Below are 115,069 nucleotides of genomic sequence, written 5' to 3'. Positions count from 1 at the left end.
GAAAATTACTCCAAAGATTAATTTTAACCTTTTCGAGGAAATTTAATTTTTTTTTTTTTTAGAATTTTTTGGATTTTTCGGAAAAATTGAGTTTTTGAATATTCCAAAACCTCTGGATTTTATCTTTTTTTTTTTTTTTTTTTGTTTTTGTGTCTATCTAATTACTATTGAAACTTTTAGCTTTTTCTGAATTTTGAATTTTTTTGAGAATTTTTGAATTTTCCTTAATTTTCTAAATTTTAAAAACTCGAATTTTCTTAATGTTTAATGAATTTTTTTAATTTTCTATTTTTCTTAAAAGTTCTTGAATTTTCGGAAGATTTTATGAGTTTTTATTATTTTCCGAAATTTTTTAATTTAATTTAATTTAATTTAATTTTTTTGATTTTTTTTTGAAATTTTTCTTTATATATTTAATATATTCGGGAAAAGGGATCCAGACCGAGCAAACCCAGTCCGGCCCGTTGATCCGATGACAACCTGGACCCGACCCAATTCCATTAAAAAGGAAAACCTTTTAAAAATAATTTTTTTAATGATTTTCGTAATTTCTTCCATTATCCACCATTTTGTCTTTTCCCTATTTTATCTTTTCCACTGCACATTTTCTCTGCACTCCCCCTCCCGAAGCAAATTTTTACTTTCTTTTTCCATTTTTTGTTTTACTTTTCACTTTTTTTATACTTTTCTTTTATTTTTTCTCCCTTTGGTCTTCTTCTCCTTCTTGCTACACGCCCGAAGCTCCTTCTTCCCCAAAACATGGCCTCACCAGAACTGACCCAAACAACGATATGGCCCGGAACGAACAACGAATCTTCCACCACCGAGCCACCGCCGTCCGCCGGTCGCCCATCCCGACCGGCATTGACCGCCGACGGCCACGAACGATGGCGGCCACTCTAATTCACTTGCCGGAACGAAACAAAAAAAGAAAAATACACCCACTCGACAATACACGATTCTTGGGCGAAAGCCATTTAAAAACACCACAAACATGATCAAAACAAGCACGATTCACGAGTAGAGAAGCAAAAATACGTCAATCTCAAGTTCAAGCAAGAATTGACTCTCGGCTTTCTTTGAGGCAATTCGTCAAAACACATGGCATACGTTATTTGAGGAACAAACAAGAGCACGATGGAATTTCTGACGAGGACCTAGACGCATGACAATGAGCATATAATGATCCAACAACAGCAGAGTGGAGACTCACACGAAACGGGCACAGTGGTCTGGTTCGGCAAACCCGAAACTAGGGGCGGAAATGGGGCATGGTGAGGGCCGTCGGTGGTGTTCCCTATCCGGCTCGAGGGCGGCGAATGAAGGGCGAGCTCTATAGATCGGACTAGGTTCGGTCGCCTCGCGTTCCTCCGAGCCGGAGTCCTCGGGGACCTGACGTGCCCGAGAGAAGACAAACAAGACTCAAGCTTACAGCTTACCTCGGATGTATCTCGGGGAAAACAGGGACAACAGGCTCGAGGGTGCGTCCGGGAGCCGTCGAGCGAGCTTCGGGCGTGGCCAGACGGTCGGAGGACTTCTTTCTCTCCGGCTCTCCCTCTCTCGGTTCCTTTTCCCCTCCCGGTTCTCTCTGTCTCCCTCCCTTGTGTTCTCTTCCCTTTTCCCTGTGTTGCTGTCGCCTTTTTCTTCTGCAGGTCTTCGAGCGAAGACCCCTGCCGTGCCAGCTGCCGGCCGGGCTGCTCCCGACCCGCGGATCACGCCGGCCGCCTGCCACCCCGATCCTCTGCTCCTGCTCTCGCTGCTCCCTCTGCTCTGTTTTTCTGCAGGTCTTCGAGGGAGAGATGGGCCGTGCGTAGGCCCGTGCGGGGAAAGAAGAAAGAGAGGCGGGCCGGGCCGAGGTCGGATCCGGCCCGACCCGGCCTCTCTCGTTTTCGTTTTTTTTTCTTTCTTTCTTTCTTTCTTTTTTTGTGACTAATTCCTAACCTTTAATACTATTTTTAATTATTTAATTTATGTGAAATTTAGGTGTCAATAGCTACATAATTTGTCATATGATTAACACCCTCAAGAAATTTCAATCTGCGTTAATTTCTCTTTAAAGTCTAAATATTTCTAGTAAGTGTTTGCTTAATTACTCTCAAATCCAGAGTAATTGTGGAAAAGGACAGTCAAATCGAAGGGGCTTGGTCCCGCGAGAGGCATATGAGTTGGACAAGCTCTTCAAGTTGGCCATTTTCAACCTTCGGAAGTGTGGGCCTGAACTAGCCTTCTACTACTTCCACTGCAATCTATTTAGGAATAAGAATAGTAGGAGTGCCAAAACTTTTATAAGACATTAACTTAAATGGCAAAACTTTTTTGATGCTCACTTGAATGCCATATTGGAGAAAATCAATCCCTTGAGTGCTAATTCAGGCCAAATGTCATATGTGGAATTTTTTTTATTTGTATTTTTCTTTTCTTTTTTCTTTAGGGCGGTCATCGGAGACCCTTTCTGGCTGCGGCTACCAAGCCCTAGGCGAGGCTGCGAAGGCCCTCGTCAACCTTTGGGTAGTCGAGGGCGATGCTGCTTAGAGCAAGTGAGGGTAGTCACAGCCTCACCTAGGGCCTTGGTGACTGAGGGAGAGGTGTGAGATGGCTATAGCCGATGAGGGTCGTTGGTGACCCTCACCAACTCCAAAGAAAAAAAGTTAAAAAAAGCAAATAAATTAAATTAAATTAAAAAAAATAAAATAAAAAATACAATAATAAAATATATTAAAAATATAAAAACTTTCCAGTGGCCATGTTGGATGACCAATGGCCATGCCAACTTTTCTGGTAGGGGAAATCAGAAGTGGCACTCAAGTGATTGATTTTTCAAATTTCTGACGTTCAAGTGAGCGAAAAAATATATATTTTAGCACTCAAGTGAATGCCGCATGAAGGTATTGACACTCGTACTATTCTTACCCCAATCTTTTTGGATAAGACAATTGAAAAAGTCAATGAATGTTTTGAAGCATTTTAATATAGACAATAGCTACATTGGGATTGGGTAAATTTTAAAAACTCATTGAAAGATGAAACGAAGTACAAGGGCAGGGCTGAAATCGGTCTCGATGTAAGGTTATTCTCCAGTGATGAGCTCATTGAGTATGATTTCAAAGCTATACACATCACATTTCTCATTATAAGGCTTGCACCATATTACTTCCGACGCCATGTACACGAAAAGTTCCTCAGATGCAAGAAAGCAGTGGATGTTATTTTACTGGCAAAAGAACGCTTCAAGTTCTATAACTTTGGCCAAAGGGACACTTAAGTGCTATAACTTACGAAAGGTACACTTAAGTGCCAAATTCGAAAAAAACGGATCACTTGAGTGCCACTCCGCCAAAATCCGGCCAAAACGCCAACGTGGCGTTTTTCCGCGATCGCGCTCAAAACGACGCCGTTTTGCACGCGACGTGGCCAAAACGGCGTCGTTTTGAGTGACACGGTAAAAGAAAATTTAAAAATTAATTAAATTAATTTTAAAATTAAATTTAGTTAAAATATTTAAAAATAATAATTTTAAAATTAAATTTATTTAAAATATTTAAAAATAATAATTTTAAAATTAAATTTATTTAAAATATTTTAAAAAATAATAATTTAAAAACTTTAAAAACCTTTAAAAATATTCTTAAAAATATTTTTAAAAAAAAAAAAGGGAATGGGGAGGCGGCCGAGGATCGCCCTCGCCCCCGCCGCGCGCCACCGCCGCCGGAAGGGCCGGCGAGGGTGGGGGAGGGTCGTCGCCGGGACCCGGCCGACCGGCGGCCCCGACCTCGCCCGGCGGCGAGGGCTCGTGAGCCCTCGCCCAAATCCGGCGAGGGTCGGTGGCCCTTGCCGGGCCGGGCCAAGGGCCGCCGCCCGCCGTGGGTCGCCCCGGTGGGCGGCGACCTTGGCCCGGCCGGGCGAGGCCCACCGACCCTCGCCGATCCGGGCGAGGGCCGCGCGCCCCCGGATCCGGCGGCGAGGGCTCGCGGCCCTCGCCTGATCCAACGGCGAGGGCTCGCGAGCCCTCGCGGCCGGTCGGCTAGGGTCGCCGGGCCCCGGTCGAGGGCCGGCGACCTCGGCCGACCCTCCCCTTGCCGTCGCCGGCTCTTCCGCGGCGGCGGCGGCTAAAGGCGATCCCTCAACCGCCTCCCCCGTTCCCTTTTTTTTTTTAATTTTTTTAAAATTTTTTTAAAGTTTTAAATATTATTTTTTAAAATATTTTAACTAAATTTAATTTTAAATTTAATTAATTAATTAATTTATTTATTTTGTTCCACGTCGCCGAAACGACGCCGTTTGGCCACGTCAACGTGCAAAACGGCGCCGTTTTGGCCGCGCTCGCGGAAAAACGCCACGTTGGCGTCTTGGCCGAATTGGCACTCAAGTGATCCATTTTACTCCGATTTTGGCACTTAAGTGTACATTTCATAAGTTATGGCACTTAAGTGTCCATTTGGGCAAAGTTAAGGCACTTGAGGGGTCCGCACGTCTTATTTTACTAAGTCAGACTTGCCAAATAATGTCTGCTAATTCGATACATCGACATTGACATCGAAACAAAAAGAAAAGGTGTACGAGAAAAATGTTCTAGAATTTACCAATTTCCCCGGTTCATGCTAGCGTTTCATCTCCCAAGAACCGGGCGTGCCCAAAATCACACGTATCACATCATCCAAGAAAACGTTGCTAGGTTTCATTTCTCTATGGATCACCCTGGGCTTTTGCCCGAGCAAATATTGCATCGCTTGGGTTATCTCCAAGGCTAGGCTCAACTGCTCCCCAAAGGAGGCAACGGCTTCGCCCTTTTACTCTTCCTCCACTTCCTAGGCTCGTGGAGCCACTCGATAGTTAACATAATTTAGTTGGCTCATAACTCATCTACTTAAGCTTTTGAGTAAGATGGGTCCAATTAAATATATTTATAGGCTCGAACTTGAGCTCCTTCTTAGCAATTTTTCAAGGTAAAGATATCAGGCTTTTATCACGTACTCCTAACAATTATCTGTCCCAAGTGCTAGTAACCAAAACCATTTCCACTAAACATATGGTTGACCATAATTCAATGAGGGAAGTCACCTGGCGTGGTTGTTGCTCGTTATTGTCATGTTGGGAATGACTGATACCCGAAATACCGGATACGACACTAAATCGAATCCCTAAATCAATGCGGAAGACGAAGCCCGGGAAAACACGTATCACCGATCGTAAAGCACACCACGGAGTCGAGTGTACCTTGTTAGCCACAGATTAAACACCGTCGTCAATGGAGGAAGAGAATCCGGTCGATGAAGCCTTGAAGGGAAGAAATTGGAAGCCGTATGCCTACTGTTCTTCGGGAGAGAAAACGCGCGGGAGAGAAGCGTACGTTGATTGTGCCAAAGGGTGCTTATTTCTCTCTCTCTCTCATCCTTTTTATACCTTCCCCTTCCACGGGCCCTATTCCCGTGGGCCGGGCCCTTTTGGGCCCAACTTGAGCGGATGGGCCAACTCAGGTCCATCTCATAAATCCATCATCTCCCACTCGCACATGGTGGTACAAAACCAACATGGGCGGATAGGCCCTACTCGGCCTCATCGAGAAAAAAAAATCCATCATAGACTTTCTCTTAACATGGTGGGCCAAACAGAATTCTCTTTTCCTCTCTTCAACATTCATACCGGTGAATAATCCGTGCGACCAAAGATACTTTGAGAGCTCGTTGCTATACATCTGTTAGGAATATATAACAGCTCATAATGGGCATCACACTCCGAGTAGATTTAGTATGCAGTACCCTAGATCGATCGATCACATTTATATCTCTCTTGATCTCTTTCAAACAATGATATATATATTGTATTCACAATTATGATTATCACAAAGACAGTCATAATTGATTAACCGGTGAATACAAAACTACAATGTGATTCTCCAAAATCGATCTTCCTCTTTCCTTCAAACTCTCAATTTCAGTCCAGCTTGCTTTTCTAGAAATGCCCCATTAGATCGAATCAAACACATGACCATTGGCAACATCCTAAGATAGCAAACACTAAATAGAAATCTTGAGAATAAGTAAGAGTCATGAGGGGACTAAGAAATTTGAGGAACTCTCTTCCTCAAGAGTCTCACACGACATAAAAGTTGAGATCAAACTTTTGCCACTCTTATTGGTCGTCTCATGCATACGTAGTATGAAATACGTATTACGGTATTAACTCCTTTCCCATGGAGCGTATGTCTACACATTTCAATACCGTACAGATGATAGTTCAAACATACCCAATGTCTAACTTGAGTTCACGTATCTACTCATTCACTAAATTCATCGAACTCACATCGGCATCATAGACAGATAAAGTAAAATATGTGGGTATTTTACTTTCGGACATAGTAAGTATTATGTCCTCATCTTAACACCCAGTTAAGGCGACATACGTGTTTTAAGCTTGAGCTCTCGATTATCACCTAGATAATAAGCTTAAAAACAGTCTCATCTCTATTTATCACACAAGTAAATAGAGGCGATTACCCGTGTGAGTGGGCTAATCTCATCTGTCCGACATACTTCTTCTAACTTAAAATAATGCACTGAGCATTAAGATGCATAAAGATCATACAAAGATTCATAGACATTAATGATGAAAAACATAAATTCATCATATGTGAACACTTAGGGAAAAATTACAATATTCAGTACATCATCCTCTACGCAATCCTAGAGATTTCACATGGCCACAAAACACATCTCTAGGTTATGGCTTTGTCATAGGATCTGCTACCATTCTATGCGTAGTATGTACTATAAGTTCACATCTTTTCGTGCAATCATATCCATGACAAAATTATACTTGGTATCTATATGTTTGGTCTTGCCATGATATTTGGATCTTTAGTGTACACTTTTGCTGCTTGATTATCATAGTTAACTAATAACAAATCTGCAGCACTTCCAATAACACATAAATGATCCAATAATCTCTTAAGCCAAACATCTTCTTATACTGCGCTTTGATAATGCCACGAACTCAATTCCATCGTGGACAAGGCTATGTACTTTTGTTTCTTACTGCTCCAACACATGGTGCCATTATTCGGTAAGAGAACAAACCTAGAGGTAGATTTCCTTTCATTTAAATCTCCTCCCCAATCAATATCAGAATAGCCTTAGAGTTGCAGATCCTTTCCTTAATAACTCAGCATATAATCAGCAGTTCCATTTAGATACCTCAGTATTCTCTTAACGGCTTTCCAACGTGCTTGACCTGGATTGGATTAGTATCTACTCACCATTCCAACTGCAAAACATATGGGTCTTGTACACATCATAGCGTACAACAAACTCTAACAAAGACTAGCATAAGGAACATGTTTCATTTGTTCCTTCTCTTGTGGAGTCCTTGGACACAGTCTATGGCTCAATCCTTCACCTTTTGCAATAGGAGCGTCAATGAGTTTACAATCCCATATCATTCAATTCAAAGTGGGAAGACAACGAATTCTTCACTGTATTGACTAGCTCCATATTGCTTCCGGCAATTAGTATATCATCAACATATAATGATATGATCACAAATTGATCCTTGGATCTTTTGATATATACACAATGATCCTCATCTATCATTGTAAAGTCATATGCCATTATGGCATTATGAAAATGTACATATCATTGTCTTGACAATTAAGGCCATATATCGACCCCCAAAGTCGACATACCTTTTCTTCTTGGCCTTTCACTATGAAACCAACAGGTTGTTCCCTATATATTTCATTCTCTAATTTTCCATTGAGGAAAACAGTCTTTACATCCATTTGATGTAACTCAAGATCCATACTAAATATTATTGCCAGAACTATGCGAATCAAGGCAAATCTTACTATAGGAGAAAAAATATCTTCATAATCAATTCCTTCCTATTGATTATACCCTTCGCCACAAGGCGAGCCTTATGCCTTTCAATCGAGCCATCAGCCTTTCGCTTTGTTTTGAGAACCCATTTGTTCCCAATAGCTCTGCGTCCTTTTGCGTATCAACCGCTTCCAAACTTGGTTTGATTTCATTGACTCCATCTCCTCTTTCATTGCATAAATCCATTTTTCCTTACTAGGGCAATTTGAGCCTCATTAATATTCCTTGGCTCATACTCATCTTGTGGAGCAACCATAAAAGTTTCCCTTTCAATGTCAAAACATCGACGGGGAATACTTTGGCGACTTGTTCACCGTATGGGAGATTGTACACTTAGCACATCATTCCCCATTATACTCCCACTTGGATTAGGTAATGATGATGTCGTCACATCAGGTGGTTGCAATTGAGAATGAGTTGAATTCAATTCATCACATCTCATATTACTCCCACTTGGATGAACTCCATTAATATCATAATCTTAATCCAAGGTTTCAAATAGGAAGTAATCTTCCCCTATTTCGCCCTTTTTAGGAAATTCATCTACTAAAAATGTGACATCCTGTGATTCAAATTCAGTTATTCTCCCACTTTCCTGCTCACTTACGAATACATACCCTTTTGAGTGTTCGGAGTATCTCATTAAAATACTCTACTTTTATATGGGACTCAATTTCCCAAACTTGTGAGAGGACATATGAGTATAGACAGCATAACCCCATGGCTTAAGTAAACTTAAGTCCGGTTTTCTACCTATCCATAACTCATATGGAGTGGAACTAACTGATTTGGAAGGCACCCGGTTAAGTGTTTAGGCAGCAGTTAACAACGCATCACTCCATAAAAGTGATATGTAAGTTAGCATATGCCATCATGGACCTAACCATTTCCAGTAGGGTTCTGTTTCTTCTCTCTACAACACCATTTTGTTGAGGAGTATGTGGAATAGACAACTGTCTTTCTATTCCTTTTTCATCACATAATTTTCTGAACTTATCAGATAAATATTCTCAACCTCGATCGGATCTAAATACCTTTATTTTCCTGTCTAATTGATTTTCTACCAGGTTCATAAACCTTCTAAAACAACTTATGCTTCAGATTTATGAGAAATCAAATAGACATATCCAAATCAAGTAGAATCATCTATAAAATTGATGAAACAAACAGCCCCTTGCCTTCCTTTCACATTCATTGAACCACAGACGTCCAAATGGATTAAATGCCGAGGAAATTCAGCTCTTTTACCTTTTCCAAATGGTCTCCTTGTCATTTTCCCTACTAGGCAATGCTCACATATGGACAAATCAACTTTTTCAATATTGCCCAACAAGCCCTTTTTGGCTAGTCTTTTCATATGTTGTTGGCCAATATGACCAAGTCTAGCATGCCACACATTCACATCATTATCACATAAAGTAGAAGACGTGAAACAAGGGAATAACATATTGACATCACCACAGTCAACATTTAGTACAATAAAACCATCCAGAAAGTGACCAAAATCATAGTAGTTTGTATCTAAACACAAATCTACACCTCTATTATGGAAGTTTATATAAAAACCAAGCTTGACCAACGCTAAGACAGACACTAAATTTCGACGAATCTCCAGAGCATATAGAACATCAAAGGTGCGTCCACCACTCATGTTCAATTGGCCAGTGCCAATTCCTTTACATCAGCTCTAGAGTTGTTTCCCATATGGATCCACTCAGTTCCAGTTGGTATCGTCGGAATTCCATGAAGGATCCTCTATCCTTTGCTGCATGGTCTGTCGCTCCTGAATCTACATTCCACAAAGGATTGGATTCAGTCTATAATGCAGAACTTGACACATAATCAAAGTTCTCAAATGTACAAGAGGTGTTTACCTTCTTTGGCTCACGACAGTCGCGAGCATAGTGACCCTTCTTGTCACAGTTGTAACATTTCACCCTTGACATTTTCTTAACTTGAGGACGTTTTCCTCTCTTGTGTTGGTTAACTCTTGATTTCTTGCAATAAGGACTTGATCCTTTGCATTCCCACATATTGAACGAATCAATACGCTTGCGCTAGAGCTCAAAAACCTTTTATGAGCTAGAACCAGCATTGCAAATATCTATTCTCAGCTCACATGCCGTTAAGCGGTCCTCTACCAGCTCAAGGTGGCGCACAGCATCCTCAAGATCTTCCATAATATGGTCAAGAGCTTCTAGTGCTTCTTGCTTTTCCAGCACATATTGAATCTTCATATTCAATATTTCACAATAGTTGCCGTTCATATCAGCAATCACGTTCTTAAATGCTGAAACCATCAGTCTGAACACATCAAACATACATGCACGAATAATTAATGCCTATCATTTATGCATTCCTATTTACATAGACCCATCATATTAATGAATAATTTCAAGTAAGGCTTCAGAATCAAAAGGTCACTATGTTTCCAATCATCCTCCAAAAATCCTAACTTAAAATTATCATTAATATGATTGTCATATGCAAAATCAATTCTATGAAGTCACAAAAACTTCTATAACTACCCACAGCTAACTACCCACAAAGAATCGCCAAGAATGAAAGCAAATATTATCTAACATTCAATATAATAACAGTGCTTTCACATAATACAACTATACATTACACTGAGCAATATATACAAAGAAAAAATATCAACTTGGAAAGAGATATTTACATCCATAAAACATCTCATAATTAATCTAAGAAATAATTAGGGAATGTCCCTTCTAATCTATCAGTCAAAACATCTGAGAAAACTGAAGGTACATTTGCCAACCATGGAAAAACTTTTGGAGAGCTCTCATGTCGCCACCAAGGCGCATTCACTCTGCGCCACGTAGCGCACAATCTAAGGGTTGAAGTTTTGGCCAACTCAATCCTATAGTACTCTCTTACAAAAGCTTCCACCAGCCTCCTATAACCCGGGACCACGTTGACCTCCCATAGCCGATCTAACACTGCTTGCCATTCGGGTGGAAGAGTGTTTAACAAAGCCGGCACCTTCTCAAAATCCGGCATAAGATAACCATTATTGATGATTTCGTATCATCCGATTGACCTTGACCATATGTGATACTAAATCACCATCAAGCCATCGAAAATCAGCTAACTCTTTCATCAGCCTTTTCGGCCTAGCTCTTCCTTCGTCCGTTCTCGGGATTGCGGTGTATCCGTGCATTACGCATCATAGTTTCGCAACAAATGCGTAACTAAAATGGATCACTTATCATCCATAATAAACAAAATGGAAAATACATAAATTTTCATGATTCATGCAACAAATGCAGAATTAAAATGGATGACTTACAACCCACAGACATAATTGAAAAAGAAACAAATTCCTTTTTTTTTTTTTTTTTTTTTTTTTTTTTTTTTTTTTTTTCGGGTCAACGGTCAAAGTCAACGGTCAACGGTCAGAGGGTCAACGGTCGTCGGTCGTCGGACCGGTCGGACCGTTGGGCGACCGCCGCACGTGCCGTAGCGCGGCGCTGGCCGACGCCACGACGTCGCCCGCACGTGCCACGCGCGTGCCATCATCGGCCGGTCGGGTCGGTTCGGGTCGGGTCGCCGCCGGCCAACCGGACGTCATCGCGACGTCATCGATGACGTCAGCCCAGCGGTTATCGACCGTTGGGTGACGTCATGTTGACGCTCGGCACGCGTCGGTCCGTGGACCGGCGCGTCTTGTTCGCCGGGCCCGGCGCGCGCACGTGCCGATTGGCCGACCGGGCGCGTGTGCCGCACGCGCTCGGCGATCGAGCACTTCCGGGCGCGCATCGCTCCCACGCGCGCCTTCCGGCCGCGCGTGTGGGCGCGTGCGGCGTCGTCCGGCCGCGCTCGAGACATCTCCGCACTCGTCTCGACGTCGCCTTTCTCCCGTGCTTTCATAATTTGTTTTTGACATTCGAAAACTCATGAAAATGGCCTAAGAAGTCTCGGGTGTCGGGATTGCTCGCCCGATCCGTACGGCCGAAGTTCCTTTGCGAAAAATCAATCAAAACACATCAAATTGATCGGGAAAACGTGAACTAGGGCTCTGATACCAATGTTGGGAATGACTGATCCCCGAAATACCGGATACGACACTAAATCGAATCCCTAAATCAATGCGGAAGACGAAGCCCGGGAAAACACGTATCACCGATCGTAAAGCACACCACGGAGTCGAGCGTACCTTGTTAGCCCGGCATTAAACACCGTCGTCAATGGAGGAAGAGAATCCTGGCCGATGAAGCCTTGAAGGGAAGAAATTGGAAGCCGTATGCCCTCTTTTGTTCTTCGGGAGAGAAACGCGCGGGAGAGAAGCGTACGTTGATTGTGCCAAAGGGTGCTTATTTCTCTCTCTCTCCTCCCTTTATACCTTCCCCCATCCACGGGCCCTATTCCCGTGGGCCGGGCTTTTTGGGCCCAACTTGGGCGGACGGGCCAACTCAGGCCCATCTCATAAATCCATCAGTCATCACTAGCAGTGTTGTTGTTGTTGCCATTGTCCTTGGCAATCTAAAAGCAGCATTGGAGGTAATCCCGGATTGTCTCCTATCTCTTCCTGTACATTGTCCAAAGCTTCTTGTCCTTTTGGACTTCCTTCTCTAACTCCTCCGCCTTTGATTCAAAAATCAAGCTGAGCAAGTCGTTTCACTAGAAATATTATTAAAACATTCCTGTAGTCTTGTTTCGGGGGAAAAAAAGCACAAAAAGAGAGAAAGTAAATGGGTTAATTTACTTGGACCATAAATGTTTTTATATTGGAGACCCTAAAGAAATTCATGTTTGATTTAGCTGGAATTTTCTTTATCGAATTTTTAAAAAGCATTGACCATAATTTTTTTTTTATTTAAGACATAAAGGTGTTTATGTGTAAGCTGGCTCGGACTTCCTTTATCGATTTTAAAAATATGTTAACAGTGATCTTATGAAAATCAAAATACATTTAGTTGACCTGCTACTCCATTCAAAAGACAGATCTTTGCTGTTGCACGTGATAGTTAATGGAGACTGCGGAGGCCAATCTGATGCGGTTACTATTTATAAATGCATCAGTTTATGATTTTCATAATATTAATTTAATTTAACGAAAATCAATAGAGAATAAAATTATCATAAATATATTAGTTAAAAATGTTTGATAAATTTGTGACAGAAAAAAAGGAATACCAAAAGAATCTCAGACGAAGCTTGACCTTTTTATTCATTCATTCCTATATTTTCTTTCTGTGGAAAGAGGTCTTCCTTTTCTTCTGCAGAAAACAGAAATTAGTTTCTCCAAGTTTATTGATTGATTTAGAAGTACCCACGACTTGCTTATTTAAATGATGTTTCATACGACGGTTTCCCATAACATCGACCTTTTTGTTGCGGATAAAGGAAATTAGTCCACTACAGCAGTTTCGACTAATTAGCACATGTGCCATATTTCTCATGAATTAAAAGTTCATAATTCCTAGTGTTAAAATTGGAAACAAAACATCACACCCAATAAAGCCATGCTTTGTTGGAACTTGGACCGTGAGATGGCTAGTTCAACTCGCAAATTTTTTTGTTCTCCTCGAGAGTTTAAACACGGATTTTGCATATCATGATATAAAAATATTGAAAAAGTTTGGCTTAGCGTGCTTTATTGGGATACTTTTAATTTTTAAGATATTGGTTCCATATGATATGATAACAATCAACGTAATAAAATATATGATAAAATTCATTTTTATATTTTTCTCAAATATTCATGCGACTTTTGTTTACAAGGTCTTTTTTAAAAATGGTAGACAAAAGGAGAAAAAGAAAATCTAATAAACCTTTCTTTTATATAGGTGCATATAAACGTTAAGTGCATGTGAACGCAATGTGCGCAATGAGAGAGTTCTTTTTTATCTGTTCTTTCGTTCTTTCTTTCGAAATCTGATCGCAATATGTGTCTGTACAAGATTGAATAAGGTCGTCTAGTATACCTACGACCAACAAAGTATTAAGTGTTAAATTCGTAGGCTGACTTGGCATACATTTTTAATGGGAAAATGTCACAAATGGTCCTTGAAATTTTATGCAATGTTCAATTCCGTCCATGAATTTTCGATTAACTCAATATTTTTTTGGTAAGGTAAGTAATATATTGACTTTTAACCAAAATTATACAACACGGGAGCCCGGCACCAAAACTTACACTCAAAAGGCAACAAGCCACATCAAGTGGAAGGATGCCAGGGAAAAAGGAGAACAACAAAGCTACCGAAGCGGCAATATAGAAGCCAACCAGCTACAACCAACACATCCAAACGACGGGGACAAGCACATAGCAACAACAAACAGCCAAATAGCGAGGCCAACAAAAGGAGATGAGGAGCTAAGGCCATCGAAACCCTCCAACCGCACCATAACCAACCCTTCGAAGGAGAGGCTTGAAGAACTTGCATGCCATGGAGAGGACCGAATGACAGCAAAGCACCGGAGTTCAATTAGCTTAATTTGATCTCTGAATTATCGGTAAATGTCCAATCTAGTCCCTAACTATTTCAAAATTGACCAATTTTGTCATTCTATTAGTTAAAGTAAATAAAATTGGGCATTTTGGTTTTTTTAATCTTTTAATATTTTACCTTCTTTTTTTCTTCTTCTTCTCCCTTCCCTTCGCCAGCCATGGTGGAGTCGGCGGAGGGAAGCCGGCATCCGACAAGGGTCGCCCTCGCTTGGGTTGGCTAGGGCTGCCTTCGTCAACGTCGGGCGAGGGCCTCCCTGGCCAGATCTAGCGAGGGCAACCCTTGCTCGAGTCTGGTGAGGGTTGCCCCTGTCGGCGTCGGGTGAGGAGTGCCCTCGCTAGATCTGGCGAGGGCCACCCTTGGTGAGTTGCTGGGTTTCGCAGGTCGCGCCACAGGGGAGCGCAAGGCTTGATGTAGAGGCTAGAGGAGATCATGGTGGTGCCGACGGAAGGAGGCCGAGGTTCGAAGCGGGTGCAGGGGGATTGGGTGCTGGCATCACTAGAGCTGTGGTGAGAAGAGAAGAGGGAGGTTGAGGAAGTATAGACTTGGTGGAGGAGCCATGCGGTCGGCGTCCTCATATCGTGGCCTCGTGCGGCGGGGCTCTTGTGGTAGGGGGGTCGAGGTCCCTCCGGTGGAATTTTGCATGTCCCTCCCGTGGGTTGGCGAGGGCGGCCCTAGCCTGCATTGGGCGACCCTTGCTGGCCGCCGGCTTCCCTCTGCTGGCTTTGCCATGGTTGATGGAGGGAAGAGAGAAGAAGAAAAAAAAAAAAAGAGGAAAAGCAATAGCCACTTAACGGTTTGAACGGAAGCACTAAATTGAATATTTGTCAATAGTTTAGGAATCAAATTGAGCTAATCAAAAGCTCAGGGACAAAATTGAACATTGCATAAAACTTCAGGGACTATTTGAGACATTTTCCCTTTTTTGATTGAATGCCAATAAAAATCAATACATGTTCAAAAAAAAAAAAAAATCCAAACTTGGCTTCTGTTTTTTTATCTCTCGTCTTCCTCATCCATCTACTGCCATCCTCGTCGTTTGTTCACCGGCGGAGTCGCCAGTGATGCGTCAAAGCCAACCATTACTGCTTGTCGAACGAGCTGCTGTCGCTCGTGGCCTTTTATCCACGGAGCACCGCCCCGTCCATGTTATGAAACTTCCTCTGTTTTGTTTTTTTCGTCGGAATAAGGCTTCACTGTATATGAAACTTTTGGGTTTTCGCGACGAGCCACGGCCTCAAATTTGGAATTTGTCCTGGGGATGGACCATCAGCCTTCTTTGTCTTCTTTTTTTTTCGTTCGGAATGAAGCTTGCTCACTGGGTATGATGAAACTTTTGAATTTTCTCGGAGATGGACCTTCAGCCTTCCTCTGTTTTTATTTTTTTGTTCGGAATGAAGTTTCCTCGGTGGGTATGATGAAACTTTTGGGTTTTCTCGGTGAGCCATGGCCTCAGATTTGGAGTTCGTCGTGGAGATGGACCATCAGTGAGTTCCTCCAGATTTGGGGTGGAGCTCTTCACTGGGAAGATCGAGCTCGGGTACGAGTTCCACAAGGCCAATTCTGGATCGACGACCAAAGCCATGGACAACAAAGAAGACGGAGCCATGGATGGGGCGGTGCCCTATGGATGGAAGGCCGCGAGCGACGACAGCTTGTTCGACAAGCAGTATTGTGAAATCTTTACCTTGCCATCGCAAAGAAAATTGTTGGACATTCAGAAAGAACAAGTAAAGTTGAGCAATTTGATTGTTATTCAAAAGTTCTTAATCGCGCTTGGTTCTACAGTAACAAATTCAAATTCGATCAACAACTTGCAAAAAAAATGTTTGATTACTCAGTTGTGGATATTACTTGTATTTAGCATTGTGAATAACTATTTGATTAATCGGATCAGTTGTTCAATCTTAATTTGAAATTCAAGCAAATTATATCATTTACTATTGTTGTCAATTTAGGAAAGACTACCGAAAAGGTCCTAAAATGTATGACTAAATTGACATAATTAGAATATGTTTAGTACTTTTTTGGTAACTCCCTCCAATCTAATAGCGATGCTATTTGTTCCACGTAGTTGTTTAGTTGAATGTCTTGCTTCCCAGCAAATTATGTCGGATCCCAACCATATGAACTTCTTTTAACTGGTCCTATCCTTATCTCATAAAGGAGCACTAGATTATAAGAGAGTCCAACAAGGAAAAAAAGAAAGATCGATCTTTTATAAGCTTGTCTTTTTGCAATACGTTTGATCATCCTTAAGAGAATAGTATCGTACAGTGAATACTAAGTAAGAGTATCATAGGTCATATCATCCTAATTAATAGGTACATGTGACGGGACCCATGCGTTTGAAATCAATGAAATGATTAAACGGTAATGTCACGAACAACTAGACTACATAACATTTTCGAATGAATTATTTTAAGAAGAAGTTGTGCAATAAACTTGCAACGAGATGCATAAAGCTTGATTGGGATAGCGACCTTTGAATTAATCGATTGAATTTACTCTAGTGAGATGGGCACAAAAGTTACTGATCGGCTAGAGGAAAAAATTCAAGAAATTCAAAAATTAATTGTGCGGGATCAATTTTAGCCCAAACTTTATCTAAATAAAAATTAAAAAAAGATATTAAAAAATGGGTTTTCAAACCAGTTGTTGCCAGCCCCACCATAGCCGGGAGGGGGATGGCCAGCTGGGGTCATCGGGAAATGTGTAAATCGACAATATCTGTCCCTCTTACCTAGGGCTGAGCGCGGTTCCTGGGTAACCCGGGAACCGGAACCGAACCGGAGGAGGGTCCGGTTCGGTTCCCGGTTCCAAGGGGGACCGGTTCAGGTCCGGTTCGGTTCCCGGTTCCAAGGGGGACCGTTCCCGGTTCCGGTTCCTTTTTCTAGGAACCGGGAGTTCCGGCTTCTGGTTCCGGTTTTAAGCGAACCGAACCGAACCGTTTCGAACCGGAACCTGTTTCGAACCAGTTACTTAGGGCAGAAAAAGCTCTGACCTTGGATGTTCTAGTGACTTGTATGTGATATTCTAGTTGAAGTTGGCTTCGGCCTCTAAATGAAAGTTGTAAAGGACTTCTTGGAGTATAACATACTCAAATTTGGGACAAAAACAAGTATAAGTGGGTGAAATCGTTATTCTTTGGAAAGACTAGATCTGGAGATTTTGGGACCGAACCTTGATAAATGCATGGACTGTAAGGCAACCTTTTTGTCGAAATTTCACTTCGGTTTCTTAACAAAAGTTATAAAGGACATCCTGAGGTACAACATATAAAAAATTTAGAGAAAATAAACAAGAATAGGTAGGTGAAATCGTGGTCCTTTGGAGATGATTAGATCTGGAATTACGGTACTACGAACAGGGATTTTAACTGTCCATATTTAATTATCTAGGACGAATTTGACTTCGATTTTTTCATGAAGTATCTACCTTATGGTCTTGGCTATCACATAATCGAATTTAATAATTTTTTAAGGTCATTTGGGTATTTAATCGGAAATGTTTCTAAAACTGTGCAATCTGATGTGTTCGGATCTTGTAAGTTGCAATGCGTGGACTATATCACTTTGTATGAGGTTCCTTTGGAAATGTGTTCTGCATGAAATATCTCTCTTCATGTCTTCCCTACAACATATTTAAATTTCGTAATTTTTGTAGTTCATTTTCCTATTTAACCAAAAATGTTTCAAAAACTGTGCAAGTAGAGAATAGGAAAAGTAAATCGATTTTATCTTTTAATCCAGAACGAATTGGACTACGATTTCTTCATGAAACTTGTACCTCTAGGTCTTAAATACAACGTGTCCGAATTTCAGAATTTTCTGAGTTCATTTAAGGGTTTAATCGAAATTGTTTTCAAAACTTGTACCTCTAGACATTCTTGTTCTAGTGGTGTTTTATTTCTACTTTCTAGTTTGCTATTTGTTTTGAAATTTCTAATTATATTCTATTATTGTTGTGCAGTGCGAAGTTAATGTATCAAGATAACATGTCAATGGGAAGTTACCGTGTAGTATACACGTACATTATAGTTTTTTTTGGTAACGTGCGCATACGTTATATTTTTTTTTAGTAACGTGCATGCACGTTATAGTTTTTTTTGATAACGTGCGCATACGTTATATTTTTTTTGGTAACGTTCGCATATGTTATAGTTTTTTTTTTTTTGGTAACGTGCGCGTACGTTATAGTTTTTTTGGGTAACGTGCGCATATGTTATAGTTCAAATCTGAAAATAACAAAAAGAAGAAGAAGAAGAAGGAACCTGTTGGAACCTGGAACCGACCCTGGAACCTATGACAGGGTAGGTTCCAGGTTCTCGGTTCCCACGGGTAGGTTCCAGGTTCCTCATTTTGAGGAACCTGTACCCGAGGGTAGGTTCCAGGTTCCAGACGGAACCGAACCGGAACCTGGAACCGCTCACCCCTACTCTTACCCATAACTCACAAACATTTTGGAGTGCGTAATTTCATATGACTAATACTCTCAGGGAACAATTTGCGTTGACCCCTCTCCAAAATCTAAACATTTTTGGTGAGCGTCTACTTAATTACTCTCAAATTGCCAGTAATTATGGAGAAGGACGGTCACTTTGAAGGGCTTGGTCCCAAAAGAGGCGTATGAATTGGACAAGCTCTTCGAGTTGGCCATCTTCGCCCTCCTGAAGTGCAGGCTGAGGTTGCCTTCTGCTATTTCCACTGCAATCGGTCTGCACAAGACAATTTAAAATGTCGATGAATGTTTAGTAGCATTTTCTAATCATAGACAACGGCTACATTTTAATCATAGAAGAGGCAAATTCGGTTGGCGACTGGATGGCTAAAACCCCCAAGGAAAAATGCCTTGCCTCAAAATTGGGTTCCTTCCCCTCCCTCCCACTCTTTGGACTTATTATGTACTGAAGCCGTCTTGAACTAGTTTAATGAAATGCTTATTTTCCAACAAAAGAATAGAAAAATAATGGAGGACTGACATTGCCCTTGTAGAGTTGAGGAGAGAGAATGACCTCTTCTTATTGGTTTTTATTATTATTGTTAACACTATCGTTATCATTAGCAGTACTGTCATTGTCATTGTTATTGTGTTCTTCATCATTGCTGCTGTCGTGATGCTTGTGGCGGACATTTAGCTGAAGAAAGCCATTGTCTTTGTTATATGAAGGCATTATCGGAGGTAATCTTGGGTTCTCTCCAGTCTCTTCCTGTACATTGTCTGAATCTCCTTCTCCCCTTGGACTTCCTCCTCTAGTTCCTCCACCTTTCATTCACAAATCAAACTGAGCAAGTCCTTTCTCCAGAAATATCATTAATACATCCTTGTAGTCTTAAATATTGAAGAAACGAAATGTTGAAAATGGTGATCAATTTTCTAGAATTTCCTAGAGTTGCTAAACTACAATCTAGAATTCCCTAGATAAAGTTTCTGGAAGAAAGAGAAAAATGTAGAAGTCTCTAGAAGAACTACAATCTAGAATTTCCTAGATGAAGACTACATGGACAACATTCTATAGAAATCTAGAATGTTGTATTAAGGCAGTGACTCATGCCTATAAATAGGCTTGTAGTTTATTCATTTGAGTGTCAATTTGAGTGTGAGGTAAACCCTCCACCTGTGTGAGGTTTATACCTCAAATGGTATGAGTAGAGCTAAGATAGTTTTTATATCAGGAAATATTTCTCAATTACCAAAACATCTTGTACTTTCCATCAACTAGATAAATTATATCCCATGTTCTTTGTCCTTCAATTATCCTAGTTTATCCCTTGTCCATCCACTGTAAATTATATCATACACTTGCACACAACATCACTAATAAAAAACTATAACTAATACCAAAACCATGCTTCCCCATGCAACGCGCACATCCAAAATTTTTAACATGATATCAAAGCCCGGCATATCGGATGGTTATAGGCGTTTGTCCTCACCATTCTCAACTAAAAAGGCCAGAGCCCGAGCCAGAGCCAACAGAGCCAGAGCTGGAACGAAAGACAGAATCAAAGCCGGAGCCAAAGCCAGAGCCTACGAGAGCCAGAGCCAGAGCCGAGCTAACAACTACAACTAAGAGCATTTTGATGCCTTAAGACATATGGGATATCGTTGAAGAAAAGTCATGCATGTTCAAAGGCAAGTGCAAGTGGTTTGATAAGAGAATGCAAGGGATCGTGGAACGAAGACGGAATAAAAGGCATGGGACAAAGTACAAGAAAAATTTCAAGGTATATTCGAGACTTTACAACACAAGTTCGAATTATCCCGAAAATGGATCAGGGGGAGTGTTGGAATTTGTGATCCAATTCTAGAAACTTCAAGATAGATTTGAGCTAGAAAATTCAAGAAAAATTCTAGAAGAGTCTACAAGCTACCATCTCTTATGTGTTCTAGAAGTTTCATCTTATGCTATTTGTAGAGAAGTTTAGAGACTTCCTCCACCAACTTTGGCAGCTATATAAATGAGCAAGTTCTCCATGTTTTGTGTGGGAGCTAACCATAAAAACTAATCATGTAACTGCCTTATCAACACTTCCTTCAACTATTGTAAAATTATTTTATCCAACTAAGGAAACTATTTCCCACAAAAAAAAAAAATTATAACTAGTACCAAAACCATGCTTCCGCACGCAACGCGCACATCCAAAAATTTTAACATGGTATCAGAGCCAGGCATATTAGATAGTTATCGGCGTTCTCACCATCCTCAACTAAAAAGGCTAGAGCTCGAGCGAGAGCCAACAAAGCCAGAGCTGGAGCTAGAGCCAGAGCCTACAAGAGGTAGAGCCAGAGCCCAAGCTAATAACTACAACTAAGAGCATTTTGATGCCCTAAAACATATGGGACATCATTGAAGAAAAGTTATGCATGTTCAAAGGCAAGTGCAAGTGATTTGACAAGAGAATACAAGGAATCGTGAAACGAAGACGGAGTAAAAGGCATGGGACAAATTAGAAGAGAGATTTCGAGGTATGTCGGCAATTTTATGATACAATGTCTGAAGTATCACGAAAATGGATCAAGGGGGAATGTTGGAAATGGTGATCTATTTTTTAGAATTTTCTAGAGTTGCTAAACTACAATCTAGAATTCCCTAGATGAAGTTTCTGAAAGAAAGAGAAAAATGTAGAAGCATAAATGTAGAAGTCTCTAGAAGAACTACAATCTAGAATTTCCTAGATGAAGCATATATGGACAACATTCTATAGAAATCTAGAATGTTGTACTAAGGCGATGACTCATGCTTATAAATAGGCTTGTAGTTCATTCATTTGAGTGTGAGAGGTAAACCCTCCACCTTGTGTGAGGTTTATATCTCAACCGGTGTGGAGGAGTAGAGCTAAGATAGTTTCTATATCAAGAATTTCCTCCATTACCAAAATATCCATCAACTAGATAAATTATATCCCATGTTCTTTGTCCTTCAATTATCCTAGTTTATCCCTTGCCCATCCACTACAAATTATATCATACACTTGCACACAACATCACTAACAAAAAAATTATAACTAATACCAAAACCATGCTTTCGAACGCAACGCGCACATCCAAAATTTTTAACACTTTACTCACTTGAACTTTTTTCATCGATTTTTCAAAAAACGTTGAGAATGGTCTCACAAAATCATAGCACATTCGATTTATCTGCTGCTCCAATCTAGAAACAGATCTTTGCTGTTGCAGGTGATTGTTAGTGGAGAATGTGGAGCCTATGCTGATGCAGTCACTGTTCATCTCCCGAACGAAGAGAGTATATTTTACAGTTGCTGACTACCAACATCGAGATCCAGTGGCTTAATCGGCAGTTCTGATCATGTCATTACCTCAGCCAAGCGTTTTGTTCTTATAGTATTGCATGCCTCAATGTAACTTTTCTCATGGCTTGCTTCGTATGCCCTACTGCTCAAATCTTCTAGATTATGCCCTGCACACACTTCAGTCAAGCTACTGGATCGGTACAATGCCTATGATCATTGACAATGCAGCCTGACATCATAACCACTGATTTCTACCGTACACATGAACCTGCACTAATGCATTGGACAAACCTCTGGTCTTAAGCTGGAGCCTCACCCCCACATGCTCGCACAAAGGCACATTTTAGGGTGCATTCATGTGCAGAAGACATACTTATGATCACACGTATTTGGCTGAGCAAATAACTCATACTCAAGGTACGTAAAAGGTACATTACATTCACTGGCATCATTCATACCTGACCTCCTTATGTTTTAAATAACAACTGTGACAGTCACCAAGCCAAAATATTAACAACGCGTCGCAAAATGTCCAAAAAACAAAACAAGATTTAGGTATACTTTGCAATACACAATTATCGTGCATCAGTAGTTGGTCTCTTGATCATCTTGACATGCCCAAGGCCTCGCTCCACCACTATGTGAAAAGAACAATGAGGTAGCCCAATTTATCAAAAGACCTAGTCACCTCCTTCATTTGACAAGCGGACGAAACCACTGATTTTGGCAGATTTTCAGAGCATTCATTCAACAGCCAAATGCAGTCATTACCTGCCCTTTTTATCCTCAATCTGGCAAAGATGGACCTCTTGAGGAAGGAGATTATATCTAATATTCAAGTCATCGAAAATTCTTTTTAACTCCATGACTAGTTCAGTCCTCCGCCTGCCCTTCTCTGCATAATCTTGGAAGTTCATCGTGTGATTGACGTAGAGCCCCATCTTAATCTTGTTCACGTTCTCGATCTCACTCACAAGCAAGTTGTGGTTCGGGTGCCAGTGTAGGTGATTTTTCTCCAAGTACCTGATCAAGAAGGCTAGTCATTAGAAGAGTTGCTATAATCTTTCATATGGTCCTGTACCAAACAAGTCTCTATATAGGCCATAACATTTGCAATAAGAAATGAAGGAAGAGTGAAGCAATTCCATCGACTTACTTTCCTATTTTCTCTTTCATTGCTCCAATTCTTTCAAACGGAGTCATAAAATCAATTGAAAACTCCACTTTATCGCCCATGTCTGGGCTTCTGTTGTAATTGCTTATAGGTTTTGTAGCCAAAACTGAATTTGGATAGAAGATTTTTTCATTATCGAGCTTCAAGAAGACAGTGTTTAAGATATTCATCTCCTCCACCATCAACTGCCATCAGAAATATGAATTGCTATAAGTCAGACTCATCTCAATAGAAAATTGGAAGTTTCTCTTTAGAGTTACCTGAACTCCATCGATAACACAACGATCACCAACATCAAATGGATGCATAATGAACACAAAAATGACGGCCTCGAATATTGCCTTGCACATGTTTTTGAAAATGAAACCTGCCACAAGAAGCTGTGACAAAAGCACGACTAGTACTTTGGTTGTAGCAATTTCCATCAAAAGAAGCCATGCGATGATGGTAATAATGATCAATATTCCTGTCACAAGCTTGTTCAATTGCTTTACTGCTGTTTTCGTGTCGGTCAAAGCATGTACCAGTGCTTTCCGGCCTTGATAAACCTTTACCTGTAAAAGAATTGTATCTCATGTTGAATTCTCCCTTCACTTCTTGGCAAATTCGCATTAACATACAGATCACTGGAATGAAGACGAAGACTGTGGAGCAGCGATGCATGTTAATTGCTCTTCACATGAAAAAGGGCAATAGACAAAAGTTACAATGAATTAAACATTAATGCACTGACCACCCAGTTTGTCAAAGATTTTCTGTCAATTTTTCCATCTTCTGCTCCTTCAAGCAATGGGAAGATAAGATCCACCTCTTCCTTGATCATGAACCTCCTAAGATCGTCTTCATCGAAGTACCTGCAAAAAATACAATATGGTTACCAAAAGACAAAACAATCCGTTAATCTACTGAATTCTTTAGTTTCTCACTTGCAACCAGCCTGAGCGACGTTATTGAAAATGTGATATGCAGCCACCATTGCTTCCATCTCGCTCGTTATCTCCTTATCCGCTTGCTCAGCTCCTCCATCATGGATGCTTTCATCTTCATCCAACGTATTTGATAAGGTCGATAGCCCTGAATTTGTCACTGTGTCAATCAACATCTTCATTGTCCAAGCCGAAACCTTTTCTTGCTTCATCCTATATATCTTCCCCATATCAATCACCTTCTTCTCCTTTCCCATTTTACCTTCCTTCATAGTTCTGAAACTAAACTCGCGGGCACTAGGATCTTTCCCCATCCTCTCAGCCTCCTCGATAAGAGGCCGCCCAGATAAGGTTTGCAAAATGTAGTGATGGAAGATCGATTCTTGAATTCGATCAAAGAATGTAGTGACGTGGAAACTCGATGCTAATATCTTCAGCAGTAAAGTCTTTAAGAACCATAGGAATGAACCGATGAGAATAGAGACTAGAGTCCAGGTTATGCAATCCAAAACCTTATTGGCGATCTTCGACCTCCTGACGCCTCGATTGAATAACAGTACCCACGTGAGAAGAACAAAGGCCAACCAAGTGAAAACTTGAACACTCTTCTTCAGTCCATGAACGAAGTAGAGTACCTTTTTCCGAAGTAAAAATTTCCTCTCAATCAAGAAAACTATGAAATGCATCACCCAATGGGTAACCGACATGCCAGAGAATAGCACCATCACAAGTACACACCACTTCCACATTTCTAATCCCCATAACCTAGATGCTTCCAATTGATCAACCGTTAAACTAGCCACCAGGCACCCGAGAATGACAAAAAACACGGTCCATTCGACCAAAGCCTTGGTCTTTATCCTCTTATGCTTTGCTTTGCTCAATTCAAGAGTGACTTGTTTGTAGATCTCTTCATCATCCTCCTCTCCACCTCCTCCTCCAGCTGGTCCCCGAGATGCCATGAGCGGTGTCTTCGGAGTGGCATCAAAAGAATACAGTTGCTCCCCAAACCTCGACTTCGGTTTTGAGAACACCGACCTGTTGAGACTCCTTTTCCTAACGAAAGATTCGTTAGCAGAGGGAGCCTTAGGGCTGAGACTGGCTACTTCGGGAGATGGGCAGCTCATTCCCGCTGATTTTGCGACAGCAGTGCTCAATTCACTGAATGCCTGGCAGGGAGAATCCACCCGGGTTTGTTTCGGAGCCGCAGTTTCCAACTCCTTGGAACCCCTGCCCTCAGTCACAGCTTTTGCATCCCCTTCAGTCGAGATGTTCACAATTACTTCATTTCCATCGACATTCCTTTTCTCTGACATGGTGATTTCGCCGCCTTTTCGACGTTTTCCTTTAGAATCCATTCATGATTCGGGATACGTTCTAAAGGTCCAAAACTATACCGCTCATAAGGCTTCAGTTCAACATCGAACTCTGGACAGCACAAGAGTAAACCGAAAGAGAGAATTCAAGCGCAGATCTACTTACACTGAAATGCGTACACACAGACAGCAACAGGCCAACACAACATGCATAATAGACTCAGCTCGTGGACCAACTGTAGCACTCGAGTCAGAGAGAGAGAGAGTTTATTCCTTTCCAACAAATTCAACTTCTAGTCAATGATCACCAACTCGGGACACATAATAAAGGAAAGGTAAAGATGCAGCAGATGATTCTCGATCAAGAAATGAAGCAGTCTAGTGATCTGGTGAGATGGTCACTGTGGATAAAGTTAAAACTGAAAATCGAAAAAGAGATCAAGGAAACCGCGTACCTTTAGGCTTTAACAAAGATCAGCACGGGCTTGTCATTGTTCCGTTGAGCTCACTTCCCCAAGAACAGAGCAAGGAAGCTAAATCCAAGAGAGACTGTTGAGGAGCATGAATGGCTGCTGAGAGCTGATCCAATCCAAGGGAGACAAAACCCTCGTCCTCAGTTCATTAAGATTTTGTTCCGGCAGTGCCCCAACACGGGAAGCGTCTTTAAAATGATAGTACATGCCCGGGTTTCTAAGAATTGCGTTGATGATAAAAAGAAAAACAAAGGACTACCGAAATGGTCTGATTTTCTCCTGTGACGGGACAGGCGGCAAGGTGACAAAGCTTGACGTCCTATTCAGTCACTCTTATATATAATTTTTGTGGAAAAGAGGTCGCCTTTATGAAAGGTGAAAGGTGCCTATGAATGTGACGCACGCAGCGAGAGAGAGAGAGAGAGTTCTTTTTCATCTTTTCTTTTCTTCCTTCCTTGATCGACGAGAACACCTATCGAAGTCTGATCGCAGTATGGTCCGTACAATAGTGTTTGTGTCTACGACCGATAAAATATTAAGTGATTATATATCACCACGTCGTACGTCATGGGGCTGACTGCTCTGAAAGCCAATAAAAATTACGTATCACGTCACGGCAAGTAAATAAAAAAGTAAAAACTGGCTTCTGCCTTTTCTCCAGTCTTCCTCCTCCGTCTACCGCCATCTCCTTCCTTTGTTCACCGGCAGAGTTGTCGGCTCTGCATCAAAGCGGACCATTATTGCTTGTCGAACGAGCTATTTTTGATTTACGCATTTCCCAATGACCACCGCTGGCCATCCATCCCCTTCTCGGCGATGGTGGTGCAGTAACGAGAGTTGGTTAGAAACCCATTTTTTTTCTTTTTAAATAGCTTATTCTTTTAATTTAGTTCAAATAAAATTTGTATTAAAATTGACCGTCATATGATAGGTTTAGAATTTTTTGGATGATTTTCTTATAACTAATCACATAACTTTTGTGCCAATCTCGTTGGAGTGTATTCAATCGAGTAATCCAAAGGGTCCCCACCTTGGTCATGTGTTATGCTTCTCTCATCACAAGTTTATTCCACAACATCTTTCTAAAAGAATTCAAATAGTCCAGTCATTCATGATGTTACTGTTTGATCATTTCATTGATTTCCTATTCTTAGACGGTGCCTATTAATTAGGATGATATGACCCACAATGCTCTTGCTTAGTATTCACTTGTATGATACTATGCCCAGTTAAGGATGATCAAACGTATCGCAAAAAGACAAGGTCATAAAGGATTTTCTTTTTTCTTTTTCCTTTTGGACTCTCCAATGATCTAATGCTCCTTTATGAGATAAGGATAGGAGTAGTGGAAAGAAGTTCATCTGATTGTGACCCAACACAATTTGTTGAGAAGCAAGGCATTCAACTAAACACCTACGTGGAGCAAAGTATTCGTATTAGATTGGACGACAATAGCAGGTGATATAATTTGTTCGAATTACAAATTGAGATCGAACAACCTTTTGTTTCAATTAATCAAATAGTTATTCACAATGTTAGATATAAGCGATTTATGAAATGTGAGTAATCGTGTATATATTTTTCTTGCAAGTTGTTGATCAATTTTGAATTTGTTATTGTAGAACCAAGCATGGTTAAGAACATTTGAATAACAATCAATTCCAAGTACCTGACAAGCATAATAAGAGGAAATGGCTTTAGGAAATCTTTCAAACAGTCCCGCAGCAAAAGAGTCTCTTTATGCATCCTTGCTTCCCTTTTATTTTGTGAAAATTTTAGTTTTGTCACTTGCAAAGTTAATTATGAGAAAAGCACGTGGATGCTAGTCTCACCACTTATTTGATCATAGTTAATACAAAATGGTTTGCATGAAACTACTATTGTGTGATTTAAGGTATGCACCTGCAGTAATTTTATGCGAGCCTAGTCCCTCCTGCTTCAATCTTCTTGTCTTTTCCAGAACTTTAGTCTTTCATATGATCTTTTTCTTCATTAAGTTAGCCCCTCTAGGGCTGAAGGGGACAAATTTGAATGGCTGAAAGTAGAGGGTTCTTTTCTTCAACCATCTTGTGGAATCATTTAGATTTACCGTTGCCTCATAGTTTACTCTTTCACTTGGAGAAAGATGCATAGATCGGTGTGCAACTTTTTTGTGTAGGTGTGAACAATTCTCTGCATATACTTTCACATCTGTTAGTCTCCCGACAGGTGTTATTCTACGCATGGATCGTTCATTGTGCGGTTCTCAAGGGCTTATTGTGCCTACTTTTGAACGACATGGGTTTGCCTCTCTCTCAATGTGATGACGTTATTTTCTTGTTGCTTGGCGCCCACCGCCGCATGACCGTTGCCTTCTGTTGTAGGACTGCCAACTACTGCTGTAAGATCGCCGCCCATAGCCCACTCGTCGTTGCCCCCTCCTGCGGCCGCCCATCCGCCTCCGATGGCCGGTGGGCTATGAGCAGCGGTCGGTGGTGACAGTTAGCGATCTGTGGCGAAAGACAGCGATTTGTAAGCAAGAAGAAAAATAAATAAATATAAAAATTTATAAATTGTATTAAACGTATTTTTATTTTTTTCTATTTCAAGAATATAAATTTTGTATAATTACCAAACATCTTATTTTACTAAAAATTGTTTTCCAATATAGAAAGAGAAATTATTTTTGACAAAATAAAAACATTGCTATGCACACCCTAAACGGTCAAGTGGCTGGCCGTATGCTCAAAATGGGGTAAAGTTGAAAGCGAAAAGCGAAAAGGAGATCAAGAAAGCCGTCTACCTTAATTAAGATTAGAGCGGGTCTGTCAGTGTGCCGTTAAGCTCACTTCCCCAAGAACAAAGCAAGAAAGCTAAAACCCAAAAAGACTCTGAGGAGCATTTATGGATGCCGAGAAGCCCATCCAATCCAAGGGAGACAAAATCCTCCTCCTTTGTTAATCAAGATTTTGTTTTGTTTGGCGGTGCTGGAACTCGTGGAGCGTATTTAAAATGATAATCCATGCACGGTTTTCTAAGAACATCGTTGACAGTCACAAGAAAAGCAAAGATAATCCATGCATGCCGATTCTCATGCTCTTCCTTCTCTATGTAAACTACGTTGTTAATTAAGATTTTGTTCTAATTTTTAATGATTAAGAGGTACCCACGACTTGCTTAGCTGTTTTGACTAAGAAGCACATTTGTCATATTTTTCGTGTATTAAATTTTGATGATTCCTATAACTGAAATTAGAAACAAAACATAAGCAAAAAGGCCCAATAAGGCCAGGTCTCGTCGGATCTCGGACGGTGAGATGGGCAGCTTAACTTGCTAATTCTTCGTTTCTTTGTCATTCTTCTCGAGATTTTCAAACATGGGTGTTTCCATCAAGGTATAAAAATATCGAAAGAGTTTCGGTCAACATGCTATATTTGAATAATTGAATTTCTTTTACATTGATTCTGTGTGGTACGATGTCGATCAACGTATTAAAATTTATGACTTTTTTAAAATTAATTCATTATCAAACATTCATATGACTTGTGTTAACACGGTCTATTTAAAGAACAATATACAAAAAAGAAAAAAAAAAGGAAAATCTAAGAAACTACATTTCTTTATATAAGGTGCTTAGGGTAAGTGGTTCAAGGTTCTACATATGTTTCATTTGGAACTTAGAATCTACTAGTTGGAATATGTTTCTTATTCTTTAGAATGTGTTTTTTATTTTTTGGAATTTGGAATCTAGAATCTACCCTACATATCCTAGAACTTGGAGCATGTCAGTTTGGGGTTCTACTCAAGTTTCATATGTATTATTAATTGAATGATTGTAATAAATCATTACCTTTAATTATCACAACTTGCTATTAGAATCAATTGACCACAACCTATATTTAGACATGAAGAAAAAGAAAAAATTAACCAAGTAAAAGGCTTAGTCATAAGATGGAAGTTTGGACTAGTGATTCCAAATTATGCACTCATCATCGAACGATATGGAATACTATAGGATCACAAAGTCATAGATCAAGAAGAAAAAAAAAAAACTTATTTCAAGTTCCAAATTCCACCTATCTAGAACTTGGAACCTAGAAGTTGAAATATGTTATCCAATTTTTTGAACCTAAAACTTACCATACATACCTTGAAACCTAGAACCGGACAGGATTTCATTGATCTAGTTCTAGATTCCACCCTAAAATCATGCTGAACCTAAAGGTGCCCACAAACGTGATGCATGCTGTGAGAGAGTTCTTGTTCATCTTTCCTTTTGCTCCTTCTTTGACTGACGAGAACATCTTTCTAAGTCTAACCTTGAAATTGTTGGATATTCGAAAAGGATAAACTAAGATGAGCGATTTGATTGTCATTTGTAAGTTCAAAGTTCATGCTTAGTTCCATTGGAACGGGCTTGAAATTGATCAACGACTTACAAGATAAATATACTTGATTACTCACATTTCTTATATTTCCTTTATTTAACTCGTAAACGGCTGTTTGATTAATCAGAACGGTTATTCAATCTCAATTTGGAAATTAAGCAAATTGTATCGTCAACTCAGCACCCCCATAGTCTAGGGTCTTGTCTCTCGACAAATTTTGTGGGGTCACAATCACATGGACTTCTTTCGACTAGCCCTATCCACATCTTATAGAGGAGCATGTGGTCATTAGAGAATCCGACCAAGGAAAAAGGATCTTTTATAAGCTTGTCTTTTTGCAGTACGATGATACTCCTGGACAGTACGTAGCACCATACGAGTAAAGTAAGAGGTGATACAATAATTAAATATAAAATCACACATTTATCTAATAACTTAACTTTTTAAAATAATTAATAATAATCTCACAAAATCTCACAATGCTTAATGCTGGGCAAAAAGATCGAACTAAGCATGGTGGTTGATAAAATAATTAAATATTAACCACACATTAATATAATAGGTTAAATTTTAAGAACAATTAGTAGTTGTCTCATCAATTCTGACAAGACGATCACAGATCTTGTTAATATGATAAATAGGCGCATGTGGCGAGACTCATGAGGATTCATAATCAATGAAATGATCAATTGGTGACGCCATGAGCGACTATCCCACATAAAATTCTTGATGACTTCTTTTGGGAGGATGTTTTACTGTGAACTTGCGGTAAGAGATATATGAAGTGTGCTCGCTCGCCGGATCTGGCGAGGCCCAAGCTCACTAGGCTCGGGTGAGCTTGGCTTTGCCAAATCGAGCTAGGCGGAGCCTCATCGGCCTAGGGGGAGGCTCTAGCTGGCTGCGGCTGGTCGCCAGTCGCCACCGTGGCTAACAACAAGCTAAGGCTAAGGAAGAAGATGAAATGGAAAGAAAGAATGAAAAAAAGAAAAGGAAAAAAATTGAAAACTCGATTTAAAAAAGAAAAAAGAAAGAAAAAGAAAGCATAAAAATAAAATGAAAATGTGTTAGTGAAAAGAAATAATGTGGAAGAAGTTATGGAAAATGTTTTCCACTTTTGAAAAGTAGAAGACATTTTCCTCATTTTTAAATGTTATTTTTTCCAATGATGGAAAACATTTTCCTTTATTAGTTTATTTTCTGTGAAATGAACACTGGAAAATCCGGAAAAATATTTTCCTATAAGTCATTTTCCGTTAAACGAACAGAGCCTAAATTCATTAAATTAATTTAGGGGTTACCCATGACTTGCTCAGTTCGCCATAGCAGTTTCAATTGATGATAAGCACATTTATCATATTTTCCATCTATCAAAACTCAATAATTCCTACAAACTAAAATTAGAGACGAAATGTAAGCACAAAGACCCAACGAAGCCAAGTTTGTTGGAACTTGCTGATTTTTCTTTTCCCTATCGTTCTCCTCGAGATTTCAAACATGAGTTTTTCCCATTGGGATATAATATATATATCGAAAGAGTCTTGAGCAATGTGCTATGTTTTGATAATTGAATTTTCAAGATATTGATTCTATGCGAAACAATGATAATCAATCAATAGAAATATATAGAAATATTTTAGACTTGATCGGTGTGCTATTTCTAGATAATTGAATTTCCAAGATATTGATTCTATATGAAACGACGACAATTAATGAAACGAAATGTATGGAAATATTTTAATTCATTCATTATCAAATATTTAGGGGACTTTCATTAGCATGGTCTATTTAAAAAAGTATACAAAAAGCAAACAAAAGAAAAATAAAATATAAGAAACCACCTTTCTTTACATTATAGGTGCCCATGAACGTGATGCACGCAGTGAGAGTTCTTGTCCATCTTTCCTTTCCTTCCGTCCGTCCTTCGTTCTTCGATCGATGACAGCATCTTTCTCAATCTGACCCGCATGTCCGTACAAAGATGGTTTAATGTTTATGGTCGTTCGGTATGTCTGCAACCTGAAACCTTCCAAGTCGTCTTTGCCGTGCCATCGCCAAGAAAATTGTCGGATATTCGGAAAGTACGAAGCAAGTTGAATAGATTGATTGTTATTCGAAAGTTATCAATCATGCCCACTCTTACTATGATAACAAACTTGAAAGCATGACGGCTCGCAAGAAAAATATATTTAATTATATGTCGTTGGCACATTGTCGGTATTTAACTCATTAATGGATTGTTTGATTAATTGGGACGATTATTCAATCTCGATTTTTGGAGTTCAATCAAATTATATCATCAACCACCATTATCATCTAGTCTAGTGCCAATGCAATTTGTTCATAGTTGGGATTTAGTCAAATGTCTTTCTTCTCAACAAATTATGTTGGGTTGCAATCAAATGAACATTCAACTAGTGATATCCCTATCTTAAAAAGGGGCATGTGATTGTTAGAGAGTCCAACATGAAAAAGGAAAAGGAAAAAAAAATATCTTTTTTCTATAAGCTTGTCTTTTTGCGATACATTGATCGTCCTTGATAGGGCATAGTATCATATGAGTACATATCAGGTAAGGACATCACCGATTGTGTCATCCTAATTAATAGTTGCATATGGTGGGACCCGTGTGGACACATAAATCTATAGAAATGATTGAACCGTAACATCATGAACAAATGTCTCACATAACATTCTCAATGAATTCTTTCAAGAGGATGTTTCATAATGAACGTGCAATGAGATACGTGCAAAGCGTGCCTTTGAATTACCCATACGAATTTACTCTATTGAGATGGGCACAAAAGTTATGTGATTGACCAAAGGGAAAATTCTCCAAATTTTTTTAACAAATTCAATTTTCAACCTCTTAACTACACCCATTTAATTCTAATTTTTTTTTAATGATTTGTCAATATAAACCTTTTGGGAAATTTGTCTAGAAATTGCTAACATGAGCACCAATTATCCAATATGACACAACTAACGGTGACATGCCAATTTTTTTTTTTTTTAAATTTTTTTAGTTATTTCATTTTCTTTATTTTTATTTTCTTTTCCATTTCTCTCTCTCTCTTTACTATTAAGGGTCGGCAAAAAAAAATTATTGCAAGACAAACAAAATTGAGCATTTTGATCTTTATTTGAAAGTTATTAGATCATGCTTAGTTCTACTACAATAACAAACTTGAAATCGAATGATAGCTCGCAAGAAAAAGATACCCAATTACTCGTATTTTGTGCATTGTTTGTATTTAACTCGTGAATAAAACATATGATTAATCAAGATGCTTATTCCATCTTAATTTTTAGAATTCGAGTAAATTATGTCATTGACGCTGTTGTCGTCCGATCTAATGCCAATGCAAAACATTTTTTTCCTTTTTTTTTTTTTGGTTGTTTAGTCAAAGGTCTTTCTTCTCGGCAAATTATGTCGGGTCACAATCAGATGAACTTTCAATGAGTCGTGTCCCCGTCTAATGAAGGAGCATGCGATTATTGGTGAGACCAACAAGAAAAAGAACAAGATCCTTATAAGATTATCTATTTAATCGTCCTCGACATGGTGTAGTAACATACGAGTAAATACTGGATAAAGGCATCACATACCGTATCATCCTAATTAGTAGATGCCCATGGTGGGACCCTTGAGGACACGTCATCAATGAAATGATTGAACGGTAACGTCACGAACTACTATTCCACATAACATTTTCGATGAATTCTTTCGGAAGGATGTTTCAGAATGAACTTGCAGTGAGATATGAGTAAAGTGTGATTGTGATGGGGACCCATTGAATTACCCATTTGAATTTTCTCTATCAAGATGGGCACAAAAGTTAAGTGGTCGGCCACAGCCAAGGGAAAATTAGCCAAAAAATTCTTAACCTATTATACAACAGTCAATTTATTCTTAAAATTTTCAATTTATCAATATAATTATTTTGGCTAATTTGACCAGGAGTAGTAACGTGGATATCATCGGTCTTATGTAGCAAAGTCAGCTTTGACATGACAATTTTTTAGAATTTTCTAAATCATTTATTTATTTACTTTCTTTATTTTCTCTTTTTTTTTAACTATTAAGGGCCAATAAATAAATTCAAAATATTACAAAATTTGTTTGCATCAGCATCGGTCATGCCATGTAAATAGTACATTTGGTTAAGTATTTTAAAAGCCCATTAAAAAAATGCAAAGTAGTTTAACCTAAATGGCTTTGCGCAAATGCAAAGACTACTTGGTAAATTATGCTTTGATAAGCAATTTTGAGAAAAATGTAGTTTGGTAGAAAATACATTTGAACTTTTTAGTTGATTAATATTATTTTTTTTAATTTTTATTTGTTTAAAATTGAAAAAAAAAATAAAATATATATTTATTAAAAAAAAAAAAAGACCAAACCCTTTATCAATTAGGCAAATGGCTACGACAGCCGGCGAGCTTGATTTGGCACTTTGGTGCCCATTAGTCATTGGGCGACCTTCAGCATGGGTTGTGCGACCCTAGCGAAGGCGCGGAGGTCACCCAACCTTAAACAACCCTTGATGAGGGTTGCACAACACAGGCGACATGCCACCCTCACAAGACCCAGGCGAGGGGCACCTGAGGCTGCAAGACCTAGGCGGCAGTCGCTTGTGTCATGCACCATGCCTAAGGTTGTGCGACCTTTGATGGCCTCGGCTCTGGCTTGTCAACAATCATAGCCCTTCGCCGAATCAACAAAGGGCTTGGTCTTTCTTTAATAATAAAAAAGAAAAAAACAATGAGGGATAAATTCGGAAATTTGAAAAATTGGTGAGGATAGTTTTGGAAGAGAAAAATAAGTTTTTGCATTTGGCCAAATGTTGAAGACTCAATACTAATCCCTACTAATTTTGGGTTTCTAGCCTTCTTAATGCTAGCTTTCACTTAATTTTTTTTTCAAAATAATTGCCAAAAGATCCAACATTTTCTCAAGGGACTTTGGATGCCAAAAGTCCCTTGGGAATGCTAAACTAAATGCACCCAAAATGCCCGACGTCTACGTCATCAATCTCTAGCCAAAATTGATTGGAATACCGGTATTGACAAATCATCAAAAAGTTTAGGATTAAATTGGCATAATTAGAAAGTTCAAAACTAAAGTTGCTGTTGTACAATAGGTTTAACACTTTTTTGAACAATTTTTCGCTTGGTCAAATGGTGGGCAACATTTCTATTAGCGATATAAGGAGATATACTTGATTATGAACATCTCTCATATATTTCATTTGATAATGCACATCCTTGATCAATGTGCACCTTCAATAGTGATCTCCTAAAGCCTATAAATAGGGTAATGTCATCCTCATTATAAATATATCAAATTTTGGTGGAGATTATTACTTTACATCATATGGGAGGAAGATGTTTCAGTTCTCTAAAATAATGAAGAGTCCTCCCGAAAGTAGCATTTGTCCTTGCTGGTGTCACAATTTCAAAATGATAGTTCGCTTACATATTGAGCAAAAGGATTATGCGATCCACTGTCGAGGCTTGCGCTAGCAAACTTGGATTTTAAAAGGAGAAGAAGATTGTTCGAAACCTTCGAACTTCTAAATTACACCGAGAAAAAGAAACACGATTCTTTTCTTTGCATACCCCTGTCATACGAAGCCTTGTTGTCATTACTATTGAGGTTAGTACCTTTCTGGATTTTGGGGATCTTCCTTGGCATATTCAATGTTTTTCTTTCCCCTTATCGAGCTTGGGCGGGATACTCAACGTATTTGAAACGAGCTTATCCCGATTGGCTGAATATTTTACATAGATGAGAGCTTGGACCTTCACAAATTTACAAAGAGTCATCGTGCCTTGCGCACACTGCAACCAAACTACTGGATCGGCACAATGCCTATGATCATTTGATAATGCAGCCTGACATGATCTTTAGTTTGCATGGTGAGTATGACTTCACTTTATTTGAGTAGAGCCTTCTCGATATCATGCCTTCCTCTATTTGGTATTGACACTTCGCTTATCTTCAATATTGCTAAGAGTATCCAACCAAATTAAAAAACATATTGCTAAGAGTGAAAAAACGAAAGCAATTTTAAGGAAAAATTAATAATGAATAGCAGAATACTTCTACATGAGCATATCATTTTCTCACGAAAGTATGAATCTTCATGGTTGGCGTAGTTATATAGAACGTTAATTTCAAAAAAAAAAAAAAATCAGAAAAATGGATGCAATCTGCTTGATTTTCCACCAATTACATGCAAACTCCTCTTGCACAGTTCAAAGATCTGAACATTACTGCTTACCGGTCCATGACTTGTAGCTTATTCTGTGGATCTTTAGGTAGCCAAATCTCTTCATCAGTGAGAAAAAGGAATTGGAGGACAGATAATCGACAGAAAAAGTGCATCGAATGTAGTAGTATGTTTGCTTTCCTAGTGCTATTTAAGCCTTTTAAATGGTTAAGATTAATTCTTCAACCTTTCGAAAAAGAAGTCAATTAAGTCCTTATGGCGAATACTAGCACCACGTTGGAAAATAGTTCAAATGGCACCCAAATAAGATGCCCTAGGAAAAATCAGGAAACTTTTGTAAGGAAGACCTTGATTGCGCTTGTTTCATAGACTTTAAGGTCTTAATTACAAAGACTGAAAGATTTTTGTGCCATATTAAATTTCTTCAATAAGACTTATGGCGATTTTCCTATAATTGATTGTACAAACTTGTTATGAATGTCAATGGTGCGGTTCAAGTTTCCTAAAAAATTGAACCGAACCAAATATGACCCAATTAGGTTCAGATTTTCGATTTTCCTCTTCTTCTCCCTTTTGCCCTTCTCGCAAGGTAAAGTTTAGTAAAGCAATCGTGAGTTCATCATTTCTGTGGCCTGCTATCATATATTATAAAGGTAATTGTCTCATTAACAATATTTTTCCACTCGACTAGACATGCCCAAAATCCTGCCAAAAAGATGAAATCGCTGGTTTGATGCAAACCCTTTCTTTTGTTTTTGTTTTTGTTTTTTTTTTGTTTTTGGTTTTTTGGAACTATCGGTAAAACAAATTATGAACTAAAGATTGAAACATATCACGTGAATATCTTGTGAATGAACATAAGGTTTTTTCATTGAGCCTTTCATATCCAAAATGAAAACAGAACGTACGTATCAGCAATTTTGTCAGATAGGAGTAGAGTTAAAGATAGGAATACGGTTAAATTACAGAGCACAGCATAAAGCCCGTGACCATGAGCTTCGATGACTGCAGCTCTTTTCCAATCGAGCGTACTGAATTTTCATGAATGGAACGACTTGAATTCAGAATATATTTGATGGTTGAGACACAAATCCCTTCATGTTTTGATCTTCAGCTTTGAAAGAAATACGAAAAATGAAACCCAAATCGAACGGAATTGAACCGGCAAACTACCCAAGGTCCTTTACTTATTACTTAAAAACTGAACAAGAATGGAACTGAAGAGACCAAACATTTTCAGTTCGGTTGTTGACATCCCTAACACTAGCACATCATTGATAATTTTCAACAGGCGTGAATGCTCAAAATCGGAATAATTAATTTCTTTAAAAGAAACTCGTGTCTACTCAAAATCACCTCCTCTTTTCTTTGCTAAGCATACTAATGATGTCTAAATTGTAATGTTAACAAAGCTAGGAAGTACGTAAAGTAACAAACTATCCATCCATCTTGCACATAACTCAAAAACGTTCCACTACGCAATTTTTCATATGACTACCACGCTCGGAGAACTGCAATTTGCATTGATCCCTCTCTAAAATCTAAACATTTTCTGTAAGCATCAGCTCAATTACTCTCAAATTGTGAGTAATTGAGGAAAAGGATAGTGTAATAATCGTCCCAACATTCATCGCATCATCCAAGAAGGTGTTGCTCGGCATCAACTCTATGTGGATCACCCTGGGCTTCTGCTCGTGGGCTATCTCCAACGTCAGGCTCAACCGCTTCCCGAACGGAGGCATCGGCTTCGCCCTCTCACCCATCTTGTGGTTCCCAGGCCCGTGGAGCCATTCCTTCAGCGTTGAGCCCAGGAACTCGGGTCACTATCCACGTGCACTCGGGCGGGTCGATGCATGCGCCCATCAGCTGCAGCACGAAACGGTGCCGCGGCTGCGGCAGGGCCTCGAGCTCCTGCGTGAAGAACGTGGTGCCGCTCTGGTTTGTGTGGAAGAATTTTGGGAAGATGCCCTTGACAGTCATGTCGAGGCCCCGCCACAAGGCCCTGTATATCTCCACGGTGGTCCCTCGGGCTATTTTCTCTCGTAGCTCGACCTGCGGCGGAGGTTATAACGACAGTTCAATATAACATCCGAATTCAGCTACATGATTAGGGATCTTTCTCACCGCGAATACACACCAAACGAGTTGATTCAAATCGATCAGCAAATTCACTATTTTGTCTGCCCCGTATGCTTGTGACCAAAGCAATGTTCACTAAACTTGCGATTGACCCTAATTCAATGAGAGAGCTCACCTCATGTGGCTTGCTGTACCAACCATTGATCTTGGCTTGATCAACCACGATTGAAATATCAAAGTAAGATTGCACCAATGTTCCAGCGGAACGCAGGACTGACATTGTCATCGTAGAGTTGAGAAGAGGGAAGGACCTCTTCTCGTTGGTTTTTATTATTATTACTAATGTTATTGTTATTACTAGCATTACTGTTATTGTCATTGTTGCTGTGTTCGTCATAATCGTGCTTGTGGTAGACAATTATAGCTGGGGAAAGCCGTTGTCGTTGGCTATCTGGAGGCAGTATCAGAGGTAATCCTGGGTTCTCTCCATCCTCTTCCCCTGCCTGTTTGAAACGAGCTTATCCCGATTGATATTGCATAAATGAGATTGATTGGACTCTGCACAGACGAGAGCTTGGAAATTCACAGATTTAAAGAGTCAACACGCGCTGCGCACACTGCAGTCAAACTACTGGATCGGCACAATGCCTATGATCATTTGACAATGCAGCCTAACATCATAACCACCAATTTCTATCATACTCATGCACCTGCACTAATGCAACCGCGTGGACAAACCTCTGGTCTTCGGCCTGAACCTCACCAATACATGCACGCACAAAGGCACATTTGAGCACACATTCATGTGCAGGAGACATACGTATGATCACACGTATTTGGCTGAGCAAATAACTCATACTCAAGGTAAGGTAGATTACATTCACTAACATCATTCATAGCCCCATGTTTCAAATAACAACTGGGACAGAGTCGCGAAGCCACAATATAAAAAACGCGTCCCATAACATCCAAAAGACAGAACAAGATTAAGGTATGCTTTGCAATACACAATTATCGTGCATCAGTAATTGGGTCTTTTGATTGTCTTGACATGCCCGAGGCGATGCAACTGTCTTCTGTAGGCCTTGCTCCATCGCCATATGAAAAGAACAGTGAGGTAGCCCAATTTATCAAAAGACCTAGTCACCTCCTTTATTTAGCAAGCGGACGAAACCACTGACTTCGGCATATTTTCAGAGCATTTATTCGACGGCCAAATGCAGTCATCACCTGCCCTTCACGCCTATTTCTCATCCTCAATCTGGCAAAGACAGACCTCTCGAGGAAAGAGATTATATCTAATCTTCAAGTCATCGAAAATCTTTTTTAACTCCATGACTAGTTCAGTCTTCCGTCTGCCCTTCTCTGCATAATCTTGGAAGTTCATTGTGTGATTGATGTAGAGCCCCATCTTAATCTTGTTCACGTTGTTGATCTCACTCACAAGCAAGTTGTGGTTCGGGCGCCAGTGTAGCTGATTTTTCTCCAAGTACCTGATCAAGAAGGCTAGTCATTAGAAAGAGTTGCCATAATCTTTCATATGGTCCTGTACCAAACAAGTCTATATGGGCCACAACATTTGCAATAAGAAATGAAAGAAACTGTAGCAGTTCCATCAACTTACTTTTTTATCTTCTCTTTCATTGCTCCAATTGTTTCCAATGGAGTCATAATATCAATTGAGAACTCCACCTTATCGCCCATGTCTGAGCTTCTGTTGTAATTGCTTATAGGTTTCGTAAACAAAACTGAATTTGGATAGTAGATTTTTTCATTATCAAGCTTCAAGAAGACAGTGTTCAAGATATTCATCTCCTCCACCAACAACTGCCATGAGAAATAGGAATTGCTATTAGTCAGACTCATCTCAACAGAAAAGTGGAAGTGTTGTGGAAGCGTTTCTCTTTAGAGTTACCTGAACTCCATCAATAACACAACGATCGCCAACATCAAATGGATGCATAACAAACACAAAGATGATAGCCTCAAATATTGTCTTGCAAGTGTTGCCGAAAATGAAAGCTGCCATGACAAGCTGTGATGAAAGCAGGACTAGTACTTTGGTCGTAGCAATTTCCATCAAAAGAAGCCATATGATGATGGTAATGACGATCAATATTCCTGTCATGAGCTTGTTCAATTGCTTTACTGCTGTTTTTGTATCCGTCAAAGCATGTACCAGTGCTTTGCGGCCTTGATAAACCTTCACCTGTAAAAAAATTGTATCTCACGTTAAAGACTCCCTTCACATTAAAATACAGGTCACTGGAATGAAGACAGTGCGGAGCGACGATGCATGTTAACTGCTCTTTACATGAAAAAGGGCAACAGACAAAAATTATAATGAATTAAACATTAATACACTGACCACCCAGTCTGACAAAGATTTTATGTCAATTTTTCCAGTTTCTGCTCCTTCAAGCAATGGGAAGATAAGATCCACCTCTTCCTTGATCATGAACCTCCCAAGATCTTCTTCTTCAAAGTACCTGCAGAAAATACAACATGGTTACCAAAAGACCAAACAAACCAAACAATCTGTTAATCGGCTTAACTCTTTCGTTTCTCACTTGCAACTTGGCGGAGCGACGTTCCTGAAAATGTGATACGCAGCAGCCATCGCTTCCATCTCATTCGTTATCTCCTTATCCGCTTGCTCAACTCCTCCATCATCAACACTTTCATCCAATGTATTCGATAAGGTCGATAGCCCCGAATTTGTCACTGCGTCAATCAACATCTTCATCGTCCAAGCCGAAACCTTCTCTTGCTTCATCCTATATATCTTCCCCATATCAATCACCTTCTTCTCCTTTCCCAATTTACCTTTCTTCATGGTTCTGAAACTAAACTCGCGGACACTAGGATCTTTCCCCACCCTCTCAGCCTCCTCTATAAGAGGAGGCCCAGATAAGGTTTGCAAAACGTAGTGATGGAAGATCGACTCTTGAATTCGATCAAAGAATGCAGTGACATGGAAACTCGATGCCAATATCTTCAGCAGTAAAGTCTTTAAGAACCATAGGAATGAACCGATAAGGACAGAGACAAGAGTCCAGGTTATGCAATCCAAAACCTTATTGGCGATCTTTGACCTCCTGACGCCTCGACTGAATAACAGTACCCACGTGAGAAGAACAAAGGCCAACCAACTGAAAACTTGAATGCTTTTCTTCAAACTATGAACGAAGTAGAGCACCTTTTTCTGAAGTAAATTTTTTTTCTCAATCAAGAAAACTATGAGATGCATCACCCAATTGGTAACCAATATGCCAGAGAATAACACCATCACGAGTACACACCACTTCCACATCTGTAAACCCCATAACTTACGTTCTTCCAATTGATTGACCGTTAAACTAGCCACCAAGCACCCAAGAATGAGATAAAACAGGGTGCATTCGACCAAAGCCTTGGTCTTTATCCTCTTTTGCTTTGCTTGGCTCAATTCAAGAGTGACTTGTTTGTAGATCTCTTCGTCATCCTCCTCTCCACCTCCTCCTCCAGCTGGTCCCGGAGTGACAGGAACATTCCTGGCCGAACGTGTCAATCTGTTATTGGGTGATGCCTGATTAAATGAGCCTCTGAAAGGAGAGTGCCCACCGGCTTGTTCTTGCAACAATGCATTGGGCTTTTCTTCAAACATAGTGGCATCAAGAGGATACTGTTGCTCCCCAAACCTCGACTTCCGTTTTGAGAAAATCGACCTGTTGAGACTCCTTTTCCTAACAAGAGATTCGTTAGCATTGGGAGACGGGCAGCTCATTGGCTCTGATTTTGCAACAACGGTGCTTGATTCACTCGATGCCTGGCAGGCAGAATCCACCGGGGTTTGTTTCGGAGCAGCAGTTTCCAACTCCTTGGGAGACGACCCTTTTAAGCCCCCGCCCTCAGTCACAGCTTTTGCATCCCCTTCAGTCGGGATGTTCACAACTATATCATTTCCATTGACATTCCTTTTCTGCGACATGGCGATTTCGCTGCCTTTTAGACCTTCTCCGTTAGAATCCATTCATGATACAGGACGCGTCCCAAAAGTTCAAAACTTTACCGCTTACAAGGCTTCAGTTGAGGTTCAAACTCTGGAAAGCACGAGTAAAGCAAAAGAGAGAATTCAAGCGCAGTTCTACTTATACTGAAATGCGCACACGCAGACAGCAACAGGGCAACACAACATGCATAACAAGACTGAGCTCGTGGACTGACTCCAGTACTCGAGCCAGACAAAAAGTTTATCCCTTTCCGAAAAATTCACCTCTAATCAGTCACCACAAACTTAGGACACATAAAGTAAGAGGGATAGATCACGGAGCAGAAGACTCTCGATCAAGAAACGAAACTGAAAATCCAAGAAGAGATTTTCAAAAATGGGTTGCTCAAAAATGGGAACAGAAAAAACTGAAAATCCAAGAAGAGATTCAAGAGAACCGAGTACCTTGACCAAGATTAGCGCGAGCCTGTCAGCGTCCCGTTGAGCTTACTTCCCCAAGAACAGAGCAAGAAAGCTAAAGACCCAAAACAGGACTCTTGAGGAGCATGAATGGCTAACGAGAGCAATCGAAGTGAAACAATACCCTCGTAGTTTGCGTATAAAGATTGTCTTCTGGAGGAGCGTACCGTTCGCACCGCGTTCTTAATATGATGTTCCATGCATAGACTACTAAAAACAGAGCAGTTGATAATTAAAAAAAAAAAAAAAAAAGGAAAAATGAGAAAACAAAGGCTTTTTTGTTCCTTTGTTTGCTTTTGCCACTATTTTTTTCTCCCTGTGTAGGTTCGTTGTTTGCTTTTGCCGCTATTTTTTTTCTCCCTGTGTAGGTTCGTTGTTTGCTTTTACCGTTATTTTTTTCTCCCTGTGAAGGTTCTTTGTTTGCTTTTGCCACCATTTTGACTTTCCTCTGCTCTGTGTAGGTGGTCTTGCTTTTACCTTGCTTTTACCTTGCTTTTTCCTTGCCACCCTTCTACTCACTTGACAGTCTTGTTCTCGTGAGTTGTTTTGGATGCCAATATCTTGCTGTATAGTTTCTTGCTGCTTTTTGGCTTAAGTCAATTTAATACTTACCTTTTACCAAAAAAATAAAATAAAAATGCTACGGGTCTGCCAAGGAAATGGCAGGCGAGGCAACAACGCTTGACCTTTTGAGTATACCTGTTGAATGAGTGAGTTGGGTCGGGTTTGGATCGCGTCGAAAATGGATCGATTCATATTTGATATATTTAATCCGTTTTTGAGTTACCTCAAAAACGCTCCATGTTATGTAATTTTTCATATGACTAACACCCTCAAGGATCACAATTCGTGTTAATTCCTCTCCAAAATCTGAACATTTTCTGTAAGCGCCCTGCTTAATTCCTCTCAAATTGCGAGTAATTGTGGAGAAGGGTGGTCTAATTGAATGGTCTTGATCCCAAGACAGGCATACGATTTGGACAAGCTCTTCAAGTTGGCCATCTTCGTCCGCCGGAAGCGCAGGCCTGAGCCTGCCTTCTGCTACTTCCACTGCAATCTGTTTACATGAGACAAATTATAAAATCGATGAATGTACGGTAGTATTTCAATAATATATAATAGCTGCATTTGAATTGGGGAAAATTTTGAGGGACCATTGAGAGATGAAACATAGTACCTGAGCGGGGCCAAAGTCGGTCTAGATGTAAGGGTATTCGCTCGTGATGAGCTCACTGAGTATGATCCCGAAGCTGTACACGTCACATTTCTCGTCATAAGGCTCACACCGTATCACTTCTGGCACCATATACACGTAAGTCCCTGAGAATGTTATTTTACTGAGTCGGACTTGCTGAATGAGGTTTGCTAATTCGATACATCGACATCGAAATGAATCAGTTTACAAGAAAACAAATGTCTTGAATTTAACCGTTTCGCCCGTTAATGCCAGCTCTTCATCTCCCAAGAACCGGGCGTGCCCAAAATCAGCCACCCTCGCATGCATCGCATCGTCCAAGAAGATGTTGCTGGGCTTCAAGTCTCTGTGGATCACCCTGGGCTTCTGCTCGTGCAGATACTGCATCGCTTGGGCTATCTCCATGGCCAGGCTCAGCCGCTCCCCGAGCGGAGGCAGCGGCTTCGCCCACTCACCCTTCCTCCGGTTCCCGGGCCCGTGGAGCCACTCCTTCAGCGTCGAGCCCAGGAATATACACGCGCGCTCGGGCGGGTCGATGCACGCCCCCATCAACTGCAGCACAAACCGGTGTCGTTGCCGCGACAGCGTCTCGACCTCCTGCGCGAAGAAGGCGGCACCGCTCTGGTTTGTGTGGAAAAAGTCAGGGAAGATGCACTTGACCGCCACGTCAAGGCCCCGCCACCCCACCTTGTATATCTCCGCGGTGGTCCCTCGGGCTATTTTCTCTCGCAGCTCGATCTAGGGCCGAGGTTGCAACAACAGGTCAATATAACATCCAAATTCGATTACACACAAACCATAGCGATTTGATTCTATTAGCAGTTCACTTTGTAACCAAAACCATGTCCACTGAACTTATGATTGACCATAGTTCAATGAGAGAACTCACCTCATGTGGCTCAATGTACCAGCCATTGATCCTGGCCCGATTGACCACGATCGAAATATCAGAGTGAGGTTGCACTAGTGTTCCAGCTGGGAACTGAGGACTAACGTTGCCATTGTAGAGCTGAGGAGAGAGAATGACCTCTTCTCGTCAGTCGTCACGTTACTGTCGATGTTATTGTTGTCATTAGCATTGCCGTTGTTGTCATTGTTGCCGTGTCCGTCGTTGTTCTTGTGGTGGACGATTAGCTGAAGAAAACTGTTGTCTTTGGCTATCTGAAGGCAGTGTCGGAGGTAATCCTGGGTTCTCTCCAATCTCTTCCTGTATATCATCCGAAGCTCCTTCTCCTTTTGGACTTCCTTCTCTAATTCCCCTACCTTTCATTCGCAAGTCAAACTGAGCAAGTTATTTCACCAGAAATATCACTAGAACATTCTTGTAATCTTAAATTTTGAAACAGTAAAAATAAAAGTAAATGAGTTATATTTTGTTGTTACTGATCAAACAGTAAACAAGAGACAGAAAATCAGAAGCTATAGATTTCAAATGAGGAAGAGAAGCACAGAGAAAACAAAACACGAACTTGCGTACATCAGTTCTATATAAGGAAACTCTCGAGTGCAGGACAACTTAAACAAGAACAATAACTACTTACAAACCACACACACACGTGCAGCATATAACTGCACCTAAACATGCTAATTCACTTTCTAAATAACAAAAATACCAGCTGCATAATATAACCAACTTAGCAAGAAAAATAAACCATAAGAAGAAAACATAACAGAGGAACATCAGTCGAAAAACCAGCAGCACTGAGACATTATAATCCAACATATTTACTTTGCTTCGACCATAAACTTGATCATCTCTTAACTCCTTTTTTTCATTAATGCTCGAACCTTTTTTCATCAGCTTTTGAGAAAACATTGACAAAACATTGACAGTAGTCCCAGAAAAGTCACACCACATCAAATTTACCTGCCGCTCCAATCTAGAAAGAGATGTTTGCTGTTGCTGGTGAAGGCCAGTGGAGACTGTAGAGCCCATGCTGATGCAGTCATTAAACCCGCAGCAAAACCCGCGCCGCGGCCGATGAGGAGTCGGGCTGCCTTGCTTCGCTGGAGAACTCTGCACGCTCAATGGTCGGGATGCGAACGGCTTGGCGGACATCCGGTAATCATCGCCTCCGACGTTCATCTTACGTGTATCCCCACTCTTGATTGCCTCGTTGTATCTCTAGGGTTTGGATCGAGAAGAGAGAAACGTTAAGATACGCTTCATGGGGTTTATAAACTGCATAGCTTAGCAATCTTTTTTTTTTTTTTTTTTTTGCAATTTTATTAAGTTTTGGGAACTACGACGCAAGGCGGACTTAATTATATATTGCCAGTATTTTCATCTTAGACTTCTTATTTTTCACGCACTTACTATATCTTATACATTTATTACGTCATTATTTATATATCAGTATCTTATGAAGTGATTATTGCCAACGAGATTATAGAATTCAAAAGGCATTGTTGCTTACCGTTTCGATGAATTCAATGATATGGCAGACAACAAAGTTCTAGATACCAACTTGCAAACAAGGTATCATGGAGCACCATGCTTTTCAAGAATGTCGATAATACATATGATTGAGGAAAATGACAAATAACATGGTGATTTCATTAAAGCATAAAATAATATAAAAGAAAAGGTAGTGAATTTGTGGGAAAATGTTTACAGGTCCAAAGTAAATAGATATTCATTTAAATCCTCTGAAGCATGAAATAAGATGACAAACAATTTTGCTTTGCTGTAGAAACTCTTGTATTGGCAATTGTAGTTTCCTTTTCTGGCTACAGCCTGAACATTTATCTCAAATTACGAAAAGTTGCCACTACTTTTTAATTTCTTTATGGATACTAATGTACTGGTAATGTTACTATATAATCCAGCGATTCGAAATTTCTCCAATTTCTTCGTGATAAAATATTGGCTGTGGATTGGACATGGATATATACAAAGAAGTTAAAAATCCGGCTCATCGATTATGTGGAGTAATATCACATGGACCGTTAATTATGTTGGCCCTAATGTATGACCCACGTGATTGGAAGTTAGGATTGGTTTCGATCTATGATCCTTTAAAAACAGGTACCATCATAGCTTGTTGACAGCCCATGGATTTAGCCGAAGCCATGGCTAAATAATAGCCGTCCGATCTTGGGATTAAATTGTGGCCGTCCATCCAAAAGGGACTAGGGCTCCCTTCTCCTTCTTTGGACGACGCAGAAGTAGCAGAAGCAGCAGTGGCAGCAACTCATCAGGCTGCCTCTCCATGGGAATAGAGATGCTGACCCGTCGGACCAAAGCCAGGTGGGAGGTCGTCAGCCAATGGTGGTCTAGAACCGAAGGCAGCAAGCTCGGGTGAGAAGCCACCGGTCAGAGACAGTCTAGATCCGAAGGCAATAAGGGTGATTCCCTCTCCAGTTCGTGCGTGTTCAAACGCAGGTATCCTTTGATTCTCCTCTTGGACCGCCAATTGAAATATCCGCCAGAGCGGCGACGCCGGCTCCATCGCAAGGATTTGGGACCTAAAATGTGAGTAGTTTTCATTCAAGATTAGTACAAAAACGGGTTGCCTTCTCCTCTCTCGTATCACTCTCGATGTTGTTGAAGCGTTAGCTCCGACCCCTCCCCTCGAACTGCTCTTTAGCCGCCTCGAGCTTGTTCCACAAAGTCGAGAGTCAATTGAAACATGTTGTGACGGGTTGATTTTCCTATTTCAGTTCTAACATGGCTTGGGTGAGGGAGAAGATTTTGGCCCGGTTGAGTTTTCTGTACATCTTGTGGATATTGTTTCATATCGTGTTCGAATCTTCAGTCCGTGGAAGTCCGACAACTACCTTGAGAGCCAAGCAATTGCCGATCCACGTCTGCAAGAGCTAGTTACATCTATGCCAATGCCACTATGAGCGCTCATCGGATGGAAAAGGCATGGTTTTGTTGAGGAACCGTCTTGGTCTTTCATGACCAATGCCGGCCGGAGATCTTGAGCCCAAGTACTATAATTTTTGGGTCCAATGAGTTACAAGGAGATGAATCGCAATTCGGGCCATCGCACGACGACTTGTAAAGTGGGTTACTAGGCTCCGGCCGGCCACCGCTCGTCGAGACGACAAACGAACGCCATGCCCCATGGTCGGGTAGGGGTTTGTCCCTTAACCTTGCGATGTGGACTTGGACCCGCCTAGCCCATTTCGGCGTTGAAGGAAGTCTGTCCTCCTTCAGTGGGCTGGGCTCCAAGATTTGAGAATCCTTCTCCAAGTGTGTCATATGAAGCCCATGGCTGAGTTGGCCCAGCTGCCCACGGCCCTGAAACGGGAACTACTAGACTGGTGGCCATTATACTGGGTCAGAAACATTTCTTGGCGCAAGGGCCGGATCAGAAGTGATTTGAGTTGTGGAACGTTCATCTTCAGCTGGATCAACCTCACCCAGATTTTGAGGTGAATTCAGGGTCTCCTCTATTGAAGTATTTCCTTCGGTATTCTTAGCCATGATATGTATAGAGATGAATTCCTACTTTGCGCTGATTTGCTTTGCAATAGCAAAAACTGAAGGAAGCAGAGGCAATTTGTGAATTTTGCGGAAGCTAGGTTGAAGAAAACGGCTCTGATACCATGTCAGAGTTTGAAGAATAGGTCAAGATATGAGAGAATGACTTGTAACTTCTGTATATTGAGTTGTGTTTGTTTACATCGTATAAGCTCTTATTTATGATACAATGAATGTATAATTAAGGAAAATAAAAGGAAGATACATCAAATCAAAATCCAATCACAGATTGACATAATTAATCAATTATAATCTCCTGTAATTTTGGATTGATTGATCATAATCTTTGGTCCGATCCTCGCATATCTCCAACATTGTTGATTAAGATTCTATTCTAATTTTAACTAATTTAAAGGTATCCACTACTTGCTTAGCAGTTTCGACTGAGAATCACATTTGTCATATTTTCGTGTATTAAATTTTAATAATTCCTATAATTGAAATTAGAAACAAAACATAAGCACAAAGGCCCAATAAAGCCGCGTCTCGTCGGAACCCGAACGATGAGATGGGTAGCTTAACTTGTTAATTATTCCTTTCCTTGTCATTCTTCTCGAGATTTTCAAACACGAGTGTTTCCGCCAAGATATAATATCGAAAGAATTTCGGTCAGCATCCTATATTTGAATAATTGAATTTCCACGATATTGATTTCGTGTGGCACGATGTCAATGAACGTATTAAAATAATAATAATAATGAATCATTATCTAATATTTATGGCACTTTTTTTTTTTTTTTTTTTTTATCAGTCCTACTTTATTCCTACTCTACACTCACTCTCAGACTTTTGCCATGCCTTTTGTAGGGCGTGGGAGTCGAAACCCACTCTTGAAACTTACGCGTTCCCATCCCACCCCTCTTGAGAATGTAGGGATTTGAACCCCTCACCTCTCCCTTCCATGTTGGAAGGGTGGCACTTGGGGCGAATCCCAGTGGTTTTATGGCACTTTTGTTAACAAGGTCTATTTAAAGAACAATATATAACCTAAAAAAAAAAAAAAAAGAACTCCAAGAAACTTCCTTTTTTTATGTAAGGTGCTTAAGGGTGAGTGATTTCAGGTTCCACAAATATTCCATTTAGAATCTGGAACATATTAGTTGGAACAAGTTTTTTTTTTTTTTTTGAACTTGGAATCCAGAACCTATCCGCATACCCTAGAACTTGGAACGGGTCAATTCAAGGTTTTACCAAAGTTCCACATGTGTTATTAATTGAATGATTGTAACAAATCATTACCTTTAATAACCACAACCTATATTTAGACGTACGAAGAAAATGAAACATTAGCAAAGTAGAGGTCTTAGTCATAAAATGGAAACTCGGACTAGTAGTCTCAAATTATATACTCATCATCGGATGCTATGGAATATCGTAGAATCATAAAGATATAGACCAAAAAAAAAAAAAAAACGCAAAAACCTATTTCAGGTTCTAAGTTCCACTTGCTTAGAACCTGAAACCTAGCCATTGAAACAGGTTCTCTAATTTTTTTTTTAACCTAAAATCTATCATGCATACCTTGAAACCTACAAGTGGTTCCAGATTCTGCGATAAAATCATGTTCACCCTAAAGGTGCCCATGAATGGAGAAAATATTCGGTGGTTAGCAACTACCACGTTATCGGTTGATGACTGACTTGACATATATGCTCCACTAAAAAAAACGATGTCTGTTCGGTGACCTGGAATATGTAGGAATTGAAAAATTAAAATTGAAAGGACTCGGACGCTCTTTTCTCTCTCCTCTAGCGAGCCACTAACACAAGGAATAATAAATGCATGTAGTGTTTGTTTGTGTTCTTATTTTTTTTATTCATGAACAAAATTCTTGTTTTTTTTTGTTCCGGGAAACAAAAAAAGAATAGAAACGCGTTTGTTTGTGTTTTTATTCCAAATCTATTTTTTTGTTTTCGTGAACAAATTTAGAACATAAATAAGAAACAAAAAAAACTTGTTTCTTATTTGTAGAACAATTTGGAGAAACAAATTTTCTCTCTCTTCTTTCTTTTCTTTTTCTTTTCTTCTTCTTTTTTCTTTGGCCGGTCGCCGGCCTTGGCCATGACTGGCAACCGGTCGTCGAGGGCCGGCAACCTCGCCAGAGCGTCGCTAGCCTCTGGCGAGGAGCCTCGCCGAGCCACCGCCAGGCAATCGGTGGCTGGGCGAGCTCGACCTCGCTAGATATGGGCGAGCCCGAGCTCGCCTAGCCAAGCAAGGCCGAGCCACGTCCAACCACGGCGAGGCTTGGCCTCGCCGAGGGCCAGCGAGCCTCGCTGTGGCTGGGCGAGGCCACCGGCCCTCATCAGCCGGTCACCGGCCATGGCCGAGGCTGGCGACCGGCCAAAAAAAGAAAAAAAAGGAAAAATATTAAAAAAAATTAAAAGAAACAAAAAAAGAACACAAATTTACCAAACGCGTTTCGGTTATTTTTTTTATTCTTGGAACAAGTTTACCAAACGCGTTTCGGTTATTTTTTATTCTCGGAACAAGTTTACCAAACACGTTTTTCTAGTCAAAAATTGTTTCTCGGAACATAAATAATTTTTCTATTTACGTTCCCATGAACAATTTTTGAACAAACACAAACAAATGCACCCGCATTGTCCCCGCTCAAAACCCTTTCTCTCATCTTTTCAATTTTTCAAGGGTTGTATACCCTAGCACTTTATCTCCCCCCATTCCTCTTTCCCTCTCTCTCTCATCTTTTCAATTTTCCAAGCTATGGCTTCGCCACCATCTCTCTCTCTCTCTCCTCTTTTCAGAGAAAATGTTTCTTGGTTTCTCACTGATCAACAAGAAGACGCATCCATCTTCTCCAGAAAATCGAACGTTGTAGCGATTTCCATTAATGCAAATCAAGCAACAGGCGTAACCTCAGATGACCAGCGCCCGAAGAGTTGGAGATTATTCGCAGTCTCTAAAAAGAATTTGGTTGGAAGCTTTAAGTTGCTAACTTGAGCTGTCAAAGCCGGAATGAAAAAACGGTAATGAACTTGTGAAAATTTTTGTTCTGAAAGAAATTTTGGGAGATTATTTGCGGTCTCCAAAAAGAATGGGGTGCACGCTGCTGGTCCTCCTCTCTGATGTTGTTCATTTGGCTTCTCTTGCTGCCTGACTGTGTAGGCCCACCATATTCATAGAGATCATACAAAGAGCGGGGTGCATGCTTACGGACGATCACAGGAAATAGTATCAGAAGGGCGGGTGCGGAGGGTTTGGGAAGCGCAACTTCTCGGAGCTCTTCAAGTCCATCGATAGTACGAGAAGACGCTCGAAGCCCAACGAGTCTCTGACTACCACCATTTGTTACCTAGTGTGGGTTTCTAGTGGAAGCATAGTTTGTCGCCGTATATTTGAGTACTAAGTATGGTTGAATAAACACTCTTTGCCAATGAAGTTGGGTGCGTTTGTGCTTCTCTGATGAACAATAATGGAGAAAAGTCAGATGTGAGATTGCACGTCACGGCATGAACCAGCAAAGAAGGATTGAACTTTGCGCACAAATCGAGAACAGTTCCTTCTTCGTCACCTCTATCTTAGACCATATATGATTGGCCTTTTGACATTACAATAGCAAACTCTAATCATTGATGCTCTAAGAGCATGAATAATTGAACGTCTCGGAGCACGTTGAAAAGAACAACATTTTACGATCGCTGGTGGCATTTTGTTATTAATGTACATTTGTAGATCCAATTAGATTGGCTAATTAGGCTGTCCCTACCAAGTCTTGATACTAGAGCTCTGTTGCTGCTAAAAAATTTCCGCTTGATGGAATTCTCAATGTGGCAAAGCTTAAATGCAATAATAATGTGTATATATAGTTGGCCAAAAAAATAAAGTAAAGAATGGCGAGAGACCAAAAAAAGGAAGGCATGATAAGTAATGAAGAAGCAGGTATGCAATTTCTCTTTTGCATCATAAAAAATATCTCTACCTTTCAAAGGATCCCAAAAAATGCATGAAAGTTCACCTAAGTGGTCCCAAAACACATGGAGCCATTCGTTGATTTCTATCATAGAGATGGGGCAATGCATCTGCATATTGCTTGAAATGTCTGCCCACCATTCCTGGCAACATTTTGGCCTTCCTCGGTCACGCTGGTCAATAGCTTCACCACCGGATCGTTCACGAGTTCTTCATCCGTCAGTGCTTCAAACATGGGATGGTTTTCCAAACAGTCCTTCATCCATTTACCCAATTCTTCAACATTTGTAATGGTGTAATTTATGCCCCCAATAGCCAGAGTATATGCATACTCGCCTAGCAAGTGAGGGCTAATCACCCTACGACAGTGATTTTTCTCTTTAAAATGAGGATCTGGAAATAGGAAGAACATCTTTGTCAGTTGGCCTTGTCTAGCACCGTTTCTTAGGAAAATTCTTTGTAGTCACCTTCTTGGCATCTTAGCTTCACTTCAAAAGAAAATATTTGGAGAATCGAGCCTTCCCATTCCCAAAATCTCTTTCAGAACAAAACTTTTCACAAGTTCATTACCATTTTTTCATTCCGGCTTTGACAGCTCAAGTCAGCAACCTAATGCTTCCAACCAAATTCTTTTTGGAGACTGCGAATAATCTCCCACTCTCCAGGTGCTGGTCATCCGAGGCTATGCCTGTTGCTTGATTTGCGTTAACGGAAATTGCTACAACGTTTGATTTTCTGGAGAAGATGGACGAAGAAAAATGTCGTCTTCTTGTCAATAAACATTTTCTTTGAACAGAGGAGAGAGAGAGAGAGAGAGAGAGAGAGAGAGAGAGAGAGAGAGAGAGAGAGAGAGAGAGAGCTAGTGATGAAGCCATAGCTTGAAAAATTGAAAAGATGAGAGAGAGGGTTTTGAGCGGGGACAATGCATTTATCATTCCTTGTATCAGTGGCTTGCCAGAGGAGAGAGAAAAGAGCGTCCGAGCCCTTTCGGTTTTAATTTTTCAATTCCTACATATTCCAGGTCACCGGACATATGTCGCTTTTTCAGTGGAGCATACACGCCAGGTCAATCGATGACATGGTAGTTGCTAACCACTGAATATTTTCTCCTATGAACATAATGTACTCTATGAGACTTTCCTTCCTTCTTTGGCCAATGAGAACAACTTTCTAAGTCTGACCTTGAAACTGTTGGATATTCAGTAAGGATAAACTAAGTTGAGTGATTCGATCGTCATTTGTAAATTCATAAAATCATGCTTAGTTCCACTAGAGCGGGCTTGAAATTGATCGATGACTTGCAAGATAAATATACTTGATTACTCACATTTCGTATATTACCTTCATTTAACTCGTAAATGGCTATTTAATTAATCAGAACTGTTATTCAATCTCAATTTAGAAATTGAGCAAATTGTATCGTCAACTAAGCACCCCCTTAGGTGAATGTCTTGCTTCTTAGCAAATTTTGTGGGGTCACAATCACAGGTAATTCTTTCGACTAGTCCTATCCACATCTCATAAAGGAGCATGTGATCATTAGAGAACCCGACCAGGAAAAAGAGATCTTTTATAAGCTTTGATGATAGTCATTTCGAATAAGTTTTAGATAAGATGTAATAGAATAATTAAATATTAAATCACACATATATCTAACAGCTTGACATTTTAGAACAGTTTGTAGTGATCCCACAAAATCTCACATAGTATCGGAATTGGAGATCTTGAGTTCAAATCTTTTCAGGTCCAATTATCTCATCAATTAAATATATCCACGCTTAATACTAGACAAAAATACCAGACTAAGCATGAAGGTTGATAAAATAATAAAATATTAAACCACACATTAATCTAACAGTTAAGCTTTTAAAACAGTTGGGAGTTGTCTCATCAATTCTCAGAAGAGGATTGTGTATCTTGTCAATCTAATTAATAGGTGAATATGGCGAGACTTGTGAGGATTTGTGATCAATGAAATGACGAACGACTATCTTGCATAACATTCTCGATGACTTCTTTTGGGAGAACGTTTCAGTGTGAACTTGCAACGAGAGATATATGAAGTGTACTCGATAATTACTTGATTGAGTTTACTCTATTGATATGGACACAAATGTTATGTGGTTGGCTCGAGGGAAAATTGTCCATAAAATCATAAACTTATTGGACAGCAACTAATTTAATTTTGAATCTTTTAATTGCATCAAATTAATTTTAAACCTTTCGACAATTTGCCAATATAGTCCTTCTAGCTAATTTGGCTAGAAATTATTAATGTGAATGCCAATTGTTCTACATAGCATAGCCTTACACCGACTTGACATTTATTCATTTATTTTTCTTAATTTTCTTTATTTTTCTATTTTTCATACTATTAAGGACCAACCCAAGAAAAATTTAAAAAAATTGTGAAAATTATTTATGTTAATGTCGACCATGCCACATAAGACAACCGACATCCACATCGTCAATTATCTAGCCAAAATTGATCAAAATGATTATTGGTAGATCGTTAAAATGTTTAGAATTAAATAAACATAATTGAAAATTTTAGAATTGAATTGGTCGTGTACAATAAATTTCGGGCTTTTTTGAATAATTTTTCCTCGGCCAGATGGTGGACGACGTCTTGACTAGCAGCAAAACGGCATCACATTTGGTGCTGTGCATTAAGGGGACTCGAAAAGGAGAGGTCGAGAGGTGAAGCCTAATGTCACCTCGGCCTGCCCATGATCCATTGCCTCTTTAGTTTGCATGGTGAGTATAACTTCACTTTATTTATGTAGAGCCTTCTCGATATCATGCCTTCTTGAATTTAATATTGACACTTTGCTTATCTTCAATATTGTTAAGAGTATCCGACCAAAGAAAAAGTATTGCTAAGAGTTAAAAAAAATGAAAGCAAATTTAAGATAAAATTAATAATGAATAGTGGAATGCTTCTACATTAGCATATCATTTTCTCACGAAAGTATGAATCATCATGGTTGGCGTAGTTATTTAAAACGTTAATTTTTTTAATTCAGAAAATTAATGCAACCTGTTTGATTTTCCACCAATTACATGCAAACTCCCCTAGAGCCGGACCCAATTGCACAGGTCAATGATCTCTTCATCGGTGAGAAAATGGAATTGGAGGACAGATAATCGACGGGAAAAGTGCATCAAATGTAGTAGTTTGTTTGCTTTCATAGTGCAATTTAAGCCTTTCAAATGGGACCTTCTGAAAAAGAAGTCAATTAAGTCCCTATGGCGAACACTAGCACCACGCGGGAAATAGTCCAAATGGTACCCAAGTAAGATGCCATAGGAAAAATCAGGAAACTTTAGTAAGGAAGAACTTAATTGCACTTGTTTCAAAAACTTCAAGGTCTTAATTACAAGCATCGAAAAAAAAATTGTGCTATATGGAATTTCTCCAATAAGACTTATGGCGATTTTCATATAATTGATTGTAAACACTAGCTATGAATGTCAACGGCTCAGTTTGGGATTTTCAAGAAAATCGAACCCAATCCAATATGACCTGATTCGGTTTGGATTTTCAGTTTCCCTCTCCTTCTTTTTTCCTGTCTCGCAAGGTAAAGTTTAGTAAAGCAATCGTGGGTTCATCATTTCTATCATTCTGTGGCCAACTATCATATATTATAAAAGTAATTGTCTCATTCACAATGTTTTTCAACTTGACAAGACATGCCCAAAGTGCTGCCAAAAGCATGCAATTGCTGGTTTAGTATATATATATTGGGAAACTTTCAGTAAAACAAAGTATTGTTTTACGAACTAAGGATGAAACATATCTCGTGAATTAACATAAGGTTTCTTCATTGAGCTTTTCATGTCTAAAATGAAAATAATGTAAGCAGTAGCAAAAATGAAGGTCTACCCAATGATAGAGGTGTCAAAAATCGAATAAGACCCAAATCAAAAAATTAAAACTTTTGGTTCGATTTTGACATCCCTTACTACTAGCATGTCATTGATAATTTTCAATGAGAGCGAATGCTTAAAATCATATCAATTAATTTCGTTGAAAAAAAACTCGTGTCTACTCAAAAGCACCTCCTTTTTTCTTTGCTAAGCATACTAATGATGTCCAAATTGCAATGTTGACAATCCTAGGAGATGCGTAAACAATAAAGTACCATCCATCTTACATATAACTCAAAAACGCTCCACCAAGCAATTTTTCATATGCCAAACACACTCGGAGAATCGCAATTTGCATTAATCCCTCTCTAAAATCTAAACATTTTCAGTAACCATCAGCTTAGTTACTCTCAAATTGTGAGTAATTGAGGGAAAGGACAATGCAATTGTCGATGGGGAGTTTAAATTACATCCCAACATTCGTCGCACCGTCCAAGAAGATGTTGCTTGGGCTATCTCCAAAGCCAGGCTCAACCACCCCCCGAACGGAGGGCTTCGCCATCTCACCCATCCTCTGGTTCCCCGGCCCGTGGAGCCATTCTTTCAGCGTGAATCCCAGGAGCTTGATCACCATCCACGCGCCCATCAGCTGCAGCACGAACCGGTGCCAGTGCCGGTGCAGTGACAGGGTCTCGACCTCCTACGTGGGGAAGGCAACACCGCTTTGGTTCGTGCGGAAGAAGTCGGGCAAGATGCACTTGACCGCCACGTCGGAGCCCCGCCACGCAGCCCTATATATCTCCGCGGTGGTCCCTCGGTCTATTTTCTCTCGCAGCTTGATCTAGGGCCGAGGTTACAACAATATATCAATATAACGTCCGAATTACACACAAATCATATCGATTCGATTCAATTCGATTTAATTCGATTGGCAAGTTCACTCTGTAACCAAAATCATGTCCACTAAACTTATGATTGACCATAGTTCAATGAGAGAACTCACCTCATGTGGCTCAATATATCATTGATCCTGGCCTGATCAACCACGATTGAAATATCAGAGTAAGGTTGCATCAATGTTCCAGCGAACGGAGGACTGACATTGCCATCGTAGAGTTGAGGAGAGAGAACGACCTCTTCTCGTTGGTTTTTATTATTATTACCAATGTTATTGTTATCACTAGCATTACTGTTGTTGTCATTGTTGCTGTGTTCGTCATAATCGCGCTTGTGGGTACACAACTATAGCTGAAGATAAGCCACTGTCTTTGGCTATCTAAAGGCAGTATCAGACGTAATCCTTGGCTCTCTCCATTCTCTTCCCCTAGCTGTTTGAAACGATCTTATCCCGATTGATATTGCATAAATGAGATTATTGGATACTGCACAGATGAGAGCTTGGAAATTCACAGATTTAAAGAGTCATCACGCGCTGCGCACACTGCAGTCAAACTACTGGATCGGCACAATGCCTATGATCATTTGACAATGCAGCCTAACATCATAACCACCAATTTCTATCATACTCATGCACCTGCACTAATGCAACCGCGCGGACAAACCTCTGGTCTTCAGCCGGAACCTCACCAATACATGCCCGCACAAAGGCACATTTGAGCACACATTCATGTGCAGGAGAAAGACGTATGATCACACGTATTTGGCTGAGCAAATAACTCATACTCAAGGTAAGGTAGATTACATTCACTAACATCATTCATAGCCCCATTTTAAAAAAACAACTGGGACAGAGTCGCCAAGCCACAATATAAAAAAGGCGTCGCATAACATCCAAAAGACAAAACAAGATTAAGGTATGCTTTGCAATACACAATTATCGTGCATCAGTAATTGGGTCTTTTGATTGTCTTGACATGCCCGAGGCGATGAAGCTTTCTTTAATAATAAATAAATAAAAATAAAAATAAAAAAACAATGAGGGATAAATTTGGAAATTTGAAAAATTGGTGAGGATAGTTTTGGAAGAAAAATAAGTTTTGCATTTGGCCAAATGTTGAAGACTCAATACTAATCCCTACTAATTTTGGGCTTCCAGCCTTCTTAATGCTAGCTTTCACTTAAATTTTTTTTCAAAATAATTGCCAAAAGATCCAACATTTTCTCAAGGGACTTCGGAGGCCAAAAGTCCCTTGGGAATGCTGAACTAAATGCACCCAAAATGCCCGACGTCTACGTAATCAATCTCTAGCCAAAATTGACTGGAATACCGGTATTGACAAATCGTCAAAAAGTTTAGGACTAAATTGGCATAATTAGAAAGTTCAAAACTAAAGTTCTTGTTGTACAATAGGTTTAACACTTTTTTGAACATTTTTTCGCTTAGCCAAATGGCGGGCAACATTTCTGTTAGCGATATAAGGAGATATACTTGATTATGAACATCTCTTATATATTTCATTTGATAATGCACATCCTTGATCGATGTGCACCTTCAATCGTGATCTCCTAAAGCCTATAAATAGGCTAATGTCATCCTCATTATAAATATATCAAATTTTGGTGGAGATTATTGCTTTACATCATTTGGCAGGAAGATGTTTCAGTTCTCTAAAATAATGAAGAGTCCTCCCGAAAGTAGCATTTGTCCTTGCCGGTGTCACAATTTCAAAATGATAGTTCGCTTACATATTGAGCAAAAGGATTATGCGATCCACTGTCGAGGCTTGCGCTAGCAAACTTGGATTTTAAAAGGAGAAGAAGATTGTTCGAAACCTTGGAACTTCTAAATTACACCGAGAAAAAGAAACACGATTCTGTTCTTTGCATACCTCTGTCATACGGATCCTTGTTGTCATTACTATTGAGGTTAGTACCTTTCTGGATTTTAGGGAGCTTCCATGGCATATTCAATGTTTTTCTTTCCCCTTATTGAGCTTGGGCGGGATACTCAACGTATTTGAAACGAGCTTATCCCGATTGGCTGAATATTTCGCATAGATGAGAGCTTGGACCTTCACAAATTTACAAAGAGTCATTGTGCCTTGCGCACACTGCAACCAAACTACTGGATCGGCACAATGCCTATGATCATTTGATAATGCAGCCTAACATGATCTTTAGTTTGCATGGTGAGTATGACTTCACTTTATTTGAGTAGAGCCTTCTTGATATCATGCCTTCTTCTATTTGGTATTGACACTTCGCTTATCTTCAATATTGTTAAGAGTATCCGACCAAATAAAAAAACATATTGCTAAGAGTGAAAAAACGAAAGCAATTTTAAGGAAAAATTAATAATGAATAGCAGAATACTTCTACATGAGCATATCATTTTCTCACGAAAGTATGAATCTTCATGGTTGGCGTAGTTATATAGAACGTTAATTTCAAAAAAAAAAAAAAAAAATCAGAAAAATGGATGCAATCTGCTTGATTTTCCACCAATTACATGCAAACTCCTCTTGCACAGTTCAAAGATCTGAACATTACTGCTTACCGGTCCATGACTTGTAGCTTATTCTGTGGATCTTTAGGTAGCCAAATCTCTTCATCAGTGAGAAAAAGGAATTGGAGGACAGATAATCGACAGAAAAAGTGCATCGAATGTAGTAGTATGTTTGCTTTCCAAGTGCTATTTAAGCCTTTTAAATGGTTAAGATTAATTCTTCAACCTTTCGAAAAAGAAGTCAATTAAGTCCTTATGGCGAATACTAGCACCACGTTGGAAAATAGTTCAAATGGCACCCAAATAAGATGCCCTAGGAAAAATCAGGAAACTTTTGTAAGGAAGACCTTGATTGCACTTGTTTCATAGACTTTAAGGTCTTAATTACAAAGACTGAAATATTTTTATGCTATATTAAATTTCTTCAATAAGACTTATGGTGATTTTCCTATAATTGATCGTACAAACTTGTTATGAATGTCAACAGTTCGGTTCAGGTTTCCAAAAAAATTGAACCGAACCAAATATGACCCAATTAGGTTCAGATTTTCGATTTTCCTCTTCTTCTCCTTTTTGCTCTTCTCGCAAGGTAAAGTTTAGTAAAGCAATCGTGAGTTCATCATTTATGTGGCCTGCTATCATATATTATAAAGGTAATTGTCTCATTAACAATATTTTTCCACTTGACTAGACATGCCCAAAATCCTGCCAAAAAGATGAGATCGCTGGTTTAATGCAAACCCTTTCTTTTTTTTTTCTTTTTTTTTTTTGGAACTATCGATAAAACAAAATATGAACTAAAGATTGAAACATATCACGTGAATATCTCGTGAATGAACATAAGGTTTTTTCATTGAGCATTTCATGTCAAATGAAAACAGAACGTACGTATCAGCAATTTTGTCAGATAGGAGTAGAGTTAAAAAGATAGGAATACGGTTAAATTACAGAGCACAGCATAAAGCCCGTGACCATGAGCTTCGATGCCTGCAGCTCTTTCCCAATCGAGCGTACTGAATTTTCATGAATGGAACGACTTGAATTCAGAATATATTTGATGGTTGAGACGCAAATCCCTTCATGTTTTGATCTTCAGCTTTGAAAGAAATACGAAAAATGAAACCCAAATCGAACGGAATTGAACCGGCAAACTACCCAAGGTCCTTTACCTATTACTTAAAAACTGAACAAGAATCGAACTGAAAAGACCAAACATTTTCAGTTCGGTTGTTGACATCCCTAACACTAGCACATCAATGATAATTTTCAACAGGCGTGAATGCTCAAAATCGGAATAATTAATTTCTTTAAAAGAAACTCGTGTCTACTCAAAATCACCTCCTCTTTTCTTTGCTAAGCATACTAATGATGTCTAAATTGTAATGTTAACAAAGCTAGGAAGTACGTAAAGTAACAAACTATCCATCCATCTTGCACATAGCTTAAAAACGTTCCACTACGCAATTTTTCATATGACTACCACGCTCGGAGAACTGCAATTTGCATTGATCCCTCTCTGAAATCTAAACATTTTCTGTAAGCGTCAGCTCAATTACTCTAAAATTGTGAGTAATTGAGGAAAAGGATAGTGTTATTATCGACGGGAAGTTTGAATCATATCCCAACATTCATCGCATCATCCAAGAAGGTGTTGCTAGGCTTCAACTCTCTGTGGATCACCCTGGGCTTCTGCTCGTGGGCTATCTCCAACGTCAGGCTCAACCGCTTCCCGAACGGAGGCATCGGCTTCGCCCTCTCACCCATCTTGTGGTTCCCAGGCCCGTGGAGCCATTCCTTCAGCGTTGAGCCCAGGAACTCGGGTCACTATCCACGTGCACTCGGGCGGGTCGATGCATGCGCCCATCAGCTGCAGCACGAAACGGTGCCGCGGCTGCGGCAGGGCCTCGAGCTCCTGCGTAAAGAACGTGGTGCCGCTCTGGTTCGTGTGGAAGAATTTTGGGAAGATGCCCTTGACAGTCATGTCGAGGCCCCGCCACAAGGCCCTGTATATCTCCACGGTGGTCCCTCGGGCTATTTTCTCTCGTAGCTCGATCTGCGGCGGAGGTTATAACGACAGTTCAATATAACATCCGAATTCAGCTACATGATTAGGGATCTTTCTCACCGCGAATATTGATTCAAATCGATTAGCAAATCCACTATTTTGTCTGCCCCGTATGCTTGTGACCAAAACAATGTTCACTAAACTTGCGATTCTAATTCAATGAGAGAGCTCACCTCAAGTGGCTTGCTGTACCAACCATTGATCGTGGCTTGATCAACCACGATTGAAATATCAGAGTAAGATTGCACCAATGTTCCAGCGAAACGCAGGACTGACATTGTCATCGTAGAGTTGAGAAGAGGGAAGGACCTCTTCTCGTTGGTTTTTATTATTATTACTAATGTTATTGTTATCACTAGCATTACTGTTGTTGTCATTGTTGCTGTGTTCGTCATAATCGCGCTTGTGGGTACACAACTATAGCTGAAGAAAGCCACTGTCTTTGGCTATCTGAAGGCAGTATCAGAGGTAATCCTGGGTTCTCTCCATCCTCTTCCCCTGCCTGTTTGAAACGAGCTTATCCCGATTGATATTGCATAAATGAGATTGATTGGACTCTGCACAGACGAGAGCACACGCGCTGCGCACACTGCAGTCAAACTACTGGATCGGCACGATGCCTATGATCATTTGACAATGCAGCCTAACATCATAACCACCAATTTCTATCATACTCATGCACCTGCACTAATGCAACCGCGCAGACAAACCTCTGGTCTTCGGCCTGAACCTCACCAATACATGCACGCACAAAGGCACATTTGAGCACACATTCATGTGCAGGAGACATACGTATGATCACACGTATTTGGCTGAGCAAATAACATCATTCATAGCCCCATGTTTCAAATAACAACTGGGACAGAGTCGCGAAGCCACAATATAAAAAAGGCGTCCCATAACATCCAAAAGACAGAACAAGATTAAGGTATGCTTTGCAATACACAATTATCGTGCATCAGTAATTGGGTCTTTTGATTGTCTTGACATGCCCAAGGCGATGCAACTGTCTTCTGTAGGCCTTGCTCCATCGCCATGTGAAAAGAACAATGAAGTAGAGCCCAATTTATCAAAAGACCTAGTCATCTCCTTTATTTAGCAGGCGGACGAAACCACTGACTTTGGCAGATTTTCAGAGCATCCATTCGACGGCCAAATGCAGTCATCACCTGCCCTTCACGCCTGTTTCTTATCCTCAATCTGGCAAAGACGGACCTCTTGAGGAAGGAGATTATATCTAATATTCAAGTCATCGAAAATCTTTTTTAACTCCATGACTAGTTCAGTCCTCCGTCTGCCCTTCTCTGCGTAATCTTGGAAGTTCATTGTGTGATTGACGTAGAGCCCCATCTTAATCTTGTTCACGTTCTCGATCTCACTCACAAGCAAGTTGTGGTTCGGGCGCCAGTGTAGCTGATTTCTCTCCAAGTACCTGATCAAGAAGGCTAGTCATTAGAAAGAGTTGCTATAATCTTTCATATGGTCCTGTACCAAACAAGTCTCTATATGGGCCACAACATTTGCAATAAGAAATGGAGGAAAACTGTAGCAATTCCATCGACTTACCTTTTTATCTTCTCTTTCATTGCTCCAATTCTTTCCAATGGAGTCATAAAATCAATTGAGAACTCCACCTTATCGCCCATGTCTGAGCTTCTGTTGTAATTGCTTATGGGTTTCGTAGACAAAACTGAATTTGGATAGTAGATTTTTTCATTATCGAGCTTCAAGAAGACAGTGTTCAAGATATTCATCTCCTCCACCAACAACTGCGATGAGAAATAGGAATTGCTGTAAGTCAGACTCATCTCAACAGAAAAGTGGAAGTGTTGTGGAGGCGTTTCTCTTTAGAGTTACCTGAACTCCATCAATAACACAACGATCGCCAACATCAAATGGATGCATAACAAACACAAAGATGATAGCCTCAAATATTGTCTTGCATGTGTTGCCGAAAATGAAAGCTGCCACAACAAGCTGTGACGAAAGCAGGACTAGTACTTTGGTCGTAGCAATTTCCATCAAAAGAAGCCATATGATGATGGTAATAACGATCAATATTCCTGTCACGAGCTTGTTCAATTGCTTTACTGCTGTTTTTGTGTCTGTCAAAGCATGTACCAGCGCTTTGCGGCCTTGATAAACCTTCACCTGTAAAAAAATTGTATCTCACGTTAAAATCTCCCTTCATTTCTCAGAAAATTCACATTAAAATACAGGTCACTGGAATGAAGACAGAGTGCGGAGCGACGATGCATGTTGACTGCTCTTTACGTGTAAAAGGGCAACAGATAAAAATTATAATGAATTAAACGTTAATACACTGACCACCCAGTCTGACAAAGATTTTATGTCAATTTTTCCAGTTGCTGCTCCTTCAAGCAATGGGAAGATAAGATCCACCTCTTCCTTGATCATGAACCTCCCAAGATCTTCTTCTTCGAAGTACCTGCAGAAAATACACCATGGTTACCCAAAGACCAAACAAACCAAACAATCCGTTAATCTGCTGAACCCTTTCGTTTCTCACTTGCAGCTCGGCGGAGCGACGTTCCTGAAAATGTGATAGGCAGCAGCCATCGCTTCCATCTCATTCGTTATCTCCTTATCCGCTTGCTCAACTCCTCCATCATCAACACTTTCATCCAATGTATTCGATAAGGTCGATAGCCCCGAATTTGTCACTGCATCAATCAACATCTTCATCGTCCAAGCCGAAACCTTCTCTTGCTTCATCCTATATATCTTCCCCATATCAATCACCTTCTTCTCCTTTCCCAATTTACCTTTCTTCATGGTTCTGAAACTAAACTCGCGGACACTAGGATCTTTCCCCACCCTCTCAGCCTCCTCTATAAGAGGCGGCCCAGATAAGGTTTGCAAAACATAGTGATGGAAGATCGACTCTTGAATTCGATCAAAGAATGCAGTGACGTGGAAACTTGATGCTAATATCTTCAGCATTAAAGTCTTTAAGAACCAAAGGAATGAACCAATAAGAATAGAGACAAGAGTCCAGGTTATGCAATCCAAAACCTTATTGGCAATCTTCGACCTCCTGACGCCTCGATTGAATAACAGTACCCACGTGAGAAGAACAAAGGCCAACCAAGTGAAAACTTGAACGCTTTTCTTCAAACCATGAACAAAGTAGAGTACCTTTTTCCGAAGTAAAAATTTTTTCTCAATCAAGAAAACTATGAAATGCATCACCCAATTGGTAACCAACATGCCAGAGAATAACACCATCACAAGTACACACCACTTCCACATCTCTAAACCCCATAGCTTACATGCTTCCAATCGATCGACCGTTGAACTAGCCACCAAGCACCCAAGAATGAGAAAAAAAAGGGTCCATTCGACCAAAGCCTTGGTCTTTATCCTCTTTTGCTTTGCTTTGCTCAATTCAAGAGTGACTTGTTTGTAGATCTCTTCGTCATCCTCCTCTCCACCTCCTCCTCCAACTGGTCTCGGAGTGACAGGAACATTCCCGGCCGAACGCGTTGATCTGTTATTGGGCGATGCCTGATTAAATGAGCCTCTGAAAGGAGAGTGCCCACCTGCTTGTTCTTGCAACAATGCATTGGGCTCTTCTTCAAACATAGTGGCATCAAGAGGATACTGTTGCTCCCCAAACCTCGACTTCGGTTTTGAGAAAATCGACCTGTTGAGACTCCTTTTCCTAACAAGAGATTCGTTAGCATTGGGAGCTTTAGGCGGCTTATTCCGGCTAGGGCTGAGACCAGCTATTTCGGGAGACGGGCAGCTCATTGGCACTGATTTTGCGACAACGGTGCTTGATTCACTCGATGCCTGGCAGGCAGAATCCACCGGGGTTTGTTTCGGAGCGGCAGTTTCCAACTCCTTGGAAGACGACCCTTTTAAGCCCCCGCCCTCAGTCACAGCTTTTGCATCCCCTTCAGTCGAGATGTTCACAACTACATCATTTCCACTGACATTACTTTTCTGCGACATGGCGATTTCGCCACCTTTTAGACCTTCTCCTTTAGAATCCATTCATGATTCAGGACGCGTCCCAAAAGTTCAAAACTTTACCGCTTACAAGGCTTCAGTTGAGGTTCAAACTCTGGAAAGCACGAGTAAAGCAAAAGAGAGAATTCAAGCGCAGTTCTACTTCTACTGAAATGCGCACACGCAGACAGCAACAGGGCAACACAACATGCATAACAAGACTGAGCTCGTGGACTGACTCCAGTACTCGAGCCAGACAAAAAGTTTAGCCCTTTCCGAAAAAATTCTCCTCTAATCAGTCACCACCAACTCAGGACACATAAAGTAAGAGGGAGAGATCACGGAGCCGACGACTCTCGATCAAGAAACGAAACGGTGGGTTGCTCAAAAAATGGGTACAGACAGAACTGAAAATCCAAGAAGAGATTCAAGAGAACCGAGTACCTTGACCAAGATTAGCGCGAGCCTGTCAGCGTCCCGTTGAGCTCACTTCCCCAAGAACAGGGCAAGAAAGCTAAAGACCCGAAACAGGACTCTTGAGGAGCATAAATGGCTGCCGAGAGCCGATCCAACCGAAGTGAGACAAAACCCTCGTGGTTTGTTTATTAAGATTTTCTTCAGGCGGTGCTAGAGCTCAAGAAGCGTATTTAAATGATGATCCATGCACGGCCTCCCAAAACCAGAATAGATGATAATAAAGAAAAGGAAAAAAAGGAGAAAACAAAGACTACCGAAAGGGACCGGTGATGGAAAAGGCTGGCGAGGCAACGCAGCTTGACCTTTTGAGTCATTCATACTCGTTAATTTTATTTGTTGTGGGAAGGATATAGTACCCACGACTTGCTCAATCCGCCGTGGCAGTTTCGACTGATGATAAGCACATTTGTCATATTTTCCATGTATCAAAATTCAATAATTCCCATAAACTAAAATTAGAGACGAAACGTAAGCGCAAAGACCCAACCAAACCAAATTTGTTGGAACTTGCTGATTTTTTCTTTTCCCTGCCGTTCTCCTCGAGATTTCAGACATGGGTTTTTCCCATTAGGATATAAAAAAAATATTGAAAGAATGTTGAGCAATGTGTTATATCCAAATAATTGAATTTTCAAGATATTGATTATGTGTGAAACGACGATAATCAATGAATATAAATATATATAATATTTTAGACTTGATCGGTGTGCTATCTCTAGATAATTGAATTTCGAAGATATTGATTCTGTGTGAAACGACGACAATTAATAAAAAGAAATGTATGAAAATATTTTAATTAATTCATTATCAAATATTTAGGGGACTTTCGTTAGCATGGTCTATTTAAAAAAATAGTATACAAAAAGCAAACAAAAGAAAAAGAAAATATAAGAAACCACCTTTCTTTACATTATAGGTGCCCACGAACGTGATGCACGCAGTGAGAGTTCTTGTCTATCTTTCCTTTCCTTCCGTCCTTCCTTCGTTCTTCGATCGATGACAGCATCTTTCTCAATCTGACCGGCATGTCCGTACAAAGAGGGTTTAATGTTTAAGGTCGTTCGGTATGTCTACGACCTCAAACCTTCCATGTCGTCTTTTTCTTGCCATCGCCAAGAAAATTGTCGGATATTCAGAAGGTACGAAGCAAGTCGAGTACATTGATTGCTATTCAAAAGTTATCGAGTCATGCCCACTCTTACTAGGATAACAAACTTAAAAGCACGATGGCTCAAAAGAAAAATATATCCAATTATGTGCCGTTGGTGCATTGTCGGTATTTAACTCGTGAATTGATTGTCTCAAAAAGGGGCATGTGTTTGTCAGAGAGTCCAACACGAAAAGGGGAGAAAAAAAGAAGATATTTTTTCTATAAGCTTGTCTTTTTGCGATACATTGATCGTCCTTGACAGGGCATAGTACCATATGAGTACATAGTACATACTAGGTAAGGAAATCACCGATTGTGTCATCCTAATTAATAGTTGCAAATGGTGGGACCCGTGAGGACACATAAATCTATAGAAATGATGGACCCGTGAGGACACATGAACAAGTGTCTCGCATTACATTCTCAATGAATTCTTTTAGGGGGATGTTTCATAATGAACTTGCAATGAGATATGTGCAAAGCGTGCCTTTGAATTACTCATCCGAATTTACTCAATCAAGATGGGCACGAAAGTTATGTGATTGACCAAAGGGTAAATTCTCCAAAAAAATTCTAACAAATTCAATTTTCAACCTCTTAACTGCACCCATTTAATCCTTTCGGTAAATTTATCTAGAGATTGCTAACGTGAGCATCAATTATTCACTATAACACAACTAACACTGACATGATAATTTTTAAAAATTTTCAAATTTTCAGTTATTTTCTTTTATTTCCATTTTTCTTTTCTTTTTTACTATTAAGGGTTGGCAAAAAAAAAATTATTGCAAGACAAACAAAATTGAGTAATTTGATCTTAATTTTGAAAGTTCTTAGATCATGCCCAGTTCTACTACAATGACAAACTTGAAATCGAATGATAGGTCACAAGAAAAAGATGCCCAATTACTTATATTTTGTGCATTGCCTGTATTTAACTCGTGAATAAAACATCTAATTAATCAAGAGGTTTATTCCATCTCGATTTTTAGAATTCGAGTAAATTATGTTGTCGACGCTATTGTCGTCCGATCTAATGCCAATGCAAAACGTTTTTTCCTTTTTTTGGTTGTTTAGTCAAAGGTCTTTCTTCTCGGCAAATTATGTCGGGTCACAATCATATGAACTTTCAATGAGTCGTATCGCCGTCTAATAAAGGAGCATGCGATGATTGGTGAGGCCAACAAGAAAAAGAACAAGATCCTTCATAAGATTGTCTATTTAATCGTCCTCGACTGGGTGTAGTAACATACGAGTACATACTAGATAAAGGTATCACAGACCGTATCATCCTAATTAATAGATGCCTACGGTGGGACCCTTGAGGACACGTAATCAATGAAATGATCGAGCGGTAACGTCAAGAACTACTATTCCACATAACATTTTCGACGAATTCTTTCGGAAGGATGTTTTGGATTGAACTTGCGGTGAGATATGTGTAAAGTGTGATCGAGATGGGGACCCATTGAATTACTCATTTGAATTTTCTCTATCTTGATAGGCACAAAAGTTAAGTGGTCGGCCACAGCTAGAGAGAAAATTAGCCAAAATTTTTTAAACATATTATACCGCGGTCAATTTAATCTTAAACATTTTGATTTATCAATATAATCATTTTGGCTAATAGAATCGAGAGTAGTAATGTGAATATCATCCGTCTTATGTAGCACGATCAACTTTGACATGACAATTTTTTAGAATTTTCTAAATCATTTATTTATTTATTCTCTTTGTTTTCTCTTCTTCTTTTTTTTACTATTAAAGGCCAGTAAATAAATTCAAAATATCACAAAATTTGTTTGCATCAACATCGGCCATGCCACATAAATGGTACATTTGGTTCAATATTTTAAAAATCCATTAGAAAATGCAAAGCGGTTTAATCTAAATAGCTTTGGGCAAATGTAAAGACCACTTGGTAAATTATGCTTTGATAAGCAATTTTGAGAAGAATGTCGTTTGGTAGAAATACATTTAAAAAAAAAATTGGGTGATTAATATTATTTTTTTAAAATTTTTATTTGTTTAAAATTGAAAAAAAAAATCAAATATATATATTTTAAAAAGAAAAAGAAAAAAAGACCAAACCCTTCTTTGGTCAGGCGAATGGCCACGACTACCGGTAAACCTGATCTAGCATTGGTGGCCATCAGTCATCAAGCGACCTCCAGCGTGGGTTGTGCAACCTTGGCGAAGGCCACTAGAGGTTGCTCAACCTTAAACAACCCTTGGCAAGGGTTGCGCAACCCAAGCAACACGCGACCCTCACAAGACCCAGGTGAGGGCCACTTGAGACTGCAAGACCTAGGCGGCAATCGCTTGGGTCACGCACCACCCCTGAGGTTGTGCGACCTTTGATGGCCTCGGATCTGGCTCGTCAACAATTGTAGCCATTTGCCGAATTGACAAAGGCTTGGTCCTTTTTTAATAAAAAAAAAATGCGGGATAAATTTCAAAAATTTGAAAAATTGGTGAAGGTAGTTTTGGAAGAGAAAAATGAGTTTCTACATTTGGTCAAATGTTGAAAACTCAATGCTAATCCCTACTAGATTTGGGCTTCCAGCCTTCTCAATGTTGGCTTTCACTTGAAACAACTTCTTCAAAATAGTTGTCAAACGATCCAACATTTCCTCAAAGGACTTTGGAGGCTAAAAATCCATTGGGAATGCTGAACTAAATGTGCCCAAAATGCCTGACGTCTACGTCATCAATCTTTGGCCAAAATTGATTGGAATAATGGTATTGACAAATCATAAAAAAATTTAGGATTAAATTGGCACAATTGGAAAGTTCAAAATTGAAGTTGTTGTTGTATAATAGGTTTAACACTTTTTTGGACAATTTTTCGCTTGGCCATATGGTGGGCAACATTTCTGTTAGCGATATAAGGAGATATACTTGATTATGAACATCTCTCATATATCTCATTTGATAATGCACATCCTTGATCGATATGCACCTTCAATAGTCATCTCCTAAAGCCTATAAATAGGCTAATGTCATCCTCGTTATAAATATATATTAAACAAAAATTCCTCAAATCTATCTTTCATATTATTATTCTTAACTTGGTATCGAACCTCCTTTCCTGAACACGATGCACCTCAGAAATTTCCCACTTCTATTTTTTTTCCGGCTTTATCATTCTCAATAGTGCACTCAAGCATCTCATGCAAATAAATCCACCCTTGCCGCTCGACGATATTCACCCAAGTGCATCATTCCTATTGGGGTAACCACCATGGTGATTGTATTATGACGCCTCTAACACGTTGCTAAGTCGAGCTTTTCTTTTCCATGGAGGTATTTTTCAATGCCATAAAGACTTGTTTTCATATATCGGTTGCGTTTAAGTTATTGTCTCGACAATAAAATTGATAACAAAGGATGCATGTTACTCGACTCCAATACCTCTTATTCTCAACTTTTCACTTCTTGTTTCAAGAGCCAACTCTACCACTAGATTTGCCGCTGTCAAACAATCAAAATATTTGTGAATGGGAAGCTGGAGTCATCACATGTGCAGCCATGTGCCGCCTCGCCATCGATCTATTGAATTCATTTTAATCGAAGATTTTTGCTATGTTATTCATATTATTTTTCAAACTCAAATTGATCTATTTCAACTCACTTGCCTTTGATAGGGATGTTAGCAATATTATTAAATGATTTACTTGATTATGAATATCTCGTTACGTATATATTATATTTGATAGTGCATATCTATGAATGATATATTATTTATAAAGCTTAGGCTGATTTAATCTTTGTTCCAAATAATCGAATTATAGAAAAATTCCTCAAATTGATCTTCTGTATTATTATTTTCAACTATCTCGATCGGGTCTTGCTTCTTCCTCCTTCCATCGAGAGTGGGATCGATCTCAACTTTAAAAAGGCGATGTGAATCAAACGTAGATCATTCGAAGAGGGTTTCTCTTTTATTGATGGATGGGGCCATGTCCAGTGTCGATGCCCGCCGGATCGCCATTGCTGATTCCTGAGCAGCGAAAGGACAAACAGATTTTGGTGCTGCGCATTATAGGGAGACTTGAAAACGACGAGGGGTCGAGACGCGACGCCCGATGTCACATTGGCCTACCCACTATTCTTTTGCCTCCTTATTTCTTGCACGGTGAAGACCACTTCAGTGCCATCATGCCTTCCACTATTTGCTAATGACATTTTGCTGTTTTTTTCTTGGACGTTGCTAAGAGGGAAAAATACAAAAGAAAATTTAAGGAAAAATTAATAATTAATAACGCAATTCCTCTGCATTCGCAAATCTTCATGATTGGCGCATTTATTCAGGGCATTAAAAGAATTTTTTTCTTTTAATTCAGGAAATAAATGCGACCTATTTGATTTTCCATCAATTGCATATAAACGCCTCTGGGTCGGACCCAATTGCAAAGGTCGGAAATTTGACCGTAACCGGTTAATGATTTGCAGCGTGTTTTATGTTTTATGAATTTTTAGATAGTCAGATTTGCACGTGAGAAAAAGAGAAAATGGAGGACAATATAATTGATGGGAAGGGTATAGCTAAAGAAGTGGTATGTTTTGCTTTCATTAGCCTTTCAAATGATATGATTACTTTTTCGACTTTTGGAAAAAGAAGTCAATAGGTGCTTATGGCGATTAGTGGCACCACGTTGGAAATAGTCCAAATGGCACTCAAATAAGACGCCACTAGGAAAAATCAGGAAACTTTTATGAGGAAGGCCTTGACGGCACTTGTCAAAAAGACCTTGAGGGCTTAATTAAAAAGATGGAAAGATTTTTGTGCTAACTAGAATATCTTCAATAATACTTAAGGCGTTCTTCCTATAATTGATCATATAAACTAGCACATCATTGATATTTTTTGAAAAAATTATTCAAAAATTCCTAAATATATTATACTTTGTAAATTTAATCTTAAATGTTTCAATTTTATCAATTAGGCTCTAAATATTTTCATGTTTTCATAATTGAGTCGATTCAACCAATTTCGATTGAAAATCACTGATGTAAATGTTGTTCATCCTATATAACACAAGTAGATTGGGCAGCAATAATATGGACAATTTCAATAACATTTTAATGTTTTTCAAATATTTTATTAAATTTTACTTTATTTTTCTTTTATCCTTTTTTTGGACGGTTGACTTCACTAACCATAGGTGAGGGCTAGTGACCTCTATTTGGGCAAGGGGCGATGCCATCGCTTGTGGTTGGCAACCTCACTGACTTAGGGGTTAGAAATAAGAAAAATAAAAAAATAAATAAAATATTCAAAATTATTAAAATATCATTAAAAATTATTCATATAAGTGTCCCCGTCAATGATTTATGGCATAAATGGGCCAAATTGACTCAATTGGCAAAATATGAATACATTTAGAACTCTATCGGCAAAATTGAAAAGTTCAAGATTAAAGTGGCAAAAATGAAAGCGAATACTCAAAGTTGGATCAATTAATTCCTTTAACAAAATCTCTTGAGGCAACTCAAGATCACCTCCTCTTTTGTTTACTAAGCACACCAACGATGTCTAAATTGCAATGTTAACAATGCTACGAAATGCGTAAATTGACCGGATATTCGTCCCTCTTAGACATAACTCAAAAACGCTCCATGTTATGTAATTTTTCATATGACCAACACCCTCGGGAATTACAATTCGTGTTAATTCCTCTCCAAAATCTGAACATTTTTTGTAAGTGCCTGCTTAATTCCTCTCAAATTGCGAGTAATTGTGGAGAAGGGTGGTCTAATTGAATGGTCTTGATCCCAAGATAGGCATACGATCTGGACAAGCTCTTCAAGTTGGCCATCTTCGTCCGCCGGAAGAGCAGGCCTGAGCCTGCCTTCTGCTACTTCCACTGCAATCTGTTTACATAAGACAAATTATAAAATCGATGAATGTACGGTAGTATTTCAATAATATATAATAGCTGCATTTGAATTGGGGAAAACTTTGAGGGACCATTGAGAGATGAAACATAGTACCTGGGCGGGGCCAAAGTCGGTCTCGATGTAAGGGTGTTCGCCTGTGATGAGCTCATTGAGTATGATCCCGAAGCTGTATACGTCACATTTCTCATCATAAGGCTCACACCGTATCACTTCCGGCGCCATGTACACGTAAGTCCCTGAGAATGTTATTTTACTTGAGTCGGACTTGCCAAATGATGTTTGCTAATTCGATACATGGACATCGAAACGAATCAGTTTACAAGAGAACAGATGTTCTTGAATTTACCCGTTTCGCCCGTTAATGCCAGCTCTTCATCTCCCAAGAACCGGGCATGCCCAAAATCAGCCACCCTCGCTTGCATCGCATCGTCCAAGAAGATGTTGCTGGGCTTCAAGTCTCTGTGGATCACCCTGGGCTTCTGCTCGTGCAGATACTGCATCGCTTGGGCTATCTCCAAGGCCAGGCTCAGCCGCTCCCCGAGCGGGGGCAGCGGCTTCGCCCTCTCACCCTTGCTCCGGTTCCCGGGCCCGTGGAGCCACTCCTTCAGCGTCGAGCCCAGGAACTCGGTCACTATCCACGCGCGCTCGGGCGGGTCGATGCATGCCCCCATCAGCTGCAGCACGAACCGGTGCCGCTGCCGCGACAGGGTCTCGACCTCCTGCGCGAAGAAGGCGGCACTGCTCTGGTTCGTGTGGAAAAAGTCGGGGAAGATGCACTTGACCGCCACGTCGAGGCCCCGCCACGTGGCCCTGTATATTTCCGCGGTGGTCCCCCGTGCTATTTTCTCTCGCAGCTCGATCTGGGGCCGAGGTTACAACAACAGGTCAATATAACATCCAAATTCGATTACACACAAACCATATCGATTCGATTCGATTAGCAGTTCACTTTGTAACCAAAACCATGTCCACTGAACTTATGATTGACCATAATTTAATGAGAGAACTCACCTCATGTGGCTCAATGTACCAGCCATTGATCCTGGCCTGATCGACCACTACTGAAATATCAGAGTGAGGTTGCACCAGTGTTCCAGCTGGGAACTGAGGACTGACGTTGCCATTGTAGAGCTGAGGAGAGAGAAGGACCTCTTCTTGTCTGTCGTTACCGTTACTGTCGATGTTATTGTTGTCATTAGCACTGCTGTCGTTGTTATTGTTGCCGTGTTCATCGTCGTGCTTGTGGTGGACGATTAGCTGAAGAAAGCCGTTGTCTTTGGCTATCTGAAGGCAGTGTCGGAGGTAATCCTGGGTTCTCTCCAATCTCTTCCTGTATATCATCCGAAGCTCCTCCTCCTTTTGGACTTCCTTCTCTAATTCCCCTACCTTTCATTCGCAAATCAAACTGAGCAAGTTATTTCACCAGAAATATCACTAGAACATTCTTGTAATCCTAAATTTTGAAACAGCCAAAATAAAAGTAAATGAGTTATATTTTACTTTGCTTCGACCATAAACTTGATCATCTCTTAACTCCTTTTTTTTCATTAATGCTCGAACTTTTTTTCATCGACTTTTGAGAAAACATCGACAGTAGTCCCACAAAAGTCACGCCACATCAAATTTACCTGCCGCTCCAATCTAGAAAGAGATGTTTGCTGTTGCTGGTGATGGCCAGTGGAGACTGTAGAGCCCATGCTGATGCAGTCATTAAACCCGCGGCAAAACCCACGCCGCGGCCGATGAGGAGCCGGGCTGCCTTGCTTCGCTGGAGAACTCTGTAAGCTCGATGGTCGGGATGCGAACGGCTTGGCGGACATCCGGCAATCATCGCCTCCAACGTTCATCTTACGTGTATTCCCACTCTTGATTGTCTTGTTGTATCTCTAGGGTTTGGACCGAGAAGAGAGAAACGTTAAGATACGCTTCAAGGGATTTATAAACTGCATAGCTTAGCAATCTTTTTTTTTTTTTTTGTTACGATTTCATTAAGCTTTGGGGACTACGACGCGAGGTAGACTTGGGGACTACGACGCGAGGTAGACTTAATTATGTATGGCCAGTATTTTCACTTTAGACTTCTTATTTTTCACGCACTTACGCTCTCTTATACATTTATTACGTTATTGCTTATATATCAGTATCTCATGAAGTGATTATTGCCAATTAGATCATAGAATTCAAAAGACATTGTTGCTTACCGTTTCGATGAATTCAATGATATGGCAGACGACAAAGTTCTAGATACCAACTTGCAAATAAGGTATCACCATGCTTTTCAAGAATGGCGATAATACCTATGATTGAGGAAAATGACAAATAACGCGGTGATTTCGTTAAAGCATAAAATAAGATGACAAGCAATTTTGCTTTGCTGTAGAAACTCCTGTATTGGCAATTGTAGTTTCCTTTTCTGGCTACAGCCTGAACATTTATCTCAAATTACGAAAGGTTGCCACTACTTTTTAATTTCTTTGCGGATACGAATGTACTGGTAATGTTTATATATAATCCAGCGATTCGAAATTTCTCCAATTTCTTTGTGATAAAATGTTGAATGCGGATTGGACATGGATATATACAAAGAAGTTAAAAATCCAGCTCAACGATTATGTGGAGTAATATCACTTGGACAGTTAATTATGTTGGCCCTCATGTATGACCCACGTGATTGGAAGTTAGGATTGGTCTCGATCTATGATCTAGGGATCATATGATATCCTCTTTTCATATATACAATAGGAATCTTCTCCTTTTCAGTTTATGTTCCTCTTGAAATATAGGATTAGACAAAGAAAAAGGTGGATGTTCTTATTGCTCTCGTGATATGGCATTTCTTAATCTTCTTGCTTACCACTTGTTTCGGAACAAAACAATTAAAATTATACTCGGTCAATCAAGATGTGCATATTCCACGGAATCTTTGATGAAAATGAAAGAACGCAAGAATAGTCGAACATGTCATGTCAACAAACATTGCACTTACACAGATGCAAGAGGACTTATATCAAATAGCATCACACGTCGAATCTAATCAAAAAAATTTCTTACTAGCTTTGTTCTTTCCGCACAATAGGTTTCACGATCAGGAAAATCAGGATGAATCGAAATCCAACACCATCTTCACATCTTTTCTTTTCTCTATCTTTTTGTTTGGGTTCCCACCTTATTTTTTTTCTTATCTTTTTTCTTAAGGTTGCATTATATTGCATGTTTTTAGACCAAGCAAAGCACCACCTTCACATTGCTCATCACATCATTTTCCACTTTATCATCCAAAGGAAAAGGCTGGTGGCATACTCTTGCGAAAATGCATCTTGGGATCGCCGAATCGAATATATACCTCGATCTGTCTTATGCTCGCAAAGGAAAAGCAGCAACTAAAAAGGAAAAAAAGAAAAGAAGAAGAAAAAATAAAGGAAGACTTGGACCATTTGCTGTTTGGGAATGAAAGAAGGAGAGGGGAGAGGGTCGACATATTCTTTGCCGGCTTCCACGCGGTCTTTCCAATTTAAATTGACCAGTCCAAAGTCTCTGTATTCTTGCGTTAAGTAATCATGTAGAATTACTGAGGAACAGATTCCTGGAAAAATAATTAGTTATATGAGAGTAAATTATTGGTATTTATATGAGAATATTCACTGTGTTGTCGTCTTATGCACCTTGGGATGGAGATGGAGATTTAAATAGAACGCCGTTGCTTTTATTTATGTATGTTTGGGCAGAAAATATAACAAGGAGGTGGTTGATTCCTTGGGAAATAAGAAAGAAGAATTTACAAATTGGAAGATGTCTTTGAAAGAAAATTAGAGATGTGGATTGTTCATTATCAGTGGGGAGATGATGCTTTCTCTTGCAAAATTTGATTTTTATTTATTTATTGAATCTATAAACCGAAGTCCCCTCAATAAAGATCTTCTTTTTTTGTTGTTGTACATTTAGGTGGGTATTATATACAAATGATGTGTCAATTTTGAGGGATTAAAAACTACGTTCTAGTCAACGAGCAAGGCCCGCTTCTAGTAAACATAATGAACCATGTAAGACAAGATGCAAGCCAACATCAAGATAGATGCATAGGCCAAGAAATTATTTACATATGATAACACGGGGTATTGGACTTGTGTTGCGCTGTAAGTCCATAGAATTTCCTACTAACGTAATGAATCATGTAAGACAAGATGCAAGCCAACATCAAGATCGACGAAGGAATCATTTACATATGATGACATGAGGAATCGGACCTATATTGCGCGATAAGTCCCATGCATGTTTTTTTTATAATCACTAAACTAAAGTATGAGGTATTTCAAGGGCTGAAAACTAAAACGACCAATAAGGAAAATAAAAAATTCCTAAAACCCTTAATAACAAGATAACGAAAAAATAAAAATACAGTATCCCATGCACATTACAAATTATTGCATTGAAAAATGTAGCATTTCATAACCAATAAATATTTTTTTTTCAAGCATAGTTAATACTTTAATTAACCGTTCCAAGAGTACTTTTCCGACGAAATTCGACATCACATTAATCTGACTGATTCCTTTACAATTTTCTGTAGTTTTTTTTGTAACTTAATATTTCACAACCAACAACCTAGGAAAGAGTTTTCTATTATTGGGCCCTTAGCAACAACTGGTGTGTTCTAATCATGCCACATTTTGACTAAGTGAGTCTGTCATTTTCCAGTGGGGACCCTCTTAATGTACTTCCTCCTGCATGTATGCTTCATTGCACATTGATTAATCTTATGATGATTATATCTAAGTTTGATAATTAGCCTATAGTCACAAAGCATAGGCTAAATCAATTCTGTCCCCCCTTTATAATCGTTGCTGAATTAATTAAACAAATGAATTTCTTTTTTGGAAGGGCCATAGGTGTGGAAACATGCTTGGATATTGTCGTGTCCTTGTCCACCCTTCAATGATATATTCATGAACGTTTTTCACATTAGACCTTTAAAGTTCATCTAAATATCACATCTAACATCACTTCAATTTTTCATATAAGAAATTAATTCGACTATCTAATCATAATTCAATATATTTGCAAATCTTATCACATCACATCACATCAAACGAGTGCATGCAAAGTATTTTTTTTTTTCCTTATTTTCTTCCCATACTTTTATAAATTTCTTGATAAGCATTTTTCTCACCCTAGGACCTTTAATTTTTGGTCGGTCACCCTAAGACCTTTAAGTTCACATAAATATCAATTTTTGCAAATCAACTCAACTTTTCCGCATAATTTATTACAAATTGAAAAAGAAATCGATTCTACCATCTAATTGTGCCTGAACATCTGTACAAGTCCCATCACATCAAACAAGCCCATGAATATTTTTAAATAATTTTTTCGAATTTTTGGAGGGATGAGGAAACCCTAGAAATAGCTTCTTTTCTTGGGTACTGAGAAGATGGGACGAGATGCGAACTCGAAATGGAGAAGCAACGGGTCTAGAAAGAAAAGCAAAAGCCCCTCGCTTTCTCCATTCCCAATCAAACTACACAGAGACTCTCTCTCTCTCTCTCTCTCTCTGCGATTTTTGCTTGTGATCGCAATCTGGAATCTCACCGTTTTTTTTTCTTTTGAATTTTTCCTTTTTCCATCTTTTAATTCTTTCCTCCTCTGCTTTTCATACCCGCGTTCAATCCAAAGTGTCACCATCTCTGTCCAAAAAAATTTCAGATCTTGATCAAAGAATTAGCGCATCCCCAGATGCTCTTTTCTCTGGAAAAAACAATCCGCAACAACACCCTCGTCTCTCTTTTTTCTCTCTCTTTTTACCATCGTTCGGATCTTACAGTACTCCTCCCCCAAGACTGGTGTCGAGAATGTTTAATAAGGATTTGAATCTTTCCTTTTTCTTTGTCTTTCTTCGCTCTCGATATCTTGGAACCCGCGTTATCTTTGTTTATTAGAGAGATGAAACAGGAGGGGACAGATTCGCTGGAACACAGAAGAGAGAGAGAGAGAGAGAGAGAGAGAGAGAGAGGGAAGAAGAAGACAAAGCGCAATCAAGAGCAAGCTGAGGGAAAGGAAACAGTGGAACTCGTGTCGAGTTTGGATTTTACTTGATCCCCTGCTTCGGGACCACAGATATTGGCCATTAGCAAGCGACGTAATCATCATCTGCGAACTACCATTGTCGCTTCTCTGTCTCCGACGCTTCCATTCGTCCAAGTTTTCTGTGCACCCGCCTTACTTTTCCTCACCAATATTGAGTAATTTCTTTAGGGAGATGGAAATTCATCAAAGAGTAAATGTGGAAACAATCTCGTGGTGAATTTACTTGTCAACACTCAACAGGTTTTTCATGCAATCTGGTTTCATTTAGCCTAGCAATGTGGTGATCCGTAAATGATAAAATCGCACTGCGGGCAGAGAAATCAGTAAGAGCGGTAATTGAATAAAGAGAAAGAACTAGCTAAAGACAAAACAAAATCCTCCAATTCTCCATTCTGTAAGATCAAACAGAAGAATTACAGTCTGTACCCCTTCCCACTGGCCCGACACTTATCAACAGAAGTTGTCTCGTACACAGGAAGCTCTGCACTATACTCATCATTAATCGCTGCAAGATGATCGAGCTCGAACAGATCTGAGCTCGAACAACTGGCACCACCATCATCATCGTCTTCTTCTTCTTCTTCTTTTTCTTTTCCTACTACTTTTTCGCAATGACCCTTCAACTCAAAACCCTTCTTCTGATTCTCACGATAATCTCTGAGCAACTCTCTCGCATTCTCTTCGAACCGCCTGCTCTTCTCCATCAACAGATCTTTCAGATTGACACCCCGATCTTGGTCGATTTTCCTAGGCTGAGATTTCCCAATTCTCCAAGCTGTTGGCACCGAGAGAGAGACAGAGCTGCTCTGTTTTTCTCCTTCTCCTCCTCCTCCTGCTTCTTGATGTAGGCATTTGTGGCCGCAGGGTCTGCAATCCTCGTCGACGATGACGCTCACCGGGTAGAAACGGACCGTCCTCTTGGCCCCGCTGCTGCGGAACCGCTCTCGCGTCGAGGGCGAGCGCTTGCTCAGGCACGGCCTCGAGAGCGAAGAAACAGTGGAAAACGTAGAAGCGGAAGAAGAAGCTTGCCCCGACTTCAACTTCCTCTCGAGGTTCGCCTCTGTGGGATCGGACCTCCTCGCGCTCTTCGGCGTCGCGCTGAAGATGGAGTTGATGAAGCTCACTAGCCTCCCGCCGGGCGAGACCGGCTGCTGCTTCACCTTCTTCAGGTTGGCGCAGATCCTCGACGCCGCGGACCTGAAGACGCCGCCCTGGTCTTCTTGGCCCTCTCTCCGCTCGCCAAACGGACCGTGCCGTATCTCCTCCCTTTTGGCGGCGGCGACGACTCTCGTCCTCACGGGCTTGAGCCTGAACGGCGCGAAGCAAGAAGACGACGAACTGGTCGTCGTTCTCGCGCCCCTGACGGACTCGGTGTCCGAGAACGAGAACCCGCCCGAGCTCGAGTCGGAGGAGATGGAAGTGGAGCTAAAGTACAGCGCGTCGCTGTCGTGGTCGGGCTCGTACTTGGGCTTCCTGGGCAGCTCCTGCGAGAAATAGCTCCTCCTCGCGTCCGCCGCCGCGGCGTTGGCCCTGTCGCTGCCGCGCTGCTTCTCGACGGAAGAGGCGGACCGCGGGCCCTGCTGCTTCTTGGACGGCGCCTCCCTGCAGGACCTCTGCTGCTCCGGCTCGCGCCTCGGCTCGCACTCGTCGATGGACCTGTAGATCTCGTCGAGGAGCGTGGACGAGAAGGAGGCGCTGTTGCCGCTCTCCTTCTTCTTCATCTCCCGGAGATACCTCTCCTCTTTCAGTGCCCTCTCGAATCTGTACATTTTTCAGAGGGAAAGAAAGGATGCTGATGAAGAAAGGGAGAAGTGAACGGGGAAGAGGAGGAGAGAGAGGCTTTTATAAAGCGTGCATGCATGGGTCCGGTCCGGTCCTTATGTCTTTGCCTGTCATGGACAGTTTTGGCATGTGCTGACGTGGCGCGTCGTTTGTTTTTACCTTTTATGTTAGCCCCGAAACCGCATCGTGTTTAGGAGCAATTTACGCTGTTCATTTGTGAAAAATGAACCATGCCTTATCGGGTTGTGTCTCTACATTCCACATATGATGTTACGGGAAATGACACAAATAGTCCCTAGATTTAAAACCTAATATGTAATGTGATTCCTATAATTTTTAATTTGTCAACTAGATCCATAAACATTAATTTGGTGTGCAATTTTATCTTTTAAATTTAAATTAATTCAAAGTAGTCCTTGAATTACTAGTATATGTTCAATTTAATCCTTAAATTATATAAAATTGTATTAGGATTTGACATACAATTACAAGGAAATAGAGAGTAAAAGCGAAAAAAAAAAGAATTCAAGGTATAATGTTTTATCTTAATTCACTTTTAAACTAGAGCTACATCTAGTAGAGGGTTTCGGAATAATTAGTACATTGCATCTATTTATTATATCTCTCAATTACGATAAAAGAGATTATATATACTTAGTAATTATTCATGGCCAAGTCCAAACTACCAATGAAATATGTGTTCAAACTATAAAAGCCTTTTTACAACCATAAAAAAAAAAAAAATGACAGTGAAAGTCCTCTAACGATTTGGGGGCACTATCAAGAATACCTTCAGACTCCAATGAGAGCAGGATCCTTGTGTCATCCTGTTGATGGAAAATATGAATCATACCTCAATAAAATATTTAATGTATTTTTTCAACAAATTCGAGTTTAAGAACAATATTAAATATTTTCACATAGTTCGGAATTAAATTGAATATAAACAAAAAAAAATTAGGAATCTCATTAAAAAAAATTAAAAATTTAAAAACGATATTGCATGCTGGAATAGATCCGATGGATCTAATCAGGTTCTTTGAACCCAGACACTCAACTTCGTCGACTTAGTGTTTGAAGTCATCGCATGCTTGTCGCCATAGGCAAATAAGCAAATTTGCACATATTTTCGGGTGGCACATTGCACAACGCTAATGTCCCTCCACATTTATTTTTCCTGAGATTAAAACAAAAATGTGGGGACATCCTTTCGCAAAGAAACCAAAGAAAAAGAAAAAGAAAAAGAAAAGAAAAGGTGGGAGCTTCGAACGCGGTGAAGTTTTTGGACAGGGCCAGATGAACTGATTTCAGTCCGAATAATTAAATTCCTAGTGTTGGTTGGAACCACGTTTTTTTTTTTTTTTTTTAAATTAATGGGAGGTCCATGCATCTCATACCAACAATAAAGGTGCGGGTGACAAAATTGATGGCGCACCTGGAATCAAAATTGAACTTAATTACTGTTGAAGATATATAAAACTAAATCATGCTTTTATCCAACATTTTATATTTTCAAAACAGTTAACAGTAATCTAAATATTGAGTAGAAAGTGCTAAATTCAAATTTTTCTAGATCCTTTATATGTTAAAATGTCTTAAACATATTACACGGATGCCAGTTCACTCATTTCTAATTATATCAATTTTATCATAAACATTTTAATGATATGCTAATTAGTTTTAAACTTTTCAATTGTGCCAAAATAGTCATAAACTTTTTAATATTTTGCCAATTCAATACTAAACTTTTTGATGATTTGCCAATGTAATCCTTCTATCCAAAAATTTAACTAATAGGTTTGGGATTGAATTGGCAAATAATCAAAAGGTTTATGATAGAATTGGCTATTAAAAAGTTTAAGACTAAATTGACAAATCATTATAATGTTTATAATTAAAATTGTACAATTGAAAGGCTTGGGCTAAATTAGCCTCCGTACAATAGATTTAGGAATTTTTGAACTATTCTTTATATTCCTATATGTAATCTTAGGCCAAAGTCGAGCATACACATAAAGGCGAGTACTGTTATATTTCAATATTAAACCGTGCCTTTCATCTTGCTTTTTCGAATGGATGGTAGCGATCTCATGGGATTTTACAATCACTGTCCACAAAAAGAATAAAAAGACTAGAAATAAAAGTCATTCCAAGTAGATTAGCTTGATCGAGAAATTTCGGCGGTCACTATTTTAGGATGCTGGGCATTACAAATTACTTTTGAATAATGAGTGCATCTAATACACCATAAACTTCTCTTAGGACCATCCAACCACATCGCTATTCATAAGGGTCTATTAAAGCGATTCATGCCAACGGGTCTCCCAATCTCCCGACAGTGGTTGAGCAATTGTACAACAAATGTATAGACACCGAAAATGACCAAGGTATTTCACATCGTCCGGATATGAATTAATAACGGAAATCGTATCTTTCTCGAAATAATTTTTTTTTTTCGGTAAGTGAATTTTGGAACAAATCACCGAAATTGTTTCAAGAATATAACTTGGAACCGTTCTTTGGCAGCCTCTCTCAGTGAATTTGGAGGAGTCGGACCGAGCGACGAAGAACTTGCAGGCATGGCATTTGGTCTCTACATCGAAACGCATTGAATTATTTCCTTTGTTTGGACCTGAGACTCTCATAAAGTAATGTGTACGTATATACCCAAGGAGAGCTCTAATTTTACGGCATTTAATGTTTAAACATAGATGCAATGAATGATCCAAATCTCATACAATTGTGATGCAATGAATGATCCAAATCTCATACAATTTTAAGTCGTAAAAGCCGAATAAAGTATATATAATCGGTGTTAGGATAATAACCCAAAAATTCTTAAATTTATTGAGTCTACTATCAATTCAATTACCTTTTAATATAACAACTAGGGTTTGCCTTAGTGGTCACCTTTCCAACATGGAAGAGAGATGTAGGGGGTTCAAATCCCCACATTTTAAGGGGGTTGGGATGAGAATGATATAGTTTTAGAAGTGGGTTTTGACTCCCACGCTTTGCAAGGAGGCATGACAAAAGTCTGAGAGTGAGTGTTAGAGTAGGAATAGAGTAGGACCGACAAAAAAAAAATTACCTTTTAATATAATCAATTTCGTAAGACACCTTGTGACGATTTGTTGATGTTATAGCTAATTTTGGCTAGAAATCACTAATGTGAACGCCTATTGTCCTAAGTGGCACGTGCAATGTTAATGTTTACAATTTTGTTATTTTTTGAGTAATTTTTCTGAAATTTTGTCTTTTTCCTTCCTTTTTTTTTTCCTATTTTCCTCAATCAGTGTGTGGCCTTGGTAGCGACTGACAGAGGTAGCCGATCATAGGTGAGGCCTAGAATATCCTTGCCAGGCTAAGATCTATCGAAGGTGTCACTATCCTCACTGACCATAGTGAGGCCTTACGGCCCCTCAACCACTATCGTTGAGGATTGTTGACCTCATCTAAAATATAAAATGAAAGAAAAGAAAAGAAAAAAGAAAAGAAAAAGAAAAGAAAATCATAAATAGTATTAAGAAATTGTAAAATTGAGCTACGTTAACCTAGTCGTATCACTTAAGGCTATCAAAATTGGCTGGATTTACTACATTGATAAATTGTCAAAAGATAGACAACTAATTTGAAAAAATTAAAAATTAAGATTGAATCGGTACAAGTACAATAGGTCTATGACTTTCTTAATTTACCGATTTGTGTTTGAGAATTTGACATGAAAAGTCGAGCAAAATCACTTTCTCATGGAATTCTTGAATTATTTATTATGATGGGAACGAACTATCAGTACAAATACTTGTGCTAAGAATCGTTAGAAAGAGAGATATTTTCGAGAATTATAATTCTCTTAGGGAAGAGCAGTTGTAACTTTATAGGTCAAAATACAAATTTTGTTGCTGAAACATATGAAAGATAGATAGCATTACAAACTTACGCAGGTTCTTCTACTAGAAGTGAACTGAATTAGGATCCCAAAACACAGATCTCTCGGTTCCCAAAAATAAAACCATCGAACCATTTCTTCCAACCCTTTTCCAAATTCGATTGTTCCTGGAGGCATGGACACAATATTTGCAAAACATGATTCAAAATAATATAAAATTCTGACAAATCTATTGCATTGTTATTGGTTTCACTCAATGTGCATAGTACCATAGGTTGAATTCGAGCGGGACACCACGCGATATCTTTGATACTGCTTTTGGCTTTTATCGGACGGTGGAATTTTATGATTTTACTCATGTGTTTTTTTTTTTCACCAACCGCCATTAATGCTTATACTTCCATCTTGTGATGTGGAATGTCCTGGCATGTTTCTGCCTGCTACATACGGTGTCCTTGTCGAAGAATCACATGATGCTTCCCATCGTTCCATCCGTGTTAGGACACTGCTAGCTCATGAATCATCATCTTCGTGCATGCATCACCCCGGCTCTCTTGACGGTGAAGGAGCAAAAGCGTCCAGATGGAAATCTCATTTATTTGGTCACTTAAATGCTCATGAGGAGCCGCGGCAAGGACACGAAGAGGAAGAAGAGGAGAATCATGAAGAGAATTCTGGGCATTTTCCGGACTATACTATTCTAGATAAGTGAAGCATTTAAAGTGACCAGTTTCATAATTCAAATGAGGTTACTACTCACTCATAATCATTCGTTTTGAAGAAGAAGAAGAAGAGGAGGAGAATCATGAAAAGAATCCTGGGCATTCTAGAGTATATTATTCTAGATTAGTGAATCATTCAAAATGATCAATTTCATAATTCAAATGGGATTATTACTCACTCGCAATAATTCATTTTGAAAGGTTAACTTCGATTTTATACGTGAAAAATATGAAAATCTTTAGGGCGTTCTGGATCCAAGTTTAAACCTACTTGAATTTCATGCACAATGACCCTTTAGTGATGGTGCACCTATGTATAATAGGCAGTCCATCAACTAACTCTTATATGGCTCTATTTATATCACGAAAGATGTGACATTTTTGGAAAATATTTTCCGAGAAGTTATTTTAAGAAAATGATAATATTTTCCAGTGTTTGGTTAAGACTTGAAAAAGAACTGGAAAATATTTTCTATTATTTAGTAAGGAAAACCTCATTTGATATTTCTAAATAAACATACATTATTTGGGTATTAGTGACTTGTGTATGGATAATTAAAAAACTCAACATAGGCACTGTGGTCTCAAGCCTAGATCCTCGACTACCATGCATTGGTTTTGGGTCCACTGAATCGAGTCCAAGAACTTTGTGCCTGTGCCTAGCTCCTTGGCACCGCAGCCCGGGTTTACAGAGATGGGGCCCAAGTCTTCGGCATCCGGGGACTAAAAAAATCTGTTATGTTAACTCATTTTCCCAAGTAATCCAAACACCCTATAATACAAATTGACAAATGGAGGCTAACTAGAAAAAATTGAGGAGCTAGATCCGCCATAAATCAAGGTGAATCAAGGCCGTCAATGATAACAAGTCTCCGCGGTCTCGCCACGACCTAAGGGTCTTGATTAGGTTCGGTTCGTAGACTCGGATCCATGCGAGGATTTGGCCAAGAACCCGCGAGCCTCTCTCGCCTATCGGATCCATGCATCGGTGTCTTTAGTGGGGTTCCCTTCCAGGGAGGACCACCCTACAAACCAGCACGTGATCCATTAATTGCTGTAGCCCTCCACACTGGAAGCCTCTGGCACGTGCGGCTATTGAAGGCGGGTTGTCCCGAACGCAATGCCAGGGTAGATGTATAAGCACGAGACGAGGCATGGACCCGATGCAATCCGACCCGTGCACGGGATCCATTCGGTGGGGGGCGATCGTGCGTGACGTGGTCCATCGGTCCCTTCACTTCCCTTGCCACGATGCCCATGCAATATGCTTTTGACAGACTATGGAGTTCCCTTGGAGAACCATCCTTTGCCAAGGAATGTAACAAAAAAGGCACGCACAGTAAACACTTCAATATAACACAGTGGGGATTTATTCGTTTGCGGTTCTGCGGCTAGCAGGTTTTCAGGAAACGACTTGGCGGGAAATTACAGAAACCCGCGAGAACAACTTACCCTATCTCATTGCAAGAAAGCATGTCGTATGCCTAAGATGAGAGTGGTAATTCCCTCGAGAATTAAGGATAAAAAGAAAAGATGGAATGGGAATATTTTGAAAGAGACATGGAGGGAGTGCCATTGGGATCCCAAAGCAAAAGGGTAGGCGAGGAGGTAATGTCTTGAAGCAAGAAAAGCATGGAGCTCTCTTCCCAAGAAAAGCAGCAGCAGCAACAACAGCAATTGAGTAGATAGAAGAAGAAACAAAGAATGACAAAGCACCATCTTCCCAGGGCTTATAGAATTATTGTCCCTTTTTCCGAGGACTAGCAAGCACCAGCAATCCCTGACAAAGGGGGCAGTCTCCTGTTTCTTTGAAGCCACGTGCACTTCTTGGACTAGGATTTAGGCCCAGGTTGGCTGCTTTCTTGGAGTTGGGGTCAACAGCATCACGTGCACTGCATGCTCCCTCTTCTCCTTGCTTCCCTCAATGCTCTTTCCTCAATTTAATTCTTATATACCATCGCACTTGGCCTCTTTGGAGACAGCCGATAAAAGTGGTGCGACAATAGGACATTGTATTTAGCCATGTAATGTACATAAGACGGCACTGTGGCTCACTAACACCATCCATCCGATTGTAGTGTATCAGAAAACGGAAGTCTCGGTTTAATACAAATGCGCTACACACTGTAGGGGAGTAAATAAGAGATTTTATTACTTCTGCTAGCAAAATGACCGACTCTGGACATCTCCCAGACAAGAATTCCCCTCACGAATTGCTGTTTGGTACAGTGTTTCCATTACCATTACAATACCGGACAGCCATCTTCCGATCATTTGCATTGGAGAGACTTGTTAGGAGTTCAATCTTTGGACATCGACCAACTGGTAGAGATCCCCTCTCCGTTGCTTCTCCAATGGAAGATTAGTCCTATGCATTTCAATCAGCAAAATCATTTGACAGTCCCTTCTTCCTTCTATAAATGGAAATTGTCAAGAACTAGCAATACGGAAATAAGGCTACAAAGAAGATCACCTCCTCATCTCCATCTCGGAATAATCGATTTCTGCGATGATGATGGCCTCCTCATGCTCTGTTTTCGCCAAAACTTGTCCAAACTATTGCAAGAAAACTTCCCAGTCAGCTTTTTGTGGCTTCTTTTGATGGTTCATAGCTAAAACCCCTTTCTTGAACCTACTGAGAAGAATACACTTACTGGTCCAATCAAAGTGGAGTGCCCCCAAGCCACATAACCAGCTCCAGCATCCCGAGCGGGTGAACAAGTTGCAACATACAACTGTCAATCATTGATATAGCTGGTTAACTAAAAAACATTCCTTGGACATCCCTAAATTCAATAGAGAAACATACTGACGTTCAGACATAGGAGTTCTGAGAAACATGCCACTCACTGAAAACCAGCGTATAAGTCAAACAAGAGGCAGATTACAAGTTGCCAAAGACATGAAAAAGACAGCATCACTTTGAGAATTCACAAACTTAATGAAATCTCGGAATAAAGGCCTAAGCATTTTTAGTTGAGACAAAAGTATGATTTGAGTCAAAATGAGAAAGAGACAAGGAGCCATGAGTATTCTATTTTAGAGGATCCCAGATCATGATACGACTGCATATCAAATTTTCCCCATCATATTGACATTGATGCTCTGAATATTTTGTTGATATCTTTCGTAGACACAGAAAGGGAAGAACTTGTGATACCAAGGCAAGAGAAATCTTTCCAGATGAAAAATGAGCAAAATTTATCATTTAAAAAAAAAAGGGACAGATATGACATGGACAAAAGCAAGACACTAAAAGATGCATACCACTATACTGAGAATTTTACAAATCACACCTATCAACTCTACCAATTGAATCCAGGACTAGTATGGGGCATTTTATGCTTTTTGAATAAAACAAGCAATCTTTCAGACAACAAAAAGAAATCAGGCTAAAAGAGCTCCCCTACTCTTGCAATAGATCATGTTGCCAAGGTCTAGGGGAATGCAATGACCTTGATTTGAAATATAAAAAGAACATTACGACATTATTGTATTGCTTGTCATTAGCAAGAGAAGATCACTCCAATCCAGGAATCACTCCCACTAAGTTGATCCAATGCATCAACAGAGGGCAAATTGTCATTTATGAGCAATAGAGCTTTTATTGCAAGAACTAGTAATATACATAACCATTCCATCAAGCTCATTGCCAAGAAACCTCAGATCAAGTCCCATTAGTATACCTGATTATCTACAGCCCTGCACATGATTAAAAGAAGAAGAAGAAAACAGTAGAATGATCATTGCCAAATCGGAAAAATTGGGTGCTAGCATTGGGTTGAGATTAATATTGAGAAATATGACATGGACCACACTGTCAAATGTGAAATCACACGTAATAAGATAACCGTAAAATTACAACACTGAAAGCATTCAATAATGCGTTAGAAGTCTTGTCAGTGTGCCACCTTTTCTATCACTGAAACTAAGTATCATCGAAAGATCAAGGCCAATGAATAGAACATGGTCGATATAGGATGCAAAACTAAAAATTGGCATCATCTCAAGACTGATGTAAAACAAAACATTGAGCATGTGACATTTCTTCAATCTCCCACACAAATTTTCATGCTATTCAGGGTAACACACCAATAAAAACATTAAAAGAAGAAATTCATAAAAATGGCACAATAAAACAACTTCAGAAAGCAGAATACAGTGAAAAAGAGGTGTGAGAGTGAAATGTATAACTACCTAGCTCTCTGGAGTAGCTCCCAATGCAATGGTCCAGTGGTCATATTAAAGGCCCCAGGATAGCATAGTAAATGAGCACCTGATGCAAACAAGTAACAGCGTAATTTTAGTGTATGGAAAGTTCAAATCACTTCTGTATCGTATCTACATGATATTAGAAGGAAGGACAATTCCTGAATGTGCTACAAACTAGAATACCCACACTACAATGATACACACACACACACACACACATAACAAATTAGATCCATTTATGCAGAACAAAACTTCAGGAACTCAGTATCATATAACTTAATTCCCAATGCATCAGTGCAAATATATTTAAAACACTGATATTGTCGATAAAAGGCCAATAAACAGCAACCACATCAAGCCTCATTAATCTTGGAAAGGAACTTAACACAATTTAATAGTGGAGGAGGCAAAAACTAGCTAAGTAGGACTCTATATTGCAAAGAGATATCTTCCATACAAAAAGCAATAGAGGACATATTGTAATGTTCTAAAAGCATTTATACAGCCAAGCCTCCTTTGTGTGTAAGGCTTAGTTTGCCAATGTTCAACTTAAAAAACAATGGAAGGGATAACAATGAAAATAAATCAAAGGAAAACAATCCAAAGGTACACCAGTTAAGACATATCTGTTTACTGCCAAAAATCTTCTCACTTCAAAATTGCAAAGGCCAGATCAGTGGCAACCCCAGCACCAGAATGCAGTCAACATTGCAGGTAATGCAAAATAGACAAAGAGGAAACAAAACCTACCTCTCGCAGCATAAATCATTGCCAATTCCTGAAACCGAATATCATAACAGATGCCTATACCAATACGTCCAACATCTGCATATAGCAAAAAAGGAAAAAGAAGGAAAGAAAATGACTCAAACGACAGATAGAGCTATAAAAGCTATAAAACATAGATCTGTGTGAACAATTAGGCCTACTTAGGAAAGAAAAACAAGAAAGAGTTCATTTCCATATTCAGGCAAGCAAATTCAGTGAAGATAATCCAATTTGTTGATACACTCATTACCGATCTTCAGAGTCAAGTTCCAAAATTCAGCATTTACATTATATATAGTCTTGATGAAGGCACAATAACACTATGTTGGCATTTGTAATGAAAAATCTCACGTGATGTGTAGTATTATTAAATCAGTAGATCATGCAAAATGATTCCCCTAGTATTTTGGGGAAAATATAACCCTTCACTAATCACAAGAGAGTTCATGAAATGTGCACATTGAGGACTCTTGTAATGCAAACATAAATTTACATAAAGTGAATAACTTGCAAAATGACCTGCATCTGAAACACTTCAAGTTTAACAGTTATTCTCACATACTGATTTACACGATCAAACATTGAAGAACTTCCACAATTTCAGTAATATAAGTCAATACACACTAACCCCAATGAGTACAAACATGACATGTAGAATTTCATGACTGAACTCACAAGCAAAGGAACATTTTATCATATTAAAGTTCAAGACATGCTTTACCTGTGTCCACTATTGTTGGACTTTCTCCTGCTGTGAGAGTCTTTGACTCCATAAATGTGATCTTCCCAGGTATATCAATATCAAAAAGATGTATCTGCATCCATAAGCATGTCCACAATTTTGATTCAAGAGCTAGTGGCAAGCTGTGGTAAAACTAAAACGAAAACGAAAACAAAAAGAGAAAAGGGACTAGCAGCAATGAGACGGTTTTGCACAACATATACAAGATTCAGCAGAATTTGATCATAAGACATCAAAACATCACAGTCTGGTCAACTCCCAAAATGACAGAAAATGACTTCATAATTCAATTATTTGTGTAACCCTTCAACTATTCTACCTAAATGGCATTGATTTTGCATGATGTATCCATGCAAACAAGGGTCCACAGTCCTGATTTAATATAGTGTACATTCATGCAATTCAATGTTTTATATTTCCACAAAGTACAGCCATACAAATACTTTAGGACCAATTAAGCTGGTGACTACCTTTCAGATGGATCATATCCAACTTCCTCCTAGACCAGAAGGCTCAGGCAACTAAATTTTCCATACATAGTCACATAAGGAAAGAAAAGTTACCTTGCGGTGCTTGGCCTTCAGCACTCCATCGGAACCAAAAACACAACAAGTGTTATACAACCGATCACCACATCTTTCTGGGATCGAACCACCCACTATGGTAACCTTCAGGGCCTTAGCAGCTTCGGATACCATAGCAGTCGAAGGAGATGAACCTCCATCAATGTCCTCAGCATAAACAGGGAAGCTATCATTTGAATAGGGACTGTTCCATATTTCCTGGTACAGAGCGCACAAAATCACGAGGCAAGCTGCTTAATTTTCCCTCCGTTTTTAGAATGTCACGGACTGCAAACTATGGCTTATTTTACCAGAAGCCAAAGCTTGCAGTATAAAAACATAGCAATTACACAAGCATCAATAAGAACTTAGCCACAGAAAGCCACCCAATGGCCAATACTGATGAAACAAACACGCATGCACCCAAGTGCTCTTATCCATTCTTTCTTCTAGCGTAAGCCTTCCCAAAGGGCATTTGATAAGGTGCATAAAGTCCTTGTAAGCCATAAATTTACCATTTTTGCAATCAAGAAGCACATCCAAACTTTCCGCAGCTACATGAACATGCTCAACGACCAGTTTCATCCAAAACACGCTACATCTACCTAAACATCTACCAAGTCCACCGAATGCAGAGAGACTCACGGGCAAGACAACAAGCTGCGCGCCCTTGTCCACGGCCTCGTGAATCTTCTCGCGCGCGTGGGCGATGTTCCGCTCCTTATCCGCCGTCACCGAGAGTTGGCACAGCCCGATCTTGAACTGAAACCACCAAAACCCAAAAAGACGTTAAATTTCGAGGCGGTCGCAACATCAACGATCGAGGCCGAGGGGGTTCGAGCTCGTGCCTTGGCGAGAGGAGGAGTGGGCACAGGGAGCGCGGGCGGAGCCCTAGCTTGCTCGGCCTTGAAGGAAGCGGCCATCGCGGCGGCAGCGGCGGTGAAGCCGGAGGTCCCGATTCGGAGCCCGAGGCGGCGGTTCGCGGCGCAATCGGGGCGGCCGGCTCCGGCGCCGGCGAGGAAGCTGGAGCGGGGCAGAGGCCTCGGGAGGAGAGCGGAGCGAGAGAGGCAGGCTTTGGAGCTGAGGATTGACGAGAGCGAGGCTGTCGATTTCATTTCGCTTCTGCTCCTCCTCTTTTGTACGTTCGCTTCCTGGTTCACTGATTGCTGGAGGAAGAAGACGGCTTCCGGTAACGGCGTCGTTCGGGAGATGAAACGGGACGTCGTTTCTTCCCCAACTGAGTTTTCCATCCTAGAAAGTGAAATTCAAATATTTTAGTATTTTTTTGGTTTACTACATATACATATATATATATATATATATATATATGTAAATGCCAGGATTAAATAATCTTATACAGAGAATAGAATGAAAAGGCTATGAAGGAGTTATTTTTCAGATATACAATATTTTCCAATTTAATTGAATTTATTAATTAAATTTGAAATTTACTTCCTGATATAGGTTACATTAAATTATAAATAATATCTAGCAACAAGATATATTTGTTTGCTTGATGTTACCATTTTACTTTAATGAGATAGGATATTTATCTTTAAATTTTCACTATGATCGATTTTATGATAATATTTAAATGAAGTGATTTTTTTATGATATAAAATCTATTGATCTGACAAAACACGTCATGTTTCAAGTAAAATAAAAAAATTATTCAAATTACTTATGTAATTTCGACATATACAATCATATTACTTTCTTTTCCCCTTAATATTTTCCAAATAACATATACATTATTCTCATGATGAGATACGCTTTCATTTTTATTTTTGAATGTCTTAAGTACTTTTCAAAGCAACCTACATAACTTGAAAATGAATTTCAAGATTTTTTTTAAACTTTTATCTACTTTCCAAACACAAAATAAACAAGACATAACGGTTGGGAAAAGACAAATCCAAAAGATAAATCTAAATTTGAAATAATCAGACTAGAAAAGAAGGAAATTAAACTACATTTATGTCTTCTTGTTTTTGTTTTTTTTTTTTTTTTTTTGTCACAAACTAGATTTATATAAACAAGCTATTTTAAAACGATGGGGCCCGTCTAGTTCTTTTCCATTTTCATAATTTATGGGAAGCTTTATTACAAAATGGACTTCCATAGCCAATGACCGAACGATAACTAAGATAATCCAATTCCAATAGCAAGAGTAACCAATCCGAGGATGACACGAATTGATATGATTACAATAGCATTAATTTTATAATGTAATTAAAAAAATTATTTTTGGATAACACGATTTGATGCGATTATAAAACTTAATTATGACACATGAACATAAATTACTAATGGAACATTGCACATCAATTTGAACACCTAAAAGAATCCACAGAATTATTTATTTGCGCCTTCATAATTAATAATTTATAACGTTGAAAAACAAAAAAGAGGGAGCAAATTCTGAGAAATATCCAAAGACTCGCCCGTGGGACTCAAACTTTCGGACCAAAATGAAAAAAAAAAAGAAAAAAAAAGAAAAGAAAAACCGCTTCTGTCGCAACGGTCGTTAACCACCTCTTTCCCGCCCTTTTTCGATTCCACTCGCACCTCTTGGAAGAAAAAAAAACTCCTAGGCACTCGCCAATCTTCGATCACTCCATTTGAAATATAAACACGGAACGAAGCGTACTCTTTTCGTAGCGATCCTCTCAAGCACCCGCAAAACGGTGCTTGAGAAAAAGACTTCTCGCCATTCGCGCGATCCGAGCATCTCCGGGGGGCAATCAGTCATGCATGGCGGATCCAAAGGCGGCAGCGGCCGGCAGTGAGTCCGACGATGACCTATTTGGCGACGACTATCTCAAGTATCTCCTCCCGAACCCCGACCCTGGTCTTGAGGACGATATGCCACCGCTGGATCTGCAACTTGCCTTGAAGTCCGACGAGAACACCCCTCTGCCCGTCGACGAGATTGGGGACCCGGACCCGTTTGATGATCCCACCGTCTGGCACCTGTTCAACAGAGGGCATGGTGACGGGAATAATGGGGCCGGGTCATCCCATGCGGGTCCCTCGGGGACGAGCAGTGGCGGCACGGAGGATTGCTACTATTCTCAACCAGAGGATTGGAACTATTTTGTGCCGAGAGTGCTGCCGAATTGGCCAGCGCCACCGCTTCCATACAATTGCAGTTGCTGTCAAGTGCTTAGAGAGATCATTCATACTCACGGTGCGTTCGATTGTCCTTCCAATAGGGTAGAAACTTTTCTTGATGAACTAGTCTGCGTGATGAGTTCAGGCACCGTTGAACACTATCGACAAGTTCGAAGATTGATCACGCGCCGATGATGTTTGCTATTTGCTAATACTTTCTGTAATGACACTTCCAGTGTGTTTTGTTAGAATGTTGTGTTATTTGCTAATTACAAATTTTGTGACACTTTCTAACATAAACTCTTTGAAAATTATCAGTGGAAACCAATCACACCACAAAACTTGAACTCCATGGAAGAGTTGGTATGGTCAGCCATGCGATTCTGGACACTCAGCACAATCCGGGTGTGGTACCATCCAACGGCGAGGATCGGTATCAAATGTTTGAGTAAGAACTTTAATCAATCTTTTCCTTTACAAAGTTAGATGACATTCCTTTTTTTGGGAAATTGGGGTTCTAAATATGTATCGTGCAGCAATATAGTCCTGTCTTTCTTGCTTCCATTTCAGTTTTTGCAAGAAAAGCATACAGAATGTGAAGGATTTTCTGCAGCAATACTGTGAGGGAAGGAGGCTGGCTGGCTACATCATGTACCAGGACCCGCTCGCCATGTTCTATGAAGCTGTGTGCGTCGGAATAGATTTCAATGGCAATGTAAATGCCGATTATTTTCAACTACCTCTGCCTCCGACTGTTTCAGGTGATGCATAGCCATTCGCACTTCTCCATGTCACAACATTATAAGCCTCACATATAGAATCAGATTCGAGTTCCCGTCGATCTTTTGAATAGCTGGAAGCGGTAGAATGCTTTTTGTTTATTGTTTTGTATTTTGTTGCTTGAAGCAGAGAATCCCGGGCAAACGGACAACAAGCCAAAACCTAAGAAACGTCAGGCGAAGTCTCCTAAAAACGGGCTTGCGGCAGTTACTGCTTTTCTAGAATTATTAACTGTGTATGTGTGTCCTGTACAGCCTTTTATGCTACGATAAACAATCATATTTTCTTATCTCTTAGCCTTTTATGCTACGATAAACAATCATCTTTTCTTATCTCTTATGACTGTTATAAATGGAAGCGATATCTGGAATTCTGTTTTTCACCAAATTATCATCGCAAACAGTTTCTGTGTGGATTCTGTTGAAATATAGATTACTCCGTCAATCTTTATCCTCTAGGACTTGGCCTTTAGAATAATGATCTTGTTCAACGGACGTCACTTTATTGCACTCATTTTTTTCTTCCATTATTCTGAAATGGCTGTATTTATGTGCTGAGATTAGTGCAGAGGGAGAGAGCAGGAAAGATGACCCTGTCAGATGTCGGAGGTTACTTCCATCTTCCGATCGAAAAGGCTTCTGAAAGATTGCATTTGTGTCCTACCGTTGTCAAGAAAATTTGCCGAAAAGGCGGAGTGGGGCGGTGGCCTTATAGAAAGGTTACACTCCCTTTCGTTTCTCTTAGTTCTCGAATTGAAATTTGCCCTTCCAAAATTTTCCACTTCATCCAAATCTTGGTTTTCTGCAGATTCAATGTATTGAGAGAAAGATCTTGGAATTAAGGGAGCAGCTAAAGAGAGAAGATGAACCGAAAAGGAGTCGCACCCAAGCAGAGATCGACGAATGGCAACGAAATTTGGACAAGATCCGCTATGGAGTCGCTAGAACGGACTAGTACAACATTTACTAAGTTGGATACATTTATATGCTGCAGAGACTTCGAGACCTTGATGAGTCTTATACTTTTGTCTTTCGGCACATTTTCGTTTGTGTACAGTGGTGCTGTGAGCGAAGGGAGGACAGACGGATACTCTTTCTTGCATTATACACTTAAATCTGTGATCAGAATTTCTTTTTAAGCTTCGAAAGAGAATAAAATATTTTTTTGTGAAATTCTGTACGGTCTCTATAGGGCTGTTTAGTGCAGAGGACAAATTGGTCAGTCTATTATATTAAATTTGTAACCTAACTCAGCCGGCTCGCTTGTCATTATTCTAATTAATTAAGTACATGACACTGGTTACCATATGGCATTTGAAGGGTCCCCAAGCTGTTGAGAGAATGTGATCTGGACGTGAAGTCCTAAGCACAGATCTTGGAGTTTTTGTACATCGTCGTAAACTGCTCTAGGACAGACGGTGAAACCTATCCTAGGATATATAAACCGCATGAATAGTGTTTCCATGGAGAGGTACTGGCGTGTTTTCGGAAGGAGAGACGACATGTGCAGTGCTCAGACGACGGTGTTGTGCGTGAAATGGGTGAAGCAGGAGGTGCCGGAGGACTGGGACGAGAGCATGCTGCTGCCTGGGGACATCATTGAAGGGTTTGCAGAGGATGACATGGATGAGTTTGTGCCGACCAAGGCCCGGCCGGAGTTCAACTTGCAGCTCGGCAAGATCAGCCAGCAGGCTGAGACTTTGTGGGTGAAGGTGATGAGGGGCAACCGCGTGATTAAGCTCCAGGTGCGCATAGTGCCTCTTAAGGGCTCGATGCTCCAGAGGAAGTTCACGATCCAAGCTGCTACGGATGATAGACATGTGGTGGTTTTAGGGGATTTAAACCTGGAAGAATGTACTGAGTTGCAAGGTAAGGGCATGCCAACTGCCATGTTAAGGGTTTAGACATTACCAAAGATGGGGCTCAATGCTGATTGATTTGATTGTTGTTCAAACGATTGAAATTCGACGCATCATTGACTGAACATGTTTTGGACAGAAGTCTTAGTATTTCTAGTTAAACTTGATTGATTTTAACTGTTCAAATTTTCCCTTGAGACGATTAAACATAGGCCTTCAGACTAGAACTTCACGATAGTAAATCACGGATTGCGTTCACTGGGCAAGAGGTCCTGGAGACAAAACCAGGAAAATGAAAGTCCATCCCAATGTGCTGCAAACATTCATCCACAATTATCTTGCTAGGGTGATGGCTGGTAGATATATATACTACCTCTTGAACATTCATTTGGACGAGCATGCGTGTATATCATGCAAAGGGATAAGATGAGGACTTTCCATCTGACGATGCAGAAATGAGCATGCGGGTGGTGAACGTGGACGCAGCAGGATACAAGAAGAAAGGAATGAGATATGACTGGAAGGCGAAAGTTGGGACCTACTTGCCCGATCAATGGTCTCCGGTAGTTAGCTCCGTTTTGTTTATACCGCTGCCAGGTACGCACACCGTCGAGGCCACTACAACCCGGTCCATGGCCTGATCTGTGCGTCGGTTTCCTCAGAATTCCTCTCATCTTTGTCAACATGGGACATCGGTAAAATCTCTCTCCCATTGAGATTCTTCTGTTGGGATTTTCTAAAACCGGATTCGACACTAAATCAAACTCCTAATACAAATGCGGAAGACGAGCCCAAGAACAAACATGTATCACCGATCAAAGACACACCACGAAATCGAGCGTACCTTATTGTCCACAGATTAAACACCAATGCTGAAGATCGAGGAAGAAATTCTGATCCCGTTCAATCCAATGACGTCAATTCGCCTTGAAGGGAAGATGGGTGTCGCTCTTGCGCACTAGTTTTTGGAACGTTTTTAGGGAAGAGGAGCGAGGAACGTACATGAAAATGGCCAAAGGGTGCGTTCTCTCCCTCTTCATCCCTTTTACATCCTCCAAAAAGAAACGTGTCCCATTTATCAACGGGCCCTAATCTTCCGTGGGCCGGGCTTTTAGGCCCAACATGGGCGGACGGGCCAACTTAGGCCCATCACTAATAAAACCATCATCTCCCACTCGCACATGGTGGACCAAACAGAATTCTCTTTACCTCTTTTCAACATTCATACCAGTGAATAATCCATGCGACCAACATACTTAGAGAGCTCGTTGCCATACATCTGTTAGGAATATACAGCAGCTCATAAAGGGCATCACACTCCGAGTAGATTTAGTATGCAGTATCATAGATCGATCGATCACATTTATATCTCTTTGATCTCTTTTAAACAATGATATATATTGATATATATATATATATATATATATATATATATATATATATATATTATTCACAATTATGATTATCCCAAAGACAATCATAATTAGTTAACTAGTGAATACAAAACTATAATGTGATTCTCCAAATTCGATCTTCCTCTTTCCTTCAAACTCTCAATTTCAGTTCAGCTTACTTTTCTAGAAATGTCCCATTAGATCGAATCAACTCATGACCATTGGCAACATCCTAAGATAGCAAACACTAAATAAAAATCTTGAGAATAAGTAAAAGTCATGAGGGCACTAAAATTGAGGAACTCTTTCCCTCAAGAGTCTCATACAACATAAAAGTTGAGATCAAACTTTTGCCACTCTTATTGGTCGTTTCATGCATACGTAGTATGAAATACGTATTACGGTATTAACTCCTTTCCCATGGAGCGTATGTCTACACCTTTAATATCGTACATATGATAGTTCAGACATACCTAATGTCTAACTTGAGTTCATGTATCTACTCATTCACAAAATTCATCAGAACTCACATCTGGCATCATAGACAGATAAAGTAAAAAATGTGGATTATTTTACTTTCGGACATAGTAAGTATTATGTCCTCATCTTTAACACTCAGTTAAGGCGACAAATATATTTTAAGCTTGAGCTCTCGATTATCACTTAGATAATAAGCTTAAAAACAGTCTCATTTCTATTTATCACACAGTAAATAGAGGCGATTACTCGTGTGAGTGGGCTAATCTTATATCTGTCCGATATACTTTCTCAACATAAAGTAATGCACTGAGCATTAAGATGTATAAAGATCAAACAAAGATTCCTAGGCATTAATGATGAAAAAACACAAATTCATTAAATGTGAGCACTTAGGGAAATTACAATCCACTACATCAGACTCTACGTAATCCTAGAGATTTTACGTGACCACAAAACACATTTCTAAATATTGGCTTTGTCATAGGATCTGCTACCATTCTATGCGTAGATATGTACTGTAAGTTCACATCCTTTCGTGCAACCATATCTTTGACAAAGTTATACTTGGTATCTATATGTTTGGTTTTACCATGATATTTTGGATCTTTGGTATACGCTTTTGTTGCTTAGTTATCACAGTTAACCAACAATGAATCTGCAGCACTTCCAATAACACATGAATGATCCAAAAATCTCTTAAGCCAAAACACATTCTTATATTGCTGCTGATAATGCCACGAACTAAGTTTCCATCGTGGACAAGGCTATACACTTTTGTTTTTTATTACTCCAACGTATGGTGCCATTATTCGGTAAGAAAATAAAGCTAGGGGTAGATTTTTTCATTTAAATCTCATCCATAATCAACATCGAATAGCCTTAGAGTCGCAGATCCTTTCTTTGATAACTCAACGTATAATTAGTAGTTCCCTTTAGACACCTCAGTATTCTTTTAACGGCTTTTCAATGTGCTTGACTTGGATTGGATTGATATCAACTCACAATTCCAACTGCAAACATATGTCAGGTTTTGTACACATCATAGCGTACATTTAGCTCCCAACAGCACTAGCATAATGAACATGTTTCATTTGTTCTTTTCTTGTGGAGTCATTGGACACAGTTTATAACTCAATCCTTCACCTTTTGCAATAGGAGTATCAATGGGTTTACAATCTTCATACGAAATTCAAGAACCTTATTTATATATATTTCTTGCGAAAGAGATAACGATCTCTTCGAACGATCTCTTGAAAACTTAACTCCAAGAATGTATGCAGCTTCACCCATATTTTTCATCTCAAAGTTGGAAGACAACTAACTCTTGACAGTATTAACAAACTCCATATTACTTCTGGCATTTAGTATATCATCAACATATAATGATATGATCACAAATTGATCATTGGATCTTTTGATATATAAACAATAATCCTCATCAATCATTGTAAAGTCATATGCCATTATGGCATTATGAAAACGTATATACTATTGTCTCGATGACTGCTTAAGGCTATATATCGATTTCAAAAGTCGACATACCTTTCCTTCTTGACATTCTTTAATGAAACCAGCAGGTTATTCCATATATATTTCTTTCTCTAATTCTCCATTGAGGAAATCAGTTTTTACATCCATTTGATGTAACTCAAGATCCATACTAGCCACTATTGCCGAATAATGCGAATCGAGGTAAATCTCACTACAGAGAAAATGTTTCTTCATAATCAATTCATTCATGTTGATTATACCCATTTGCCATAAGGCGAGCTTTATGCCTTTATATCGAGTTATCAACTTTACGCTTTATTTTGAGAACCCACTTGTTCCCAATAGCTTTGCGTCCTTTTGGAAGATCAACCAGTTCTAAACTTGGTTTGACTTCATTGACTCCATTTCCTCTTCCATTGCATGAATCCATTTTTTCCTTACTAGAGCAATTTAGAGCCTTATTAATATTTCCTAGCTCATCCTTTTCTTGTGGAGCAATTATAAAAGTTTCCCATTCAATGTCAAAACGTCGACGGGGAATACTTTGGCGACTTGTTCGCCGTATGAGAGATTGTACACTTTGCACATCATTCCCCATTATGCTCCCACTAGGATTAGATAATGATGATGTCGTCTCATCATGTTGTTGTAATTGAGAATGAGTTGAATTCAATTCATCACTTCTCATATTACTCCCACTTGGACGAACTCCACTAATATCATTATCTTGATCAAAGATTTCAAATAGGGAGTAATCTTCCCCTATTTCACCCTTTTTAAGAAATTCATCCTCTAAGAATGTGACATCCCGTGATTCAAATTCAGTTATACTTCCACTTTCCTACTCACCTATGAACACATACCCTTTCGAGTGTTCGGAGTATCTTATAAAATACTCTTCTTTCCTCTGGTACCCAATTTCCCAAATTTGTGAGAGGACTCATGAGTATAGGCAGCACAACCCCACAGCTTAAGAAAACTTAAGTCCGGTTTTCTACCTATCCATAACTCATATGGAGTGGAAGTAACTGATTTGGAAGGCACCCGGTTAAGTATATAGGCAGCAGTTAACAACGCATCACTCCAAAAAGTGATAGGTAAGTTAGCATGTGCCATCATGGACCTAACCATTTCCAGTAGGATTCTGTTTCTTTTCTCCACAACATCATTTTGTTGAGGAGAATATGGAATAGACAACTGTCTTTCTATTTCTTTATCATCACATAATTTTCTGAACTCATCGATAAATATTCTCGACCTCGATCGGATCTTAATACTTTTATTTTCTTGTCTAATTGATTTTCTATCAAGTTCATAAACCTTTTGAAACAACTTAATGCTTTAGATTTATGAGAAATCAAATAGACATATCCGAATTGAGTATAATCATCTATAAAAGTGATGAAATAAACAGCCCAATGCCTTCTTCTCACATTCATTGGACCAAAGATCGTCAGAATTGATTAAATGCAGAGGAAATTCAACTCTTTTACCTTTTTCAAATGGTTTCCTTGTCGTTTTCCCTACTAGGCAATGCTCACATATAGGCAAATCGACTTTTTCAATGTTGCCCAACAAGCCCTCTTTGGCTAGTCTATTCATATGTTGTTGGCCAATATGACCAAGTCTAGCATGCTACATATTCACATCATTATCATATGAAGTAGAAGACGTGAAAAAAGGGAATAACAAATATTGACATCACCACAGTCAACATTTAATACAATAAAACCATCCAGAAAATGACCACAACCATAGTAGTTTGTATCCAAATACAAATTTACACCGCTATTACGGAAGTTCACACTAAAACCAAGTTTAACCAACACCAAAACAGACACTAAATTTCAACGAATCTCCGGAGCATATAGAACATCATGTAGGAACAAGGTGCGTCCACCACGCATGTTCAATTGGCAGGTGCCAATCTCTTTAACTTCAGCTCTGGAGTTATTTCCCACATAGATCCACTTAGTTCCAGTTGTTATCGTTGGAATTCCACGAAGGATTCTCTATCCTTCGCTACATGGTCTGTTTCTCTTGAATCTACAGTCCACAAATGATTGGATTCAGCCAATAATGTAGAACTTGACACATAAGCAAAGTCCTCAAATGTACAAGATGTGTTTACCTTTTTTCGGCTCACAACAGTTGCGAGCATAGTGACCTTTCTTGTCACAATTGTAACATCTCACCCTTAACATTTTATTCATTTAAGGACGTTTTCCTCTCTTATGTTGGTTAACTTTTGATTTCTTGCAATAAGGACTTGATCCTTTGCATTCCCACATATTGAACGAATCAATATGTTTGCACTTAGAGCTCAAAGCCCTTTCTGAGCTAGAACCAGCATTGCAAATATCTATTTTCGGCTTAAATGCTGTTCAAGTGGTCCTCTACTAGCTCAAGGTGGCGCACAACATCCTCAAGATCTTCCATAACATGGTCAAGAGCTTCTAGTGCTTCTTGCTTTTCCAACACATATTGAATCTTCACATTCAATATTTCACATTTGTTGCCGTTCATATTAGCAATTACGTTCTTAATCGCTTAAACCATCTATCTGAACACATAAGACATATATGCACGAATAATTAATGCATATCATTTATGCATCCACTTTACATGACCCATCATATCAATGAACAATTTCAAGTAAGGTTTCAGAATCAAAAGGTCACTATGTTTCCAATCATCCTAAAAAATCCTAACTTAAAACTATTATTAATATAATTGTCTTATGCAAAATAAATTCTATGAAGTTACAAAAACTTCTATAACTACCCATGAACTACCCACATCAATTAGCAATAAATGTAAAGCAAATAATATTTGACATCCAATAGAATAATAATACTTTCAACATAATACAACTATTCATTACACTAAGTAATATATCCAAAAAAAATATCAACATAGAAAGAGATATTTACACCAAAAAAAAAAAAAAATCTCAAACTAATCTAAGAAATAAATAGGGAATGTCCCTTCTAATCTATCAGTCAAAATATCTAAGAAATTGAAGGCACATTTGCCAACTATGGAAAACTTTTGGAGAGCTTTCATGTCACCTCCAAGGCGCATTCACTCTACGCCATGTGGCAATCAATCTAATGGTTGAAGTTTTGGTTAACTCAATCCTATAGTACTCTCTCACAAAAGCTACTATTAGCCTCCTATAACCCGGGACCACGTTGACCTTCCATAGGCCATCTAACACTGTTTGCCATTCAGGTGGAAGAGTGTTCATCAAAGCCGGCACATTCTCAAAATCCGGCATAAGATAACCATTCCAGATGATTTCCTGTATCATCTACTTGACCCTGACCACATGTGATACTAAATCACCGTCATGCCACCGATAATTAGCTAACTCTGTCATCAGCCTTTTAAGTCTTGCACTTCTTTCGTTCGTTCTCAGGATTGCAGCTATCCGTGCATAACGCATCATAGTTCCTACAACAAATGCGTAACTAAAAATGGATCACTTATAATCCATAATAAACAAATGGAAAATACATAATTTTCCATGATTCATGCAAAAAATGTAGAAAAAAAATGGATTACTTATAACCCACATAGACATAATTGAAAAGAAACAAATTTTTTTTTTTTGTCAACGGTCAAAGTCAATGGTCAACGGTCGAAGTCAACGGTCAACGGGTCAACGGTCGGGATTTTTCGCCCCGATCGGTGTCGGCCGATTAATTTCACAAAAATTAATAAGAAATCATCCATAAACATGAAAGGGGTCGTGAAAAACATAGAAAAGGATCGGGAAACAAGAACTATGGCTCTGATACCAATGTTGGGATTATCAGATTCCTTAAAACCGAATTCGATACTAAATCGAACCCCTAATACGAATGCGGAAGATGAGCCCAAGAACAAACATGTATCACTGATCAAAGACACACCACGAAATCGAGCGTACCTTATTGTCCACATATTAAACACTAATACTGAAGATCGAGGAAGAAATTCTGATCCCGTTCGATCCAATGACGTCAATTCGCCTTGAAGGGAAGATGGGTGTCGCCTCTTGCGCACTGTTCTTTCTTTTGGAATGTTTTTTAGGGAGAGAGGGAGGATGAACGTAAAGTTATGCCAAAAGGTGCGTTCCTCCCTCTTTATTTCCCCTTATGTACGTCCCCTCCAAAAAGAAACGTGTCCCTTCATCATGTCCTTTCATCCATGGGCCCTAATCTTGTGGGCCGGGCTTTTAGGCCAACATGGGCGGACGGGCCAACTTAGGCCCATCACAATAATTAATAAAACCATCACTCAGGAATTCCTCGTCTTTGTCAACATCCAAATTGAACAGATCATGACTTCAATAAATTCTCTCTTCCATTGGGATTCTTCGCCAAGCTCTTGAGAACTGTCTATGATTATAGCTCCTTCATGAAAATATAGCTTCTAATTCTTGGCACGGTGAGTGACTACTTCCTATCTTTTTCTTCTTTTTTTCCCTAAGGGCAAGAACATCCCCGTAGGAAAAGAAATTAGTTCGGGGAAGCAACAATGACTGTCCAAATGGTTCATGGGATAAGATTATGGTTTTTACTGGGAATTGCGGAGGTTTTAGTAGAACCAGTCCCCGAACCGGGAGAAACACGGTTCGGAATGGACATCAAACGAACTGAAGAGATAATCATCACAATCATAGGACAACATTTTATTAGTTGACATTCTTGCGGAAATTGATCTGACATGCTCCCTCGTGCAGGGCTTCATCTGCATCTTCTCCAAGATCAAAGGATCGGCAGCTGATCGTGCCGGGCTTGGACGCATCCATGAGGAGGCCAATGCGGCTGGGCACCTCTTGTGGTCTCGAGATTAGAAGGCAAAAGCCTAATGCCTTCAAATGCGTGCTCTGAAGGGCTAATACACTGCTGTGAGCACAGCGACATAAGGGAAGTCCTTACCGCAGCCATTGACACGATGGATAGGATCAAAATCCACATCATGGGGTGGCTGAACCAAACTGGTCCTAATACATCCCCAGCGATGGGCGTGGCAGCTCTCCGTCCTCCTAATGTACATTGTTCACCTCCTCCACTGTTAAAGAAATGAAAGTCAATGCCTTCCAAAGAAAGAAGTAGGGCTTGGTATCAGGAGACTTAGAGATTGCAACAAGGCTGCCATGCTGAAATATATATGGCTCTTGTTCTTGGATAAGGAGGCTTTATGGTGCAAATGGATTCACTCCACGTTTTTAAAGAATAGGAACTTTTGGGTCGCTAGGAAGCCAACCTTTTGTTCCTGGGCTTAGAAGAAACTCTTAAGTCTTAGGAGCGAGTTTCAGAATGCCTTCTTTTGGAGGATTGGAGATGGTCGCTCGATCTCTCTTTGGTTCGACAACTGGCACCCTAGGGGACCTCTGAATTTAATTTTCTCAGACTCGCTTATCTACAGCTCAGGGTTATCTAAGCAGTCCTTAGTTGTGGATCTTTTCTCTGATACTAGGCAGGCTCTTAAGACAGTTCTTGAGTTGTTTCCGATCCTTTCTCAAGAAGCGGATTGTTGTTGCTGGAGGGAAAACCCGTCAGGCCGATTTACGGTGGCGACTGCTTGGGAAGCCATTAGGCAGAAGCAGACCATTGTCTATTGGCATGCCTTCATCTAGAATAATGCAATCATGCCAAGGTATCAGCTCAACCTTTGGCTTATTGCTAAGGGTAGACTACCCACTCAAGCTTTGTTAGTGTCCTATGGTAGAATTGAGAGGGGATTTTGCACGTTTTGCAATGGTATGCCTGATTTCATAGATCATTTATTTTTTGATTGCTTTGTCACGGCTGGAGTTGCCTTCTTTTGGGTGGCTAGATGCAATTTGCCTTGGCAAATAGGTTTTGGGGAGAGAATCTCTGTAGGGCCAACTCCTTCTTGATGGGTAAGGACTTCTTCAAATGCATTGCTCGCTTTTCCTTTGGTGCTATGTGTCATATTATTTGGAAAAATATGAATAGCATCCTCTTCAAAGAACAACCCCTTACAGTGTCGACTATGAAGAACCATTTTTTTAAGGTGGTAAGAAATAAGACTAGTACCTTTAGAAATGTCAATGATAACTTCAAGAACAGAAGGTTGTAGAGGAGTTGGGGCATCGATCCCATTATCTTCTCGGGGGACCCTTAAACGACCCAAGTTTTCAGCTGATGCTTCAAGGAGCTGCTGGAGGCGACATCTTTCTCCTCCTTCGCTGAGGTGTTCGTATCTTTGCCGGTTGTTCATGCCGTGCTTGTTGTTTTAGTTGCTCTGTGCCCTTGTTTGGGCACCGCGTTTGTGGTTTTACATCATGGCATCCTTCCACTCATTATGTTTTTCTTATCTCGAGTGCAAGTTTTTGGTGCCGTGATCTTTTGTACGTTTGGCATTTCGTCAATATATTTATTACCTATTACCAAAAAAAAAAAAAGAGAAAGAAATGAAAGTCAATATAAAGATTACGCGCCGACAAATTTTTTACACCTTTCACGCGAGGAAGAATAAAAACATTTTAAAGAATTCTTTGCCATGTTTTCTGAATGCAGTGGAGCAAGTGATCCGAGAATGTAACCTGCTTAATTTGGTCACATCACTTGGTTTTCTAGCTCTTTCTTTCTGGGAAGCAACTCAACAGGTCAAATTGATTCGGACAATTTTGGCTTTCCCTTCTCCAATTTACGATCATTTCTTTTCGCTGATCATACCTTCGAATGTTAATTGGCTTTCGAATAGAGATTGAGCAATCATATGTATAGCAAGACTGCGGATTGCTCCTTGTTCTTAATTATTTTTAGCTGGCTCTAAATCATTTCCGACTATTTTAGTAGGAAAACTAATTGCAAATGCACTTTATGATACTATTGTTGGTTGTTTGTTTATAAAACAAACAAAATATGCTTTTTCTTGTCCTACATAGGAAAATTAGGAAGAGATGGGCCAATTTATAAGTGTGAGCTTTTTCTAACGTGTTCAAAGAAAAGATTACTCATGTGTGAGTGTACGATTATTATGTGCATTTAGCACTTTATGCGCCCATAGTTTAATTAGCACTAACTCCATTATTTTTATTTTATTTCCCACGATTATCTCCTTTATTTATATTTTATTTCATACATTTATCTTATTAACCTTTATTAGTTGAAATGTTGTTTTTGTTCATTTTTGGAAATTATGAATTTCGGAATTTCATTTTATATGCCTTTTCAAGATAACCTTTGAAATTATACTTTTTCAGTTTATAACCTTTCATGAAATATTGCGTTTGTTCACTTTGCAATTTTTCCTGTATGGTTGCGTATGTTCACTTTCCAATTTTTCCCAAAAGGATACCTTTGTTCACTTTGCAACTTTTCCTGAAGAGTTGCCTATGTTCTTTAAGAGTGATGTTTATATGTATTCATGAATGAGAATTAAGTCATTTCAAGTCTTCTTTCTAAAACTATATCAATTCAATTGTTTCTTAGAGAGATTTTGAATAAATACTAGAATTGCTATCTAGTAATCTTATTTAAAACTTTGCTGTATTTTGGAGGATATTTGCTGATGACCATTAGTAATATTGTAAGACAAATAAATCTTTAAAGAAAGTGATATCATGCCTTAAAATCCGACTTGATTACTCCATCCAATATTTTCCAACAACTATTGCTCATTTTAAGCATCTTCCTAATTAGTGCTTATAAAGTCGAATAATTATCTTGAAGAGTCAAGTAATGTACAGGCTCAGATAGGACTATATAGAAGTCTTTGAAGTTGACATGCTACTTTTAGGGAATTGGGGGATACAGTTGGAGACCATTTTGTGGCGACACTATTTGCATTTAGTCTATGTAGGTCAAGATCACGCGTCCACACGTCCATATTCGACAAGAAAGGAAAAGCATGATGTTGATGTATCTCTAATTGCTCAGTAAAAGTACCATAGAAAATTATGGTCATTGATCTTAGCTAATCATGTCTACTATTGTGTGAAGGCCTCGGGGACTATTAACCTACATCTATCTGTTAAGAGTCTAATATCAATACATAATTCTTCTAAAAAGCTCAGTTATGATATAGCAGATTTAGGCTCAAAATTTTGTGACTATTTTGGCAGGAAGACTAATCGTAAATGCACTCAAGCATCTTCCTAACACAATCCATAAAGTTGAATAATCCTCCTAAAGAATAAGGTAATGTGCAGGCCCAAATAAGGCTATAGCAGAAGCATCTTCCTAACACATGCTGCCTTTAGGGAATTGGGGGATACAATTATGGACCATTTTGGTGGTGACACTGTACGCATTTGGTTAATGTAGGTCAAGGTCACGCGTTCAATCATCGTAGGCTTCTTCATCTAAATAAGAAAATTATTTCTGTTGTGGCAGGAATGTGCATTTTAAGCGATACATTTCCCTGCCTAGCACCATTTAGGCCTTTCGTGACTAATCAAATCAATCAGAAATTTATGGTCCTTCAGTCTTTGAATTTTTTAATGGGAGAAAGAGAAGACCAACTCTCTTTGGCAGAATTTTGGAGGCAGAGTAAGGCTGATGCCTCCATATTGAGCTTAAACTACTGGCAAGCTCAAAATCACTTGGGATCAACATTGTTGAGAAGACCGACTTCTAATGTGCTAATGATTCTATTGCTCATTTGTTTCTATCCTAACACACCCATATGGCAGATTAATTTCTCTGAAAGTGCCTAGGTTGCGGCTCATTACGATTGAGCGTGCGTTAGTGCAAAAATTATAACTCCCATCCCGATGAAATTCATGTCCTTTCAAAGTAATTCATTACAATTTGCATGATAAGAGTCTGCTTTACATCATCAAAAGACGTCATGGCTCCAACGCGACATCACATGTGCGAACTTGACTTATATAGGACCAATGGTGACGAGACTCGGCAGAAAATGGCCGACAGCCGAATCCTCACATAAATCATTTTCCTTTCTGACATTCAAGGACATTTGCCGGAATTGCGCCAAATACTTGCTGACGAGAAAGATCTACCGATCATTTTTCGGTCTTCGTCAAGCCTTGCGTAAGTTGACTTGGTTATGATAGTATTTATTCAAGTTTCAAAATGGTGGAAAGAGTACTCTGAAACTCTCCTTTTAGAGATCCAAACGTAGAGTCCGAGCTCTACGTAGCTGCCGTGAAGGGGAATGTGCATTCTCTGCTTGAGTTGCTCACAAAAGATAAACTACTTCTTGATAGAATCATGACCAAAAACATAACGAGCATCCTCTACACATTGCAGCCACGCTTGGACGCTTGTATTTCGTGGAAGAGGTCCTAACTCAAAAGGCTGAGCTGGCAAGAGAGCAAGATTCCCTCTTCATCTTGAGTAGCAAAAAGATCCCCTAACATCGTGGCAAGCTTGTTAAGAGTCAACTTTGATATATGTATTGTTCATAACAAATATGAAAGAAACCCTCTTCATGTTGCGACCGTGAAAGGCCATGTGGATATGTTGGAATACTTGGTCTGAGCAAGACCTAATGCAGGTTGTCGAACATGGCCAGACAATCCTGCATTTATGCATGACGCATAATAGACTAGAAGCTTTGAAACTTTTGATAGTTATCTTGGGCGATGATCAGTTCATCAACTCGAGGGACAGATATGACTACACGATTTTGCATTTGGCTACTGTAGATAGAGAAACTAAGTATGTTTGTACAGCCAAGCCTCTGCACTAGTCAAATTCAGTGAGCTTATTAATAATTAAAAAAAGACGATTCTAAGATACATTTAGTGTCCTAGAAATACTAGGAAGCTAAAAGATATCCATTTGTGAATCATTATAGGTTATGATAAGTGAGGATTCGCCCTACTAGCATAAGGTGAAAGTGAGGAAAAAAAGAGAAAGTGGCAAGGCAATATGCATAAGACGCTAATGGTGATAGTGACATTGCTAGCTACCATGACATTCCAAGCCAGCATTATTCCACCTGGCGGCCTTTGGGAAGGAGATTTCATGAGTGATGAAACGACTGCAGCACATACTGCGAGTGAATTTGTAATGACAGATAAATTCCTGAACGCATGCAAGAATTTCTTAACATCTAACATGATAAGCTTCATTGCATCGCTTAGTATCATTGTGCTTTTCATAAGTGGTCTTTCTCTAAAGCGGCATTGGATCACCACGAGGATTGTAATGCTGATTATGTGGGTTGCGATAAGCTTCGCAACGGCAACTTATGCCATCTCCGTATTTGTCTTCACACCAGCAAGCGAACTGAAAACTTTCATTGGTGCAATTGGACTTGTGGTGCTAGCATGGGTTGGGTTGATGGCTCTTCTTTTTTTGTGTCGCTTCGTTTAATCCTGAAATTGTCATGCAAGGTTCTGGAATTCGTCCGCAAAGCCTCGACAGAACGCAGGCCAGAGGATCATACGGTTTAGTGGCTGCATATAGCTGCAAATGTGTTTGTTACAGAAGAAGCACCCTGAGACCAAAGGCCATAAAAGAGAGATGCTATACAGTGCATGCGTTGTTCAGTGTGCCGATTAGATAACTTAGCTCCGATGCATTAGAGTATGGTATGTGCTTGTGAAAACAATAAATGTTTTAATCCTGTTGAATTTATGGAAAAGATGGAGTTTAGATGTATAATGGATGGCTGTTTTATTTGATTTGATTTGTGGCAGTTTAAAAAAATAATGACTTATTGGATTTAAAGTCCAAAAATTTCAGCCATGGGATCAATTTTATTTAGTGTAACCTAAACATATTCAAGTGGTAACTTATTGATAATTAAGGAAGCTTGTTCTAGTGGAAGTGCAAAATCACGATGGTCGAAAGGATTATTACTGATGGACAGGATCCATTGATTACGAATTTGAAGGATTATCTATGTAGATTTACTAAGAATAGGGAAATAGAAAGTAAACTTTAGGTTGTTCAGATTTCTCAATAAAAATTATGATCATTATGATCTTTTGAGCTTACGATGACTTGAGGTAATTTACTATCTATAAAAGTAGAGAACTCATTGCCATCTACCCAAACTTGCGACTGATTTACGATTATAAATGTCAATAATTGATTATAAGTTGTGCCTCCTATGACAATTTCAAGTATCTTATTATAAGTTGTCCAATTAGTACAATTTCAAGGTAATTTTATTGCTATGTGATAGGAAATTTTTGTTTCAAACTGAATTAGCTCAATTACCACACAAAAGGGAAAGTGCTAATTGGACATGGGATTGAGATTGTGATGATTTCGGGCAAATTACAATGGTTGGAGGTGTAATTATTAAGGACAGGAACGACAAGTTATGACTAATTGAGGAAAATTACCCCTAGAATGATTATTTAGTAATTCCATCGTCGAGTTATGAAATTTGAAAGGAAGTTATTACTAATGCTGGAATAATACAAAATAATCAACTAACAATTTTGACTAATTGAAGAAAATTATGATAATACTGGATAATTACTACATCCCAATGTCATCTTGCTGTTCATAGAATATCTTCCCCTTCTCCAATTTATAATCATTTCTTTTTGCTGATCATACCTTCAAATGTTAATTGGTTTTTGAATAGAAATGGACAATCAAATTTATACCAATACTGCTGATTGCTCATTACGCTCTATTTTTTTGCTGGGTCTAAATCATTTCCAACTATTTTGGTAGGAAGACTAATTGCAAATGCACTTATGACACTATCGCTCATTTCAAGCATCTTCCTAACACAATTCATGAAGTTGAATAATCCCTCCAGAAGAATCAGGTAGTGTGCAGGCTCAAATAAGAGTATAATAGAAGTCTTTGAAGTTGACATGCTACTTTTAGGGAATTGGGGATAACAGCTGGGAACCATTTTGTGGTGACACTGTTTGCATTTAGTCTATGTAGGTCAAGGTCACGGGTTCACACTGTCCATATTTGAAAAGAAAGGAAAAGCATGATGTTGATATATCTCTAATTGCTCAGCGAAAGTACCATAGAAAATTATGGTAATTGATCTTGGCTAATCATGTCTAACATTATGTGAGGGCCTCTGGGACTATATACCACACCTATCTATTAAGAGTCTAATATCAATACGTAATTCTTCAAAAAACTTCAATTATGATGTAGTAGATTAATATGCTCAAAACTTTGCGACTATTTTGGCAAGAAGACTAATTGTAGATGTACTAAAGCATCCTCCTAACACAATCCATAAAGTTGAATAATCCTCTCGAAGAATCAGGCAATGTGCTGGCTCAAGTAAGACTATAATAGAAGTCTTTGAAGTTGACATGCTGCTTTTAGGAAATCAAGGGGTACAGTTGGGGACCATTTTGTGGTGACACTGTTTGCATTTGGTTTATGTAGGTCAAGGTCACGCGTTCACACACGTCCATATTCGAAAGAAAAGGAGAGGAATGATGTTGATACATCTCTAATTGCTCAGCAAAAGTACTGTAGAAAAATATGGTCATTTATCTTAACTAATCATGTCCAACATTGTGTAAAGGCCTCGGTGACTATGACACTAAATCTATTAAGAGTCTAGTATCAATACATAATTTTTCAAAAAACTTCAATTATGATATAGGAGATTCATATGCTCAAAACTATGCGACTATTTTAGTAGGAAGACTAATCGTAAATGCACTCAAGCATCTTCCTAACAAAATCCATAAAGTTGAATAATCCTCCTGAAGAATTAGGTAATGTGCAAGCCCAAATAAGACTATAGCAGAAGCTTTTGAAGTTGACATGCAGCGTTTAGGGAATTGGGGGATACATCCATGGACCATTTGGTGGTGACACTACTTGCATTTGGTCTATGTAGGTCAAGGTCACGTATTCATACATGTCCACATGTGAAAGAAAAAAGGAAAGGAATGATGTTGATATATCTTTAATCGCTTGGCGAAAGTATTGTAGAAAATCATGGTCATCGATCTTAGCCAATCATGTCTAACATTGTAAGAAGGCCTCGGGGACTATGACACCGTGTTAATCCATTAAGAGTCTAATATCAACACAATTCTTCAAAAATCTTCGATTCTGATATAGGAGATTCTTATGCTCAACATTCTTGCCGCTCAAATCGGCCAATCTAAAGATTTAACAGACGTGCGCAAACATGCAAAAAGACATACATGGGGCAAAAGCCGTATTTGTGAATTAATCCACTGAACATATGAAGGAATAGCCTCTGTTTATATATAGATTGTATCCTCGCACAAACTTGAAGAATCGTTCCCTTACCTCACATCCCTAGGACCTTTTGATGAACGAGGGTGATGGAGAATGCAGATGATTGATTCTTGGCAATATCATGTAACTGTAATGAGTAACTCAGGGTTGCCCACTTCACGCCAAAAACGTTTCTAAAAGAGAATGTCGCTTTTCTCAGATTTCCATCTTGTCTAAAACTTTTTTAAGAAACTTTTTAAAAGAAAGTTGCTTTTCTCGTATTTCCATCATGTCTAAAACTTTTTAAGTGAGGAGTTGCATTTCTCAGATTTCTATGGCGAAGGCTATAATTTCATTGTAGCAGTTGAGAAAAATGTCTGGTCATGGTTTAAGGAAGAACATCGTCACAAGGAAGCATTGAGAGAGAAGCAACAATCAAAAGGAGAATGGGAGCTTCCTTAGGGCAATCTACGGCATGGACTT

General features: G+C 39.6%; 8 protein-coding genes and 2 pseudogenes across 9 annotated transcripts; 1 reads left to right on the top strand and 9 right to left on the bottom strand.

Moving 5' to 3' along the window:
* Positions 1-4,569: 4,569 nt before the first annotated feature.
* LOC104438981 lies at positions 4,570-38,958 on the bottom strand (annotated as a pseudogene).
* Positions 22,493-26,217, bottom strand: LOC104436337 (mechanosensitive ion channel protein 10). Of its 2 annotated transcripts, XM_039310416.1 has the most exons (6): positions 25,976-26,215; positions 24,205-25,632; positions 24,012-24,132; positions 23,539-23,832; positions 23,261-23,463; positions 22,493-23,127 (listed from the first exon to the last, which is right to left on the bottom strand). In XM_039310416.1, exons 2-6 carry the CDS (start codon positions 25,560-25,562, stop codon positions 22,872-22,874), a joined length of 2,232 nt encoding a protein of 743 aa, XP_039166350.1. In that variant the 5' UTR covers positions 25,563-25,632; positions 25,976-26,215; the 3' UTR covers positions 22,493-22,871. The 2 variants fall into 2 exon arrangements, with proteins under 2 accessions (XP_039166350.1, XP_039166351.1); XM_039310417.1 differs by lacking the exon at positions 23,261-23,463 and having other exon boundaries at positions 22,935-23,127; positions 25,976-26,217.
* A 537-nt stretch (positions 38,959-39,495) lies between the features above and the next one.
* On the bottom strand, positions 39,496-43,260 carry LOC104436336 (mechanosensitive ion channel protein 10). The gene is made up of 6 exons (XM_010049078.3): positions 43,108-43,260; positions 41,243-42,754; positions 41,041-41,161; positions 40,588-40,881; positions 40,297-40,499; positions 39,496-40,165 (listed from the first exon to the last, which is right to left on the bottom strand). Exons 2-6 carry the CDS (start codon positions 42,682-42,684, stop codon positions 39,916-39,918), a joined length of 2,310 nt encoding a protein of 769 aa, XP_010047380.2. The 5' UTR covers positions 42,685-42,754; positions 43,108-43,260; the 3' UTR covers positions 39,496-39,915.
* Positions 42,949-46,403, bottom strand: LOC104438980 (annotated as a pseudogene).
* Positions 46,404-52,824: 6,421 nt separating this feature from the next.
* On the bottom strand, positions 52,825-57,240 carry LOC104438979 (tRNA (guanine-N(7)-)-methyltransferase-like). Its single transcript, XM_010052120.2, has 2 exons — positions 57,077-57,240; positions 52,825-53,095 (listed from the first exon to the last, which is right to left on the bottom strand). The coding sequence occupies exons 1-2, from the start codon at positions 57,238-57,240 to the stop codon at positions 52,825-52,827; spliced, it is 435 nt and encodes a 144-aa protein (XP_010050422.2).
* A 5,720-nt stretch (positions 57,241-62,960) lies between these two features.
* On the bottom strand, positions 62,961-66,723 carry LOC104436335 (mechanosensitive ion channel protein 10). Its single transcript, XM_010049077.3, has 6 exons — positions 66,497-66,723; positions 64,608-66,167; positions 64,406-64,526; positions 63,935-64,228; positions 63,644-63,846; positions 62,961-63,509 (listed from the first exon to the last, which is right to left on the bottom strand). The coding sequence occupies exons 2-6, from the start codon at positions 66,095-66,097 to the stop codon at positions 63,254-63,256; spliced, it is 2,364 nt and encodes a 787-aa protein (XP_010047379.2). The 5' UTR covers positions 66,098-66,167; positions 66,497-66,723; the 3' UTR covers positions 62,961-63,253.
* Positions 66,724-73,352: 6,629 nt separating this feature from the next.
* Positions 73,353-75,430, bottom strand: LOC104438978 (serine/threonine-protein kinase STY46). Its single transcript, XM_010052117.2, has 5 exons — positions 75,212-75,430; positions 74,595-74,969; positions 73,912-74,443; positions 73,677-73,819; positions 73,353-73,556 (listed from the first exon to the last, which is right to left on the bottom strand). Exons 1-5 carry the CDS (start codon positions 75,428-75,430, stop codon positions 73,353-73,355), a joined length of 1,473 nt encoding a protein of 490 aa, XP_010050419.2.
* Positions 75,431-79,890: 4,460 nt separating this feature from the next.
* LOC104438977 (protein BIG GRAIN 1-like B) lies at positions 79,891-81,433 on the bottom strand. Its single transcript, XM_039309269.1, has 3 exons — positions 80,281-81,433; positions 80,082-80,169; positions 79,891-79,969 (listed from the first exon to the last, which is right to left on the bottom strand). The coding sequence occupies exons 1-3, from the start codon at positions 81,431-81,433 to the stop codon at positions 79,891-79,893; spliced, it is 1,320 nt and encodes a 439-aa protein (XP_039165203.1).
* A 6,329-nt stretch (positions 81,434-87,762) lies between these two features.
* On the bottom strand, positions 87,763-93,495 carry LOC104436334 (omega-amidase, chloroplastic). Its single transcript, XM_010049076.3, has 10 exons — positions 93,191-93,495; positions 92,988-93,104; positions 92,343-92,561; positions 91,759-91,852; positions 91,020-91,094; positions 90,255-90,333; positions 89,744-89,759; positions 88,712-88,792; positions 88,531-88,613; positions 87,763-88,425 (listed from the first exon to the last, which is right to left on the bottom strand). Exons 1-10 carry the CDS (start codon positions 93,455-93,457, stop codon positions 88,350-88,352), a joined length of 1,107 nt encoding a protein of 368 aa, XP_010047378.2. The 5' UTR covers positions 93,458-93,495; the 3' UTR covers positions 87,763-88,349.
* A 1,601-nt stretch (positions 93,496-95,096) lies between these two features.
* On the top strand, positions 95,097-97,190 carry LOC104438976. The gene is made up of 5 exons (XM_039309268.1): positions 95,097-95,532; positions 95,775-95,904; positions 96,027-96,217; positions 96,800-96,954; positions 97,044-97,190. The coding sequence occupies exons 1-5, from the start codon at positions 95,097-95,099 to the stop codon at positions 97,188-97,190; spliced, it is 1,059 nt and encodes a 352-aa protein (XP_039165202.1).
* Positions 97,191-115,069: the final 17,879 nt, after the last annotated feature.

The sequence above is a fragment of the Eucalyptus grandis genome, chromosome 3 (assembly GCF_016545825.1).
Source record: "Eucalyptus grandis isolate ANBG69807.140 chromosome 3, ASM1654582v1, whole genome shotgun sequence".
Lineage (NCBI taxonomy): Eukaryota > Viridiplantae > Streptophyta > Magnoliopsida > Myrtales > Myrtaceae > Eucalyptus > Eucalyptus grandis.
This window is presented reverse-complemented; position numbering and strand designations above follow the sequence as displayed.

Bases quoted from the DNA above. Each gene is read 5' to 3' on its own strand.
- LOC104436337 (XM_039310416.1), bottom strand. From the start codon at position 25,562: ATGGATTCTAAAGGAAAACGTCGAAAAGGCGGCGAAATCACCATGTCA. The intron at 23,833-24,011 runs GTCAGTGCATTA...ATTCTTTTACAG, and splicing joins AATCTTTGACAAACTGGGTG to GTAAAGGTTTATCAAGGCCG. The intron at 23,128-23,260 runs GTAAGTCGATGG...CTTCTTGATCAG, and splicing joins ATGAAAGAGAAAATAGGAAA to GTACTTGGAGAAAAATCACC.
- LOC104436336 (XM_010049078.3), bottom strand. From the start codon at position 42,684: ATGGATTCTAACGGAGAAGGTCTAAAAGGCAGCGAAATCGCCATGTCG. The intron at 41,162-41,242 runs GTGAGAAACGAA...TATTTTCTGCAG, and splicing joins GTCGCTCCGCCAAGTTGCAA to GTACTTTGAAGAAGAAGATC. The intron at 40,166-40,296 runs GTAAGTTGATGG...CTTCTTGATCAG, and splicing joins ATGAAAGAGAAGATAAAAAA to GTACTTGGAGAAAAATCAGC.
- LOC104438979 (XM_010052120.2), bottom strand. From the start codon at position 57,240: ATGGTGATCAAGCTCCTGGGATTCACGCTGAAAGAATGGCTCCACGGG. The intron at 53,096-57,076 runs GTAATTTAAACT...TCACTGTCGTAG, and splicing joins GGTGCGACGAATGTTGGGAT to GGTGATTAGCCCTCACTTGC.
- LOC104436335 (XM_010049077.3), bottom strand. From the start codon at position 66,097: ATGGATTCTAAAGGAGAAGGTCTAAAAGGTGGCGAAATCGCCATGTCG. The intron at 64,229-64,405 runs GTCAGTGTATTA...ATTTTTTTACAG, and splicing joins AATCTTTGTCAGACTGGGTG to GTGAAGGTTTATCAAGGCCG. The intron at 63,510-63,643 runs GTAAGTCGATGG...CTTCTTGATCAG, and splicing joins ATGAAAGAGAAGATAAAAAG to GTACTTGGAGAGAAATCAGC.
- LOC104438978 (XM_010052117.2), bottom strand. From the start codon at position 75,430: ATGAACGTTGGAGGCGATGATTGCCGGATGTCCGCCAAGCCGTTCGCA. The intron at 74,444-74,594 runs GTGAGTTCTCTC...CCTCGGCCCCAG, and splicing joins GGTACATTGAGCCACATGAG to ATCGAGCTGCGAGAGAAAAT. The intron at 73,557-73,676 runs GTACTATGTTTC...TTATGTAAACAG, and splicing joins CCGACTTTGGCCCCGCCCAG to ATTGCAGTGGAAGTAGCAGA.
- LOC104438977 (XM_039309269.1), bottom strand. From the start codon at position 81,433: ATGTACAGATTCGAGAGGGCACTGAAAGAGGAGAGGTATCTCCGGGAG. The intron at 80,170-80,280 runs GTCATTGCGAAA...ATCATCTTGCAG, and splicing joins GAAGGGTTTTGAGTTGAAGG to CGATTAATGATGAGTATAGT. The intron at 79,970-80,081 runs GTAATTCTTCTG...CTCTGCCCGCAG, and splicing joins AGTGGGAAGGGGTACAGACT to TGCGATTTTATCATTTACGG.
- LOC104436334 (XM_010049076.3), bottom strand. From the start codon at position 93,457: ATGAAATCGACAGCCTCGCTCTCGTCAATCCTCAGCTCCAAAGCCTGC. The intron at 93,105-93,190 runs GCACGAGCTCGA...TGGTGGTTTCAG, and splicing joins CCACTCCTCCTCTCGCCAAG to TTCAAGATCGGGCTGTGCCA. The intron at 92,562-92,987 runs GTGAGTCTCTCT...GCTCTGTACCAG, and splicing joins CGCAGCTTGTTGTCTTGCCC to GAAATATGGAACAGTCCCTA.
- LOC104438976 (XM_039309268.1), top strand. From the start codon at position 95,097: ATGGCGGATCCAAAGGCGGCAGCGGCCGGCAGTGAGTCCGACGATGAC. The intron at 96,218-96,799 runs GTGATGCATAGC...TGCTGAGATTAG, and splicing joins TCTGCCTCCGACTGTTTCAG to TGCAGAGGGAGAGAGCAGGA. The intron at 96,955-97,043 runs GTTACACTCCCT...GGTTTTCTGCAG, and splicing joins GGCGGTGGCCTTATAGAAAG to ATTCAATGTATTGAGAGAAA.